Here is a 144,179-nt window from a genome sequence, read left to right as displayed (position 1 = left end):
ACACTGAATAAAGGTTGAAGCTGCCACTGCTGTTGCTCTCTTAGCATGAAGGACCCGGTGTGTGTGTGTGTGTGTGTGTGTGTGTGTGTGTGTGTGTGTGTGTGTGTGTGTGTGTGTGTGTGTTAAATCCGCAGTCCCTCACCCTTGACTCGGTACCGTGGTGGCGCGGGCACCACACCTACCCAGCCATTTTAAAGCAGGACCTCCAATCTGCTCTTTCTCAAGGTGGCTTAATGCCTGAAAGCTGAGCCATCCCCTACACCCTTAAAGATGGCTGTAATGCAGATTGCTTCTGCCTGCCTGCTGAGAGCTTCCATAGGCTGGAGAAGTGAGTGTGAAGACAAATTGGGAAAATAAAGCTTATTCTGCCTTCTAAGTGAACCTACCTTCCTTATTTGAATTTAAAATTGCTTACTGTGCAGTCGCTGTAGAACAATCAAGGAACCTATATAAGCAAAAAGAACATTGCAAATTGCCCATAGGGTAACTCTTTTTTTTTTGTTTGTTTGTTTGTTTTTCAAGACAAGATCTCTGTGTAGCCTTGACTGTCTTGGACTCGCTTTGTAGACCAGGCTGGCCTCGAACTCACAGCGATCCGCCTGCCTCTGCCTCCCAAGTGCTGGGATTAAAGGCATGTGCCACCACCACCCGGCATAACTCTTTTTTTGTTTGTTTGCTTGCTTGCTTATTTGTTTTTGTTTTTGTTTTCCAACTCTTCTGGTTACAGGGAATTTCCTTCTCAATCAACTTTTCTTGTTTTCCTTTCAAAAAACAAAAACCACCTGTAATTTTTTTTAAGGATTTATTTATTATGTATACAGCCCTCTGGCTGCAGGTACAGGCCAGAAGAGGGTATCAGATCACGTTATAGATGGTTGTGAGCCACCATGTGGTTGCTGGGAATTGAACTCAGGACCTCTGGAATAGCAGTCAGTGTTCTTAACCTCTGAGCCATCTCTCCAGGCCCTACCTGTAATCTTAGAACCTGCTTGTAACCATTGCCACCAATGAGATGATGAGGAAGTGGGCACAAGCAAGTGGAAAATGCATTTGTATATTTGGAAGTCAGAATTTGGATTCTATTATTAGCTCTCTCTTGTATGTCTGACAGGGTCCAACTATGTAGCTCTGGCTAGTCTGGAACTCAGTATGGAGACCAGGCTGGCCTTGAACTCACAGAGGTCTACCTGCCTCTGCTTTCCACGTGATGAGATGAAAGAAGTGGAAGAGGAGGAAGAGGAGGAGGAGGAGATGGTAGGTTGTACTTGATTTTCTGTAAAGTGGAAGTAAGGTATGGATGCTGCCATGTAGAGGTGAGCGGTCTTTTCTCCTTTTTGGTGAATTACCAAAACACCCAACCATGTTAGAACCGAACCTGCAGCAGGAGACCATTTAAAGGGAAAAAATCGATAGTGACACAACTGAAATTAACCAGGGGAGGTGACTCCTTGATTCTCTTCAGCTCTTGGATTCACCTTGGAAGAAGCACCGAGCTCATTGCTCTGAATGTCATCAAGGTCAGGCCAGGGCCTGTGGGGGTTAGGGTCCCATGTAGCCCAGGCTTGCCTCAAACTCCAAATAGAACGAAGAATAGCCTTGAACTTCTGGTCCCTCTGGCTCCCTCCAGGGGGTTGGGATTGCAGGCGTGCACCACCAGATTTATGTGGCGCTTCATAAACGTTAGGCAAGCACTCTACCAACTGAGCTACATGCCCAGACCTTAACGTTGCCTCTCATCTGCCAGGGCTGTGGTAAGATGGGAGCAGCTGTGAGCTGAGCATCAGCAGTCAGAGGAAGCAGCCCTGTCCTCACAGCAATGAGAGGCTGGAGCCAGCATGTATGCAGGGCACGTTGTCCCTATAAGCTCCCATCTGGGGTGACCGGATCCCCCCTTTTGGCCTAACGTCGAAGGACACATTCTACTGATTAACACATGAGCATCCTGCTCTCAGGACTCCAAAGACAGGATTTGTCCATCCCAAACCAGATCTGCCCACAGAAGCCCAAGCAAGCCAAGTGTGGTGAATGATTAGCAGGCCGTCCAGACAGCCCCGCAGTCTGGGAACACAGAGTACCTGAGAACTTGTTCCGCTGGGGAAAATGCGGCTTAACCACAGGAAGCGGCAAAGGTCTGCCACGGTCTAGCTGTGCCACACTTAGACTCACCCTAGACCTAATGCTTCTACCAAGAGAGACCCTCGAGTGGCCATTTATACAACATCATGAGTACAAGCAGGAGGGCCCTCAGGAGTGATTGACTGCTGGAACCCTTGTGTGTGTGTGTGTGTGTGTGTGTGTGTGTGTGTGTGTGTGTGTGTGTAAAGAGCTGGGTGGTATAGTTCTTACCCTCAGAGCTTACAATTCAGCTGAAACCACAATACAGTTCTACACATGAGCATACCTTAGGACCATGTAGATTGTCTTTAGTATTCAACTATTTTAACTTTCTAAATATAAAAGCTAGAATTAGTGGGATATTATAATTGTTTTATTTTATTTTAAATTTAAAAAATTGTTTTATACAATGTATTTTGATCATTTCTCCCCATCCCCCCCCCCTCTCTCTCTCCACAAACACAAACCTGGAGAACCCTGATTTTCCCTTTGCCAGCAGCAGGCATCAATTGCAAGTAGCCTCTTGGGTAGGGGTGCGACCTCCATGTCTGCTCTCCCTTCTCGGTGCTGTGGCTCCATCTGGCTTAAACATGTGGAGGTTCTGTGCATGCTGCCACACACAGTCTCTGTAAGTTCACATGTGTATCAGTCCTTCTGTGTCTGGAAGACTCTGTCACCATGGCATTATTCATCACCTCTGGGTCTTACAATCTTCCAGTCTCCTCTTCTGCATAAATCCCCGAGCCTTGAGATGGAAGATTGATAAGGACATCCAAAATCCCCCACTCTCCACTCATGGTCCAGTTAGGGGGTCTCTGTGTTAATCCCCATCTACTGAAAGAAAAGTCCTCTCTGATGAGAATTGAGCAATGCACCGATCTATGGGTATAGCAATATGCCATGGGGTATATTTAACATATATTCCATTGCATAACATTATTTCAACCAGTAATTTATCTACACATTAAGAACTGGTTAATATTAAGTTTCTGAATTCTGGTACTTACACTTTATACTCACCACACATCTCAACACAGGTGAGAACTCAGTATTCCAGTCACATGTGTGCTCTCATGTTGGTGAGCAATGTGTATCCTTTGATGTCTGGCCAAACTGGGGACCCGATCACCCCAGACAGCAGCCGTGGAGGGCGGTGTGCCCTGCATACATGTCGGTTCCAGTCTCTCATTGTGAGGTTAGGGCTGCTGTCCATCTTCCTCCTCTGACCACGGATGCTCAGTTCACAGCTGCCAGGCACACCTCAGGAAATGAGGGCAGGACGGGGGTAAGCTCGGGTACCCCATTTCATGTGGACCATGGATGGCCCTGAAAGACAAGAAGCGATATTAAGAGTGATTGCCATAACGGGCTGTACACATTTAGACAAAATAACACGCACGTTAAGTGAAATGTGTGTTTTAAATTAACAAGGCAGGGTATGGTGGTGCCAGCCTTTAAACCTACCACGAACAAGGCAAAGGTGGGCAGATCTTTGTGAGTTCGAGGCCAGCCTGGTCTACGTTGTGAGTTCCAGGACAGCCAGGGCTACACAGAGAAACCTTGTCTCTGGAAAAACAAACAAAATGAAAAAACAAAAGTCCCCGATTTTTAGTTAGCAAACCCAGGGATGTAGCAGAACTGGCAGGGTGTGTGTCTAGCACGCTTGAAGGCTGTTCCTGTCCATGCATAAAAGTTCTGTCTTTAGCATCTCATCATCTGGGCATGGTGGCTCATGCCTCCACCAGCACTGGAGAAATAGAAGCAAGAGGATCCGAGGTTTAGGGCTATCCTCTGCTACATTGCCAGGTCTAGGCCAGCATGGGCTATATAAGCCCCTGCCCCACGAAGCAGCAATGACAAAACCAGCAACCAAGGTTTCAGTAAAAGGACCAGTTCATTGGAAAGGTAGATGCTTGGTCAGAAATGGCATCTTGAGAACCGGACTATGTAAACTTAGTGGATACGGGATTCTATTTTAACTTAACCCTTTTATGTTTAGGGATGTATCATTATTATTAAAAAAAAAAAAATTGATTGCAATCCAGCATGCTACAAGGCCAAAAGACAGCCAGGAAAAAAGAAGGCAAGAAAATGTAGGCTTGAGCGGTTCACAGGAGCACGGAGTCCTTCGACATCAGCACAGGGCCTGAGGCAGCCTTTCTGCTCACTTTTATTCTACGTGAGGCTTACTAACCTGTGAGGTTTTTTACTGCCAAGCTGAGGCTCACAAGATGTGGGTCCCACTTCAAAAGGACCCACAGCTTTGACTTTCCCCCAACACACGAGCTCAAAACTCTCTTTCCTCTGTGAGCCTGTCATTGCGTAACCATGACTGAGGCGGTTTGGCCACCTCTAGCATTGATCTCAAGTACCTTCCAACTACTGTCCTCCAACAGCTGAGACTTTGCTTTTACTTCCTGAAACTAGAAGCCCGAGCCCTCTCTCCCCCCTGGCTGTTTCTCCCTGTGCCCGCATTATCCCCCACACAGCAGGATATAACAGGGTACACAGCCTTACATTAGGAGTTAATCTTTGTTTCTTTCTTTTTTTTTTTTTTCCCTTTTCAAGACAGGTTTTCTCTGTGTAACTTTGGCTGTCCTGGACTTGTTTTGTAGACCAGGCTGGCCTCAAACTCACAGCGATCAGCCTGGCTCTGCCTCCTGAGTGCTGGGATCAAAGGCATGTGCCACCATGCCCAGCTAATCTTTGCTCCTTTTGTACAGAATTTTTTTTTGGGGGGGGGGCATATTTAGGATATTGAAAAAAAAAAGCTTGATGTAAGCTAGTGTATATATATATATATATATATATACAGAGAGAGAGAGAGAGAGAGAGAGAGAGAGAGACAGAGACAGAGACAGAGACAGAGAGACAGAGAGAGAGTTTACATGAAGCTTTATATAAGTATATATATAATTATATATATTTATATATAATTTTTTGAAGCAGGGTCTCTCTATTATCTAGCTCTGGCTGTCTTAGAACTCAACATGTAAACTGGATGGCCTCAAAAATCACAGAGACCCACATGCCGCTTCTCCCTAAGTGCCAGGATTATAGGAGTGTGCCACCATACCTAGCTAGCCTCAAACTTGTCATTCTCCCGCCTCAGACCCCTGAGCATTGAGATTACATGCAAGTACCCCTATGCCTGGCTTTCTCTTTTTATTCAATTTTTAAATTGCTTAAAAGCTAAAAAAGAAAATAAAAGAAAAAAAAAAAGGAAAAAAAAAAAGAAAGGGAAATATCTTTAAATCACAAAACAAGTAGTAAATGTGTATTCCATAATTTTTATTGGCCTCTCAGTTCCCAAACTGAAACATGCTGTTCTAAAAAGTACTCAGTCACTGATGGTGGCGTTAGTAATCGGAAGACTATCAGTGACACAATCCCAACATAGCAAAGCCTACTTGTGTTGCCATGGCAACACCCTGGAATTCTTTTCTATCAGATTTGGCACATCTTTTAATAACTGGTTAAATCTAGTTCTTCCTAAACTAAGGACATGGAATTTGTTACTGACTTACACTACCAGTCCCGACCCATGCCTGCCTGCCCCAGCATCACTTCAGAGGCCAGGAGCCTTTCCAGGAGTCTCAATTCTTCAACTTGGGAACCCTAAACTTGAAATTCCTTCAGGGAAATACAGCCCCCTGTCTTCTAAAGAGTCTCAGTCCCTCCCTTGGGGTAGCTTGCTGCTGGGAAGCTGGTGCACAGGCAAGAACAGTGTCCCCAAACCTCCCAGGGAGGGACACCGTGTGAGCCACCCAGGGAATCTCTTGTTCAGAGCCAACTGATTAGTAACTGCTTATAAGAGCGATGCCCCAGAGCATGAGGGTGTAGATCAGTCGGTAAAGTGCTTGCATGGGGCTGGTTTGATAAAAGGATCCAAACAAACCTGGTGTGATGATGCCTCCTTGCAGTCCCAGCTCTTGGAGGGGTGGAGGTAGGAGAATTTAAATTCAAGATCATCCTGAAACTGCTGTTTCAGGTACGGGGGCACAGGAGGGAATACATGGAAACCCAAACATATGGTAGCTTGGAGAACGTTTGATAACTGCTTCTTACATAGAGAGAGTAATAAGATATCCCTGACCCTGTCTCAACCCTCCCTATCAAAAAAAAAAAAAAAAAAAAAAATGTTATGCTCTGTTTCAACAATCCTCCCACACTCAGGAGGAAAGTGTGCGTGCTGGGAAGAAGCTTGCAGGTCGTCTTAGAGCCACGCTGGCTGCGCCACGCAGGTCTCTATTCACTGCCATCCCTTGTGATATAATTGTGCATCTCTATTTCTCATTATATTGTTGATCCTTGCACACCACCGAGAAAATAGCTTCTAAGGATTTCCTAAAAGACAGATTCATCCCTCGGGCATTTTGATAGGCTGTGTGTGTGGAAGATTTTAATTTATTAACCGTGTTTCCAAACGAGCCTCCACTGTGGGTTCACCTGTGTGAAATGTAGCTGTAGAAGGCAGCCTTCCTGACAGTGGCTCGTCAATCTTGTTGAAGGCTCTTGTCTTCTCAGCAGCTCCTCCCCCGCTGTTTCAGGTAGGGGGGCCCAGGAGGGACTACATAGAACCCCAAACGGTAGTTTGGAGAACATTTGATAAATCCTTCTTACTTATATAGGAAGGGAGGAATAAAGACAAGGGGTCGTTGAGTAGCGGATAGAGCTGTTACTGTCTCTAGGCCCCAAGGGACATAGGACACAGGAAGGGATAAATTCCTGGCATGTGTGAGGATGGACTAGCAGGTTCAATGGTGGCTCTCAAATCGATGAGTCCTAAAACCCAGACATTGTACACATATCTTTTTCCTTAAAGCTCCCTTTCAGGTCTAGTTAAGAGTCTCAAAATGAGATCATCCTGGCTTTCTTGTGAGTTCTGAGTCCAATGGTAGGCATCCTCAGAAAATACAGAGGGACATTTAAGGCACAAAGATACATAGATGATAATACAAGGTAGAGATAGTGGCAGAAACCGGAGTGATATGTCTACGAGCCAGGGTGTCAAAAATTGGCAGCAGCCACCAGAAGCCAGGAAAATGTGCCACAGAATCTACCTTGGCGTCTCTTCCTTCGTTGCAGAGTTCAAACACTCAGGGATGCCAGAGCTTGCTGCCTGGCTTGTGTGGTTTTCCCACCGGCATTGCGGCAGCGCAGTGGGGTCAAGTGAAAACATCACAGCTGGTGTCATAGTGGCGGGACAAGTCACATGCTGAGAATGCCCCACCTTAGTCTCCTACTTATTTCTAGGCTCCTATTGGGGCTCATTACTGCCAAAGGCCTGCCACAGGCTAGAGGAGCAGGTAGCTCACCAGTTTGCTAGAGGGTCAGTCAGCATCCTGGGAAGGTGGCTCTGCAGGACAAACAGAAAATAAGCTATGCAGCTTGGCTCTGCTGTGTAGGGAGTAACCAGAAGCCTCAAGCTGTTTGGAGCAGTTTGGCTTTTTCATGTTTTCTCAGTTCCCCAACTAAAGGCTAGTTTTTTACTCTAAGTGCCCAGGACTAAGTAATTAATCACAGAATCACTTTAGTTATGGGCTACAATTCAGTTGTGTCATTATTTAAATGCTATAGGATATGGTGAGTCAAATGACCACAATCACCAAAATACACACACTACACACACACACACACACACACACACTACACATACATTGTCTCTTCTGACAGCCCTGCAATATTCAACCTTTCTTGATAGGTGTTATGGCTTGGAGGTAAAATATTCCCTCTATGCTAAGACGTGGTACCCAGTGATGCTATTTTGGGAATTGGCTACTTTGGAAAGTGGTGCCCAGCTGGAAGGAGTTAGCCACCGAAGGCACGTTACCTTTGTCCTTTGAAGGGTTTCTTTGTCCTCACCTGCTCCTTTCTGTTCTCTGCTCTCTGGCCGCCATAAGGTAAACAGCTGCACTCTGCTCTCTACGGTTGTACATTCTGCTTTGCAGTGGCTCAGAAGCAAGGGAGGCAGATGCTCGTGAACCAAAACTATGGCCCCAAGTAAACCTTCCTTCCTTTAAACTGTTTCTCCTCGGGTATCAGTCACAGGGGTGAAAAGTGTGGCTAACACACATGAAATTGGTGCCAGGACTGGGGACCTTTCTGTGACTGCCTTCCCATGTGAAAAGAAGCATTTGAAGTTGTTTGAAAGAAGGGTTTGGAAAAATTTAAAGATAAGGGCTAGATAAGCATTAAAATGCATTTAGTTCAGCTTAATAGGTAATTCTATTAATTCTTGATTCTAGATCATTTAGATCAGAAGGCAAGAACACAGATAAGAATGTGAGGCACTCATGGATTACATATGGGAATAAGGACTCTACTATAGATTTTCATATATATATGTATGTGTATATATACACACACACACACACACACACACACACACACACATCATAGAGGCCATGTATTTTACACTGTGGCAGGAAACTTGGCTATTTTTTGTATGTGCCCCATACCTTGCCTTTTAGGAGATGAGATTTATTTGCTTTTCTAGACCAGGTCTCATTTAGCCCAGGCTAAGCTTGACTTCACAATGTAGCCAAGGCTGGGATTAAAAGTGTTACCTGGCTTCTCTCCTTTTAAGTCTATAATTCTGGCTGGCGATCATTTATTATTGAAACTTTCCCATAGAAACTGCTTTAGCAACCATTCTGCTGCACTCTGTTACATGCCTCGGTGTGTGCAGGTATTTCTGGAGTAGATATATTAACGCTATCAGCTACAGGCAGCAGGAATCTATCCTGCCTACTTTAAGAGAAAAGGAGTTGATTAAACCGGCCTCGTTAGCAGCATCATTGTGAGGGCTGGATAGGGTTAAGTTTGAAAGTCCATTGTCTAGCACCTCACTGTTGAGTGGACCTAAGCTGCTTTCTCTGCTGGCCCCATGGACCACTTTGTACTATGGACAACTCGGTAAGGAAAGAACCTCAAGAGGCTGCCACCTTTGTCTTTTCTGTGTGGCAGAACCGAAGTCCTATGCAGATCCCGTTTCCTATAACGCTTCTAGGTTGAAGTCTTGAGTAGACTGTATAAACAGATTGGTCATGGGCCTTTATGCTAGCTAAGACTATTCTATTAAGTATAACATTCTACCAATGTGTTCCTTTCCATCGCTCTACCCGGATAGATAACCTGACTGAAGAGCCTGACAGAGTAAAGCTTTATTTTGGTTTACGCTCTCAGAGGACACAGTGCATGGTTGCTCAGCCCTCATGCACATGGACATCACAGCAGTGGGAGCATACAGGGAAAGAAGGCGATTTCACAGCACAATGGACAGAAAACAGTACGTCAGACAGGAGGCAAAGCTTGGACTGAACCTTCAGAAGCATGGCACAGTTCTCTATTTTCTCCATTGAAGTTCCACCTCCTTAAAAAAATTCAGTCCCCGAAAAGAGTCATTTAAATGCATGAGCAGATATACTGCAGTCAAAACAAGCAAGTTCTTTTTCCTTTTTTTTTTTTTTTTTTTTTTTTTTTTTTTTTTTTTTTTTGGTTTTTCGAGACAGGGTTTCTCTGTGTAGCCTTGGCCATCCTGGACTCACTTTGTAGACCAGGCTGGCCTCGAACTCACAGCGATCCTCCTGCCTCTGCCTCCCGAGTGCTGGGATTAAAGGCGTGCGCCACCACGCCCGGCTCCTTTTTTTTTTTTTTTTTTTTTTCTTTTTCCTTTTGGTTTTGTTTTCGAGACAGGGTTTCTCTGTGTAGCCTTGGTAGTCCTGGATTGTAGACCAGACTGGTCTCCAACTCACAGAAATCCACCCGCCTCTGCTAGGATTAAAGCATGTGCTGCCATGCCCGGCACAAACAAGTTCTTAACCAGGAAAGTGGGCCTGGTGGTGTACAGCTGATCAAGAAATAGGACTGTTTACTCAAAAGATGTTTGTACTTAACATTGTGATATGCTGTCACACTGACTTTAAAAACTGTGGGCCAGTTTCCATTGCTGCCTACACTATATGGTTTCCTTTCCCTACATCTTCTCCCATGATAAATATAATTTCTTTAGTATTTTGACAGTGTGATAGAAAAAACCCAGAGATCTCAGTTTATTAAAATCTGTTTTCCAAAAAATAAATTATGCTAAAATTCTTAGCAAGGCCTTGGTGATACAGACCTGTAATATCAGTTGCTCCGGAGGCTGACGCAGGAAAATCATAAGTTAAGACAAGCCCAGTAGAATGAGTGTAAGGCCAGTCTAGGTAATTTACTGAGACCCTAAGTGAGAAGCAGGGAGATTTAAAAGTACTGGGCATTAAGATGGACTCAGAGAGATGGCTTAGTGGCTAAGAACTTATTGGGCTCTTACAGAAGACCCGAGTTCATCTCTCAGCACCCACATCTGCCGTGGGCATCAGCACTCAAGTGTACACAGCCCCATACAGGTATATACCCATTACACATTCTTAAAATAAACTGTAGGAGCGAATGACTGAAAAGGCTGGGACTGTACTCCAGTGGTGGAGTGCCCGCCTAACCTAACCTGCACCAGGTCCAGGCCTGATCTTCCCCATCAGGGCAGCAAACAAAGGGGCCAGTGAAAATTGTAGCTCTTAAGACACATCTACTTGTGTCTTTTTGCCTTGTTTGTTTGTTTGTTTTGTTTTTCAAGACAGGGTTTCTCTATGTAGCCCTTTCTGTCCTGAAACTTGTTCTGTTAGACCAGGCTAGCCTTGAACTCACAACGATCCGCCTTCTTCTGCTGGGATTAAAGGCGTGTGCCACCACCACCCGGGCTCTTTTTGTCTTTCTTAGGTTACCTTTCTTATTGTTAATGTTTGAACATATCTATGCATTTGGAGTTTTTTTGTTTTGTTTTGTTTTTGTTTTTTTGCCTGCTGTGTATGGTGAAAGCATTTCTTCACAGTGCCCCTGGAATCTTTTTTGTTTTGTTTTGTTTTGTTTTGAGACCATGTCTCATTATATAGCATAAGTAGCCCTCAAACTCACCATGTAACCCAGGCTGTCCTCAAACTCGCAAGCTTTTTGCTCTGTTTCCCAAGTGGTATAATTACAGACACGTGCTACCAAACCGAGCTCTAACCATATCAAGTTTATATAATTTTTAAAAGTCTTTTTTTGTGATTATTATATTTATTGTTAAATGACATACATTTATCAAAATTCATACAATTTATTTTAAAATATATTTATCCTCTGACAGCATTACACATGTGTGTATAATGTATTTTGATTATAATCACACATCCTGACTCCTTCATCTTATCCCCCTTTAACTGCCTCTGGACCCCTTTTCCTCTCCAACACATCTCCTCTGACAACACACCCCCTCTGACAACACATCCCCTCTGACTTTCAGTACACTTTTGGTAAGCCACCACATGTAATTTTGGCTGCTTGCATGCTCGTCGGTATGGGGTTACTTCCTGGAATATAAGGAACTTGCCAGTGGCTGCCTTCCTGGAGAAAGCTGACCCCCACTCCACCAGAAGCTGACTGCCAACAGCTCCTGAGTGATGGACAAGCCTACCTCGGTGTCCCTTCCCTGTTCATTCTGTAACGTTGACTCCACCTCAGTCAGGTCTTCTGCAGGTAACCACAGGTGCTATGGCCTCCTTAGGAAATGTGTGATCTTTCTTATTATTCAAGAAGACTTTTCATGCCTTCTATTATAACATAAACACTTTCCAGAACATATTTAGAGTCTGGTCGCTTGTTCTTAACCTTTTGACCCACCTAGTATTTACTTTGTGCATTTATATGAGACAGGCACTAAGGCTGGATAGAAATGCACAGAAATTGTGGGGACATGAGGAGAGAGAGGAGCCACCCAGCCTGGGGGGCTGGCTGAAGCCTCCTGCCAGCAGACAGGAGTTCCAGAACAACTCACAACACTTGCACATACAGGGTTAACATTTCTTTCAGATACTGATATTTTACGTTAAAATAGCAATGACATGAGTCTAATTATATAAATACATGACCTTGGGTAGGGTCTTACTCTTCTTCCCCAATGGGCCTGGGAATCTCAAACTAAACAGCTTTGTGTACCCCCAAAAGATGTCCTAACTTCCTGAATCTCTGCTGCTACTCAGACTTCTCAGTTGTAATTCCATCAGGTAACCCTCCAGGGCCACCCAGAGATAAGACAGCAGCTGCTGACCCCCACCCAAATCTTGTGTATGACTACTGGAGAAACACTGAGAAGTCCAAACCCTCGCTTGGCTTGGTCTTACTCTGGGACAGCCATCTCTGGGAAGCCCACACCCGGGCTCCTCCATGTGGCTTGCTTACTTTCTCCCAAGGGTGGTTTGTTGTTGTTTTCCCTTCTAACCCTTGTGCTTAAGCCTATATTAAAACATCTGTAATAAGCCTATATTAAAACATCTGTAATAAGATCTCTTACTCTGTTCATAAGCTGCCTAGCTCTCAAATTTGTTTCAGCACTAAAACCACGAATCCTGGTTTGATCTGAGTTGAGGCCTCTAACCTCTAGGATGTCTCCCTGCTGCTGAGGGGGGCTAGTGGAGAACACTGCACATTCTTTAGGGAAGCGGTTCTCAGCCTTCCTAATGCTGCCACCCTTTAATGTTGTGTTCATGCTCATGTTTTGGGGATGCTCCCCGCCCCCCGAAACATAAAATTATTTTCGTTGCTACTTCATAACTATAATTTTGCTACATCTTCTTTTCTGACGGTCCTAGGCAACCCCTGTGAAAAGGGTATTTCAAGCCCCGCCCCCCAGTAGGGTCATGACCCACAGACAGAGAAACCACTGCTTTAGGAGTGCCTAGAATGATTGCATCATCCAACTTCTGCAAACTAGTGCCTTTGCCACCTGCTTTCTACCCACTCTGTTCTGTAAATCAGTCACGGATCCATTCTCAGCAAAGGAGACACAACAGAAGGGTTCGAATCATACCCCCGTCCCGGCCCTGACCATAGGTCCTTGTGCAAATTCACCTGTTGGAGTCTTTGATTTTTTTTTTCATGACTTTCATTGAAAGTCAACCTGGAACACCTCAAAGAAGTGCAGTAAATGATAGTTAGGTAGAGTGGAAGACATCCCACGCAAATCAGTGGAGTTCATTTTACATGTAAACAAGGAAGCAAATGGGCCTCGTACTTAGACTATTTGTGCTTTATTTTGTGAAGAGAGTTCACAGAGCAGTCAGACATTACATTTAGAAAGGGAAAAAGGAAGGGGGCCCTGGAAATAAACTTTATTAAGCATAAACTACATAGAAAACGTGCTTTTAAACTATTTTATTTTAGTTGGCATAGAAAATAATGGTGCTGGGCGTGGTGGCACACACCTTTAATCCCAACACTTGGGAGGCAGAGGCAGGTAAATCACTATGAGTTTGAGGTCAGCCTGGTCTACAAAGTGAGTCCAGGACAGCCAAGGCTACACAGAGAAACCCTATCTTGAAAAAAACAAAACAAAACAAACAAAAAAAAAACTGTGACTAGAAACAGGTTTGGTTGTTTGGAAAAGACTCTCACACATAAGGTTCTGGTAGAGTTGGTCACACAATTATCACTTAGCCACTTTGATTTGGCCTGATTGGGTTGAAGAATAAGAAATATGGCAGAAGTCCATGGAAGTTTTTAAAAAATGAGTTATGAAAGAATTATTTATTTGTATTTGAAACAATGCTAATCTACCCACATTAAATTATACACATGGGATTCTTGTAATTCCAACTAAGTGGGGTAGTGAATTGTACTATACGTTGTGCTGTTTCCACACAGTATCCCCACTCTAGTTGGCCAACAGGGACACCCACTTCTGTCATTTCTGTTTGTGAGAAATCTTTATTCCTTCGCTAACTTCGAGCAACATTAGTGGTGACACCCTGCTGAAACGTGCCCCTCTCTTCAGAGGTTCCCTGCCATTATCTTTCCACTATGGGTAGTTCTGGTAGCCTGCTCATCTCAACCTTCTCTGGCCTTTGTCCTCCTCACTCCTCCTGACCTGCATAATACAGGCTATGTCACGTCCCTAGATCATCCTTTTATCGCCTCAACACTTATAGGGTCAATGACAAGCCTAATAGTTAGGAATAATCATCATTTTCCATGGCCATTACCTTCACCAAGAAACAAAGAGTAAGTGCACAAGCGAGCCCACAGAAGGAAGATGGACTGGTATATGTGCCCAGGTATTCTAGGCTTGTTGTAGGGAGAGCTCTTTGAAAGAAGAGCCTGTTCATCTTTGTCCTGATGCTTTGCCTCCTGCAGCAGCTTGTAGAAGCTTCCTGAAGAGCTCTCATGGTGATACAGCGCTTCCTTGGACCCCAATCAGCCTCCAGCTGGGACTATACCAACAGTGCCAAAGGGAAGAGACACCATAGATTCCCAACATACACAAGGCATCGGTCATCACATGCCAGCAGAAGAAGGTGGTGACAAACGTGATGTCACTGATGTCATCATCTTTCCATGGATAGCCAGAGACCGGTCTAAATAGAATAAAGCCTGTGTGCATCAACCAGGAACCCATCATCAGGAACAGAAAGCTCTTCATCAGCTGGAGGCAAAAAGACGCATGGGCCCACAGCTCTGCCGTCAACACCAGCATCAGCAGGAACACCACCAGGATGAGCAGAGAGTGCACGTGCAGCTCTACCTTTGATGAGACCTGAACGTGAGACACCAGCAGCAGCAGGACCACGTAGATGCTCAGGACCGTGACACCTCTTTCTAGGACCAGACACCTTTGCCGCAGCACGTTCTTGCTCATGACATCTACACAGCCGTCAAGGGTGAGGAGGATAAACATGGTGAGGTGCTGCCACTCTTGAGGGTACATAAACCTCGGAGGCATCTCTTTGTTAATCAACACCATCCCATCATCAAGACAGAAGACCACATAGAATGTTAGGAGGGAGCCAGTGACTATCTTCAGCCAGCCTGCATAGGATATCTTCCACAGCTTGGAACGTCTCTTTTTATTCTTGAGAAAGTATGAGAGAGATGAGGGAGAGTCATTGACTATCATGGCCTTAGAGACCACCGTTGCCTGGTACAGTCCATAAAAGAAAATGTATAAGCCTGGGTAGAAATGGCCACCAAACTTTCCATTCCCCATGAAATTATAGGTCTGTTTGTATAAAAACTAAAGAATGGAACTCCAGATTTCTCAGTCTTCCTCTCTCTCTTTCTCTCTCTCTCTCTCTCTCTCTCTCTCTCTCTCTCTCTCTCTCTCTCTCTCTCTCTCTGTCTCTCTGTCTCTCTCTCTGTCTCTGTCTCTGTCTCTCTCTCTCTCTCTCTCTCTCTCTCTCATGGGCCCATCAAGTTTTGGTTGTATACACAGAGATACCTATTTTTATCATCTCCTTCTGCCCACTTCTCTCTCCCACAGAATGGAAAGTTCTGGACAGGAGCCCTATGCCTCGGGTGAGGGGCACCTCAGCATCTCATTCCCTTCTGGTACATGGTGAATTGGCTGTTTGCCGCCAAAGGAGGAGGCGTGAATGTTCCTGAGAGCACACCTGTGGGATTGTGTGCTTGCATTAGCTCTGCTTTTGGGCCCTGCTGGAGTCTCTGCCAACCCCTGTCCCCTCTCCCGTGGCTTGGCCTCTCCTGAGACTGTCTCGCTCTTGGAGCTGCATAGCTACGTAGAGGTACCTGAGCATGGGGAACATCCGGGCAAAGACTGCCTGACTTAGCCTGTGTGTACCCCTAAAGAGTCCTGCTCATTTATTGGTCCATATACTAAAGGCAAATACTGGTAACTTTTGTTTTGCAAAGGCCTCTCTCTCTGCAGCCCAGACTAGCCTCTAACTCCTGGTTTCCCTGCCCTAGTGTCTCCAGTGCTGGGATTACAGGTGTGCACCACCACAGCCAGACAATATTTGGATTTGTACTCACATAAGTAAATCTCCTCCTCCTGAGCTCCTACTTGGTATCTTCCTTCTTTTGCGGCAGGAGACATAAGGGCCACCAGGAGAGCCGCTCCCCTGCCCTTCAGCGTTTCTCAGCTGGATCACAGATGAACTCACATAGCCAGCCTCTGAGGACAATTTTGGGGGCACTGTGGCAGAATAGCTTAGTAAAAGGAAGATGCAGATATCATGGGACATGTAAATCTTGTCAGCTCAGCTACTTATATTTTCATTGTGAATTAATGCCTCTCTTTAATTATAATTGTTATGTGTCTACTACATACTGTACTAGGCTCTAGATGTCAGCTGGCTGCATACGTGGAATTTCAACCAAGCCAAGAGTCTTCATGGTGTAGCCTAGTGAGCAAGGATTTTTCTCTCTTAAAAATTTTAAGCCAGGCATGGTGGCACATGCCTATAATCTCAGCACTCAGGAGGCAGAAGTGGGTGGATCATTGTGAGTTCGAAGCCAGCATGGTCCACAAAGGGAGTTCAGGACAGTCAAGCCATCACAGAGAAACCTGTCTTGAAAAACCAAAAAAAAAATTTTTTTTAATCTTTATTGTTTTCAACTATATGTATGTGTGCATGTCTTCTGAATGTGGAGATGCCCACAGAATCCAGAGACATTGGATCCCCTGGAATTGGAGTTACAGAGGGTCATGAGCCACCTGACACGGGCTCTGGGAACCACACTTGGGTCCTCTAGAAGAGGCTGCGCCATCTCTCCAGCTCCTTACTTAAACACACTGTGTTGGGGGCTGTTCACACATGCTACAATGCACATGTGGGCCTCCGTGGGTAACTTGCAGTCTCTTTCAACCACATTGGTCCCTGAGATTCAGCGCTCAGCCGGGGTTGCCAGTCAGTTCCTTTATCTAGTGTAGTGGCTTTCAACCAGTGGGTCGCAACTCCTTTAGGAACCCACCATCTCCAGATGGATTCACACTGCGACTTCTAACAGTAGCAAAATTACAGTTATAATATAATGACAGAAATGATTTTATGGTGGTGGTGGGGATCACCACAACATGTATTAAAGGGCTGAAGCATTAGGAAGCTTGAAAACCCCTGAATTCAAGTGGACTGCCTTGCAGACCCCCAGGATTCCTTTTGTATATTGGTTGACAGTTACATGTATCCCCACAGCTGAGTTCCTGCCAACAGAATATGAGTGATCTATATTACTGTCTGGCCTCACTTTCCTTTCTTTTAGCTTTATACAAAGCATCTCAGAGTTAGATGCTGAGCTCAGCACGTCTGACAAACAAATGTGAATAAAAGCTCTTATTGGGCCGGGCATGGTGGTGCAAGCCTTTAATGCCAGCACTCAGGAGGCAGAGGCAGGCTGATCTCTATGAGTTAGAGGTCATCCTGTCTATAAAGTGAGTCCAGGACAGCTGAGGCTACGCAGAGAAACCCTGTCTTAAAAAAAAAAAAAAAGCTCTTGTTGGCATTGTTGAGGAGTGAAAATTATCACCAAGTTAGTGCAAAATGATACACACTCTTCTAGAAAAAGCTGAACAAGTGCACAAACAAAAATGTGATTTAAAAAAATCATGTGCACAATTATAGCTGATGGCAATCAGTGTTAGTCTTTTGTTGTAGGAATCCAGCTTGAGGAAGGCAGGGCTGTGGAAGGAAAAAACAAATGTGTGACTGGAAATTAAAAGATCAGAACTCTACTCCTAAATTCTCCTAACTAGCAGATTATTTTTCTTACATTTTTTTAAAGATTCTGTTTCTTTACAATAGAAAAGTAAGAGTTTTGACTTCTGTGTTCTCGGAGTGAGAAAGAGTGTACTTCTGTTTTGTTGCCGTTGTTGTTGTTGTTTTGTTTTGTTTTGTAGCTACATCTCACTGCCTAGGCTAGCCTAGATGTCACAGGGTAGACCAGGCTGCCCCCATCTTCCAGATCAAAGAGATCCACCTTCTTTGCCCTTTGAGCTCTGGGATTAAAGTTGCCACATCCCCAGCTATATAAGTGAGTATTCTTAAGTGTCCTTATGGAGCAAAAAATAGAGAGAGAATAAAATGCAGTGTTTATAACTCCCCACAAGTTTTCATTTTTAGCCAATGAAAAGATATTAAGAAAACCTCACTGGGCAGTGGTGGCACACGCCTTTGATCCCAGCACTCGGGAGGCAGAGGCAGGGGGAATCTCTGTGTGTTCGAAGCCAGTCTGGTCTACAAAGTGAGCCCAGGACAGCCAAGGCTACACAGAGAGACCCTGTCTGGAAAAAACAAAAAACAGCAACAACAACAAACAAACAGACAAACAAAAGCAAAAGCAAACCACATGATCATAATAGCCAAAAGGAAAACAAACAAAACAAAATCCTCCAAAGGGTGCTTGTCCAGATAGAAGAGGAACAAAAGGAATCTATAAAGTCTCCTTGGCCCTTGTCTTTGTTCTGGGAAACCCTGAGCTACTCTGGGTGAAACTGGTCCCTTGTGGTCTGTGCTTCCACTGTTTTCCATGAACGGAGAGCCAGATCACCCTTCAGAGTGTCCCAGTTCTAGCTGGGACAGGCTGTAACATGAGGAGTGGCAATGGCACTTCTTGTGCCCTGGGGCTGTAGGTCTAGGGTCACAATGAATAAGGGGGCACAATCAGATAACATCCATCTCTTAAGCTCCACTTTCACCTCCTAACTTCCTGAAGCCTGGGACAGGATGTCAACAGTCCAGAGGAGGAGAACAGAACACTCTCCAGGACACCAGAAGTTCAAGGTTGAAAGCAGCACGTATGCAGAACAAGTAAAACCCCACAGAAGGTTCCGTTTGTGAAATGCAGTCCTGCGCATTGGCTTAACATCAAGGCTGTGTACTGCTCATTAAAACATGAGCATCCTGATCGGGACTTTGAATCAATCATCCCAAACCAGACACAGCCCACAGAAGCTGCGAAGGAAGCCAACCATGGTGAATGATTAGCAGAATGGCCAGACAGCTCCAGGGGCTGGGATGCAGACAACGTGGAAGTTATTTTGAGGGGAAAACCAGCCTGACCACAGAAGTTCATGGAGGTTCTTCTCTCAGACTTGCCTCCAACATCTGAGGGTCTCCCATATTTCTGAGTAGCCCAGGCATAGCCAATGACATTTTTCTGACCCCATTAGGTGATAGAATGGAGTGGGGGAGTTCCTCAGAATTCAGTTCAAATGACTTTATTAACTGCAATGACAGATGCTTGTCCTCACAAAGCCTAAATCACACACACACACACACACACACACACACACACACACACACACACACAAATGTACATTAAGACTTCAGAGTTAGGGAATAGCAAGCCAGGTGTGGTGGTTCATATGTGTAATCCCAGCACTTAAGAGGCTGAGGCGGAAGGATTTGCATAAATTTCAGGACAGCTTGAGCTACACAGTAAGGTTTAGGCCAGCATAGAAAACAAAACAACAACACCAAAAACAGAGCAAAACCAGGAAGAGGAGGACAATCACAGCGTGTCGTGGGTGCTGTCTAGAAGGGATTTTTAAGAGTACTTCTCAGGCCAGAGTTATTCATGGGAGATACACAAGGTCAGAATCACCACCAGATGTGCATGCAAAACTGATTACTTGGGGTCATTGTAGCATAAAGTAGCTCTGTCTTCCATTCTGCCTTTGGTGGCTTGGCTTGCCATCATTAGCATCACCGTGGTCATCAGGGTTTCATCTGGAAATTGTTCCAGTGGCAGGAAGACAGGCTGTGTGGCCAAGGCTTGGTGAGGGACCCATGGGTGACATTTGATGAGGACTCTAAGCCGAGATTTTTCTTAACAAAGGGATGATAAATGTCTTGTTTACTATTCTAGAACCCTCTCCCTCCCATCTGTCTGTGTACCTCAAGAGTCAGTGCTTATGGAGAGCAGTGATGGCCTTCACTCTGTGCTTCCACTTGGGTATGCTAGTGAGAGGAATGGGCAGGACTCTGGTGAGCAGAAAACGAGTGGGCCTGACGCAGCCTTTGCCTGGGGCCCCTCCATACTGGTTCCTGGTAGGTTGGCTTTTTCATGTACAGAAGGCCATAGCTCCAGCAGGAGGCCAGCTCCCATAGCTTGAGCTGCCCATTTCCCTGGTCACCAGGTAGATGTAGTTAATAGCCACTCACCATTGAGTGCTTTTAGCAGCCAGATTAGCATTGCCTAAATGGTTCTTTAGTTAATGTTTTTAATACTTTTGCCCCCATTGGAGTTATCAGCAGATAATACAATAGTAGCTATCTAGAGTGGCCTCAGGAGTGATCCTCAAGAGAGAATTCTGGGACAAGGTCAGGGTTACTATTGCTGTGATGAAACACCATGATCAAAGCAACCTGGGGAAGAAAGGGTTAATTCAGCTTATGCTTCCACAGCACAGTTAATTTCCAAGGCAGTTAGGACAGGAACTCAAATAGGAAAGAAAACTGGAGGCAGGAGCTGATGCAGAGGTCTTGGAGAAACGCTGCTTGGTGGCTTGCTCAGCTTGCGTTCTTTGCGTTCTTTCTTTTTGGTTTTTTTTAAGACAGGGTTTCTGTATGTAGGCTTGGCTGTCTTGGACTTGCTTTGTAGACCAGGCTAGCCTTGAACTCACAGAGATCCTCCTGCCTCTGCCTCCCAGAGTGCTGGGATTACAGGCATGAGCTACCCACCATGCTCACCTTCAGCCTGTTAGAGAACCCAGGACCACCAACCCAATGATGGCACCACCCACAGTGGGCTCACTAGTTAAGAAAATGCCCTCCAGCCACATCTTATGGAGGCATCTTCTCAACTGAGGCTCTCTTCTCTATGATGACTCTAGCTTTCAAGTTGACTTAAAATTAGCCATTTATCGTCGCTCCCATATTTGAGAAGTACACATATAATCTTCTCAGAGAAAAGTGAGACTTTTAACTTTTAGCATACAGTGACATCACAACTCCCCACTAGGCTGCGACACTTGAGTTGAGTTGAAAATGAGAGGTCTGAGGGCTGAGAGAGGAAATGACTCTGGCAACAGTGATTACAAACATTTGGTATCAGCTTCTCCTGTCCGGCCTTGTGCTATCCAATATGGGTAGACACTAAGTGACACTATTTACATTAAAACTAATTGAAAATCAAATAAAATGTATGAGGAAGGGGGGTGAGTTGGAACAAAGTATAACGATGCTTATGTATAAAAGTGTCACAATGAAACCCATTACTTTGCATGCTAACCTAAAACATTTATTTGGAGCTGGTGAGATGGCTCAGTAGATAAAGGCGCCTGCTATACAAACCCGATGGCCTGAGTTCAATCCCTGGGACCCGTGGAGAAAGGCCGGAAGTAACTCTGGAAAGTTGTCCTCTGACTTCCACACTCAAGTAAATAAAAAAATAATTTAAATGTGAAATGAATACAAAATTCAGTTGCCTTAGTGACAATCAAATGTTCAAGTGAGCATCGTACAGCATAGACACACAGCGTCTTTATTATTGTAGAGAGTTATGCTGGGAAATGCAACCCAAGACAGTGCACAGAGCAAGGAGACAAAGTGAAAGCCTCAAACATACAACTCGGAAGATGAGAATGATTAGGCTGATCCCAAAGGAATTGCTCACTTCTCTTTTGTTTCTTTTTGTTTTTGCTTTTCTAGACAGGTTTCTCCATGTAACAGAGACCTGGCTGCCTTGGGCTTGTTTTGTGAACCAGGCTGGCCTTGAATTCAAAGATCTGGCTATCTCTGCCTCCCAAGTGCTGGAATTAAAGGCATGTGCCACTATGCCCAGCTGCAATTGCTCACTTGTAGTTAGTCATACGACAGATATGGTAAAGAATTATGTCATGTTATATAGGGTATATACAACAGATCCAATTAAGTGTTTGTCTCTGTCAGTCTCTCTCTTTTTGGGGTGTGGGAGAGTTTCGAGACAGGGTTTCTCTGTGTAGCCTTGGCTGTCCTGGACTCACTTTGTAGACCAGTCTGGCCTCAAACTCACAGCGATCCACCAGCCTCTGCCTCTTGAGTGCTGGGATTAAAGACATGCGCCACCATACCCAGAGCCTCTGTCAGTCTCTTAAAGTTAAGTCAAGGGTGTTGGTGGGAGAAGAAAGAAGATTTTTCCTGCCCCCCCCCCCCCCGCACACACCCTACACACATAATTTTAAAAATATTTTAAACAATGAGATTAAATAAAAAATATGCCTCACTGTCACCTAAATTGGAGGGACAGCACAAAACACAGCCATTACTAGTTAGTGTCTTTCCTGTCACTAAGAAAGACTGAACTATTCTTAGACACCCCAAGAATCAATGGAGAGAGATGGTGAGTTGTGTCTACTCCGGGAGTCTACCCATATGCTAGAATACCACTTTTATCACAGCAGCTCTGTAAAGACCACTCAGCAAAACCCTTGGCATACCGGAAGAATTCCAGGAGTGGTGACTGGCATCAACATTAACCATATTAGCCCAAACCCAGGATGCTGGACACAACCATTTTCACACAAATTCCCCAAGCAGGAGAGCTGTGGGGCTTCTTGAAAACTGATACTGTTTCTGTGAAGAGACAGTCCTCAGTGTCCCAGCATCCCCTAGTCCACTGAAGATGCAGCCTGTGTGTAACAGAGGGTCTGAGATTTAACCAGGTGCAAAACTGACTGACTTTATGCTTGCAACTTTTGCCCTATTTTTTTTTTTTTTTAACCTGTTTTGTCTTCAGTTGCTGCATTAGGAAGACCTGGCCTTAATGAAATATTCAGTCCCGGCCCCTTTTCATGTCCCAAATTAACTTTAATGAGCAAACAAAGAAAGATCAAGAGGACCCGGCTGGGACTTGGGGGAGCTTTGAAGCAGACGCCAGGATGGGGTAGATGCCCTCTGGAAATCGACCAGCGTTTGCTTTTGATGACAGCAAACCCTCAGATCTCATCCATCTGAGCTGCAAACAAGGGGCTGCGGTACCAGAATACCGGGACCTCATCTTTTGCAATGCCCTCTGTGTGCCGCATTCAGCAAACAAGGGTCAGACATCTGCTGCAAGCAAGATCTTGATCTGGTGCTCCAACTGAGCGCAGGAGGTAGTAAGTACCTGATGACGAAGACATGGTGTCAGCTCTCAAGAATCGCATGATCAGGAGAGGCAACAGGATGTACACAAACAGCAATGCGGTCCCCCCAGGAAGAGGGGGCGATAGTAGATCATAAAAGAGATTCAAGCTTCCATCAGACAGAGAAAAGCACAGACGCTCCCACTTTAGGGGGACTGGTCTATGTAGGAAGTCAGATGAGCAACTACCTTTTAGGAATACAAAATCAGAGGCAATGTGCCAGGTGAAGTGTACTGCCTCAGAAGTCCAGAGAATGTTCTGTGAACAATGAATGATACCTCCCTGATTTCCTCCTTCCTTGCATTTTGGTGTGTGTGTGTGTGTGTGTGTGTGTGTGTGTTGGAGCCAGGGTCTTGCTCCATAGCTCAGGTTGGCCACATGCTCGATATCTTCCTTCTTCCAAGTGCTGAGATTATGCGTGTGTACCAGCACACCTGGCTCTATGCGTAGTTTCAAAATATTCTGAGTGTAGACATGAATGTATAAGGTATATGTCCGTGTGACGTATGTGCATGTGTACACATGTGCAGAGGTCAGAGAATGATCTTCTATGCTAGTCTAACTACTCTCTTTCATTCCTTTGAGACAGGGTCTCTCCCTGGAGTTGGCTGGCAGGTAGCAGTCCCCAGCAAGCCTTCTGTGTCCTCTACCACCACCACCGTAGCATTAGGGTTGCGGGTGCTCGGGTAGCCATGCTTGGCTTTTTGGATGGGTTCTGGGGATTTGAACTCAGCTCCACTTACTTATATAGCAAGTGCACTTACTCACTGTGCAGTCTCTCAAGTTCTTTATGTTTTTATGGGAAATTTTGCTTGGCCATGCTTACATTTGGTTTTCTTGTAAGAAAGATGGGGCTAGGTCTATCTTTACTGTAAAGACCAAGTGATGTGCAGCATAATAGCTAAACTCAGAGGATATTGATAACAAAAAGTAAACAAGCAGTGGTGTGTGTGTGTGTGTGTGTGTGTGTGTGTGTGTGTGTGTGTAATTAGATGGTACTAATAGAGAGAGAAATCAAGGAAGGCCTTCAAGATGAGAAATTACTACAGAATTTTGAGCTATAAAATGACTTAATAAGATGAAATTTTAAATAAAATCATTGCGAGTGCTGTGTTTTAAAATGCTTTTAGCAGCTAGAGAGACGGCTCAGTGGTTTAGAGCACTGGTTACAGAAGACCCAGGTTTGGATCCCGGCATTGACATGGTGGCTCACAACCATCCGTAACTCCAGCTCAAGGAGAGCCAACACCCTCTTCTGGCCTCCTCAGGCACTGGGCATCCAGGGGGTGCACAGATACACTGCATACACATAAGATTTTTTAAAATATAAAAAATTATATATGTATACTTTTTTTTTTAACAGGCTTTTGGTGAGCCAGAAAGAAAACAGGGAGATCAGTTGGGAGCTGTTGGCAATTAATTATCTAGAAAGGAACCTTTGCGGGCGAGGGGAGGACAAGTACCAAGATGAGGGAGATGAGGAAGAGGAGTGCTCAGATTCTGTGTGGTTTTGAAGGCAACATCAAAAGGACAAGCAAATGAATCGGGTGTTTGGTATGGGTGACAAAGCACAATGAAGGGAATGGCAAAGCCTTTAGGGCAAGAGATGGAAAGATGAAGCTGCATTTTTTTTTTAAAGATGGAAAAAGAAGTAGCATGATTTGGGAGGTTACAATGTAAACCCATCCATATGAGATATTTTAAGTCAATTCAGGTTTTGATAGCAAGCTGCCATTAATGCCTGGGACTTGGGAATAGACTAAGACAAAACCATACCTTGGGGAGGTAACCTATACTTCTCATGAGTCTCTGTTTGTTAAGTTTTGGCTTTTTGAGGCAGGGACTTGCCATATAGGCCATGCTGGCTTCAAACGTGCATCTAACTTCCAGTCTGTGTTACCCTAGTACTAGGATTACAGACAGGCATGTGAGGCCACAACTGGCTCTGGAGATTTTCAAGGAAGCAGTTGTCCAGAACCATAAAAGAATAAAGCGTTTTTTTTAACCCTGTTTGCAAGCGGAAAATTGGCCTGCTGCAGTCTCGTGCATATTTGTAATCGACAAAAGGCTCCTAGTCCACAAGCTACAAACTTTATGCCAATAGCAGAAAACAGAGCACCCTCCCTTTTCTGCCCCACCCCCGAGCCTCAGTTCTCAGGGACAGTGTGAAGAGCATCAGAAGACGCTTAGCCACCCAAGAGGCTGGTCTTTAGGAAGGGACCCCAACCTTAGCAACACCGGGTCTTCTGCAATCGCCAAGCAGCATGCTACCTTCTGCTCTGAGAGGTCACCATCTCCAGACCCAAAGCGGTTTGCCTTTTAATCATCATTGAAAGAACGTTCGTACCTAAGCCAGTCAGTATGGATTAGAACCAGTAAAAAGTGCCTCGAGCCAAGCACTTGGGTGGCAGAGGCAGGCAGAGTTTTGTGAATTCAAGGCCAGCTTGATCTACAGAGCTAGGTCTAAGCCATCCAAGGCAACTTAGGGAGGTTTTATGTCACAAAATAAAATGTTTTAGCTGGGCGTGGTGGCACACGCGTTTAACCCCAGCACTCGGGAGCAGAGGCAGGTGGTTTTTTTTAACTCAAGCATTTGTACCATCGCTAATTCATGTGCACAAAATATACAAGAGTTAAAAGTAGTGTGAGCTGCCCAACATGGGTCCTGGGAGTCGAACTCAGGTCCTCTGCATGCGCAGCAAGTACTCTCAACACCTCCCTGCCCAGTTCTTTTAATTTTAAACTTCATGCCCCCATTCACAGTGCAAAATGGAGTGGCAATGGGGTGGGGGAAGGGGAGAGGGGAGTGCATCTGGAGTGTATCCTTCTGGAGGAGGACAAAAAGGCACGTGACATCTTTATCATGGTTTCGTAAGCATCTTCGTCTTCAGTTTTCATGATGTCCTAGTGACTATGAATTAGCACTCAAAGATCTGGCTGCTTTTGCCTCCCAAGCTGGGATTAAAGGTGTGCGCCACCACACCTGAATTAGCACTCTTTTTAAATAGATGCTGACTATCACATTCAGATCACCTATGTTGTTTTCCAGGCTTATGTAGTTTTAAAAAAAAAAAAAAAACAGGAATTGAACTTCGTGGTCCAACCATGCTGTCAGCGTGCACAGAAGGCACGGGCCAGTGTTAGACGGGAGATGGAGTACATGGAGAAAGGACAAATGAAAAGGTTCCCTTAATGGACTCTTTAAATTAGATGTTAAATAATAGGACATTTGAAGGGAAATACAGTTCTATGCTTCCGTGATCTGGTGGGTCATTTTTAGGAAAGTGCACAGAAGACGAAGAACGTCCAAAAAGAACAGAAGCTGCCCTTACACACCTCAGTGCTCCTAAGTTGTAAGGATGAAGCCTGTGGAGATGACCACATAACTTACAAATGGTCCACAGTGTTAACCAGTTTGCTCAGTTGATTCATTTCTAAGATTATGGAAAATTGTAAGAAGTATACTAATTGAAGAAAAAGGTTAAAATTGACAGCAGGAAGAGTTAGATAGTATACTGACAAAAGACTGAAAAACTCTAAACACGACTAAAAGTTTGGGATTTCATGGAGATAATCACAGAACCCCCCCCCACACACACACACAGACACATACACACACAGACACATACACACAAAGACATATACAGAGAGAGACACACACGGACACACAGACACACACACAGAGACAGACACACACAGACATACACAGACACACACAGAGACAGACACACATATACAGACATACACATACACACAGATACACAGAAAAACAGACACACACACACACACACACACACACACACACACACACACACACACCATCCTGCTCCCCCTCACTGCTGGTCCATCCCAGTGTCCATTCCAAATAATGAAATAGGACAAATGAGTGAGACAGAAAGAACCGACATTAAACTAGGTCCAACATACTTTATTAAAGGTGGCAGGGAAGGGGTACAGCACTTGCCTGGCATTCAGGAAACCCCAGTACTGCCAGGAATTACTAATGGAGGGGCTGGAGAGATGGCTTAGCAGTAAGAGCACTTGCTGCTCTTTGAGAGGACCCCAGGTTGGGGCCCAGTACCCTCATCAGATGGCATACAGCTGCCTGTAATTCCAGATCCAGGAAATCTGGCGCCACCTTCCTGGTCTCCATGGGTGACCACCTACCTACTTAGATTTGGCACACAGACACATGTAGACACAAACACAGAAAATAAATCTTTTTAGAAACAGTGGCAGAGATTTCCAAATAACATTTTAGCAACGTTTTCCTTGAAACTGAATTAAACTTAAGGAAAAAGAAAAAGACGGCCTTTCACCTTTATTCTATCTCCGTTCTAGTCTTCTGAGCAATTTGGTGGCAGTTAAGTTGGCTTTCCGATGACTAAGAAGCTTGCTCAGAGTACGAGCCCAAAGGGAAGCCCTCCAAGTCACGGTCCATCGTCTTCCACGTTGATGCAAGTGGAGAGCGCTCAAGACATTGAAGTAGCAGGCGCACACACTTCCTTTTCCTTTTGTGAGAAATCACATGAGCAGATTAACCCCTGCTCGAAGCAATGCTGACAAGAGAGAAAAGGTCCCCTAAGTCATGATCATTAACAGATTCCAGGGTTCAACCGATACAATCAAGACGGCACCCATGCTGATTCCAGAAGCTTGGACATTCTGTTCTCGGTTTCTTTAGTCTCTCTTTCCAAGAGAGGAGGCTGAGACATCCCTTCTAGATGACCTGGGACTCAGTAGCTATGTGTCATTCTTCTCTGACTCCCTGAGTACTGACAGCCAATGGTGGAAACGTGGGAGGAACCTCGGCTCCCAGAAGTAGCTCTTTCCAGACTGGGAAGCACCCATAGACCCTGCCCTGAGAAGGAAGAAGAGACCCATATAAATGTGAAGACTGTCCCAAGCCCAGTACCTCCATCCTCCCTAGAACACAAGAGCCTCTTAAATCCCACTCCAAGGACCTATGCTGAGCTAACCTACAGCCCTTCCCTCCTTCAGGAAAAGACATGCTAGACTGAAAAAAAAAAAAAAAAAAAAAAAAAAAAAGACAGTGAGAAAATTTGTTTTTAGTCAAAATCAAAAGAAACCCCCAATTCTCATATGATAAACTATTAAATAGTACTGATAATTAGATGTCAATCTTCTGGGTTGATTCCAGGGCAAGCCAGGTGGGAATGGGCCCACACATGGGAATTTAATGTTGGTATGTGAACAGGATTCCTACATAAAGGCTGGATTTGGAAGCGTTGGCCTCTCAGCATGAAAAAGACTACAGAAACCCATGGGTTCACAAAAGACAAGGAAGCTGTTCTCTGCTAGGTCAAGAAAGAAATTTAAACAAGGCTGTGGATATAGCTCACTTGGGTAGTTTGCTTACCCAGCATGCATGAAGCTGTGGGTTCCATCCCCAGCACTACAAAAAAAAAAAAAAAAAAAAAAAAAAAAAAAAAAAAAAATCCAGCACAGTGACACACACCTATAATTCCAGCACTGTAGAGGTGGAGGAGGAGGATCAGACCTTCAAAGCCATCCTTGGAAGCATCGAAAGATCAAAGAGGTGGGACCAAGGAACAAACAAAGCAGGCTTCTGAGAGATCTGAAACATCTCCAAAATCATGGTATTCAAGTGTAGGCAATGCAAAAACTCCTACCAGTGATGTAAGTCTGATGCCAGATTGGTAAAGTTTTGGGAGTGCCTTGCAAGAGCAGAGGACGCTCTCAGATGACAAGGCATCCTCGGTTGCAGTGGGTTTCCGATCAATTCTGACCCATGCATTTGCTACGGCTGTTATAACAAGGTACAAAAGGCTGAGTGACTTAAACAATAGGAAGTCTTACTGTTAGTTCTAGAGGCAAAGAGTAAGAGAGCAAGGCCTCAGCACACTGACTCCTGAAGGCCACAGAAATACAACATAGATTGTTTGCTGGTCCACGTGTGTGCTGTATGTATGTACAAATCCCCTGCCTTCCCTACTTTCTCTCTCTCTCTGTCTCTGGTTTTTTGAGACAGGGTTTTTCTGTGTAGTGTTGACTGTCCTGGAACTCACTGTGTAGATCAGGCTGGGCCCGAACTCACAGAGATGTACCTGCCTCTGCCTCTTAAGTACTGGAATCAAAGATGTGTGCCATCACTGCCCAGCTCAAAAGTTATATTGGATCAGGGCCACGCCCTACCCCAGTAGGGCCTCAACTTAAAAAAACAAAAATCACATCTGTAACAATCTCTTTTTTTTTCAAGAAAGATTATCTTCTGTAGTATTAGAACCTTCAGTCTATGAGCATACAAGTCACCCCATAACAGAGTGACGAGGAGGCTCAGCTGGAAAAGAAAAGAAACTCCCCAGTCATGAAATACAGTAATCTGTTCAGGGCAAGTCTCTGGCACTCAGGCTCAGACTCAGTTTCCCCAGCTGTTATGGAGAGGGAGCACCCTTCTCTTAATGCAGTTGTTACCAAGGTCAGACTTCATAAGAGCCTCCCGAGCTCCTTGCAAACTGTGGCATACCATGCAATGTTTTAATTTTAAATTTAGTTCACTCAAAATAATCATTTCTATTACTTTAGCATTGTGATAACCCTACATATTATGGCAGGGAAGGGCCTCCCCTGGTCAGTCCTGTGATTTCCCTCACTGGTGAGGAGTTCAGGAACGGTGTAAAACGAAGACTCTGAGAATTGCAGGGTAGTTTGCAACAGGGCCTCTGAGTAAGGCCTGCCCCTATCATATATAATATATAATATATATTTTATATATGTTGCACCATATAATATACATATGAAGAAATGTACATCTCTATAAAGACAGCCACACATATGTAAAATAAAGCTGAGAGGGTGTAGCATCTAGAAGCTTGGCCATCTTGAAACTCTCAATCTAAAGACAAAGGCCAGTAAGAGCAGCTGAGAGAAAAATTAGAAATAACATGGGTCCTAATCACTTCTTCCTCTAGATTAGCCAGCTCAGATGGTGTGTTTTCTCTAGAACTCTTGTTAAGTTAAAGTAAATGTTTGTTTTGTGTAAAGATAAATAAATAAATAAATTCTTGCTGGTTGATGGTGGTGCATGCCTTTGCCTTTAATCCCAGCACTCAGGAAGCACAGGCAGGCAGATCTGTTAGTTCGAGGCCAGCTTGGCCTACAAAGTGAGTTCTAGGACAGCCAGGCCTTCACAGAGAAACCCTGTCTCAAAAACAAAACAAAACAAAACAAAAACAAAAAACAAAAAACCAACATGGAAAAAAATAGTAAAAGAGCCAGGTGGTGGTGGTGCACGCCTTTAATCCCAGCACTCGGGAGGCAGAGGCAGGTGGGCCTCTGTGAGTTCGAGGCCAGCCTGGTCTATAAAATTAGGGGAGACTGCACCATGGCCCCAGACCCCTGGTTCTACACATACAATTCTACTTGTCAAATTACCCAAGAAATTGCTGAGAAGATTCAACAATGAAATCGATGTGAAAGAAGAGGTGAAAAGACACCTAAGCTTACCTTGACAATCAGAACTTTGCTGAAGAATCTGAAGGAGAAGATGGACGTTTTGAAGGACTTACTGCTAAGAGCTGTATCAACACGTCAGATGTATCCATGTAAATATTTCTGCCTTTTCTGGAGTGGGAGGAGAAGCAATCTTACGTAAGAGAGAAGGCATCTGGGCCACCCAGATTCTCCCACAGCTCAAGGAGGACTTGGTCTCGACACTTTGAGCTTGCATTCTGTCTTAAGTCTGTTCACTGTTTTACAGTGACTGTGCTGGCAAGGGAAGACTTACCTAAGGAATGAATCTGTCTGGGTGTAACCTTGGCAGGCAGGAAGCTAATGCTTTCAGTCAGTGCTCTGTCTCTGCAGCTGCCCACTGCTCTGTCTCCTGCCATGAGGATGGCTAGCCGCTGTTCCAGCCACAGGACTTCCATGATAGTCCTGAGCAGTGATTCCCTGCTGGACTTTCAGAACATTTCCTCCACCTCCTGCCGACCCTTGAGACAGAGTCTCAGTAGCCCAAGCTGGACTCGAACTCACTTTGTAGCCAAGGAAGGTTTGACCCTCCGCCCTCGCCTGAGAACTCAGATGAAGGCATACTCCCGTGCACCCAGTTTTGTGTGGTATTGGGGATGGAACCCAGGGCCTCATGCATCCCAGCCAAAGGCTGAGCAATATGTCAGCCCTTGGGATGTCTGGTAATCATTTTCACTTTGTAAAATTTCAGCTGCAGACTAGTGAGATATGACTTTGCCTACTTGATTCTCTTAGAGACATAGATAAAAGTCCCTAGTTTGGGAGTTTTGGAGGGTGAAGAGTGTGTTGGGATTTTGTTAAGGCAAGTTGGTCATCTTAACCTCTTTTGAGTTGTCAAGCACTCAAGCTTTTTTTTTTTTTTAAGACTACGCGTGATTGTACACATCTGTAATTCCAGTACTGAAGAGTGAGGCAAGATAGAGCATTAAAGGCCAACCTAGGCTACAGAGGGAGCTTGAGGCTACCCTGAGCTACATAGTTAGGCACCCTTCCCCATCCCACCCCACCCCGTCTCAAAACAAACATTTAAAAAAGAAATTCACAATGTGACCTGTTACCAAACTAATTCTTCAAAGCTACTTTATATTGAGTTGAAAGCTGATCCCACAGTTGCATTTTTTTTTTTTTTAATTGTCTATGGTTCAGGCCAAAGATCTGACTTTTAATATCAGGAAACCGTGAGTCCTGGCTTTGAATGTAGGGAAATGTAGGAATACAGCCTTTTTTTTTTTTTTTCCAAACATAACAATTGAAGGTGTTTCAGAGGTTTGTTGTTTTCTGAATAAACCCTTTTACATTAGCAGGAAAGTCAGCATGATTTAGCTGCATGGTTTTCCAAACGTTCAATTATTAATCTACTGAGGTTTCAAATAAAAGTCTAATTTTAGTAATAAAATAAAATAAAGTTAGTCCAGGACAGCCAAGAACAAAATTCCCCAACCCAGTGCAATCAGGTTTTTCTATTATTTCCCAACATCGTCCAAAATGAGTTATTTCATAGATTTGTGTGGAACGAACAAAGTATTTCCTATAAAGTGTTTAGCTTTGTGAAATGTTAGAATTGTTAATAAAACACTTTATTATGGAAATTTTCATAGCTTGTTTACTAATAAGTTCCAGACTCTTCCCCCAAAATGCACATCAGAACACTTGGCCAGAACATTCTGTTTCCAAACAAACACTATGGTAGTTTTTTTTTTCTTTTTAATTTTTATGAATAAAAGGGATATATTTGCTCACTAGATGGTTAATAACCAACATATCATTAGCCAACAGAGTTCCCCCAAGAGGTAACTTCAGTGGATGCCCCCATCAAACACTGCCCTTGTGATATGGGTGGAGACCATGTCCCACAAAAGAACGTTTTATTTTTGACACTTGTAAGTGAATTCAAAGAGAATGCAAGGGCTTTGAAAAATAGAAAAATGGCAGACCTTCCCAAAATTGCCTAGATGATGCCAGAACTCTAGGCTGTCAGGGTTGGAGGGGACACATGCTCCCAAGCAAGCGTTCCTTTTCTATATTTTTTCACTACTTTTCTACTTTCTCTAGAGCCAACTTCTCTTCTGATCTGCATGAGAGGAAACCTTCTCCACATAGGCTGTTGGGGCTGCCTGGAAGCCACGTGGATCCTGCACCCACATCTTACCACATCCTCAGAGTTGCTGCCAGGGACCGGATGGCCTGGCACGAGATCTGAGACTCGGTACCCTTTGCTGATTGCAAACATTAGCCCCTTATCCCTGAGGGGTCACTGAGGGTGAGGATCTGGGAGGCCCCTCCTCATCCCCACACTGAACAGCAACTAGCCAGGAAGTCAGGTGACAAAGAATTTATCATATAATTCAGTGCCAAGGATATATGGGACCTACCAGTTGGGCACTTCTACCTATGCCAGATAGACATTTGGGAGCTCTTGAAAAACTTTTGTCCTATTCTGACAATGTGATCTGTTGGGTGTTGTCCCTGCACCCTCCCCCAATGACCCTTAACACCAGAAATCTTCTATCTTTACTGACTCCCACATACCAGACGCACATCTATTCAAATTCAATTTCAACGCAAATGCTGACTACATTATAAGGATTATCCTAACCTCTCTCATCAGAAGTAATCCCATTTGTTTGTTGGATTGGCACCATCACCATCATAAAATTTAAATAAAGACCACTTTTGTTAAATATAAACCAATGGTTTTCAAATGTATTACACACCTAAGTCAAACAGAGAACTAACTTGGTCAAATACAGATTTGGATTCAGTAGGTCTGTGATTCTACATATCCCTCTTCCCCTGGGTGATATTGACACTGAGGGGTCTGTGGACCACTTTGAGTGGTGATGTTACAGCTTTTGAGCTCCTTAAAAAGCAGGTGGAATGTCTTCTGTATCTACTACCTGCTTTCCACACAGTGCCGGCTGATGGCAGATGGCCCACACATCTTTGCTGAATTGTAATGGAAGGGCCAAGGCTTCTGGAATGTTCCTTTTAAGTGAAAACATAAGAATTGGACAGTATCAGAGTGTTATTACAGCTGAGACAGCAGAAAGTCAGACTGGGGGGGCTGGATGAGGTTCACAAGAGCAAGGATAAAATTTTAAGCAAAATCAGCGCGGTTACTCTACAGATCCAGAAACCCTACTAAATCGCTCTATTTAGGTTCCAAAGGAACTGGATGGTCTTAGACTGTAAACAAGGCCGATTTATTAGTCAACACTGAAGTCTGCTTTTCCAGTAGCTGAACACTCATGACTGCTTAGGACAGTCCCTGTCTCCTATACCTATCACATTTTCCTCCTCCTCAAACCCTGGGTCAAGGTTATTACTGTTAAAAATAATTTGTAGGTGGTCACCACTGAGGTTAGTGGTTTGGTCTGAGCTAGTACAACAGGCCCAACAGACCAAGACAAAATGGAGTCAACTGAAGCTGAAGTTCCATGCTATCACTCTGTCTGATATCCCAAGAGCTCTGGAGAGATAGTTGTCAGTTTAAGCTGACATGATAATGAAGCTTACAAAGAAATGACTATTTCTATTTTTTTTTTTTAATTCTATTTCTGCTGTCCTCAGCTCTTTTGTTTGCTCCATTCTACTTTATAGAATGAGATGTTCTCTGATTCTAGACTTGTGAAATCTGACTGAGATGCTTAAATTCATTTTCACTTTGTCCCTTTGATTGTGTGGGTAACTTGGTCTCACACTGCCTTGGAACATAGATGTGGAAGAATTACAGCAGATGAAGGAACAGCTTCATAAGTTGTCTCTCCTGTGAAAGGAGCTCACTTCTGTGGTACAGACTTTATTTTTCTCCCAAGCAAAGCACTCATGCTTGGGGAGCACCAGGTGAAGTCTGATAATGTCTTGCTTTTTAAGTACCTGTGTTTCTGGGCTGCTGTTAGGCAGCTTCCTGCCTCACTTCAGTTTGCATGTATCTGTTCTGTCCTGAGAACTACACTATGAGGTATTTTATGGTGGAGACCATGTGTTCGTATCTGGTGATGTACTTATCCATCATCATCCATGGGCACCTCCAGACTTAGAGCCCACTAAAGATTTCCCAGGGGATAAACGGGCATGAAATGGCGAGACAAAGACAATGATATGGACATCTATAGTTTGCACAGGGAAGTGCCCTGTTCAGCTGTGAGGAGGAGGAACTTACGCTGAGCCTTGAAGGACAAGTGAGGAAGCAGGGCTTTCCATGCAGGATGAGCTGGGGACAGAAAGAAACAAGCTGACCTAAAACTTCAGACACACGTGGAAAGGGACTGGAAATGAGACCAGGCCAAAGCGCCAGGCCTTGAAAGTTACTTAAATATGGACCTTACCTGTTAAGCCATGGAATGCCATGGGAGAATTCAAATCAGTGGCTTTTTTTCCTCAAAGCTCACCTGACTGCAGTAGAGAGAGGAGTAAAGGGGCCTTTGAGAGATGTTTTAATAACACAGAGTTGCCGGTGCGGAAGCAAGGGAAGTTAAGTAAAGATGAAGTAGATAAAACTGGCTGGAAAGTTATTTGGGAAGGAAAACACATTGATTAATAGGCTGTGGAGAATAGGGCAAGATGGTGCCTGCCAGTCAATGCAGCACATAGGTACGTCAAGAGTCCAAGGCCAGCCGCTGAGCAGCAAGACTGAAGTGAAAAAAAAAAAAAAAAAACATTAAAAAAAAAAAAGAAGTGATTAGTGAGCTGCCAACACATTCCTCAAATCAATATTGGCTAAATTGATCCCATTCAAGCCACGAAAGGCACTAACTTCTGTTCTTCAACTGGGGCTGTATCTCAGTGGTTAGAGCACTTGCTTAGCATGTGGCAAGCGGTGGGGATAGGGGTAGGTAGGAGGTAAATCAAATTCTGGTTATCATGCTTCTTTCTCCAATACATTACATATGGATGAATAAAAAAAACTGAAAGCCTATTGCAAATGACATAGCAACAGCTGATGCCCCAGAACAAAATACATTTTGATATTTTGAGGGAGAAGCTCTCTTTCTCTCTCTTTCTTGCTCTAAAGTAAACTTATCAGGTATTAACTCTTGCCTACATATGTAGTATTGCTTAGGTTTCTTTCTGTAAAAGTAACCTTTTATTTGCCTGATGTGATTGTTGTCTCAGAGGTTTACTGCTGAATCAGCTCACCCTTTCTAGCTCTTTCTGAACTCTGGCTGGCTGGTTCAACTCAGCTGTTCTGGCTCAAACTCCTCTCTCCAAACTGGGTGGTTTAAACTGGCTTCTCAGTTTCTGATGGAATTGTTCTGTTTGGCCTCAAATTAACTCTAGCAATCTGTTCTAATCTTTTGGCTGCTTCTCATTCTCTGGCTTGTTCTGTCTTCACTTGAACCTGTCTCTGTAAAACTCTCCCAGTAAAACTGCTTCTGAACTGAATTCCACTGCACCATCTCTCAACTGACTCTCAACTGACTGACTGCCTTCTGCGTGACAGGTGTCGGTGGTCAACTGATTCTCTATTCACTGCTCTCTTAAGTTTCTTTTTCCGGTCGTGAGAGCAGAGCACATCCCATTCTGTCACTCTTTCTCTGACTCCTCACTTTGTCCCTCAATTATACGTCACTTTCAAACATGGCTGCTTCCTTCTACAAACTAACCTTCCCTACATTGTTTGGGATTAAAAGTGTGTACAAAGGGCGTGTCTGCATTCCAGGCATATGGTACTGCAATCCAGGACACATCTGCATTCCAGTTAGATCACATAGAGCTAGTAGGTCCTTGGAAGTGATCTTTCATCAAAGCAGCCATGTTGCTGGATTAAAATTCCTCTACATCTTTTTAATTAAAAAATGAATAGATATAAAATAATATTTCTAGAATGTATAAACTATACAGTTGTAATCCTATTCATACTATCACATTCCCCACTAACTCTAAGAACAGGAAAGTCTTTGTCTTCAAAGTCTTTGTCTCCTTTTCAAATCTCTCATTCCCCACCTCCCCTTAGAGGTGACTGTGTCCTTGTTATTTATCTTTGTACAGTTTTTTAACTTTACATGTGGAATCACACAGGGTACAAAATAAAGACAAAAGTACCTCACAAAGGAAGTGCATTTTATTCTTTGAAGATGGTATGACTTTATTAAATCATTGAAAATTAGGACAGTGGTAATCCAACAAGAGAATTAATATAAAGATCAATATAAAAACATAGCTTTTCATATCAGCAATGATTACCAAATAAAATAAATTTCTCTCTCTCTCTCTCTCTCTCTCTCTCTCTCTCTCTCTCTCTCTCTCTCTCTCTCTGTCTCTCTCTCTCTCTCTCTCTCTCTCTCTCTTTCTCTCTCTCACTCTCTGACACAGACTTCCTCTGTGTAGCCCTGGCTGTCCTGGAACTCACTCTGTAATCCAGGCTGGCCTTGAACTCAGAGATCTACCTGCCTCTGCTCGGCTAAAATAGAACATTCTTTACAGCAACAAAACATAGTTTATCAACTGATAAACCAAAAGGGAAATCAGTGGAATTTTGTGTGAAACAAAACTTGAAGCCCCCCAAGCTCCCTCCCTCCCCCATATTTGGTTGGCTGTCATGAAAGGTTCATTCTAAATAAATGTTTGCTTTATAAGAGAAACTATTTCGCAGCAAACTCACACTAAGTCTTTACCTTATAGGGTTTCATGCATGCTAGGCAAGCATTGTGTCCACTGAGCGACAGCCCCAACCCTCAGTAAGTAATCTCAAGGAACATACACTGTAGTGTATCTTTATTCTGTGAGTTTAGAGCTGTCAAGATCAGAAGTTTGTGTCCCTTAAAATTCATGTATTGCAAGAGCGAGCCTGTCAACAACCTGTCACAGAAGAGGGAGGACTCATGAGGCCTCACCCCTGAGAACTTACAGGGCTTACAGATTGATGGTGGAGGAAGATACCTTTTCTTCAATATACTAACCACTGGGAGGTGCCCGTTCTCCTGTGGAGAAATTCTCATGTGCTATAAGCAATCTTAATAAGAGCCATTGGATCATATCCACCAGAAGGCATGAAAGGAGAGATGAGGCCAGCTAGGAAAAGGGAGATTAGCTCAAGTGAGAGGAGGCTGGAGGAGAGTAATGGGGTTAACATGACTGAAATAGTATGTGCATGTACAAAGATGTTAGCATGAAACCTGTTACTTTTGACAAATAATTTGTGCTAATAATGCATTTTTTGGAAAATGCATGTGTTGGTACAAGATGATATTAGGAAGTGAGGTTCTTTGGGGGAGATGATTAGGCCATGAGGGCAAAACCTTTTAATAAATGGTATAGTCACCCCAATTAAAGAGACTCTGGAGAACAGGATTGCTGCTCAGAAGATATGAGGACACAGTGAGGAAGTGCTGTTTGTGAGAAAGCATGCCTCACTAAGTACTGAATCTTCTGTCATCTTCGCCTTGAACATCCAGCCTCCAGAAATTAAATATTCTCTGTTGTTTATAAGCCAAAAATGGTCTAATAATTAGTGCTATTCATAGTATTTTGCATCCTGAATGAACCAAGACAGGAAGACGTTGAGGAAGGTAGCAAAGGAACCAAGGTCAGGTGGACAGAGACAGGGGGCCCAAGTCATAGTATCTGAGAACAGCTGATACCCAAGCATTGAGTTGGAGACATACTGATTTCATTGTTTGTCAGTGGTTACCTTGTTATCAGTGAACCAGAGCAGAGGACAAGAACGGAAACCATGACACCCACCCCACCCTAAGTTTGGGTTTTCTCCAAAACCATTTCCCTTCTTCGAGTGGATGCACTGGGGGTGGGTAGAGGTTATAAGTAAGCTTTGGAGAGCTCCCACCATGCTCTAGAGCCCTGGGTGAATGGCCATTTGCTTTTGCTTCTGCCTTTGGTCACATCTACCTTGGGATCCATGGGAGGGTTTGAGGGGCATCTGTTCCCAGGCCTGTCCTTATTCCTCTATGGACTTTATCATGCAGGACTTCTCTCCAGGGCTGTGGTATGCAACTCCCCTGCCCAATACCCGCCACGTCGTCCTTGGAGCAAAGGAGGATGGGCAAGGTTACGGCAAATGTATTATATCGGCTTTCTGAAGATACTGAGTTCTTGCATCTTAGTAGCCCAGGAGTTGAATAGCATTCATTGGCACTTGATACTCATCAGCAAGAAGTATCACCAGAGAAACTTCATGTACCACAAGCAGTGGCAGCATCTCACTCTCTACCTGTCCTTCTTTCTGAGTGGGTGTACAGATGTGGTCAGCCAGAACCTGCTACCCAAGAGGTGTGTGGTTTTGGAGCAAGGCGCCCAAGCATTGAGCATGTGTCTGTTTTTGCCCCTGATGGTGTCTCATATGCAGGACACAGAAGGAGTGGAGCTGCAGACTCACTTGCTGCTCATCCAGGCCATGATTTTGCTGACGCTCGTGGTGACTGTAGAGCTGTGGGTACCCAATGTGCTGCTGGTCTGGATGCTGAAGGCCTTTCTGTACCTTGTCACAGGCTCCTGGCTGATGCAGATAGGCTTCATGCTGTACAAACCAATCTCTGGCTATAAATGGATGGATGATGACGAAAATGACATAGCATTTGCCACCACTTTCTTCTGCTGGCATGTGGCCTTCAACGCTCTCTTGATGATCTGGATCTATGGTTTCTCCACTTTGTGGTACTGTTACCTTGGTGCTGATGCCTGAACCTGGACTCATCCAAGTGGTTTCATATTGCCTGCACACTCTAAGGACATCTGGATGCCAAGTCATGAGAGAGGAGCTGCCAGAAAGGAGGATCAGACATCCTTTAGAGGTGCTCCATCTTGAAGCAGTAGACTGTCGAGGGATGGGCATACCTTTTCTCCCCTCTGGCTTCTCTTCATCTAACTTGCTGAAGGACTCAGATGAAAGAGGAATGAAACAAGGGAGGCACACAGCTATGACCTTTACTCTTAGCTCCCCACAATCCTCTTCCATCCCCACCTCCAACCACAGCACCTGCTTGGCCTGTACCTCTTTGCACCCTTCCCTCCTCTCCCATGAGAACATAACACATTTACTAAATCCTGCCTTTGGAACTTTTCATTGCTATCTTTTACTTTGTCATGCAGAACATTAACCAGAAGTCACGTTTAGCACATCATAATTCAGCCATCATAATAAACATCTTCTCGTCTCTTCTGCTTGACTTCTGTGATGTTCATTCCAAATCCAGGCTGTCTCTTTGGCTATGTGAAGCTCAGAACTGTTCCTGGTTCTTTCCTCTGGCCACTCTGTGATTTGTCTGACTCAAAGTCAGACCCCTGTGAACAGTGCCTTCCTCTGCAGGATCCGGTATAATGCATCAAGCCCCTACACATGGGAGAAGGCCTCAGGGGCCTCTCCAAGAAGTCAGGCTCATGTAGGCATCTCATCCCATTGCTCTGGACTCATCTCAGTAAGTTTCCAAATAGTCCATTTGCCCAGCCCCAGCCCTCTATGGTTCCATGGATAATAATATTGAGTGGCTTGCTTGTTCTGTCTCACAGCAATCCTGTTGGTGAATGTCACTGAAAGTGCCAAAGCAGCTTAGTACTAAGTTCCATAATGCTATAGCTGGGTGCCAAGGGACTGAAATCCCAGTTGATCTAAAGCCCTGGTTGGGGGGTGGTGAGGGATATGGTAGGAATGCCATCTGCCACTCTGATGGGGAGTACAACATCTAATTGGGACAAAGTGGACTTGGAGCAAGGCTTCCAAAAGTCATCCTATTTATTATTTGTTATTGATTGATTGGCTGGCTGGTTGGTTGGTTGGTTGGTTGGCTATTCTAGTTTCTAGAAGAACTAGATGTGTCCTCTGTTTCTGATCCATTCTTTCTTATTAATTTCTTGTTTGGAAGTCAAGATGTATCAGCAGTAAGTTGCTTTCTGGTGGTCAGGAACCCTCCATCCTCTGGTTTGGGGGCCTTGTGAGAAGTCTGAGCCATTGCCAAGAGGACAGTTGATTTCCAGAGTCACTTAGGTGCAGTCAACCACATCTTTGCATGTGCTCAGACATCTAGCTCGTGGCCAACAAGCCACAGTGGCTTGTCTTGCATCAGTAGGGTCATTAAGCCAAAATGCTCCTCTCCAGTGGAGGAGAGGGGGGCCTGCTGTGGAAGTGAGGGATGCCTCAGACTTAACTCAGCTTCCATGCTTCCACACAGTCCTGGGGACACTGGGGTACTACAGTGTCCTAAAAGGATTTTTCCAAGTTGTCACAGCTGAGACCAAGACTGTTGCTCCTTCACACCGTGGATGTCTTTGAGCCTTGTGCTTTATCAAATGTCTTGAGTTTGGGGTGCTAGGTTCAGAACCCACTTTTCTTCCACACATTTTCCTATTGATGTAGCACAATTCATATTTCTGTCCCACTGGGCACCACCCGTTTAGAGAAAGAGCAACTTTTGAAGTCAGAAATAATGGTACATCCTTGTAGTTCCAGCACTTGGGCGGCAGAAGCGAGATGCTTCCATGATCAAGGGGCAATCTGAACCACACACCTAGACATGGTGGTACACGTCTGTAATCCTAGTACCCGGGGAAGTGAATGAGAGAGAATCAGGCTACATGAAACAGAGCCCCAAAGCAACAACAAAACAAGTAACAGTTTGAGCTATGTAGTGAGTCCTATTTAAGGGGGGTTAGGGGTATAGCTCAGTGGCAGAGCACTTGCCTAGCACGTGCAAGGCCCCAGGTTCAAACTCTAGTATTACACAAAAGCATTTTTAATTTTTTTCATTTAAAATGAACTTTTTTCACTGATTATAATTGGATCTTACCACACACATACATAACTGAAAGATCTCATGAACTGAATTCTGTGCGCATTCATGTCTCAGAGTTAAAGATGATATCTTTCACCAAACAGAGAGGAGATACCAAAACCAGTTCATGCTAGGGTGTGTCCAACATTGAACCCTTTGGTAAATACTGACAAGCAATACTCTTGTAGCAGATTACTGCTTCCAGATCCTTTGTCTCAACGCATAACTTCTAAGTAAGGTAATAAACTTCAAGGCCACAAAAAATTCTACTTGGAGCCTGATAAGGTTGAGGGATTAATAGGTAGGTTTGCTATTTGATTGACAGGGATATTCCTTTCATTTAAATGTTATTATTCTTAATATGTCTAAGTGTGTGCATATAAGTGCGGGTACCTGAGGATACCAGAGACATCAGAGCCCGTGGAGTTGTAAGCCACCTGATGTAGGTATTGGGGACTGAACTCGGGTCCTTTGGAAGAGCACTAAGTGCTCTTCACCACTGAGCCATCTCTCCAGTTCTGGATGTTCTTTCTATACTCCTCTTGTCACAGTCACTAAGAGCACCAATGAATGCTAATCTACGTTGACAGTAAAACTCTAAATTAAAGGTTTCAGAAGAACGGCGTAATGTTGGTCATCTTTCACCAGAGGGCACCATCTTCACGTGAGCTGGAAAGAGGTGTGCTCTCCAGTTGGGATTAACCTACCTATTTTTAAAAAGAGAAGAGACAGGAGAAGGCCAGGAAAAACACATAAGCAAATGTGAAAACATCCAGAAACACAGTGTTGATTTGTTTCACTATATATGTGTGGACACAAATAAGCACAAAATCCTACTGATGAGCCGTGTGTGTGTGTGTGTGTGTGTGTGTGTGTGTGTGTGTGTGTGTGTGTGTGTAACCTCCTCTTGGTCATTTAGTCTCTGACAATCCCTTATAACTTGTATGAAAAATAACTGGATGAGTTTTTAAGAAGAAAAAAAATCCATCATGCTGTGGACAGCAGAGGGAATCATTCCTTTCCTCTTTTAGTAGTAAGGGTTTGGACAAGGACATCTATCCTAGATGCAGAAGCCAGTGGCGCAAACCTAGACCATTTCATCTTAGAGAAGAGATGCCAAGATCGATGCCAGTAGCAATGACTACTCAGCACAGTGAGCTAGTGGTAGTGACACAGTGGGGAGACATGCCGGGAGAATGTGCAGTAGTTGAAAACTGGCTCTGGTTTCCATGGAAAGGTGGAGCTGACTGCCAAAGACAAAAATCACGTGGTTATAATAAGAAGCAGCTATGCAGTGTAGAAATGAGAATGATCCAACACAAGTATGATTTTAGTGGTGACTGACGATGGCGGGGGAGAATGGCACAAGTGACCCAATTAAATCATTGCCGAGAATATAGCTCTGTGGTGGGAGGTCATTTTGACTGTTCTTTTCTTTGGTGCATCCAAAACACATTGGAAAGTTTCTGAAAGACGGAGTGCTCAGTAAATATATGTTGAATGGGTAGACTGACAAACAAGAAGCTAGCATGAACAATTCTAGAAGAAAGAGGCCAGAACCAGGACCTCCATCCAGTTTGCAGCCTTGACTCTGACTTTAAATAGAAATAATATTTCCCTTATACAGAAGGCTTTCAATATCTTTTCATGCATTTGTTATGAATTCTCTTCCTAATATCTGCTAATGACTTCCTGTTACTTCCAGGAAAAGTGTGCCCTGGGGTAAGAAGATGCCCAGAATTTTTGAGAAGTCATTGTGTTAGGAACCTGCTACAAACCACACCTGGGAAGTATCCGAGCTGAGAGGTAAACTCGGCCAGGATACTTGCAAATCAAATAGGCTGCTGGGTCTCATCTCAACACATAATCAAGATTGCCAGGGAAAAGCTGTGGTGATGATGAGTGAGAAGAGAGAGCAGATGCCAGTCAGGTAGCGGAAGGACCCTGAGGCAACAGTCCTAGGACTGTCCTTGCCACAGGGAGGCCAGCATTGCCAGGAAAGGCCTCTGCCTCCACATTCCTTGAGATCTTTTCTTCCAAGTAAGCATTTCTGCCTAGAGGCTAAATTTCGGGGTAGGACTGAACCCCAGCCTGGATACCAATCCCTCTGGTGAACAGTTTTAGGTCTTCATAGGGAAAATGGGTTATATCCACTCCCGAATTTCAACCTGTCTTATGAATGATTTTTAGGGTTTCCTCCTCAGAAGGGGGATATCACAGTAGCCATGACCAAGGGTTCCATTGAGGCCATTAAAGCAAAACTACTGACTCCTGGTCAAAAAGAACCCAAGTTCTATCTTTGGCCCTGGGTAGAGTCTTAACATTGCAAGCTACACCAAACACAGGAGTTAGTAAAGCTGTACGTGTCAATCACCCAGCAGAGAACTCCCCTCAGGAAGGCTGATTCTCCCTTAGCCATGCTAAAACCATAGGAGGAATAATTAGCCCTTAATGAGATGATGTACTTCTCCTTCCCAGGACAGTTGTGTAATTCTTTCCCCTCCTTTCTGTCTCTGGCCAAAGTCCATGAATGCTTTCTTTGGTCCTTTGGTCTTTTTCTTTAAAACAAACAAACAAACAAACAAACAAAAAAACCATTGTTTTTATTTATTTGTACAGTACTTTATTTAATTATACAATGCTCTGCCTGCATGTATTCCTGCGGGCCAGAAGAGGGCACCATATCTCATTATAGATGGCTGTGAGCCACCATGTGTTTGCTGGGAATTGAACTCAGGACCTCTGGAAGAACTGCCAGGTTTCTTAACCATCTCTCCAGGCCCCTTTAGTCTTTTTCATTCTCTCTCTGCAGCCACCTCACATTTGCTGTGTAGCTATTTGTTGGGCCTCCATGCCTAACTCAAAAAGGTGTGGCTTTCTCTTTTCCTCTCCATCCCCCTCCTCCTGACTCCTCCAGCTCACAACAATGTCTGAACCGTGTTTTTTTGTTTAAGCACTAACAAACTTGTGGCTGAGCTTCCTCCTGGGTTTGGTCTTCAATTCTTTTACTAGTGAGACTAAGAACCCTGAGAGGGGGTTCCAGTTTCCTTGGTAACGTGTGGTGTCCCGGGGGACAATTTCTGGCAACAGTAATTTATGTTTTTAATTAAAAAAAAAAAAAGTTGTGTATGTCTTCCTGTGTCTCCAGGGATATGTGGAAGCCAGAGGTCATGCGTCAGTGCTTCGTCTGGAGCTTAGACCGGGTCTTAGTATGTGGCCTCAGCTGGCCTGTAACTGTGGGCTGCCAGACCTTTTACATTCTTGGAATTTCTCTTAGGGTCCATACTGAACAATGCTATTCTCAGGCTCTTGGGAGACATTCTTGGTTACGTCCTTGATGTGTAAAGGCCTCATCGTAATGTCCACTTCCTATCAGAAAAAGACAGTGAGAGGGAAAAAAAAAAGTTGTTTTGTTGTTTTGTTTTTCAAGACAGGGTTTCTCTGTCTGTGTAACAGCCCTGGCTGTCCTAGACTTACTCTATAGGCCAGGCTGGCCTTGAACTCACAGAGATTCACTTGCCTCTGCCTCCTGAGTGCTGGGATTAAAGGTGTGTATTACCAGAACAAAGAATTGATAAACACCAAGTGCCCGATGAACTTTCAGACATGGAAATTCAAGACATCAGAAACTTGATGCTTTAAGTCAGAGCTTCTCAACCTGTGGATCCCGACCCCTTTGGAGAGCTGAACAACCCTTTCACAGGGATCGTATCTCAGACATCCTGCACATCAGATACTGACATTATGATCCATAACAGTGTCAAGATTGCAGATACGAAGCAGCAATGAAAATAATTTTATGGTGGGAGGTGGTCACCACAACATGAGGAACTGTATCAAAGGGTGGCAGCGTTGGGAAGGCTGGGGACCACTGCTCTTAGTGGACTGGTTATCCAGGAGAAACATTTTAGGAAGGATGCAAGCCAAGTTCAGTAATATGACCATATTCAGCTGATGGTAGGAGATAAAACAGACTCGGGAAGAAGTTTCCAATGCACACACAAGTATGGACTAAGTATAGAGTGGGTCTGGTTTCTTCAAGGGGATCCCAGAGATGAAGAAAGATAGATTTACCTTCACACTGAGGTCCGTCCGCGCCGGAGATGAGTCGAACGGAACGGAATTGGGAATGGAACACTGGAGTGTGCTCGCATTCTGTTCCTGCCCAAGCCGTGGTAGGAAGAGCATGGCAACATGAGCAACGCTGGTGAGTCTCTGATAGGAGTGTGTGGCCCCAAGGCCCTCCTGGTGAACATCAGTTGAGCCATTCAGGGACACCTCCTGGGACTTCGGTGTCATTCCTGGGCTTGGTTTTCCTGTCCTCTTTCCTTCTTCTTTACTCCTGTCATCACACCTGGAAGGACAGGACAGGAAGGCTTCGATCATAAGACAAAACAAGAGGGAGGAGGTGAAGTGTAGGTCCAGTCATCTGTGCCTTACCTCCTCCTGGGAGGAGGCCCCATATGAGGCTCAGGATTAGCCAGAGATTTCTTTTGTTGTCAAATTTATATTGCTAAAGTGTGAGGTGACCACAGTTGTAAGTCTGAAGGCAGAAAGGGGTGGGGCTGGAAAAACAGGAATGTGGAAACGTCAGGGTTGAGAAGAGTCTGTCTTGCCTCTGGCGATGAACTAGGAAACCTGTGCCAAGCCTCACTTTCCTGCACTCAGGTGGCTTCCATGACATCCTCATCCGATAAACATCTGCTTAATTAATAGAAATGATTAGTATAAATTATTGCAAACAGAAGAACCAAAATTTGTATTAGTGTGTGTGTGTGCACATGTGTGTGAGTGAGTGAAACTTCTGGGAACCATTTTTAGCCTTTTACCTTGGGGCAGCATCTTTCTTGTTTCTGCTAATGCACTGTCGATCCCAGTCTGGCTGGTCCAGGAGCTCTGCCAGATACTCTTGTCTCTTCCTTCATCTCTCCTCGATGCTCTGGGATCATAGATGGGTGTTACCACACCCAGATTTTACGTGAGTTCTGGGGATTGATCTTGGGCTTTCAGGCTTGTGAAGCACTTTTACCAGATGAGCCATTTTCCCAGCCAAAACCAGATTAATGACCATCTAATGACGGGGGCAGAATTCATTCACAGGGCTGGAGAAATACCTCTGCAGTTGAGAGCATAGACTGGTATTCCAGAGTACCTGAATTGAGTTCCCAGCACCTACATAACCCTAGGGTCAGGGAATCTGAGTCCCTTTCTAGCCTCCCACGGACACCTATATATCATAGCATGTGTGTGCACACGTGTGTGCATGTGTGTGCACATCCACACAAATAAGTGCTTTTTAAAAACCACACATCTGTGGCAGATCTTAAAAAAACAAGTACTTTTTGTGTCTGAGGGTATAAGGATGAAAAGATCAATGCCCAGTGTCCTGGTGCCCAGTTTGGTGAGAAATCTGCGTACATAAACGGAGAAAAATAAGGTTTACTGCCTGTAATAATAATGGTGCAGCGGGAAGTGAGGCTTTGTACCACCGTGGTAGATTCTGTAGGAAGATTACTGTAAGCCAGTTCTTTTTATTCTCTCTCTCTCTCTCCCTCTTTCTTTCTTTCTTTCTGTTTTTCATGGCAGGGTTTCTCTGTGTAGCCTTAGCTGTTCTGGACTCACTTTGTAGAACAGGCTGGCCTCAAACTCACAGAGATCCACTTGCCTCAGCCTCCCAAGTGGCATGTGCCACGCTAAGCAAGTTCTCGATGGCAGCTGGTAGCTTGGGAAGCCATTTGGGTTGAGAGAGTATTTTGGGCAATGAGAATCTGGAACAAACCCAAGGAGACTTGAAGTGTGTCTGCAGCGTGCTCAGGAGGCGACAGTGGCTTGGTTTGGGCTTTTAAGTGGAATGTGGAAACATGGCAGGAGGCAAACAGCAGGTAAAACACCCCGAGAGACCACGCCAAGGAGTTTGTATTTCATCCTGTAGGACACTGAGGAGGCTTCGAAGGGGTTTAACAGTAGTAATGCTAACATGCTCTGACGACTGTGTGAGGGTCTTTGGGGGATGACCCTGGAACTAGGGAGACCATTTAATAAACTGAGGTAATAAACAGAGAGATGGTGGGGCATGAAATGAGAGGACTCTGAATGGAGAAGAGAGGGAAGATGCCAGAAATATGCAAAAGGGGAGAAGCCACACAGCACGGACTACAGCAGGGCAGACTGAGACACAGGAAGAGAGAGAGGAGAGGGTGTTTCCAGAGTTAGATGATTAATTTAATGCTCAGTGGAGTATTTAAACTATATGACTGGATTAAGAGCTGGAGTTATAGCGCAGCCAGTAGAGGGCATGCCTCACATGCATGGAGCTCTGAGTTCAATCCCCAGCATCCTACAAAGAGGACATGCTCGCCCCAGTGGATGGCGCCACACCCCTGCACATAGGGAAAGCACTAACCAGACTCAGATGGTTACTAAGAACAACAAGAAAAAGGGAGACATGAAGTTGGGAGATGGAGAAGGATCCTAGCGGGAGTTGGAGGGAGGCAGTGGTAGATGGGCATGATCAAAATACATTGTACAAATGTATGGAGTTTTCACAACAAAAGTACTATTTTAAAAAGCAATTTAAGCAATTAAGCAAGTATCATGGCACACGCCTACAACCCCAGCCCTGAAGAGGACCAGAGCTTCAAGGTCATCCTCAGGCTGCAATGTAAACTTTAAACCAGCATGGGAAACATGAGACTCTGTAGGGAAAAAGAAGAAGAAGAAGAAGAAGAAGAAGAAGAAGAAGAAGAAGAAGAAGAAGAAGAAGAAGAAGAAGAAGAAGAAGAAGAAGAAAGAAGAAATAGTATAAAATAAAATAAGACAAAAAGAAGAGAGAAAAAGAAAACAAACGCCGAGCCAAAAGGGAGACACCCAGTCTGAAAACACAGGTCTCAGAATTATGTGTGTCGTAAATTAAACAAACTAGGGAATTCTCCTGAAAATCAAAGAAAGCCTAGTGAGTGACACAGGCCAACACTCGTGAAGTGTATGCTGCTCGGGAAAAGATGGCTGTCGAGATAGAAGAGTCGATGCCAGCTCCGCTGCACACACCATATTTGACTAGGTTTCTACTTCTATCAGGCAGACAGGCATCGCCTGGTATCAGTCATGAGGGGAAATGCCAGAGGCCGCTGCTCAGTTTGCTTTTTGTTTTTGTTTGTTTGGTTGGTTTTCTTCAAGACAGGGTTTCTCTGTGTAGCCCAATCTGTCCTGAAACTCATTCTGTAGCCCAGGCTGATCTTAGACTCAGAGAACCTCCTGCCTCTGTCTCTGAGTGCTGGGATTAAAGGCATGTTTCACCATGCCTAGCTATTTTGTTTTTACACTTATTTTAATTATTATTACTATTACTATTATTTTATTATTGGGGAGATCTTGTGTAGCCTAAGCTGACCTCAAACTTGTTATGTAGTTTCTTGTACTTCTTTTATTAATTTCCTCTTTAAAGGCCTCTTTCATCTTCATAAGATTAGATTTAAGGTTATTTTCTTGCACTTCAGGTGTGTTAGAATTACCTAGGGTTTGTTGTGGTAGGATAGCTGGTTCCAGTGGTGCCATACTGCCCTGGGTTTTGTTGAGTGTGCTCTTACGCTGGCCTTTAGCCATCTGGTTGTCCCTGGTGTTGGCAGACTTGGATGTCGCTGATGGCAGTAGCCCTCTGGGATTGCAGGCAAGGAACTGCGGGAGAGGTCTCACCTGGTAGTCCCTGATGGCTGCCACCTGTGGGGTTGCAGGTAGAGCTGGAGCCTGGGGACTGGGGTGCAGAGGGCACGGGACAGCCCTCACCACTACAAACTTGCTTTGGACTTCTGATTCTCTTGCTTCCACTCCCTAAGAGTTGGGATTAAAAGCATGCAACATCATGCCTGGTTTATGCAGGTCTGGGGATTGAACCTAGAATTTCATGTACTACCTACCAGGCAAGCACTCTCCCAGCTGAGCTACATCTTCTGCTCTTATGTTATCAAAACTGCATTCCAGTGACATCAGTTTTACTCGTCAGATGCTTAAGGTTGGGCTATTGATGCACTGATTAGTTCACTAAACCTTGATGTCTAATGAACATACATAAACCCTGGCACGGTGGTCCACACCCATAATCTGAGCACCTGAGAAGCAGAAGCAGGAAAATTGTTGTGAGTGCTATTTTAATAATAATTATTATATATTGTTATTATTACTATTATTAATATTGGGGGTTTGGGGACAGGGCTTCTCTGTATAGCCCTGGCTGTCTCAGAACTCACTCTGTAGACCAGGCTGACCTCAAACTCAGAGATTCACCTGCCTCTGCCTCCCAAGTGCTGAGATTAAAGGCATGAGCCACCACTGGCCAGATGATTATTATTATTTGAGGCCACCCTGAGCTATGTAGTAAATTCTAGGCCAGCCTGAGCTAGATTGCAAGACCTTGCCTCAAAAATCAATCAATCAAGCAACCAATCAATAGTTTAAACAGTGAATTGGGACAAACTTAAAGGGGTCATCTAGCCTCGTGCTGGGCTTTATGACATTTATCATGTATTTTATTATTTCACAGTTTTTGTTTATTCTGTGTGCTGCACACATGTGTCAGTCAGAGGACAATTCGCAGGCGTGAGTCTCCCTCCATGGCCGCAGGTGATCAGGGTTGGTGGCCAGTGCCACTGCCCACTGAGCCATCTCATCAGCCTACATTTGGCATCTATATCTTCTGACTCATTTGAGCAAACCAATGATCATATTTGAGCCGAGGAACAAATGACTCACAGGTCCAAGTCAGTATCCAAGAAAGCTGGCATGCTCAGCTCAGACTATCCAGGGGAAATTCCACTGGAACACACACACACATTCTTCCTTTGTTTTCTGAACAGCAACAGATTAAGGAAGGCGGAGGTAATACTGTCATGTGCCAGCCCTCAAAGGCAGCCCTGAGTCAGGATACACTCATGTCACATGCTTGCACATAGGCAGTTGGTCTCCTCCGTACCACCCCGGGAAGCACTTAGGGTCCTTGGGTTAATGGGGCAGCTCCAGGCAATGAGAGAGGACGTGGGTAGAGATGGAGGTGAGCAGAAGGCTAGGGGCTCTGAAAGGCTGGAGTCCCGTAAGGGGATTTAGATGGATTTCCCGTTACTTTGTAGAGGGAAGAATGCCCACAAAAACAAGGTAAAGGCAGTGCACATTAAAAAACAAAAACAAGGTTCTACTGTGGCCGTGGAGGAGTCTACGATCAAGGAGCCAGTGCTGGATGCCAAATCGGAGGTCACCTGCCAGCTTATAGATTTTCAGTGGAAACTGGGCATGGCTGTGAGCTCGGACAGCGGCAGATCCCTCAAGTATCCTTACGTGGCAGTGATGCTAAAAGTGGCAGATAATTCTGGCCAAGTAAAAAGCAAGTCCATCGAAATGACAGTTCCACAGTTTCAGAATTTCTACAGACAGTTCAAGGAGATTGCAGCTGTAATTGAGACTGTGTGAGAACTGACTCCTGATTCTAAAGTAATGGACTCTATTTATGAAAGAGAACTGCATATGGATCAAAGATTTATACATTGAAGATTGTGCTTCTTTGGTTGGAGAGATGGATGACTCAGGTGAAGAGTGCTGGCTGCTCTTTGGAGAACCTTTGTTCAGTTCCCAGCACCCACATGGTAGCTCACAAGTGAATGTAACTCCACTACCAGGGGATCCTACACCTTCACACAGAGATGCGTGCGGGTAAAACACCAATGCACATAAAATAAAAATAATTAATTAAAAAAAACAAAAACAACAACAACAAAACCCTCTTGGTTCTTATCTCTTCATAAGCAGAATAGGCTCCTGTGTAAGGTGGAGAGTTCCCCACAGGTAGGAGTGTGGAAGAGAGTAACAGTGAGGAGGGACACAAGGTCAGATGTAAAGGCCACTATGCTGAGACTTGGCCTGTCTCGTCTGCCCATAGGCTTGGATTTTCTCCATCAGACACAACCCCATCATGGTCTCTTTTGTTTTCTTTTCTCTATATGCAGAAATAATCGCTTCTACAAACCTTATAATTCTTTTGGAGGATGAAAACTTTGCTGACTTTTTCAACACATTTCTTTCTCTCCCGGTAAGCATTCTCAGGCCTGAATCCAAATGTTCCATCAGCATGCCTAAGTGTCTGGTTTGTTCTGTTAATTTCCTTTTCAAATTGAGAATTTTTTTTTTTCTGTTTTTAAATTTCCTTATTACATTTAGTTAGTGTGTTGGGTGGGTGGGTGGGTGTGGTGTGTATGTGGGTGTGCCTGTCTGTCTGTCTGTCTGACTGTCATAGTGTATGTGTAGAGGTCAAAATAAAACTTGTAAGAGTCAGCTCCCTCCCTCCATCCTGTGAGACCCAAGGATCAAAATCAGGTCATGAGACTAGGTGAATAGCAACTTTACCTGCTGAGTCACCTTGGCAGCCCTGAAATTTAATTTGAGCAAGTAAACAGAAACTAGAATCTGTTCTCAAACTTCCAAGAACTTCTCAATGAAATCCTAAATGCAAAAGCTCACCTTTCTTATCCAGAACCATCCTGTGCCTCTGCCTCTGCCCCCAGGTCTCAGGAGCGATCTTAAGACATGTTAATTATCCAGTTCACTGATAGTTCATGTGATGTTATGTAGTTCATGATAACATTCTAGAAACAATAGTATGAGAAGGTGACATTTCAGCCAGGGATACAGGTAGATATAAAGCTATTTCTAAGGGGCGGGGCAAGCACAGCCCAAGATGGCCGCTCTCTGCTACTCCTTAAGCTCTGTGAGAAATGGCCAGTGGACAAGACCAAATGGGGCGGGACTTGGGTGCTTACCCTTGGCAGCGGGTAGCACAGGGTCTTTGGGAGGGAGAGACCACCCAGCTTGCAGAACCCGAGGCCTGTGATCAGATGTAGGAAAGCTTAGCATGACTGAATCCAAACTACTATAAACACAAGTACCCACAACCCAGAGACACCAATTTTAGTGTCCTGTCCATAGACGAGTACAAGCTGATCCTGTCCACAGACATTCTGGAAGAGTTTCAGGAGATGAGTAAGAACATGTGGAAGACACTAGCGAGAAGTTTGCACCCACAAGGCCAGAGGAAAAGCATAAAGCTTGGGCTGGGGTCTTGTCCCACCCATGTACCTGATCTCCTGATACTCATCAATAAAAATGCCCACCTTTCCCTCCAAAAAAACCAAAATAAAACAAACAAACAAAAAAGCTATTTCTAGTTAGAAAAAGGATTAGACCTTTATTTTCTAAGTCCACAAAAAGGTAAATATAGCAATATTGGTAAATGCATTCTACTCTCAAGAGTCTTTTACACATAGCAAGAGGATCCCCAGGTCATCAACTTAATGTTCTTGTGCAGGGTAAGCTGTTAAAGTGGAAAATGTGGTTTGACATTTCAAAGCTCAGGAACCTCTCTTTCCTCATGGCTGAAGATGAACCTTACTATATGCATGAAGGCTCCTTCTACATTAGCAGGCTTTGCTGTTGTTGTTTTGTTTTGTGTTGTGTTTGTTTGATTTTTAGCTTTCTGGACTAGTTGCTTTTCTACTGCTGTGATAAAACCCCATGACCAAGGCAACTTAATAAAGAAAAAGTTTATTTTGGTTTATGATTCCGAAGAGATACAAGTTCATCACAAGTTCATGATGGTAAAGCAGAGGCAGCAGGTGGCAAAGCATTGTGGGTGGCTGGGGAAGATGCTGAGGGCTCACATCATGAACCACAAAGACAGAACAGAGAGGGGGCGGGGCAAGTGAGACAGCCGTAAAGCCCACATCCAATGACACACTTCTTTCAACAAGATCACGCCATCTAAACCTACCCAAACAGGACCGCCACCTGGAGACCAAATATTCAAATGTAGACTTTTGGTTACTTCGTTAGGTTCTTTTTTCTACCTCCCCACACCACCCCATCCCTTCCAACTTCCCTAACACTAGGTAGGAGAGAAAGAAAGTTAGAGGGGAAAGGGGGCATCAGCATCGTTAGACTACTTCCTGCTGAGTAGGGGCTTCGAGTTCCTTGGGGCAAGTATGATCTTCATTGTCAGGATCTCTCCAACCAGCAATAGCAGCAGGAGGAGAAGCAGCTGCCACGCCTCTCAGAGCTCTGGCAGTTTTACACCCTCTCCAGAGTTCCCTAGAATTCCAAATGTAAACTATTTGCCCCTGGCAAAATCACGCTCCTGCTAGAGCACAAGACTAACTATAGTCAGCTGCTGTGGACAGTCTGAAGCAACCCATATCCCACACCTGGGATTAAAGCGAAAACATAACATTTCCATGTTCTTAAAAAAAAAAAAAAAAAAAAAAAAAAAAAAAAAAAAAATTCTCACTGCATTCGAACATCTGAGTCTATGAAGGCTATCTTTTTTTTTTTTTTTTTTAACATCTTTTTCTTTTTTCCCCTGAGACAGGGTTTCTTTGTGTAGTCTTGGCTGGCCTAGACTCACGTTGATCCACCTGCCTCTGCCCCCCCCCCCCCCCGAGTGCTTGGATTACAGGCGTGTGCCACTGAACCTGGCTGAGATTGCATTTTAATCACAGCATTTCTCCCTCCCTTTTCCTCCTTTCAAACCCTTCCATATACCCCTGCCCACCCTCCTTCAAATTCATGGCCTCCTATTTCTTACTAATTGTTTTTTGCACATGTGTATTTGAATATTCATAAATATAACCTATTCAGTCCATAAAATGATACGTGTATGCATATTTTCAGGGCTGATCATTTGGCACTGGACAACCAATTGGTGCGCTCTTCTCTGGAAAGGACTGCCTCTCTCAGTCCCACGGTCACTCAGCTAGTTGTCTACAGTTCTGTGTGTGGGCTGAAGGCTGGTGGACTTCTTCTTGTCCAGCTTGGCATGTCCATTGTCATTTTCCTTGGACAGTTCACATTTAGGCAGTTGTGTTGGTGAGACTTTGTGAGTAGGACTTCTGATGTCACAAGGAGACTCAGTCTCACAGAAAAGTCCTTGATCCTCTGGCTCTTACACTCTTTCTGCCCCCTCTTCCACAATGCTCCCTGAGCCTTAGGTGTGAGAGTGTTTGGTAGCTCTATCAACTGGCATGGGGCTTTTAGAGGATATTCTTATTCAAATCACATTTTCCTTTACAGGTCTTTGGTCAGACACCATTTTATAATGTTGAGAATTCACAATGGAGCTTATGGCCAGAAATACCTTATGACTTGGTAAGATTCTTTGTGTGTGTGTGTGTGTGTGTGTGTGTGTGTGTGTGTGTTGTCTTGTTTTGTCTTTCAAGACAGGGTTTTTCTTGGCTGTCCTGGACTCACTTCATAGACCAGCTTGGCCTTGAACTCACAGAGATTCCCCTGCCTCTGCCTCCCAAGTGCACTACCACTGCCTGGCCTTGGTAAGAGTCTTAATGGCAAAAGATTCAGGGCAGAGGAAAGGGGTGGTTATCTGAAGAATTTAGAGATGGGGAGAAAGAAGACTAGAGGGTGGCCATGGAAGAAGATGTAAGGCAGGTGAGTAGGAGTGGCATTAAGCCAGGGAGACAGTTCACAGTCTTAGGTACCTGAGTACAAGTAATCGCTGCTAAATTCTTTCTTTATATTCTAGTCAACAGTAAGGAAATTTCTCGTGTCTATTGTGATTGTTCAGTAGTAGATGCTTGCACCCCTCTGCCGAGAAATCTGAGATCACACAGCTAATCAAGAAAGAATGTAAGGTGTAGTTGGCATAGTGTGAGGCAGGAAACTGGGGCCATAGCTGTGATCAGATATGAGCTACAGATACTGACCAAGGCCAAATGCCTCTCTTCTCAAAGCGTGACTTTCTCTTACTTTTTCATACCACTTTCCTCTTTCCTTATAAATTGCTCTTCTCTTCTCCTTTTCCATTACGTGGACTTAGATCTGACAGTGGCTTTCTGCGCTACAGTAGAGGCATGCGTTACTGGAGTACTGGAGAGCTCACTCTCAGACAGTGGTTCTCAGCCCCCCCCCCCTTAACTGTGACCCTTTAATACAGTTCCTAATGTTGTGGTGGCCCCCAACCATCACATTATTTTTATTACTACTTTATAACTGTAATTCTGCTTCTGTTATGAATTGTAATGTAAAATGTCTGCGCTTTCCAATGGTCTTAGGCAACCCCTATGAAAGGTTTGACCCACAGGTGAGAACCACTGCTCTAAGACAGCAAGAGTTTGTTTCTCTGTGGCTTCTAGAGACTTATTTTAATTACTATATTTGGTTTCTCCACTTACACTCAAAACTTCACTTTTTTTTTTTAATCTCTCTTCAGTGGATTATCTCTCAGGGTACCCTCCTCTCCTCTAAATGGTGATATGTTTATGTTTTTCTTATGTGTATTTGTGTAGTTGTTGAAAGAAGAACCTCCTATGTAGCTTAACTAGGCTAGAGTTCTAAATTCTCCTGCCAGGAGCTGGGATTAGAGTTATGTACCATCACACTCAGCTTTTTTGGGGGGGTTGTTTGTTTGTTTTTTTGAGGGGGTTGCATCTTTTCATACATGTGCAGTTGACATAGGTTGGGGGTTTTATGAGAAGTTATTTTGGAAAAAAAAAAAAAAAAGGCAAGTTAGTAGAGCTTTCCCTGACATCACAGAATAAGACTTTTGCTACTTCTTTTTTTTTTTTTTTTTTTTTTTTTTTTTTTTGTCAAACAGAGCTTAGCTGTTTTCTTAAATTCATTTGGGAATAAGGAAAACTTTCTGGGGACATGGGTTTTGTTGTTGTTGGTTGATTATTTTTGATTGTGTGTGTGTTAATTCTTTCATTTCTGACTTAACAACCTTCATCTTGGGGAACCTCAGCTCAAGTCTCCACTCCCCTTAGGTACAACTTTTAATCAGCACACTTCTCCTTCCAGTCAAATATTACAAATGCGTCATGACTTCATACTCTTTCCTTTGCTACATTTCTTAACCACTGAGCCACCTCTCCAGGCCCCTCTTGCTGCATTTCTTAAGGGTTCAGTTCCATTTATCTTTCTGTTATTTTGTTTGAACTCTAGATTTCCAAGTACAAAGGACTATTGACCTGGTTGGAAAAATACCGGTTACCTTTCTTCTGCAAAACAAACTTGTGTTTCTATTACATCCTCTGCCAGGAACTCATCAGCTTTATTAAGTCCCCGGAAGGAGGTAAGCGTAGATGTGAAAGGGTGCGGGGAACTACGGGAAGCCGTACCGCGTAATGATCCTATGCTCATCAGTTCTGTGCTGTGATACAAATACTGCCTGCGTTGGGAGAAATGTGGAAGAAGCCCAACACTCTTTGCATTAAGCGGTGACACCACTAGCTTCCATAAGCATTCACCTTCAAATGCACTTACCCCCACATAGATACTTGAATATACATAATCAAAAATGTTAAAAAAAAAAAAAAGATAATCTTTTAAGAAGATAATTGTGAAGAGAATGTAATCTTGCTTTAGTCTGGGCCCAAGGTGAAAACAGTCTTGGGATGCTTGACCCCACTGAGACGGTTTCGCTACAGACTGATAAAGATCTGAGATAGACTCAGAGGGAGGAAGGATCAGCCCAAGACGGAAGACGGGGGCCCACGGTTCCAGCTGGGGTATTGTATTGCAAAAATGCCCACTGATTGGGCAGAAGACAGACCAGGGAAGAGAGGAGAAGGAGGAAGGGCATCATAGGCTAGGTGGGGGAGAAGCACATGGCCAGTGTGGATGGAGGATTTGACCCAGATGAAGAACATTAACAAGTATTTGGGATTATGGATGGGAGGTAACTTGATAGAAATTATTAGAAGCAGATGGCATGGGATTGGGGCACCTGCCCCATTATGGGAAGTAGTTTAGGGGATTAATATCTGCTCTGTCCCAGGTTAACTAAGGCTATTTTAAAATATAACAGGTATCTGTGTCTTGATTCATTGCTACTGGGTTAGAAAATACTGCTGTAATAATAATTATGGCATAATAATAATAATAATAATAATAACAACAACAACAATAATAACAATTATATTATATATTACTGTATATAATATGTTACATATAATATATTTATATCTAATATATAAATATTATATATTAGATGTTATATATAATATATAATAAAATTATTATTATTATTATTGTTGTTGTTGTTATTATTATGGCCTTACTGGTAAATTAACCACAACAGATAATTCTCTTAGGGAAGAAAGTAAAAACTGGAGGATAGAGTGTCAAGATGTGACATACTGTCTTTAGGGATAGCACAGCTATTACCAGCATGGACTTAGCAGCCTCAGCTACTTGCTCTAGACCTGCTCGGTACTGACCCTGGCATCAACTATAGTTGGAAGAAGGCTCATGAGGCCTTACCCCTTACCACTAAACTATTGACTATTGAAAGATTATGGGAAAGGAAGAGATTGTCTTTAGTTGTGTACCCACTGCTGAACTCACCAGACTCCAAACTTGTGGTCACAGAGATGCTTGTGGTTAACTACAAGGGGTCACAAAACAAAACAAGTAGACAGAAATGTGAAAAAGAAATCTATAGAAGGGTTGGAGAGATGGCTCAGCAGTTAAGAGCACTGGCTGCTCTTCCACAGGTCCTGAGTCCAATTCCCAGCAACCACATGGTGGCTCACAACCATCTATACCCTCTAATGCCCTTTACAGGTAAGCAGATAGAGCAGACAAATACATAAAAAATTTAAAAAGAAGAGAGAGAGCTCTATAGAAAAGGAAAGTGGCGGCAGGGGTGAGAGGGGAATAAAAGGGTGGAGGTGAGAGTAATCAGTATGTAGTCTGTACATGTATGAAATTATCAAAAAGTAAGTTTAATCTATAGTGATAATGATAATTCTTTCAGATGTGCATGATTGAAAGTTACACATGATTGAAAGCGAGTGGATGGAGCCCTTCTAGTGCCACCATAGTTATGACACAAACCTAAATATTGAGAGAGGCTCCAGGTAGCTAGCTCTTTATTGTTTTTTGGATACTGATCTTAGGAGCAGTTGTGAGGACAATACTGGACCTGGAAGGAGAAATTGGGTGTGATGGCACATGCCTGTGATTCCAGTCCTCAGGAGGCAGAGGCAGGCAGATCACTGTGAGTCTGAGGCTAGGCTGATCTACAAAGTGAGTCCAGGGCAGCCAAGATAACACAGAGAAACCCTGTCTCAAAACACACACGTGGGGGTGGGGGAGAGGGGGGGAGAAGAGAGAGAGAGAGAAGGAAAGAAAAAGAAATGGAGTCTGTGACCTTTGAAATGGGATTATGAACTTTACCTGGAGGGACGGACTTTGCTGGACCATTCTCAAGAGGACAAGAGGACCTCCACTGAGATGTGATACAGAAAGCCTTTAGGGCCTGGATGTTATTGGAAAAAAAAACACAGGAAGACCAGAACACCGAAGATGGATGCAACAATTCAAGAGAAATTAAGACGTCAAATGGAGAAGAGATGACGTGAACGTAATGAAGATAGGCAATGGGGGGAGAAATCCAGTTGTGTTCTAGATCCTCTTGTCCAACAACAACAACAACAACAAAATCCTTGTGGAGTAAAACAGTGTAAGAAGGAAGGTGCGTGGAAGTGCACTCAATGCTCATTTGTCCCTAAGTGTTCCTAAGTGTCACATATTACAATGGTCACAAACCAGACGAGGGTGTCATGAGTATGAGGAGGAACTATAAACGCAAGGAACGTGGAAACAGCCTTAGTTCTTCCCAGTGACTTCTGAAGCATGAGAAGACAGACACTGGAGGAAAACTATCCATGCAAGCAATGTAGAAACGCCTTCGGCATACATAGCCGTGTCCAAAGTCACCAAAGAAACTATGCTAGCAAGAAACCTTCTGTGCCTGGATCACGTGACACACAGCAGAGCAGGATCACATAAGTACCTCTGCAGGAGCACTTGTACCTTTCAGTCATGAAGGAAGTTGCAGTGGGAAAAAATACTTTATATATGTAAGAAATGTGAGAATGCCTTCACTTATCCTTTTTACCCCTCAGAACTTTGAAGAGAATCACTGGAAAGAAACCTTGCGAATGTGAGCGATGCAGGGAAAGAATTCACTTGTTCCATTTCCTTCTGACACCAAGAAAAAAAAAAAAAAGCCATAATGAAGAGAGAACCTATGAGTGAAGAAATTCCCTTATTCCAGCTTTTCACCTCTATCAACGGAGCCACAACAGAGAGAATCCCTGTATATGTAAACAGCGTGAAAAGCCTTTGGTGACCACACTTAACCTTCCATACCTGTGGTGGTTTGAATGAAATTGGCCTCCAGAGTCTCATGTGTTTGCATGCTTGGTCCCCAGTTAAACTACTTACTGTTCAGAAGGATTAGGAGGTGTGGAGTGGGTATGGCCTTGTTGGAGGAGGTGTGTCCCTGGGAGAGGGCTTTGAGGTTTCAAAAGCCCATACCATGCCTAGTGTGGCTTTCCCGATGGACCAGTGCCTGCCTGTGTGCCACCAGTGCTCCCCCTCATGGTGACAATGGAGTGTGCCTCTGAAACTGTAAGCAAGCTCCCAATTAAATGCTTTTTAAAATAAGAGTTGTCTTCTTGGTCATGGTGTCTCTTCACAGCAATAAAACAGTGACTACCACAATGCCACGGAAGGATTCCCCCTGGATTCAAACACCCCATGTGTGTAAGCATGGAGGTAAAGCCTTTACCAAGCTGCAGTTGCTTTTGATTCCATGAAAAGATTCACAGAGGAGAGAAATGCTGTGTGGAACGCATTGTGGGAAAGTCTTCACTCATCACAGTTGCCTTAGGTGCCACCAAAAGATTCACAATGGTGAGAAACCCTATATACATAAACAATGCAGGAAAACATTCCTCCCTCCCAGTGTTCTTCAATGTCATAGAGCAATTGAGCGTTGGGAAACGCTGAGTGTTAACTAACGTGGGAAAGCCTTAACTATCACAGGTCAAGTCCACGAAAAGCTTCATAGTGGAGAAAAACCTTAGGGTGTAAGATATGTGGGAAAGCCTTCCATCCTTTGAATGAATTGTAAACACATGAATCTGGGTATATTAAAGATCAACCATACAGACGTAAGCAGTGTGGGAGAGCCTTTCTCTTATCTAGTTCCCTTTGAAAATATGTAAAAAGTCACAACAGAGAGAGAATCTCTAAATATACAATGTAAGTAGGCCCCATTATCACAACATATTTATAGAGATATGACAATGCATAATGACAAAAACTCATATCAACATAAAACATTCAGGGCAATCCTTAGTTAACTCAGTTTGAATGCAAATATGAAAGAGTAGATTATGGTAAGAAATGGAGATGTACAAGTCTTTAAGCCCACATATGTGCTACACACTGAGTCAGAGCTGTGCAAATGTGAGAAAGAAACATGTCCATTATGTCAAACAGCTCATAGATTTAAAGAAAATCTTTCTGTAGTGGAATAGTGTCAACATAAGTAATACAAAGAACATTATGCAACATAGTTTGTGTAGAATGTTCTAGAAATAACATAACCTGCAATAAATGTTATGAAAAACTTTAAATATATTGCTTGTCAATCACCCATTTCTAAGGTAAATCTCTGGACTATGCAGCCTAATTTCATTCTTGAAAATAAATGTTGAAGTAAGGCAGTTTTATAAGTGGAATAAAAATGCCAAACACACTGAGAGACATTATTTTTATGTACCTTTTAAGTGCTTGTGTCTAAAGGATATTTGATTGGGCTCATGCGATAAGTAAGCACTTATGTTTTAAAATTTTTTTTATTTAATTAATTTATTCAGATTAGCACTTATGCTTTATATATATACTTTGCCTTTTCAGATCAAATGATATTATAGTTAGCTTTTGCAATTGCTATTATTGGATTATTATAGAATATATATTATATATTTATTATGAATATATAATAAGATAATGTTTATACTCTAAACATATAATAACTAATAATAAACTAATAGTATATTTAGGAGTTTGTTAGCTGTTTCATACACTATATGAATTAACATATTGTCTTAGGGTTTCTACAAAAAACAAGTTAGGAAGGAAAGGGTTTATTTGGCTTACACATTCACACTGATGTTCAGCTCCCAAGGAAGTCAGGACAGGAACTCAAACAGGGCAAGTTGATGGAGAGGCCATGGAGGGGTGCTGCTTACTGGATTGCTTGCCAATTCTTGCTCTGCCTGTTTTCTTATAGAACCCAGGACCACCAGCCCAAGGATGGCCCCACCCACAATGGGTTGGCCCTTCCTCTATTGATCACTAATTGAGAAAATGCATTACAACTGGATCTTCTGGAGGCATTTCCTCAACTGAGGCTCCTTCCTCTCTGATAACTCTGGCTTGTGTCAAGTTGATACAAAACCAGCCAGCACATATATATGTTCATGAATTACATCAAGTTTACAAGGTTTTTAGAGAAATAAAGGTGAATGAATGGAAAATATTACATACAAATAGAAGCTAAAAGAGAGCTAGCATGCCTAGAGTAAAATCAGACAAAACAGACTTTATATCAGAAAAAAAAAGACACATAAGGGCATTATATTCAATGCATGCAAAGTCCAAAATATCAAGAAGATGTATAACTACACTTCTTTACTTCTCTCTTGGAGACCATCAAATATATGAAGCAAAATTTTACATAGCTAAACACAGAGACTGATAGCCCATCTATGACCGAACCACCCCAGATGACCCAACCTCACCTGATGTCAGAAGCTATGAAACACCCAAGGTCCTTGGTCCTTCCCAAACTATTCCAATGATTTAACAACAAGACTACTTCAAAATTCATTCTATGAAGACAATATTACCCTGATACCTAAGCCAGACAAAGTTGTAAGGGGGAAAAAAAAACAGCTCAGTGACCTTTATCAATATTGATGCAGAAATCCACAATAAAATAACGAGCTACCTGAATTCAGCGGCATGATGAGAGGCTTCTGCACTGGGAGCAGAGAGAACTTATTCATGGAAGACAAGGGTGGGTCAATGTGGAAAACTTAATCACTTTAGCATCCCACAATAACAGGATGAAATAGGATTCCCACATCCAGTATTCCTAGTCAGCAGAGTAGTGGAAGTCTTTACCAGAGCAATTAAGAAAAGAAAGAAAGAAAAAAGAAAAATTTTGTTTCTAGAAAAAAGATTTTGTTTCTAGAAGGTAATAGACAGACAAACCTAAAATTATCACTGTTCACATGATACAATGTTTTATGTTTTAAAAAATCTCCAATGTTTACACAAATTTTCCTGTTAGAACTAATGAGTGAATTCTGTAAAATAGTAGGGTATAAAGTCACACAAAAATCAGTCGCAATTATATACACTCACCATAAACAATTAAAAAAGAAATGACAAAACAATTTATAAGAATATTAAAAATGACAAAACATTACATTTTTAGGAATTAATTTATCCCTATAGGTGAAATACTTGCACAATGAAAATTACAAAACTTTGAAGAAATAACCTAAGGAATAAATAAATATAATCACCTCCCATTTTCATAGATTGAAAAACAATATTGCTAAGACATCAGTACTCCTTAAAAACCACAGATCTCCAAAATCTCTATAAAAATCCCAATAGCATCTTTTACTGAAAAAGGAAAGTCAGTTCTAAAATTCATATAGCATCTCAGTGGATCCTGAATAGCTATAATAATTTTGAAATTAGAGAGAAAGAATGAAGGTCGCATACATCCTTTGTTTTTTCAAGACAGGGTCTCTCTGTGTAGCCTTGGCTATGCTGAACTCATTTTGTAGACCAGGCTGGCCTCGAACTCACAGTGATCTACCTGTCTCTGCCTCCTGAGTGTTGGGATTACAGGTGTGCGCCATTGTGCCTGGCATGAGAAGAGTGCCAAAATTACTCTGTGGGGTGAAAGAACAGTCTCCCATTAGGTGATGCTGAATGCTGGGCAAATGGCCTAGTCAGCAAGATGCTTGCCTTACAAGTGGGAGGGCCTGAGTTTAATCACAGAAACATGTAAGCCAGCTGGGCACAGTGGTACATGCTTGTAATCCTAGTCCTGGGGAGGTGGATGCAGGTAGATCTTTGGGGGACTCTGCTCAGTCAGCCTGTCCTACTAGGTAGGTTCTACCCCAGGGAACGATCCTGTCTCAAAATCAGAAGGTGGATAGTGTCTGAAGAGTGGCACCAAAGGTTGTCCTCTGGCCTCTGCATGCACATGTGTATACACAAATGTGTGCACACCCGAGTGTCTGAAGAGTGGCACCAAAGGTTGTCCTCTGGCCTCTACATGCACATGTGAATACACAAATGCATGCACACCCAAGTGTATACACAGAGAGTAAAAGAAAATGAGACACTGGGACAAATGCATAAGAAGGAAGTGGGACCTATATAAAACTTGGTAGATAACAACAAAAATCAAAGACCTAATATTATATCTAAAACTATAAAACCAACAGAAAGTACAGGCCCAGGGGTTCACATCATTGGATTTGGCAGTGACTTCTTGGCTGTGGAATCAGCGACAGAGCTAACAACAGAAAGTTGAAATATATATATATATATATATATATATATATATATATATATATATATATATATATATATATATATATATATCCTTAAATTTAGACTTCAAAAGACATTATCAACAGAGGAAAAAGGAGCAGCATAGAGCACAAGAAAATGTTTAAAAGTGGCATAATTTGGTAGAGGACTGAGACCCATAATAATTATATATGTTACAACACGGTGGACATTGAAAAGACCATTCTACCTGAACTAAGTAATTAGAAAAGAAAAAACACTCCATTTATACAAGATGCTGAGTCCAAAAAAAAAAAAAAAAAAAAAAAAAATCACAAAAACCAGAAGTGCCTTGGCACCCGCCAGGAGCTGGAGGGACTGAGAAGTGCGGAGTGACTGCTTAGTGGTTATGGTTTTGATTTTTACAGGAAGGAAAAAAAAGTATTTAAAGTGAATGGTGATTTTAGTTACATGTTACAAATGTATTTAATGTTACTGAAAGGTACTCTTAAATAGTTAAAATAGTCATTTTTGTTAAATATATTTTAGTACAATAAAAATGGGAAAATGGGACTGGAAAGATGGCTCAGAGGTTAAGAGCACTGGCTGTTCTTCCAAAGATCCTGAGTTCAATTCCCAACAACCACATGATGGCTTATAGCCATATAATGAGATCCGGTGCCCTCTACTGGCAAACATGTAAGCAGAATACTGTATAAATAATAAATAAACAAATCTATTTTTTAATGGGAAAATGTAATTCAGAACAGACACACATCTGCTAAATGCCTGTCTCTCCCAACCCCTGCATGCCACACACACACAATATCTACCCACACACTCCAGTACTTCCTGTCTCTGTACAAATCCAGCACCCCTGTACCCTTAGGGTCCCTTTTATCTTGGACCTCATCTCTTCTCCTCACCCTCAGTCACTCTATTCTAGTGTCACTGACTGCCAGCAGCTCATCAAGCATGCCAGACACCTTCCCACTGCTCTGTTCTGCACTAGCTCAGCCTCGGGTGCTCTCCACCAGATAGCCACAGGGCTCACCTGCTCACCTTCGCAAACATTCGTGCAAATCTCAGCCTCAGGCTATTCTAATGATCCCACGGAATCCTGTTCATCCCGCTCACGTAGAATTCCCTGCATGCTTTACTTTGCTCTACCATGTTCTAGCAGTTCTTTCTGTCTTACTAACTAATGTGCGCATCATACGTATTTATGGCACGTCCCTTTCACAGGAGCATAAATCCTCAGGGGCGGGAACTTTTGCTTGATATTGCAAGCATCTGGACTAGGGCTTGGCATCTAGTGGTCATTAAATCAATATTTGTTGAATGAATGAACAACATTTTTGTATAGGGTTGAATTGACAACCTTTGACTCACTAGCCAAAGAAAGCTACATTGCAGGGCATCTGTGAGATTTAAATGGATCTTAAGGACAATACCATTGTCAGGTGGAGGCTGCAGTGGGGAAGAGGATATTTTGAGTTATGGATTATACCCATACATGGAGGCACCAAATAAGGCCCCGACACCTGTTACCACAGGGCCCAGCGACTAGTTTCAAAAGCACCACAGTTAGGACCCCCATTCATCTAGCTGACTTACGCTGAATATATGGCGCTCCAGTTGTGCGCAAGGCTGAGAAGGGCAAGGGGAAGAGTCATGCGCCCTCTCTCATGGACTTTTCCTGACAGCTAAGATGATGAGATGGAAAGTGGCGGACCAGTGGCTTCTGGAGAAATGCATCGCTGGGGTCAGAGGGATATGGCGGTTCTGCTCCTACCTCACCGGCAGTGCAGGTCAGTTTCTGAAGTTCTTCCTGAAGTCTGAAAGCTCTTAATAGTTTCCAGGGTGTTGGAACCCCAGATGGCAGTCATGTGATTCTGTGGAAAATCTAGGATATATTTAATAGTGCAGTTTGGGTGAAAGCTTGGGAAACTGGGGTCCATAAGATAAGTTACAGAAATAGCAATCCAACCCCTTTTATTCACCCATGTAACAGTATTTGTTAACCGTCTCTATATGACAACCACTGTGCTAGTCGGATGGAATATAAAGATACACAAGGCCATAAGTTCCTGCTTCTTAAATCTTCCACAATGGTAGGAAGCAGACATGGAGCCTGTGGTGACCGAGTACTGCTTCCTGTTCTATTCGGTTCAGTAGTGTCAGGGTGCTGAAAGGCTACTGGCCCAGGATGACACTCCAGCCCAGTACGGAAAAGAATTCTTTCCCCAAGGAAAAGAATTTTTCCCTTCTTTTCCTAATAACACGATAGCCCATGGTTTGTACTGTCATAGTTTTCCCTAATGTAACTTTGTTTTTGTTTTTTTTTTTTTTAAAGCAAAAGCAAAGGAGGACATGAAGGACACTTTCCCATTGAGTCCTTTTCCCTCTGCTTCCCATCCTCACACACTAGAGACCTTGTGGAGACACTCTGTGTAGCCTTGGCTGTCCTGGACTCACTTTGTAGACCAGGCTGGTCTCGAACTCACAGTGATTCACTTGCCTCTGCCTCTCAAGTGTTGGGCTTAAAGGCGCATACCAACATGCCTGGCTCATGGAGACATGTCTTAACTGGAAGTAGGCTAGTGATGGATGGTGTTTGGTTCAGCAGAGCAAGCCTTGGGAAGGCATGAGCGGCCACACAACGATTCATTCACCAAAAGGGGCGGGACTAGAGTACAGCTCTGACTCTATCTCTCCTGCCTGACCTGTAGGTGAAGAGTTGCTGGACTTCTGGATCCTTACCGAGAAGATCCTGAGCATAGATGAGACGGACTTGTACATGAGAGACTACTACCTGTCCCTCTTGCTCGTGCTCAAGGCCACTCATCTGCAGGAAGGCTCCAGAGTGGTGACTCTCTGCAACATGAACATCAGTAAGGATCACAGAGGGTGTGTGAAATGGAGTTCCTGTGGGATGGAATCAGCAAAAGTCACTCTGGTATCTGGTGACCCCCATCTTTTGCTTTCCACGCTGGTACCCTTCTCCATCTGCTCAGTATCAGGGTGCAGGTGGAAGTCATAGCCCGCAACAGAAAAAAAAAAGGTTGAAAGACACCAGCCGTGCTTAGGGTGGAGCTCATGCCTTCCTGAGATACAGCTGGCCAGTGCAGGTTGCCTAGGAGAATAAGAATTGAGACAGGATCGCTGAGAAATTACTGTGTCTTCTGAGTTTGCCTAGCTTTGCTGTATTTTTTTAAAAAGATTTATTTATTTTTAAAGATGTATGTATTATGTATACAGTGTTCTGCCTGCAGGCCAGAAGAGGGCACCAGATCTCATGACAGATGGTTGTGAGCCACCAAATGGTGGCTGGGAACTGAACTCAGGACCTTTGGAAGAGCAAGCAGCCAGTGCTCTTAGCCTCTGAGCCATCTCTCCAGGTGCCCTCTCCCCACTTTGCTATATTTTTATGTAAATGAAATTCTTTAGAACAAACAGCAGTTGGGCCTAAGGCAGTACTTGTGACCGCCCTTTGCAAGCAAAGAATGTCTTAAATATTGAAAGAGTTCAACAGAAATTATTTGTGGTTTAAAGAGCTTAAGATATTTCCTGTTTGGCCTACTGTCTGAGACCTTGTCTACATACTCTCTCCAGACTATTGGGTTCATCCCTATTAGGCACTTCCAACCCACTAGCACTATGTTCCAAAAGATATGCTGTCTGAGACTAACCATATTCTTCTCATTCCTAAGAATAATTAAAAATTGATAACATTATCTGGGTGTGGGTGATTATGCCTGTAATCCCAGCATTGGGAGGTAGAGATGGGAGGATCACAAGGGTCATCTTGGCTACATAATGAGAGTAGCCTGTGCTCTAGGAGACACTTAAAAAGCCCCATACTATTAAATCCAGGGCTAGCAATGGCTGGCTATTATTTGGGCTATTATTTGAGGGCTTTGATTCCTTGGGATTATCCATTCTTTTTTTTTTTTTTTTTGGTTATTGTTTAGAATCATGAGCCCTAGTTGCATTTGTATAATCTCGGTTTTATTTTTATCACATTTTCTTGTATCTTTTGCTTTTGTTTATAATGCATTCTTTAAAAAAAAAAATGTGCTCAAGATAGCCCACAAACTGTGTTGTCTCCATTGGGAAGAAAAAAAAGTAATGAGAGAAAAGCAGTTACTGTCTACTAAGTAGGCATCAAAGGCATGCCACAGCCAAGTGTGGCGGCACACATCTTTAACCTCAGCACTTGGGAGGCAGATCTCTGAGTTTGAGACCAGCCTGGTCTACAAAAAAAAAAAAAAAAAAAAAAAAAAAAAAAAAAAAAAAAGCATGCCCCTGGGTTCTTCTTGCTTTCACCTTGGGGACTTCACTCAGAATGAGCAACATATGCTATACATGAAGACATTTCGAAAGTCTCCAACCTCCTGCTCACCATCCCCACCACTTCACCCTTGACCTTTCTCTCTTCTTTCAGAGTCTCTCCTGAACCTCTCCATCTGGCACCCCAACCAGTCCACTACCCGAAGGGAGATCCTAAGCCACATGCAGAAGATGGCTCTGTTCAAAATCCAGAGCTACTGGCTCCCCAACTTTTACAACCACGCCAAGATGGCAATGGCCAGTGAGGAAGCATGCCACGGCCTGATGCAGGAATATGAGACTCGCCTATGCAGTGTTTGCTGCGCGCATGCAGGGGGGCTCCCTCTAAACATGAGCATCAAGAAATCCCACTGCTCCCAAAAGAAGTATTCAAGCAGGAAGGCCAAGAAGAAGATGTGGCAGCTGACTGAACCTATCTTGTCCCTGGAAACAGACTCCAAGCCAGAAGCCTCCACTAGTGCCCAAGAAGAGGCGCGTCTTCTAGAAAACGTAGTTTTACAGAAGCCTTCCCTGGGGGGAGGAGATTCCTCAAAGGAGACAATAATCCATGTTTTGAACAAGGATACTCAGTGGGCCAAGAAACCCACTGTGAAGAAGAAACCCAAGATCCAATTCCACATGGAGGGCCTCTTTGAGACAAAGTTCTCCAGCCACCTGAGAGCTTCCACCCCCATCATCAACCACCCTGCCCCACTGGCAGTGAAGAAGTCCCTCAAGCGAAACCTCTCCTTTGGGTACACTCACTGGGCCCTGTGCGCTGATGCCTGTGCAGGGAGTCCGTTCCGGTTTCACCTGAAGAAAATGAATTTGAAGGTGGAAGTCCACCTCCTGGACCTTTGGCAGGACCTGCAGCATTTCCTCGGTGTTCTGATGAATAACAGAAAGAACGGGAATGCGCTCTTTCGCCACATGCTTGGTAACAGAATCTGCGAGCTCTACTTGAACGAGCAGATCGGACCGCCATTACCACTCAAACCTCAGACCGTCCAGGGCCTGAAGAAGCTTCTGCCATCTGGGGATGTGAACCCCTGGATCCCCAAAGCCCAGATGGAGATCTGCAAGGTAGGCCCCATGTCTCAAAGAAATGAGTTAGCATCTGGCAGATTAGCTCAAGACTCATTAAAAAAAAAAAAAAAAAAAATGGTGTCTGGCCTTCTCCACTCACCTTGTTGAAGGTAGAATTGTCCACGCAAACCTTCACACGTTGGGGATGTGACTAATCTTCTAAGGTAAAAGTAGAATGGGTTAATGTGTGGTCAGTAGGCACCTCCCATTCTTTTTCATGCCTTCCTCTGGTGCACCCTTCCAAAACCACACAGCTTGGAGCATCTTCCTGAAGTCTTTAAGAACTCTGCACTAGACATTAGGAAGCAAGGGCCTGTCATTCAAATTTTGTTTCCGCTGCTGTAATAAAACACCCTGATAGAAGGCAACACGGGAGGACAATGTTTGCTTGGCTTACAGTTTTAGGTTGCAGTTTCCTATTTCAGGAAAGTCAAGATGGGGACTTAGAACAACCTCCCATCCACAGTCAAGAGCCAGAGAGGACAGTTTGTACCCATGCTGCCTGCTTGCTTTCAGGAGCTTTCCGCACCTCCAGTTAGCCAGCCTAGAGGACCCCACTCCTGGAATTTATTCTTTGACCAGGCCCAGAGCTCACAGACAGAGGTTACAGCATGGTTTCTGCCACGTGCCTCCACCTCTCTGGATCTTCCTTAGAACAGCAGTATATCAGACAGTACCCATCGGCCTCCACCAAGCCCTTTCTCTACTCTGTGCCTTTGCCTAAGCACCTCCTACTGCCTGGAATGCCTTTGCTTCGCCTTCCCCCTGTCAAACCCCTACTTATACTGGAAGGTGCAAACTTGAAGTTTTCTTGCCTTTGGAAACTCCTCTTGGGTTTTCCTGACTCAACCACATACAACAGTTCCCTTCCCTCTCTTCTGGGAGAACTCTGCCTACATGTCTATTACGCATATGCTGCATGTACCACACTGCGGCTCACCCTGCTGGGAGGTGAGCCCCTTGGAACAGGTCTGAGGCTAGCAATTTGGACAGCGCCTGGCACATGGGAGACACGTGGAGAATCTTTGCCAAGTAAAGAATGTGGGTGAATAAATTCAGCTTAGGTTTTGTTTGCCCGCTCCTCCCAAGCAGGAGGTGTGAGAGCAGAGTTGACTGGTTTTCAAAGCCATTTTTGGAGAACCAAAGCTAGAGCTCCGGGAAGACACTTAAATGCTCTGAGTTACTTTGCCCTTTCAAAGAACTTTTAATTGCCATTTTCTGATGCTTACGGAGAGGCTTTGAGAGCTGCTGTATTTAAAAAACAAAAAACAAAACCAGAAAAACAACAACAACAACAAAGAAGCACTGTCCACTGAATGTTGCAGCAATGAGAAGTCAGACTCTGTGTGGGGTGGCCACAGTCACTCTGCTGTGTGGGGTGGCCACAGTCACTCTACTGTGTGGGGTGGCCACAGGCAGCTGCAGCCAGCTGAGGGTCCATCCCCTAATGCTCATGCTGTGCTTGCGTTCCAGGTGCTCAGCCCCTGGTATGATGAGTTCCTGAGTGAAGAGGACTACTGGTTCCTCGTCTTCACAGTAGGAGGGACTTTGGGTTGTGGAGGACGCAGGAGGGATGGGGGAAATACTTCTGTGTTAGAGGCTCAAAGGAAATGAAACTAAGACTGTTTTCCTGGAGACAACTGGAGATGGGCGCATTCCTTGATGTTTAAAGAATATAAACTTAAGGGCTTGGAGGGCCGGTTCAGAGATTTGGAGTGCTTGCTGTACTTCCGGGGAACTCAAGTTCCCAACACTCACATTGAGTAGCTCATGACTATGTATAACTCCAGCTCGGAAGTTTCTGAGGCCTTCTTCTGAACTTTCTCTCTCTCTCTCTCTCTCTCTCTCTCTCTCTCTCTCTCTCTCTCTCTCTCTCTCTCTCTCTCTCGTGTGTGTGTGTGTGTGTGTGTGTGTTTGTGAGAGATTGAGAGAGAGAGAGAGAGAGAGGGAGGAAGGGGGAGGGAGAAAGAGAGAGGGGGGAGGAAGAGAAATTATTATTATTGTTTTTAGCATGTAAAAGCAAAGAGTGTTTATTCCTCAAAAACAGCCTGCATGCAGAGGTCAGCCAACCATACACAACGGCGGCATCTGAGAAATTATTTTTTTAAAAAAAGAAGATAAAACTTTCAAGGAAAAAGACTTGGGACATGTCTAATTCTAAGGAAGTTATATTCCTATAGATTTCTCAGAGAAAAGAAATTAGATTGGGGGGTAGGCATAGCATATAAAGGTGCAATAACCCCAAAGACTATCAGACTAAATCTGTGACCAGGGTCCGTGGGGGACTGAGTTCCCACAAATCACTTGCTTCTGGCTGACTCCTGCCACCATGCTTGTCTCTCCCTTCTACTCCTAATTCCTTTCAGACTCAAACACGCTTCATCAAAGCCCGATGGCATAAAAGAGAACCCACAAGCAAAGAAGAATATATTTTTCTTTACAAAAGGATTCAAGAATCTCTAACATTAAGCCAGGGCTTGGCTAACATGCAGGAAATGGATTCTATGGAGTGGAAAAAAGTGGCGACTCAGAACCTGCGACAGAGTGGGTCTCTCCAGGTAGAAAAGACAACCCCGGTGTTCTTAACAGGTAAAGGCACTCACTTTATTGTTTTTGTTGTTATTGCTATTTAGGTTTTTTTTTTTTTTTCAAGATAGGGTTTCTCTGTGAAACAGCCCTGGCTTTCCTAGACTCGCTCTGTAGACCAGGCTGGCCTCGAACTCATAGAGATCCACCTGCCTCTGCCTCCCGAATGCTGGGATTAAAGGTGTGAACCACCACGCCCCTCAAACCATTATGTTTAGGGGACTAGAAAATATAAAACCCATTATATCAGCAATCACTTATTAAGAGTCAGCACTGTGCACTGTGAAGGTCACCTCACTTGCTCTTCAAAATGACACATCAAACCAGCTCTAGATAACTAATAACCAATGCCCGGATGATGTCACCCTTCAAGGTCACACTGAGAATGACCATCAGGATCTGAATCCAGGCACACTGACTGTGGTCTCTACTGGCTCTGGAAGCCAGGGCACTGAAGTTGGAAAACTTCTGCCCACCAAAACCATCCCCACAGTTAGCATGCCACACTCCATGCCATGCATCTGATGCTCCATGCCGCCACACTTCTTCCAGAGTCAGCTCCAAGGGGCTCTAACTTTGCTCCAGGTTTCCTTGCGGACTCCAGCCACACAGCCATACTAGATGATCTGTGGAGTTCCACATGAACTCTGCACAAGCAGATATACTTTTTTTTTTTTTTTAACTATTTTAATTTTTTTTTTTCAAGACAAGGTTTTTCTGCGTAGCTGTGGCTGTCCTGGACTGTCTTTGTAACCCAGACAGGCCTCAAGCTTACATAGAGCCTCCTGCCTCTGCCTCCCAGAGTGCTGGGATTACAGGCGTGCGCCGCCATGCCTGGCTGCAGATACACTTCTATACCCCAAGAACCCAACCCAGTGAGGCAAAAGCTGCTTTCTGCTTTCATTGCCCAGAGCGTCATCAAATCTCTTGCTATTGTGGCCTTATGGTCACACCATACTGCGACTGTGAAGTTAACTCTGCTCAGTTCACCACATGTTACTAGGATTAATATGTGGCAGCTTCTAGAAAAAGAAAGCAAGCCTACTTCGAAAGAACAAGGATTTACAATTACTGGTGGTATCTTTGAGGCATGGGCTATTTCACAGTAGACAACAAGGAGAAAGGATCATATCCAAAACTACAAGTTTTGCGCATACTCTACAGTAGCAATAGATGTTATGGTTTAAAAAAAATGTGTGTGTGGGGGTATAAGACTTAAAACACTGAAGTCAGAAGCACTAAGGATGAGAGACAGTGGTGCTTGCAGTTGGGTGTGAGGTGGCCACTGGACCTGAGAAGAGCTGATGGCTTTAAGAAGCTAGTGCTGACAGACTGACTAACTAGCTCACAAGAGGCCTTTTCTCATTAGGAGACCCACACTAGGCAATGTTGCTTCTTTACACAGTCATGCATTTAACATGGTGCTTCTATGGGAGCTGATTGCAATAGACTAAGCTGTAAGGGCGGACTCTGAGGACCCCAATCCATCTCAGGAAGAGACACCTCCCCCAACCCAACCGGTCATTCTGTAGACAAAGAGATTGCCAAGAACGCTGCAGCTGCTTCTTGGTAGCTGTGAGAAGCAAGAGAGCTCAGAACGTTAATGGCATTTGAGACACCCTGTAAGGTTAAGGTAGCCACACCAGCTGGTAACTAATGTCCAGTAGGGTCAAGAACTAACAAAGCCAGAGATCTCGGTATAATCAACAGCAAGACACCTGCAAGGTAAGAGGTAGTAATTCTCTTGCTTCAAGTTAATTTGTTAAGACCTTTCTTATTTGGGAATCTGACTTTTTGTGAGCTCATTTGAGAACTAGCTGCTCACATACCAGGATGGTGTAGGGCTTTTGAGAGTGATCAGACTTGGCCAAGTGACCAACAGCTTAGCAGGTAGCCAAGGTCAATTACTAAAAAAAAGCCAGAGTCAGAGATGGATAAGGAAGGCGTCAACCATCCCTAATTGAGAGACACATGACCCAAGAATAACTAGCTCCCTGGTTGCAGCAAGGGCACGTACATGCATAGGAAATGCAGGCCCTCCACCAGCTCAGCCCCTAACCCAGAGAACTAAACAACCTCAGTAGAGACTACCTCAGCCTTTGTTCAGTTTTTATTATTGCCCTACAAAAGCCTTGGACAGAGAAAAGCTAGCCGTTTCCCCACGCTTGAGACTTCCTTTCTCACTCTCAAAAGTTCTACTCACTTTTCTTCAATGTTTTACTTTCTTTTAATAATTCTTAATAAAGCCTTATTCTAGCCAGGCTGAGGTGGTACACATCTTTAATGCCAGCGCTTGGGAGGCAGGGCAGAGGAAGGTGGATCTCTGGGAGTTTGAGGCCAGCCTGGTCTATAGAGTGAGTTCCAGGACAGCCAGAGCTACACAAAGAAATCCTATCTCAAAAAACCTAAGTAACAACTAAAAAACCTAACTAACACCTTATTCTGCTTTGTTTACCTCCCAGAGTCTGTGTATTTAATATTCATTGGCATGAAACATTGACCCATTAATCCAGGTTGGTCTTGGAAGACTGCTCAGTCAGTACCAAGTATCTTAGGTCCTTGAGTCATGCACAACTGGACCATGAAAGGTCCTGTCATTCTCAAAAACAAGAAAAATCCTAACAAATTATTTGCTATGTATGAAAAAAAAATTAAAGCAATAGCAGAGTATTTGGATGATTGTTTCTAAGGGATCAAAGGCATTTGCATGAATGAGTTACTTATATTGAATTAACAATTGTTCCTTCCAGGGCATATCTCTGTACTAGCAGAGAAAAGGAAACCCACCCATTCTGGAGTGGAGGGGAGTCTGTGTTTTCTTGGTTTTAATTTAACTTACAAAGTTGTATTCTTTAGACACTATTGCCTGAGTCAATACTATTTTAAAGGCATTCTTTTCAAGAAAGGTGCTGGATATTGAACCTTAGAATGGACACCTAAACACTGCCTCTGGTTTTCCTTCACAGACTTTAGTAAAATGACCTTTGAGGAGCTTTCCTATAAGAACCCAAAGTTGGCCATAGAAAAGATCAGTGAAGACTACAAAATATACTGTGAAAGGGCACCTCAAAAAGGCAAGTATTTAAGGTTAGAGAGAAGGCAAGTGTTTGTTTTGTTTTGTTGTTGTTGTTGTTTTTCAAATCTAAGAATTCTCAAACTCTAGAGACCTAAGCCAAAAGAGGACCCATACCTAGTTTGTAAGGACATAATACCCCAGAGGTAACCACCATTTGTTCCCACTCCTACAAAGTCCTAGAAGGTGTAGTGCAAATAAAAGGCAATTATAAATTGAAGATGGTAACAATTAAGACAATTCACTTTTCTTTTATTATTTAACAGACATCTTAAATAATGTGACTTCATCTTCTGCCAAGTTTTCCTGGAGTTAAAGATTTTTGTTGTTTCTTTCTGGAGTCAAGGATTTGCGGAGGAATATTAGGATGGCTGTTTTGAGTGAGGAAGGCCTTGAGGCATTCTCAACACAACTCTCCAGATACCAGGGGAAACTCAGAAGTTACAATGGCCATTTAGAGTTGTCCCTCATTGAGGGCAGGTACCTGGGCCTTGGTACTGCCACCTTGACCCAGACGGAATGGGTCAGGAGTTGGGGCACAGATACAACTTTGGGCCATTTAGTTTCCTTTGGTTCCCGTAACAGAGGGAGCAGTGAGCTACCAATGGCCAATACTGTTGGGAGAATGAGTGCTTTTGACGCTAAGGGGAAGATTCAAGCAGCATCCTTTGTGCCCACTTGCTTCTTATAGAAATTCCATCGTATCTTGGAGCAGCCTCTCCGGAGATTGGGTTGGTTTCATGGAGAATTTATCCTAGAAAGGAAATTGCACCATTGCAGTGTATATGGACAGGGAGGCTTCTGCCCTCTGCTCCCCATGCTGGACTCCCTTCACACTCAGCTGGAACCTCTGCTGGTCTTGAGGAGCCTAGCAGGTTGGGCAGTATGACCTAGACTCACACCCCCAATTTATATGACACCCCCATTGTCATGAGTTCTCTGGCTGTTGCTGTTTTGCTTGATGATGTATCGTCAACATTGGGCTGAGGAGTGCCAAAGAGTGACAAGAAAATTGTCCCTTTGCCCTAATATTCCCAGATGCTGGACTCACTCTAGTTTTCTCCTTTTTCTATACTTTTGCTCTCCTTCTCTGATGATGAGAAACCTAATTCCTATCGTCATAAATTTATTTACTTTTTTATGGCCCTGTCACGTGACTGATCTGTCTTCACAAGCATCCCTTTGCTCTCACAAATGCCCTTTACCCTCTCCTGGTCTTATGTGTGTTGCTCCAGAACCTCCATGCAAGAGCAACTCTGTACTTTGCTAGAACTCCACAGCCACCTTCAGGCTGGTCCTTTAAAGAAAAACTCTCATCCCGTGTCCCCCACATCTCTGTCTCTGTGTCTCTGTCTCTGTCTGTCTGTCTGTCTGTCTGTCTGTCTGTCTGTCTCTCTCTCTCTCTCTCTCTCTCTCTCTCATTGACCTAAACCAGCAGGAATAAGGGACAGAGACTGCCAGGTGTTGAGTGGAAGGACTAGAGTTGAGAAAGAAAGAAGACAAGCTATACAGACAAAAGCAACAGCTGGGACCAGGAGGTCTTGCATAAGCTGATGATTTATGCCAAACAAGTTTATTAAGAACTATAGTGTTATATATACTATTTGCAGGGGGCGGGGAAAGACAGGGTCAGCAGGGAGCTATGTCAGACAATGTTAGCTAAGAGAATCCAGGATACCTCAGACACAGCTGCCTAAGGACTGAGAATCACAGTCTAGGGGCATGAATTGGATCCCCAGAAACCACAACCTTGACTCCTACGAGGGACCGGCTCCAGCCGAGGACCAGCCTTTGTCCTTTCATGAGGGCCTCTGAGAAAGTCTTTGGTGTGTCTGGCTCTCCACATCTAATGGTTTGTGGCAGGCCATCATGGCATGTAGTCACTCTTCCTACCACTTAGGCTCTGACCACCACCCTTAACCTGGCTATCCCTTCATGAGGAAGTATTACTCATCCTTGTTAGGGGCCTTGTCCATTCTCTGTATGGGTTCTCTCCTCATCTTTCTTGGACTTTCTTACTAAACATATGGTCACACCTTAACATGGATACTTCAGCTAGCTCAGGTTCTGACATCTCATGCAGGCTCACAGCCAAGGGGATTATCATTGCCGTTCTATGTAGGCCTGTTGGCTTAGGCAGAATGTTGTTCTATGTCAGCTTGCTTGCTTTCTTTTGTGAAAAATGGGCATTCTTTCTCAGTCCACTTGGGCTCCTCTCACCGGACCTGCCTTTGGTGATGCACCCCCTCTTTCTGCTTCAGGTGTGGATTCTCCAGCTAAGTAGCCCTTCCTGTGAGGGATCCTCCATTCACCTTGGTTGGGCTTCTCGATCAGTGGAAAGAAGCCATTTATAGGGAAGTTGTCTTACTCGGCTAGGTATCTGGTATCCCACTGGGTCACTGTGGCTCATTCCTCTTTTTGGTGCTAGCACTTATCTACCTTTTTCTTTATTTTAGTCCTAATGATTTTATAATTTAATTGTTAAGACTATGGAGCCAGGGATGGAGAGATGGCAGAAGAGTTAAGAGCACTTGCTGCTCTTGCAGAGGACCCGGATTCTGTTCCCAGCACCCATACGGCCTCTCACAACTGTAACTCCAGTTCCGATGGATCTGACACCCTCTTCTGGTCCCCATGGGCACTGTACACACATGGTGCCCATACATTCCTTCAGGAAAAAACACTCATACACGTAAATATAAATAAATGAATTGTTTGTTAAAAGAATACAAAGCCATAACTTAAGTTTTAAGAGTTTCACTGGTATCAGTTATTATTTTAGGATACGATATTTGTTCTGATTTTATTACCTTCACTGGAAGCATAAATAGTGTTCTAGGTAATTTCAATTGGTCATTCTTACTGTCCCAGCACTCCTTAGACCAAAGATATGATGTGGTAAGTCTGTTGATTTCAAAACCACCCCACTTACAAGTAAACATTTAGGGGCTGAAGAAGTGACTTGCATAGATCCATGGACCTGGGCTAGAACTCCATCTCAGTCCTACCTCTTAAGCATCCTCTTTAATGACCTTCCAGGATGATATTCTGGGTATCTCTGCAGTGGTGCTGGCTGGCATCACTATTCTACAAGTGTTTTAGTTTCCTTCCCAGCTGTCATGAGAAAATATCTGACCGAGAAGCTCTAGAGGAGAAAGGGGTTATTTGGCTTTCAATCCGGGTAGAACCAAAGCAGGAATGTGAGGAACAAGTCACGTCCACAGTCTGTGAGTAGAGAGTGTTCCTCGTTCTTTTACTTTTTGAAGGGATGTGCAGTTTCTTAAGCTTCGTGCCTTTAGAAAATTGCCCACAATCATAAGAAAAATATAGTGTAGGAAGTTTTCTAATTTTTTTCAAGTCCTGAGCATTGCTTTGTGCTCACTGTGGCTTAAACACTGAAAAGTATCATTTAAGTATGCTCTTACCATTTTAAACATCTTTTTCTAATGTTCATGTTTTGACTGAGTTCCTTACAGGTTTACTTATGACTTTGAAATATGTTTTGTCCTAATTCAACATTGTGTTTGTTCTTAGGAAAGGTTGTTGTTTATATTGCTTGGTGGGTTTTCTTCTTCTTTTATATCAACTCTTCTATAGTCTGAATTTTCTTTTCTTCTTGGCTTTTCAAGACAGGGTTTCTCTGTGTAGCCTTGGATGCCCTGGACTTGCTTTGTAGACCAGGCTGGCCTGGAACTCACAGAGATCCACCTGCCTCTGCCTCCAGAGTGCTGGGATTAAAGGCATGCATCACTACACCTGGCAATTTTTTTCTAATACATTTAGTTGCATTTATTTAGAACCAATGTGGATATCTATTGCTTTCAATAATTTTTATATGCTTCCTATCACAGAAATATTATCAAATCACTAGATCATGTTCTTATTTCAAATAATAAGATGACCCTATGCCTGCCCTTGATGATTTATTCGGTATTTTTCCTCTGTAAAATTAAAGAATCTTAGATAGTCAAGGTTAACCTCAAATTCACTTTATAACCAACAATGACCTTGAACTTCAGATCTCCTGCCTCCACTTTGCAAATTACAGGCAAGGACATCATGTTGTGCTGGGGATTGAACCCAGAGCTTCATGAATGCTAGGCAAGAACTCTGTCAACTAAATGACATCTCAAACCCTCAAAGAGTTTTTATAATGGTGAGAGCTATAGAATCTATTATTTTTCAAAAATACTTCAATGCATTTCTTAGAATAATTTTTCTAGGGTAAGGCACCTATTCTGAATTGTGTGTGAGTTGCCAGAACACCCTTGTAACAGAATCCACATTCTTGGAAAGAAATGGTTTTAATTAAAGCAAGAAGTTGAGTGGAGTCTCTTTAAGTTGAGGTCAACAAACAGAGAGTTTGACGATTACAAAGTAACACTTCCAAATGGAAAACAGAAGTGTTTCCAAGAGGACAGCCAAAGTGTCAACAAAGATAGAATGCCATATGCATTGTGGCTGAATTAAAGAATCAAATTGGAAGGCAGGTGACATCTCATCTTCAGTAATGTACCAAGAAGTACAGTGGAATTGGTCATAACGGTCTCTTAGGAAGGTGGGCTCTAGGACTGATGGCCAACATGCATAGCTAACACACCTTGACTTGATGTCAGCATCCAGTTATCCAATGGCCTGACACAGTAGTTGTGACTAATGCCTGATAAATGCACCTTCTTATTCTTTCTTTATAAAATATTGTTACCTAACTTTGTGGTCTTTCTCAGATATCACAGTGGAAATTGTCAAGCAAGCAAAACATACACACTCACAAAGGAAGGCGTCCTTTGTTAAAAGATCTGTCCTAAGAAAGCCTTCCATAAGACCCAGGTAAGATGGGAGAATCTGACTACAACAACGTCTCTAGGAACAGATTTTTGTATGGAGGTTCCTAGACCTTTTTCTTTCTTTCTTTCTTTCTTTCTTTTCTTTTTGACTTTTCAACACAGACCTTTTCTATAGATCATAACCATATGAGCAAGACACTCTGCATGTTAAGTGCTGTATAGCATATATTACAAAGTAACTTCTTAAAATGTAAACTATGAGCCAGTTGTGGTGGTACACATCTGTAATCCCAACACTTGGAAGGCAGAGGCAGACAGATCTCTGTGAGTTCAAGACCAGCCTTGTCTACAAAGCAAGTCCAGGATAGCCAAAGCTACACAGAGAACTCTGTCTCAAACAGACAAACAAACAAACAAAAACCCCTTAAACTATCATAGACAACTTTTTAAACATTTTATATGTATGCTATACATATATGTAGGTATACATGCATGTTGATGGGCCCAGTCTTGTGCAGGTGGGTCACTACTGATATTGTGGGTGCACAGGTGCAACAGTCATGCTATGTTCAAATGACAGCACTCCCTCTCCATTCTTTCTGCCTTCTCTTCTGAGATGTTCCCTGAGCCTTGGAGAGGGTTGATACAGATGTTCCATTTCGGGCTGAGCACTCAACAATCACTTATTCTTAACACTTTGACCAATTATGAGACACCACATTAGGGTGTCACGATCATGGACACCCTTCTATGTTAGCCTGCAGGGATCTACTGTCCTCCACACTGTAGGTGAAGCGAATTTTATTTAACCCTTTCTCTAGGCATTTACATCGTTTCTTTTTGTTGTTGCTGCTGCTGCTGTAAATAGCACATGTACAGCAACTCGTCTAGGGGCATTAGGTTCCATCCTGTAGCCTCCAGTCTCTTACTCCATGTTCCTCCACTTTCCAAACAGTCTAAGAGTCGGTCTCTGCTGGGAGAAGATTCTGTGGCCTTCCCTGTAGAGGCAGCATCTGTCTTTCTCTCCACTTCTTAGCAGAAATTCCACTTAGAGATTAAAAAACTCTCCAAGTGTTACATGCGCTATAGGTCCCTGCTCTGAACCTGCATCTCCAGAGACCACCAGTACCATGTGCTACTTTCTAGTGCTGTATCCTTTCGGTAGGCTTCGTTCTTTCTTGACTCTTATTTTCTCTTGGGCCAATTTATTGATTTTACTCCATTTTTGTCTAATTGCTAGCTCCATGAAAAGTTCATCTCTATATTATGAAATCATAATAGTATATAAAGAAGACAGTCAAATCTTTAGAAAAATATCTTGTATAGGGAAAAAAATGCCTACTATAAACACTTGTTACTGTACAATTCACAAGTGGTCGCGAATCTTCTGTCTGTCCCGAACAGTCTGGATAAATCTTCCTCCCTCTGGCTAATGGAAACTGTTTCCTGACAGGCAGTCCCCTATTCCTCTTGATGTTCTAGTCTGTGCTAGTCACGGCGCTCTACTCAGACTACAGAGATACTTCCAAGTTAGTTGAACACGATTTATGATCACAGCTCAGGTCAGAGACACCACAGTAGCAATCCTTCTAAGCGTGTCTCTAGCCCTCATTCGGCGTGAGTTATTCCTGACCATATGCTGTGTCTTGAACATTCTAATGATATAGAAGATAATGGTATAATAGAATGCATACATACCAATAAGACAGCTCTCATCCTTTTCTATTTGTTGTTTGGTTGGTTGGTTTGGTTTTTCGAGACAAGGTCTCTCTGTGTTAGCCTTGGCTGTCCTGGACTCGCTTTGTAGACCAGGCTGGCCTGGAACTCACAGAGATCTGCCTGCCTCTGTTTCCCAAGTGCTGGGATTAAAGGCACGTGCCACCACGCCCGGCTTTTTTTAGTATTGGTTTTTTCAAGACAGGCTCTCATTATGTAGCCTTGGCTGTCCTGGAACTCACTGTGTAGACTAGGCTGGCCTTGAACACACAGAGATTTGCCTGCCTCTGCTTCTAAAGCCCTGGGATTAAAGGTGTGTGCCACCACACCCAAATAAAACAAGGATGGACCCAGTTAGCTATTTCGCTTGGCTTCCCAGAAGGCCTTAAAACTCTTATTAAAAATGAAAAGGATGGGGCCTTGAGAGATGGCATAGTGGCTAAGGGACTTTGTTGCTTTTGTAGAAGACCTGAGTTCAGTTCCTGGTACCTGCATGATGCTCACAACCACTAGTTTCAAGGCTCTAACACCTTATTCTGGCCTTTACAGGTACCAGACATACACGTGTTATCCAAAGAATCAGGCAAAAAGCCCATACATATAAAGCAACAATAAATACATCTTTAATTTTTTTTTTTTTTTTTTGTGGTGGATAAGTGCGTAAAATGCATTCAATAGTAAAAGTACAAAATGCACTGTGAAGCCCCTCAGCTTCTGTCTTGAATTACTACTTGAACTGTGTTATGTATTCTTTGGGCCTGGTTAATTTCAATGTGTGATTTTTTTTTTCTTTAATTTACACCCTTTTTACTATAGAGTTTAAAGTAAAATAAAAATAATGAAAAATATTTAAGAAAAGGCAGAGTGGGTGCCTTGTGAAAACACCCTGTGGGGAGCAGTGCTCTCAAGAATTACTCCTGTAAGTCAGGAGTTAAAGAAAACAAACTAGGGGATTAAAAAAAAAAAAGCAAATAAAACCATCAACAGCAACCGCCTGTGGAGAGTGAAGAGCCAGCGAGCGAGGGTGTATCCCAACTCCAGGGTTGTTTCAAAAGTCATACAAAACAAAACCAGGGGAGCACAGGCAGGCAGCAGAAAGAAACTGGTTCTGAGATGGCTTCTATTTGGACTTATCAAAAACATCTAAGAGATTATTCAGCAAAGTAAATGAAACTGTGTTTAAAGACTTGAAGGAACATGTGAGAGCAATCAGGAATCAACTAGAGAAAAATCAACAATGAGGCCAATTATAAAAGCAAGGAGGATCTGGCAGAGAGGTGCCTAACAGCTGCGTGGAAAGTCTGCTAGACACAATCAGCAGACTTAACCCGAAGGAAGAGCCGGGGAGCTGGAAGATGGCTCAGTATACATTATCTGGTCTGGAGGACCAGGATCCACACAGTAGAAGGAGCCAACTCCCTGTACTTATCCTTTAGGCTCCATATGTGTACCAGGAAACACCCAACACAGACAGAAAGACAGACATGGACACACAGACATACAAACACACAAAAATAAATAAGTGCCATTTAATTTTTGTTTAAAATCAGGATTGAAAACCAACCGTACATCGAGATTGTCAGGAAATACAAGGTCCAAATTCAACAGCTTAATGTAATAAACTCCTAGAAATGTACAGATTTCTAAAAAGCTGACTCGAAGACAAGCTGAAAATGTTGGTAAATCTATAGAGACAACAAAATAAAAAAAAAAAGTGGTGTTTTGTCAAGTGTAATAGTGCACACCTTTAATCTCAGCACTTGGGAGGCAGAGGCAGGCAGATCTCTGTGAGTTCAAGGCCAGCCTGGTCCACAAAGCAATTTCCAGGACAGCCAGGGATAGACAGTTAAGCCCGGTCTCAAAAATGAAAAAAAAAAAAAATGGATGTTACTCTAATTTTTTTATATAGCATAGCATGGGCAGTGGCACTGGAGCATTCCCATAGATATTTAAAGCAAAGACAGTACCAACATTACAACAGCTCTTTGAGGAAATAGAAGAAACCCTTAGAAACTCTTACTTATCCTATGAGGCCGTTGTCATCCTAACTCCCAAAACAGAGGCATCATAAAAACTGCTTCCCTTTTCATATAGACACACACAGCCTTAACAAATGGCAAACTCAAACCAGTATCAGCAACAACCAAAGTATCGTGTAGCGTAAACAATTGGAATTTATCTAAGGAATACAAGATACAGTTAACATCCAAAAATCAAAATAATATTCTGTATTAGTTGGGCTTCCCTAGAATGGCAGAGCCAACAGAATGAGTATATATGGTAGGACTTTTTTTTTTTTTTCCAAGAGTGTCTTATACAACATAGTCCGGCAATAGCCATCTCACACTGGAGCAGTTGACAACCCAGTAGTTGCTCAGTTCATGAGGCTGTGTACCTCAGGAGTCCCTATCTGGTGTTGAAGACCTGGAAAGTTATTCACTGGTCCTCAATTGTAAACCTGAAAAAGCTAATTCTAATATCAATGCAAAAATGCAGCAGCAAGTGAACAGAGGAGCTTGCCAGCGAGTGTGGCAAGGTAGGGAAACACAACTTTTTTTCTTTCATTTCACCTTTACCTGGGCTGACAATGAAAAGTACCACTTGTATTTAGGGCGGGCCTTGCCACATAAATCATCTGATCCAGAAAACCTGTCACAGGAGGGTCCACGTGGCTTACCTTTCTTTTTAGTCAGTTCCAGATCCAGGCAATTCGATGACAAGATTACCCACCATGAATGCCATATTAAATAAATGAAGTAGAAAACTTACATGATTATCTCAATTGATACAGTCTCTTATGCCAATTAGTCATAATTTTTAAAAACTTTCAAAATGAGAATAGAATAAAGCTAACTCATCCTGATAACCGATATCTATCAAAAACCTATTGCTGTTTCCAACACTAAAGCATACGCGTACATAAAGGAGGCGGGTAAACTGGTCAAAAGGTGGTTACATGAAGAGAGCATTGAATAATAACGGTGAAATCAGATGAGAGTAAATGTTCACTTAAAACTGGAGAGCGAGCAGCTAAAGATACAGCCGCACCATGCCCGTGGAAATGAAACCCCACAGGGAGCACAGCCTACTCAGGAAAGACTGTGAGAGAAAAGCAAAGAGGACTGTCGGTGAAACATTAGTTGATTTCCTTCCAGGAGCAGCCAGATGTGGTGGGGGCGCGCCTCGCTCGGGCATAGAGGCTATCCTGTGACTCGGAGGCGGGGTGTGTGTGTGGCGGGCGTTGGGGGTGAGGTGGGGAGAGGGGGGCTGTTCTGCTTCCTACTCAGAGCAGTCTCCGCGGTCAGTGTCCTTTCCCTTCTCCTAGCAACGCAATGCTCTGTTTTCCAGGAACATCACAGAGGTCCTCCTAAACATGCCACACCTTGAGTACTTCAAGGATTTCCTCAAAGACCGGAAGGCTGAAAGCCCGTTGCTGTTCCTGATAGCCGTACAGAAGATCATGATGGAGACCAATGAAAAGGCATACAAGACAGCTTTGGAAAATATAAGCAAGACTTACTTCCATGGCAAGATCCCTGCCGGTGTGCCTCTTTTTCTCCTGATTCTTGCTTCGGTTTCTTGGGAGAGAAAAAGTGTGGAAAATAACCCGACTCAATAAAAACCTCTAGAGAGAGCAGAAGAGGGGAAGAGCCACATGGGATTCATAATGAGCCTGTGAGGACGAGTGCCAGGATCAGTAGTGAGCCCAAAGCTGTAATATGGTGAAAGGAACCACCCAGGAGATATATTCATAAACACACCCATTCCTTTCACTTACTGTTGGAAATCGAACTTTAATTCCTGTAAAGCAGGAAATAAATGGCTTTCTAAACAAACAAGAAAAAAGTACAACACATTGAAGTTAACTAACTTATTCAATTAGTTGATTTTTAATGAAAATTCCAATTACCTAATCATCAAATCGGCTAACATGATGCTAGCTATAAGCAAGTGGGGATAGCCACGAAGAGTTGAGCTGAGCGGAGAATGGTCTATCTGACCACCACTCATAAATGTTGTCTTGTTTTCCTGTCTAAAGTGGCAGTGAACTTGGCCCGTGGAAATGCATCTTAGCTGGAGGTTGCAAGGAGAGTATTAGCTTGTAACTCTAGCAAAAAGGGGTGAGCACAGCGTCCCCTAAAGTTGTAGAACTGAGCTTCCTGCCTGTCACTGGGAGCAGGCAGAGTTTACATAGGCAGGAAGGGGCTCATATGTATAGTGGTTTTTCACTTGTTTGTTTGCTTGGTTTAGTTTCGTTTATCCAAGACAAGCTTATAAATACAAAAATAGGAAAGCTTCCAAAGTAACAAGTCTCCCTAGTTCATTTATTTGTTTGTTTTGAAACAGGGTCTTGCCACATATTCCAGGCTGGCCTGAAACTCACGTATGTAGCCCAGACTGGCCTTAAACTCCCAAACTTCCTTTCTGCCAAGTGCTAGGATATACAGACACGCCCAAGCTCAGCATGCCAGCTCGTAGGTGCAGTTCAAATGCAGTAGCAATAAGCTCAGAATCACCAACATTGCCTTGAGGCCGCATTAATGCAGTTATGAATAAGATGCTATAAAGCACTTCCCCTTGGTGTAACTTAGACAAGAAAGGACCAAGATTTGAATTATCTATTTTTATCCCTGTGTCTTGCACTGTCCTCTGTCTGTGGTCCGAATCTGAACCGGTGCCTACCTGAAGGCTGTCTTGCGAATCTGTGCCTGTGCCTGTGTGTTCCTGTGTATGGCCCTGGCAAAGGGCTCTGTTCTTTGCTATAAAACAGCACAGACACCACACCACATGGGGGAAGGAATGGGGTACTGTACAGAAGCCTTTAACAGACTCTGATTCCAACTGACCCCAGCCAACCCAGATAGCAAATCTATCAAGCAATATCCATACAGTGCTCCAACATTTATTGTGGACATTCATTTTATAAAAGCTGGTTTGGTCCTTTTTTTTTTTTTTCCTCAGCAAATGATGATCACAGCATAAGTACGCACATACATTCATCTTGAGACAGGGGCATGGGAGAGTATGTAATTGAAAGTTGCAACGACGTATTTGCTTCAGTTGTAAAAATTACATGGGAAATTTAAGGCGAGGAAGGTTGGTTGTTACATTGTTCTTGTCAAGGTGGGCTAGACAGCCCAAGTGTACAGCAGCAGCAATCTTAAGCCATAAGTGACCTCAAGGGACATTGTTAACTCTGGCTGTGAGGTCCACCCAAAACTCCTGTCTTTTAGAATGTAAGAGATATTTTTATCACAATTCATTGCCACATCTAAGAACTATTTATTTGCTGAGTTTCAAGATGAGGTCTATACATCGTTCTGGAGGGTCTCAAAGAGAAAAGAGCGCCCTGTGCGCCTCTGATATGTTTTCAAGTCTCATTGACAAACCCGCTGTCTCTGGACACAAAGAGTGCTGGGACGTGCTCAGCACTGATATGTGTATCTTGGACTCTCCTTCTGCATCCAATAATTGTGTTTTGCTCCTTTCCTCCTGAGCCTCTTTCTAAACTGAAAACTTCACCTCAGCTACAGAAAAGAATTTATGTTAAGATTTTATTTCCTTTTAGCTTTCATCTTTGAAATGGGACTAAGAAGGATAGTATTTTGTCTAAAAGCCAAACCAAACAAGCAAACAAAACAATTCCCCATAATATTTGAAATAGTCTTTGGAGATTTTCAAATGGTGAGGCCAGAGTGAGAACAGAGAGTCATGGGACTCTCACGTGAAACCACCAAGCAAAAGCAAAAAACAGAAATGACTCTGTCTCTCTCTCTCTCTCTCTCTCTCTCTCTCTCTCTCTCTCTCTCTCTCTCTCTCTCTCTCTCTCTCTCTCTCTTTAGAAGAAATGCTGCAGTGTGATGCTCCTCTTATCAAAGAAATTGTTAACATGCGTCACATTACCACCACCACATTGCTGATGCTCCAGAGTTACGTCATGAAATCTTTGGAAGAAAAGTGGTGAGCATGCTCAGAGAGGGTGGGGCTCCTTTTGGAGTTGCTTCCCGGCTTTGAAACGCCACATTAAGCCAACATCTCCCAGTCCTCACAATGTGTTGAGAAGGAAAGACAGACTGACTTTATATAAGAATTGAGCTAGCAATAGGAGTGCTTTTGAGTGTCTCACCATCCCCACTGTAAGTCCTGTGGGAGCTGACTTGGAGCAAGGCTACCTTGTGATGTCTCATGCGCTGTTGTTTTGTCTTCTTTGACAATTCTCAATCTGCTTTCTGGTAGGTTTAAAGAATACCAAGACATGTTCCCACCACGTCCTGTGGAGATGGACATTGAAACACAAATTGCCCCTAGGAAGCCCTCAAAGTCAGCAACGCACATACAGGAATTTCAGGTCAGTGAGGAGGGAGAGGGAAGGACATCACAGACGGGAGAGCCATTGTCCAGGCACTGTCAGCTGGACAAAAGGGTACCCCCCACTTGATACTATCACTGAAAGAATTACACTTGGGTGCGGGAGTCGTGTTATAAGACCCATTTTACAAACGGATCATCCAAGGCTCAGAATCACTGTACTGGGAAGTTCCTTTCTGCTCCACCTCTCTTTGGCACCAACTAAGGGATAGGCACAAGGGTGATGTACAGGGAGAGGATGAAACTGTCAGTGTTCTTGCTGCTCGCGCTCTTTCAAAGGGTGTGGATTGGCCACCAGGCCAAATGGTTTTGCTAATCTTTCTGCACTGAGATTAGATTGGTTAGACTGGATTGCACACCCAGTCACTGGCAGCGTCAGCCTCCCCTTGTAGTATGACAAAGGGTAGGTCTGGAACAAGTGTCCCACAGAACAGCAAATCGCAAAAAGACAATGCCAACAGTTGGCACTAAGAATGCCCATTTCCTTCTCCCAAACACAAATATCCCTCTTACCCTTTGCCCTATAAAAATAAAGGAATGGTACTCAGAGAAGTCTTTTCATGTGGTGTGAGGACGCGTACATGCTCCTTTAAGGAACCTCATGTTCAGAATGAGCTGGTTAGACAGAAAACATTGAGCCCAGTTCTATCAGATTCCAAAGATCTAGTTAAGATGTATCTGAAAGTAAGATTTAAGCCCAATACTGTAAACATGAAAATGTGCTGTTTCCACCCCCTCTCCATTCTCTCTGTTTTTGAGCCAAATCTGGCAGGGCGCTGTGGACGGTGAATATTTGAAAGAACATGTGTGCTGAACCAGTTAGCTTTGTTGTAATTTTCAGCCTTTCCAAGTCAGATAAAAGGAAACCAAAATGTTCTTACTGCCTGCTGTGGGCCACACACTGTGTTACACACACACACACACACACACACACACACACACACACACACACACACACACACACACACACACTAAGGCTCACCACAGCCCTGAAGGCTGATGTTTTCATCTTACGAAGAGACATGGATCAAGTAAATTGACCCAAATTACACATCTATAGAGAAGCTGGGCTCTTCCCTAGAAGTTTCTAGCCCTTAAATCCAGTGCTTTTTATTACTTCACCAGGGGCTCTCTAAAGCCACGTTTGCATTGGCATCCCCTCTCCGAGGACTAGGGTAGAGGAATGAGTGAGCACTCTCATAAAAAAGATGCTTTTTGGCTCAATGTATCAAATTTCCTGGAGGCAAATGAACCAGAGACTGCCTCCCAGTACCTATTAAAGGAAGGCAGACATGGACACACTTTCTTGTGTGTGGGGAGGGGGCAAGGGTGTGAGAATGGGGACCTGTAAATTTGTCTTAATGATTAGAAGCAGGCTCACTCCTTGGCTCTATTCTTTTACCGCTTTAAGATCTGCTGAGCCATCATTTCCTCCTTGTGAGCAGCAACAGGTCCTCTGTTCCTTCCGGTGATGAGTGCTGGCTTCTGCCGCTGAAAGACGGTGGGTGTGGTAGGAGTTTAAGGAAGTGGTTCCATGATGGTTGGAGCTAGACTCTTCGACCACTTAATCCGAGGTGGACTCATCCTTGAAACTGGAGCTCAAGAGGATCCCTGTGTAGGGATGAGGACCTTAACTGTGACAGACGGCAGGTCTGTGGCACGCAACAGGTGCTCGGTGACCAGGGGCCGTGCTAATGCAGCCCTCTTCCTTCCCCCAGAGGAAAGGGTGGATGAAGATGATCGGCTTCATCAAGAGTTTTTGCAAGTACCGCAGACTCATGACAAATCCCAAGATGCGGCAACAGTTTATAGATTTCATCCACCTGGAAATGTACAACAGCAAAGAGAGTGAGTCACTTCCCCGTCAGGATAGTCAGCCCCCTGCCCTAGGAGCTCAGGCTACTTGCTTTGAGCCAGGCCTGCATCAGCCACAGTGAACAAGAACAGCAGGGCTTGGGTGCCCAGGACTGCCTGGACAATGGCGCTTCTCAAAGAGCCAGCAAGTGTGGAACATGACAAAGGCACTTCAGCGGCCTCACATTTTAAATATAACATTTTTTTTTAAATTCCCTGAGAATTTTATGTATGTGTTCATTGTATAATTTTGGGTGTTTTTTGTTTGTTTTTCATTGTTGTTGATTGGGGGTTTCGGGAGATTTTTGATTTTGGTTTTGTTTTGTTTTGAGACAGGGTTTCTCTGTGTAGTCTTGGCTGCCCTGAACACACGTTGTAGACCAGGCTAGCCTCGAACTCATAGAGATCTGCCTGGCCCTGCCCCTCTGAATGCTGGGATTTAAGGCATGTGTAAAAGTAACTTTTATTCTCATAACTCAGTTGTTGTCCGTAAGGCTTTCTGACTCCTGCTAACCTAGGCCTAGACCTGGAAGCTTCTAGCCTCCATACAATCTAACCTAGGCCTAGAATGTTTTTAGCCTCTGAGATTTAACTGCTTAATAAGTTTGCCCTTGTTCTTTCTGAGCTCTGGGCTCAGAGCTCTGGTTCAACTCAGCTGTTCTGGCTCAAACTCTTCTCAAAGCTGACGTAATCTGGCTTCTCTCTCAGCTCGGAATTGCTCTGCTCTGCCTCAAACTAACTCAGCAATCTGCTCTAATCTAATCTGGCTTCTTCTCATTTTCTGGCCTGTTCCATCTCTGCAACCGTCTCTCTATTACTATCCTGGAAAAACTGCACCCTCTCTCTCTGAAAAACTGCCTCCGAAGTAGCTTCCACTTTCCTCTCTTCTCATGAGGTGGGCGTATCCTATTCTGTCAAATCTTCTCTGATTCGTCACCTTTTCTGCCACTCAATTAGACATCATTTTCAAACATGGGTGCTTTCTTCTACAAACTGACTTTACCTTCGTTTGGGATTAAAGGCATGTACCACCACACCTGGATCTCAGCTTTTCTTTGCCTGATACTCGCTCTATACCAGGCTGGCCTTGAACTCAGATCTGTTTGCCTCTCTCTCCTAGATTAAAGGCATGCTTGTATTTCAGCTAGATCACATAGACCTAGAAGGTCTTTGGATGTGATCTCTTGTTAGAACAGCCATGTTCTGAATTAACATTCCTCTATAGGCTTGTGCCACTGCACCCAGCATGTACAATCTATTTTGATCATTAGCCTCTTGTTAATTCCTCTCAGATACACTCCCCCTTCTGTACCCCTCCCAACTTTATGCATTTTGTGTTTTTACAACCCACCACGTCCAATCTGTGTAGCTTATATCTTCATGAATGTGAGGCCATCCACTATAGCACTGCCCTCTCACCAAAGACTCGCTTTTTATGAAATGGCTTCGTACTGTTGTTTACTGTAGTCTTTAAAAATATATTTAAATGTTTCCTGGCTATATAATCAATACATGCTATTAATAGAGGCAGCAAAATTACAAGAACATGTAGGATACAAATGGAAATCATCAGAGATAACACCACCAATGCTTTAAAGCATATGTTCTGGTAATATATACATACACATATATGTCTCTATATAAATTATATCTAACATATATAATCTCCATACTTTCCATTTTATTACTTACCATTTTCCTTAACATAGATTAAACATCACTTTCTGTCAGTACTCATATTTCTTGCCTAGCTTTTGACTGGCACAAAGTGTCCATTGAATTGATTTATTCAACTGCTTCTAATTCCATCGTTCATGACCGTTGCCGAGAATGCTGTAGGGCGCGCACTTCGCCAGGTAGGTGCTGAGACTTCAACGGTAAATATACAAACAAGGCTCTACCCATCTGACCTACAGGTTTTCTCCATAACTCTCTTTAAAGTGCCCACCACATGTTGTGGTCTGTCAGTCTTCCCATCCAAGGTGTGAACAGCTCTCCGATAACTGTCTAACCCCCAGCCATCCACCTCAGTGCCCCCTGGAGCCTACACCTGAAAACTTTGATTCTCTGCTTTAGCTTTCTAGTCTCCCTCCTTTGACCAAACTTTTCCTTCATTCTGATGTTTGTTGCTTTTTTAAATTTCCTCCCAGATGACCTAACCCTTGATTCCTCCCTGATAAGCCTTGAGTTGCTCTTGCCCAGAACCACCCTCCCATACGCAGTTGTCACTGTCTCTTCAGGGAGCCTGTGGATTAGCTTGCTCACACCCGTGATTGTTGCTATTAGGCACTTGCCATGAAGACATCCTGTGACACTCTGTGGCTCCTGTGATTAATTAGTCAGTTATCTTTTGATATGAGTGTTGTCACACACCTGGGCAGATACCCTCGTCAGCAGTCATTCAAGTCTGAGTAAGAAAGCTGTGCTAGACATACGGTGTGGCGCTTTCAGTAGGTACAAACATGAGTCCTCAGTGGTCAAGCCCAGGGCGAAGATTTAGGACCTGAGAGATGCTTGGTCAAACCAGATTGTAACTCCTTGTTGTTTCTCTGCTAGATTTCTCTGCATCCCCCACCACCACGTCTGCACGTCAGACTCCTGTACTCCCTGGTACCCGGAGCACGGAACAGGAAAATGGGGACCTAGTCCTTGTAAAACGCCGGATATTTGGCCACAGAATTATCACTATCAACTTTGTCGTTAATGATCTTTTTTTCTTTTCTGAAATGGAAAGGTAAGTTCTCATCTTTCTTCCCTCTTGTGGCTTTCACGCTGTACCACTTCTCAGCCGGGGCTGAGGAGAAGTAGGAACCTAAGATCCCATGGGGTGGGATGGGAGGAAGCTGGGCCCAGCAGTGCTCATCTGGAATCCTAGCGCTGCGAAGAAGACGGAGGCCAGAGGAGTCACAGGGCTTGCTGGCTAAGCACCCTAGCCCAAGGTGAGCTCCAGGTTCAGTGAGAGACTGCACCAAAAACTAAGGCAGAGGGTGGTCAAGGAAGTCACTAGACATTGCTCTCTGACCTACACACACACACACACACACACACACACACACACACACACACACACCCGCAGACACCTCCTAGCAAAAGGTGGCTTGGCATATCAAAGCCACAGTAATTGAATGTGAGAAACACAGCAATTTAGCTCTGCCAGAGAAGATTGTCCTGAAAACCTCCTGGACTTCTGTTACCCTTCTATCCTTCTGTGGACTCTAAGGGTCTCTTCAATGTCCTGGAGGTCCCACAGCTATAATGCACTTACTTACTGCCAGGAAGTGGATTTTTCTCTATTTAAAAATATGAAAGAAGTTGTCTCATGTAACACCCATGGGCCAATAATTCTTCACAGTGTGTGTGTGTGTGTGTGTGTGTGTGTGTGTGTGTGTGTGTGCGTGCATGTGTCTAGGTTAAGTAGATATTTTTAGGTCAGATGGGCTAATGCATATTCATTTACTTGCCAACCTCAGCCTACTAATAGGCTTATACATTTTTCTTGTATCAACTCTAAGTTATCCTCCAAATACTGTCAACCAACTCTAATTCCATTTTTTTTTTTTCTTTTTTAAAGTGGAACAAGGGCTTGGCCTTTAAAGGCCAGGCTTACAACCAAAAAGGTAAAAGTGGAACCCAACACGTAAAAAAAAAAAAAAAAAAATCACTCCGAAGCAACTTAAGGTTTCTGGATTTTGTTAGTTTGTTCATGTATGTGTTTTGTAGGGACAGGATCCTACCCAGGGCCACACCCATGTAAGACCGAAGCTGAAGAGATGAGCTATGGTCCTGGCCAAATCCTTTTTCAGTGATTTAAAGTTCTTTGCAGTACCTAACTGAACACTTTGTTTGTTTGTTTGTTTGTTTGTGTGTTTATTTTTGTTTTTAAAGTCTAATACATATCTTTGTTGCACTATTTCAAAGAGTCCTCCCGCTCTTCTCCCTCTTTTTTTTTCTTTTATTTATTTATTACATACAGTCTTCTACCTGCATATAACTCCTGTAGGCCAGAAGAGGGCGCCAGACCTCATTATAGATGGTTGCTGGGAATTGAACTCAAGACTTTACTCTTAGCCTCTGAGCCATCTCTCCAGCCCCCTCTTCTTCCTCTTAGGTGGATCTGACTATACAGTCTAGGCTGAACTAAAGATGCCCCAGTCTCTTCATCCCTAGATTGTAATTACAGGCATATACCAGCATGCCCTGCTCTAGTTTATTTTTATAGAAAGAAGGAAATTTTTTTTTTCCTTATTAGATTTTAGATTCTCCTCTGTCGTATGAATGAGTTAAAACGTAGAGTAAAAAGCACAACAGAGAAAAATATTTGGGAAAAAAAATTAGTAACTCCTAGAAAACACCTCCACTGGGAGAAGTGTAAGAGTAAGCTAAGGATAGCCCACCAGTCTATGCTTATCATGCCAGGGACATCAGTTAATTTGATTCTCAGAAATGCAGGTGCCCAGTATTCTCACGTCAGGGGAAGTTTGACCCCTTGCACTCCATGGAGGAACTTAGCTCAGTCCTAAACATGTTCACTGACCGTCCGTCTTCTCCTTACCCAGCACAGCCCCTATCTTTCTAAAGGTACATCTCTACCAGCCCCAGACTAAGAATGTAGCCAAGACACACATAAAAGGTGGCAAAGTCTCCTGCGATGACAGGTGCTAGGTAAAATTGGGCACAGGAAACACAATTACACACCTGTAAGTCCTTAAGCATGGAGTCTTGGCCCTGGAGCTCATCTGGACCAGCTGTGTCAGAATCCCAAACAGGGTCCCAAGGGGGAAGGAGCAGAGATGAAAAAGAAATAAAGAGATAACAAAAGGAAAGACCAAAACATGGTCTCAGGAGGGCTGCAAAGGCTGGCCTGAGCCAGCAACTTTATTAACAGCTCAGCTCTTTTTTATTCCCCTCAAATGGGGAAGCGAAAAAGAAAAAATGTCAGACAATAGCGTAACAGGGCGCTCAGAATATCTCAGTTCCCTTTAGCAGGGTGCATTCTGGGATAGCTAACAAATCAGTTCACAGCTTTCAGTGTCTGGACCATTGAACTACATACAAAAAGGGGACGTGTCAAGCGCCAGTTCCTGGATTCTGCCCTCCCACGCCCGAGGTCCTGGTGCCAGTCCATAGCCAGCCTTGTCTGGTAGGACTCTGGCTAGGTGAGGGGTTAAAAGTCCACATCTCATTATCAGACCCTCCCAGCAGTCTCCAGTCCAAGCAAGACCATCCTGTGGAGACAAGAGACAGGCTGATCTTGGAAAGATAAGTGGGGCTAACAAGATAGCAAGGTTGTAAGGGAAGTCATGGGATGTGGAGGAAGAACAGCGAGCCCACAGCTACCTCTGCTGCTGCTCCCACTGTCCCCCACCCCCACCCCATCCTCTCTGCTTTCTTGAAAACTATTTCAAGCCAGGTGTGGTGGCGCACACCTTTAATCCCAGCATTTGGGAGGCAGAGGCAGGCGGATTGCTGTGAGTTCAAGGCCAGCCTGGTATATAAAGAGAGTCCAGAGAAACCTTGTCTCGAAAAACAAACAAAACAAAACAGAAGGAAAAAAAGAAGGAAAGAAAGAAAGAAAACTATGTACACAAACTAGTCGGTAGAGAATTGGTTTTCAACCTGTGGGTCACAACCCCCTACAGGAGTTGTGTATCTGATATCCTGCATATTGGATATTTACATCGCATATTACAATAGCAAAATTAGTTATGAAGTAGCAACATAATTCTACAGTTTGGGGTCCATAAAATTCAACAACATGAAGAATTATATTACAGGGTTCCAGCATTAGGAAGGTTGACAACTACTGTTGTAGAGCACCCAGAGACGCCAATAAAAAAAAAAAAATCATGAAACCAATTGTTCCTCTCCTGCTGAGAATGCTAAGGTGGCTCCTCTGTCACCACTGAGATTCAGTCTTCGCCATTGCCTAACGTGTTCCACAGGAAAGGACTCCGACTGCACCTCAGGGCTGGCCTCAGGGCTGGCCTCCAGCCAGGGCAGAAGGGCGAAGAGCAGGAGAGCACTCACGTTCTTGAGTTAGTGATAAATGAGATCTTCAGCAGGACTATGAGGAGGCTGTGGGATGCAGGAATGGAGGCGGGGATTGTGATAGAGATGCCCTAGACAGAGAACTTGCCATCATGTGGCCTGGCATGTGGGCTGGGCTCAGTTTTTGCTGATGGAAGAATTGAGACTGAGTGAATGAAATCAGCACTCTGGCTCAGAACCGGTCTGACCTTCGCTTGCTAGAAACAGGTTTGAGTTAGGCACCCTGTCCAGCACCTGCTTTTCCCTTCTCTCGGTTGCTTATGTCTGCCTCTTTTGTAGATTTAATGACCTGGTGAGCTCGGCTCAGATGCTGCAGATCAACAGAGCATACACTGAAAATGACATCATCTTGATGCGGTCTAAACTTAATATTATTCTAAAGCTCTACCTGACTTCCGATGTCCCTCCAAAGCTGAGGGTAAGACATCCCCAGCTACACTGTGACTCTTTTCCCCCGATAAAAACCCTAAAGTTAGGTCCTGGGTCAACAAGGTGACCTTTGCCTAGCAAAACTACAGGAAACTCTGCCTTCTGGAGAGGTAGTGTTTTAGGGAGTGTTAGGGGTCAAGAGAAGTCATTTTCCTTCCCTGGGGCTTCTGACAGTGACATGCTCGCACCCTACGGGTAGGTGAACATCTCCGAGTCTCAGAAGGATATCATCTTTGCTGCCATCACAGACGGCCACCTAGACCGGACCATCTTCCATGGCGCTATTATGTCCATCTTCCCTGTCATCATGTACTTCTGGAAAAGGTACTTATATCCACTGACCACCAAGGCAAACAACTTTCTGTCTTCCTGTGTCCCGTAGTTTCCAGTTTTGTGAGGAACTGAGATGGCAGCTCTGTCCCTACCCACTGAACTCCATCATCCTGCACTGAGTTAAAAAGGAAGGACTGTCCAGGAGGAGCCACTTCTCCTCTTGTGCTTTTTTGGATCAGGGGCATCTGATGTACTTAAGCCCAGACTTCCCCACTAAGCATGAGATAGACCATAGTTCCTGGGAGATTAAGTTTATCAAAGGAGAACTATTTACAATAAAGAACCTCACAGGCCCTCTCTTACCCCTCTTCCTCTCTCTCTCTCTCTCTCTCTCTCTCTCTCTCTCTCCCTCTTCCTCTCTCTGGGGGCACCACTTCCCCCTTTCCTACTCTCCCCCTATGCTCATTTAATAAACTCCGTATAACATTAAAAAAAAAAGAACCTCACGGAGGAGGCAGGCCAGAGCAGTTTACCATTCTATCCAATCCAATCGTCCCACTGTTGGCTCTGTTTCTTAACAATTAGCTTACACAAGAGGGAAAAAGGGTTAAAGGGAAAAAACAGTGAACCTTCCGGTATCTGTTCCACGGGACGGGTCCCTAGCTGTCTCTGGCCTGCGCGCTGGTCCGGCCTGTTCGCTGATCCTTTTCCCAAACCCACGTGCCCTTGAGCTTGGTCTGAATCTGCTGCTCCTCTCGTTCTCTCTGCCTGTCTGTCTCTCACGTGCAAGGGCCAGTCTCCTCCTCCCATTGAGGGAGTCCAGGTGGAGTCCCCTGGGTCTGCTTCCTGAATTCCAGGCCCAGGATGGCTCCACCCAGTCTATCTCAAGGTTAATCTCAGGGAGTATCCACAGTGTATCCAAGGACAAAGCCCGGCAAGACTGCTTTCACCTGTGACAAATCTTACAATCCTTCCCATACCCCACGGAGGCACAGTCACTTGGAGAGATGCTAAGTTTTGTGTCATCTCTCTCCCAAAGTTCAACTGGCAAATGTAGCAATGAACTCAAAATGAAAACCTGGCAGGGAGCCTATGAAGGCCAAAATTCAAAACGGTAGCTAAAACACAACCTGTACCCCTGGTTCACCACCTGTCCTGCCATGAGTTGTGCTCAGAGTCTGACCCGAGATGTCTCAGCTGATGTCAAGTTTTCTGAGAGCCCTCTTCTGTGTTTCCCCTGTGCTGTGCATGCTCGGTGACACAATAGTTGGCAAAAAATATTCCTACAGAAGCCTGATGGGAATACTTATATTTTGACTCTGGTTACTAGATTTACCTTTTTCTTAAAAAAAAAAAAAAAAAAGCGGGCATGGGGCTGGAAAGACGGCTCCACAGTTAAGAGTACTTACTTGTAGAAGGCCTGAAATCAGTTCCACATCAGGCCGCTTACAGCCAACCACCTACCACCTACAACTCTAGCTACAGGGGATGTGACTCCCTCTTCTGCTCCCTTTGTGAGCATTGTATGCATGTGGTGCACATGCAGGCAAACAAGTACACATGAATACACATGAGTAAAAATACATTTTTTTTTAGGCCGGGTAGCACATGCCTTTAATCCCAGTACTTGGCGAGACAGAGGTAGGTTGGTCTCTGTGAGTTCAAAGCCAGCCTGGTCTACAAAGTAAGTTCCAGGACAGCCAAGGCTACAAAAAGAAACCCTGTCTTGGAAAAAATACATTTTTTAAATGTGCCCTTTGTTAAAATGAAGGTATAGGTTTCTGTGACATCAGAATCTACACCCTATAAAGACATGGCTGCCTAAACATTAACTGAGCAAGGACATCAAGAGATGTGTTAAAGTGAACAGGGGAAAGCCCACGAGGCTGCAGGCCCACATAAAGAACTACAGACAACTAAGAAATACTCACAGTGGGAGTATTAGTCTTCCCCAGGGAAAAGATCACCAACATCAATTTTCCAGGTATCTAGTGCCAGATCCTCAGCCCCAGAAACATACATACAAGTAACATTATACAGAACGAACAAATTATATTTAGTAATATGTGTGTATATACATATGTGCATATAGCCACAATTAATAAATTTTTTAAAAAACAGGCCATGAGTTTGGAAGAAAGCAAAGGGTGTTTAGAGGGAGGAAAGAGCAGGGAGAAATGATGCATTGTTATCTCAAAAATTAAAAGAAATGTTAAAAATAAATTAATAGGAACTGGAACAATTGTTTAGTGATTAAGAGCACTGGCTGATCTTCCAAAGGACCTGGGTTCAGTTCCCAGCACCCACATGGCAGTTTACAACTGTCTGTAATTAGAATTCCAGAGGATCTGATGCCCTCTTCTGGCCTCATGCACACACCTGGTGCATACATACAGGGAGGCAAAACACCCCTGCCCACAAAATAAGAATAAAGTATTTAACAAATAAACAGTTATCAGGGTTGCTTACCAGTCACTCACTTCGATTGTCCAATCCCTAAGGCAAGTTACTTCCTTCAAAATTTTAAAAAGCAAGCACAAAATCTTGGTTTAAGCTGAACAATGAGACCTTTTGGCTATCACTTGTTATCTAGAACTTCATTCTGCTTCTATCAAGGACTTCATAGAAATTCATCCTGAGTTGTTTAAGGGGTCAGAAATATCTAGAAAATATGTTCTTGTTTGCTTGGCGCTCATCTTCTCTACCCGCACTATGGCCTCAGGAACATTGGACTTTGTGGATGCTTCACCTGCTTATATACTTATTGACATTTACATCGTGCAAAGCTGTGGCGATGTGTTTAACCACAAAACCACACTCAGCATCATGAAAAGAAGATGGGGACAAAGTATCGTTATCCCTGTTTCACACGTGAGGGAATTTAGGTTCAGAATTATTAAGGGGCTAGGCATGGTGGTGCACACCTTTAATCCCAGCACTCAGGAGACAAAGGCAGGTGGACCTCTGTGAGTTCAAGGCCAGCCTGGTCTACAAAGAGAGTTCCAGGACAGCCAGGGCTATTACACAGAGAAACCCTGTCTCGGGGGCGGGGGGGCACAGGGATTGTTATGGGACTAGGCTAGAATCACTTAGAAAGCGATTAACTCAGGATTATACAATGCATCTTTGTATATTGGAGCAAAGCAAATGGAATGGAATAGTCTTGCTTTTGAGCAGCAAGTAGATGGGGGCAGACAAGAACCATACCCCTGCCTACCTCAAGCCAAGGAAGCTCAAGTACAGGCAATTAAACCTAATCTAACCAACCAAGGAGTCCTGGGTGGAAGGAACCAAAGAGGAAGTGATGCATGTTTCAAAATCTCTCAAGTGACAGTAAGTACCCAAGGTCTGAGGAACCAGTTATCTAGCAGGGCAAGGCCTGCTGGGATCAAAGAAAGGATCAAGGCTCTCAGGAAGGGGAGTATGGCAACCCAGCTGGCTACCCCGGATGACTTAGTAGGAGATTGGACAGAGGTTATATAGACTGACGTTCAAATGGGCACAGCTAATTATACCCCAGACTTAGGCAGAGTGCCTCTTCACAGACCCCATTGACTGTGCTTCCAGAAGGAACCACATCATGTTCAGGTCAGTCCTTCACCAGAGCGAAGCCTGGACAAGGAGAATGTGCTTGGATGGACAGCTCTCCCAGGGCAGTGTACCTTACTTCTCTCTGTCCAACCCCCCACAGTCTGGGATGACTGGTCCTGCCCAAGCTGTTCTTCCAGTCCTTCTGTGTGACTGAGTGACATTCTTCCTACAGGTTTTGTGCTTGGAAGGCAAAACGCTCTTACGTAGAGTACATGGGGAAGAAGTTTAAGGATGGAAGAAGTCCTCCCAAGTCTACATACAAGTACCCACCATGGAGTGGTGGTAAGTCCACTCTAGGCCCATAGTCCCATTTCTCCAGCCAGAGACGCAATGAAGAGAGAACACAGGTCTGAAGAGCTAAGCCTAAGACCTAAAGGGCACAAGGGAAGTGGCTAGTGTAGTGGCCATCACCTTAAGTTAGTGGCCCTCTGAGAAATAGTAACACTAGTGCTGAAGTGTATGGTGTTAGTGACAAGGACTGTTAGCCAGAGCAAACCTAGTAGGGGATCTGGGGATGCTTCTGGACGCACCTGTCCCAGCCCACATGCTAAGCACCTGGCAGTGGTTACTTCTTTGACTGCTGTTTAAGAGGCTCCCATCCGACTAACACCATGGAAACCCTACCATTCAATGAAGTATTTATTTTGTAGTGATAAGTGAGAAAACTAGATACACAATGATAAATTTATGTGTTTTCGTGCATACACATATACACACATATGCATACAGTTTTAGGAAAATGTAGAAGTTAAGATTAAAGTATTGGTAGGATTATATCTGGGTGCTCTGGTTATTAGTGAGATATATTTTTAACAGTCTATGTTTATAGAACATATATATTTATAAAGCATATGTGTATGTGTGTGAGTGTGTGATGGTTTGAATGAAACTGGCCCCCATAAGTTCATATTTTTGAGTTCTTGGTGCCCAATCTGTAAAATTGTTTGTTTGGGAAGTATCAGGAGATGTTGCCTTGTTGGAGGAGGTGTGTCACTAGGGAGTAGGTTTTGAGGCATCAAAGATTTGCACCATTTTCAGAATGCCCTCTGTCTCATGGTAGTGGATCAAGATGTGAGCTCCCAGTGATTCCTTGACCCTGCTATCATAGACACTAACTCACTGAAGCCATAAGCGTAATTAAACACTTTTATAAATTGCCCTGGTCATGGTGTTTTAGCACAGCAACAGAAAAGCAATACAAACACACAGGTGCACACCCACACACACACACAGAGTTCTACCTCATTGGCTTCTCATCCACAGGTAGTGTCTTATTGGCACAAATTCATTATGCTGATTAGACCTTTTTTTTTTAACTTGACACAAGCTAGAGTCATCAGAGAAGAGGAAACCTCAATTGAGAAAATGCCTCTATTGGATTACCTTTAGGCAAGTCTGTAGGGCATTTTCTCGATTAATGATTGATTTCAAAGTGCACACTACACTAGAGGCAGTGCCACTCCTGGGCAGGTGTCCTGGGGTGTATAAGAAAGCACGCTGAGTAAGCCACGAGAAAGCCAGTAAGCACCATCCCTCCGTGGTCTGTGGTTCGGTTTTTGCCTCCAGGCTCCTGCCCTGAGTTCCTGCCCCAGCTTCCTTTCATGATGGATTGTAAGTTATAAGATGAAATAGACCCCTTTCTTCCCAAGTTGCTTTGGTCATGGAAATTTAATGTTGGAGCTAAGTCTTGTGCCAGAAGAGAAAAGGAGACCAAAGGGACGCCTGGTCTGGGTTGAGGTAAAGAAGGGGGAGTGCCTTTATGTCAAGGACCCACCCAACTAAGCTGGCAACTCATGAAAGGAAAAGGCCTAGATGCCTCTAAAAAGTACCAAGGGAAAGCTTCTGCAAAGTTATTCAAGCGAGGGAAAGAGAGTGGAGGCCATTAGGCGTCATCGGAAAGGACTCAGAGCTCTATCAGGAACTGCACTGGGAGCCATTTGTATGATGCTCTGACCAAGAGTATGGTTTCCTTCTACCCTTGTCAAGAGAATTTGAATGAAGTTGGATTTAAAGACTGTAGATTGGTTTGTAGGACAGAGAAGGTTTCAAGATGAGAGACCATTCAGACTGATGCTTAGAAAACAGTTGTAGTTGTTAAAGAGGGGCCAAGGAGAGCTGCACTGAGACAGCAAGAAAGCTGTCCTTTGGATAGAAGCCCACACATCAAAGGCTCTAAACTTGTGAGTGCAGGCTTGTTTCAAAGGAGAGTGGAAGCTGATGCAATCATGGTCCAAGGGGACCAGACTTTATCCAAGCAGGCAGCAAAACTTAGGAATTTCATCCATATGGTAATATGGATATATTGGGGGCATGAAAGACACATATTGAGAGGGGCATGTAGTCTTATTCCACTGTTTCAGAGAGCAGCTAAGGCCAGTCAAGGTTTTTCAAAATAAGAGGTCCTTCACAAAGGCATTGAGAGGCTACTGTGTTAAGATGTGAAAGTGGAATTTAAGTTGCTGCGGAGACTCTAAGATACTGGATGCCAGAACTGTGGCATGTCAAGGAGATCTGTGGAAGAGTAGAGCTGTCCTAACAAAGAGGTTATATGCCCTGAAGATGGCAGAGCTGAAGTTGGGGACCTACCTAACCCCTTTGGAGCCCCGTCAAGTTTATCACAAGCCCTAGATGGCAAATATAGAATTGCAGGATTTGGTGTTCCCCCTGCTGGATTTTGGGTTGGCTTTGTTCTCATCACTTCTTACTATGACTCAATTCTTCAGCTTGTTTGTGTTTGTGTTTGTTTTTCATGACAGGATTTCTCTTGTGTAGTTCTGGCCCTGGGTATCCTGGAACTCACTCTGTAAACCACACTTCCTTTGAACTAAAATATCCTCCTACCTCTATAATGGTGTGTGACACTATGCCCAGCTCCAATTCTTCAGTTTTGAAGAAGGAAGGTTTATTATGTGCTATTTTATATTGCAAGTATGTTCTTTGTTATCTTTATTTTAGAAGGACTTTTCATTTTAATTTTATGCAAGTGAATCTTTTCACCACTGTATGTATGTATGTATGTATGTATGTATACATACACATATGTGTGTGTATATATATGCATATGTATACATATATATGTGTGTGTGTGTATATATATATATGCCACGTATATGTCTTATGCCCAAGGAGTAGAGAACAGTTGTCAGAGCTGCTAAAACTTCAGTTACAAACAGTAGTGAGCTGCCATGTGGGTGCTAGGAACTGAACCAGGTCCTCTGCAAGAGCAGAGCTAAGAGTACTCTTAACTCTGAAGCCATCTCTCCAGACTCTGTTTTTGTTACTTGATTGTTTGTTCATTTGTGTATATTTTTATAGAAGGTCAACAGTTAAGACTTTGGAATTTTAAAGTTTGGAAAATTTAATGACTATGGGGACTTTTGATGTTGAGCCAAACGCAATGTACTACAAGGCAGTCATGAGCCAATGGGAACAAGGACTAGGTTATGGCTTAACATTGATGTTCCTGAAGCCGGTGAGATGGCTCAGTTGGTAAAGACGCCTGATGACCTGAGTTTGATCCCTGGAACCCACATAGTGGAAGGAGATAACTGACTTCTGCAAGTGTGCTGTGGCACATACATACATACATATATACATACATACATTGGTAAATAAAAATGTAATTTTTTTGTAACATGGTATGTCTGGATGACAAGTTGACAATGCATAGAGTGTGATTGTTAGTATTAATTGTCAACTTGACAGAATCTTCTATCACCAGAGAGACAAGCCTCTAAGCATGTGTGTGGAGGAGCATCTTGATTACATTAATTCAAGGAGAATACCCGCCCACTGAGGGTAGCACCATTCCCCAACTGAGATCCTAGACTGGATAAATGGAGAAGTGGAGCTGTGCAAAACATTCACTCATGGCTCTCTGTTTTCTAATTGTGGGTGCGTCCTGACCAGTTGCTTCAGGTTTCTGCCACCTTAACTGCCCTGCCGTGATTGGCTTCTACTCTTGATGTATAAACCCTTTCTCCCTTGAGTAGATTTTTTTTCTAGGTGCTTTATCATAGCAAAAGGAAAAGCAGCTAAGGCATCGGTGGTCAAATGCCTGGCAACAAGCAACTCAAAAGAAGGGTTTCATTTCGCCTAAGTTTCAAGGAGATAAACAACCCATCTTGGAGGGGACCATCAGCAGAAGCATGAAGTGGCCACATCGCATCATCATCAGGAAGCAGCGAGAGAAGAACGCCAGCTCTCAGCTCACTTCCTCTTTCTTACTTAGTCCAGGGTCCTAGCCCATGGGTCTTTCCCCATGGACTAAACATCTCTGAAAACACCTTCACAGATATACGCAGGAACATGTTTCCTAGATGCTTAGGAAGCCAATCAAATTGACAACAAATATTAACTATGGGAGACAGAGTGGAAACCAAGGTAGGAAGTGGTATGAATGAAAAGAAGGAAGTGGGCAGGCAGGGCAAGCAAAGAATTCTCCGGTACCGGAGTGGCCCCGAGACTACATGTCTTAGCGGTAGGTGAAGAGCTCCCCACCTCTGTTGTAGTTCTTAGAACAGGACTCCAGAGAAATAAGCTCCAGTCTCATTTGGTAGCCAACATCAAGAAGAAGGCAACAGAAGACTCGGTATTATGACGTCAGGGTCCCAAGCCTGGAGAGTCACATGATCTGAGGAGCCCTGAGATCTGCTTCCTAGTCTCAGCCCTAGAGGCCTGATCACAGATACAAAGGTTTGGCTACCAACATTGTTCTGCCGTTGACATTCTATAACCTGAGGATGTTAAACAGGAGTGTCTTCTTTACTCGGGAAGATTTGTTGTTGTTGCTGCTGTTGTTGTTGTTTTGTTTTTCAGATGATGCTATCAAGTTCTAACGTGTTTTCTTCTTTCTTCCCAGGTGAACATACCGTCTTAAGGTTCACCTTGCTCAGAGGTACCGAATGGTTTCGACCTCAGCATACCCGGGATATAGTGGCCAATTCAATCCCAAACTGTGAGTTGGGGCTTCACCAATTGCAAAAAGTCCCTGGCTAACTAGAGAATGGTTCTGAGACCAAGTTAGCCCATTCTCGTATTAATTATCAGGAGACTAAGCTCCTCCAATGGAAATGAATTGGTCAACCAAATTGACAACAGCCTGTGGGTAGGAGAGATGGGTGAGAAGCAGCTCTCCTGGTCCCTTACAGGCTCTGCGCTCTTGCCTGGACAATTGTGTCTTGGCTCATCTGTAGCTCCTTGAAGGTACATAAGTCCCTCTGCCTCTGCTCATTTCAGGCATCACATGCAGCCTTTATTAAGAGAGCACCAAAAGCTTTCTCCTTACACAGAGTCCACCTGTTGCTTGGAAGGGCATCTTCATCCCATCCCTCCTGCTTTCTGGAGACCCCTACTGAGCTTCTCACTACTGTAACAACTCCCCTGCTCCTGGCCTCCCCATATTGAGAGCACAGTATATGCATTTCTTCCCCATCTTCTACATCAAGGAGTCAGCTTCACACTTGCCTTTTTTCACACGCAGCCTCTCCCAATAGGCCTTATTATTAGCTTTTATTATTATTAGCTTTTACTTGGCAAAAAAATTTGGCTGCTGCTTTTCTGTTTCTCTAAAGCATGAAATGTCGAGATGGATGTGAACCTAGTGTGTATCTTGTCTGAGCTTTCCTTCCATGGGTTTATATGACAGACATTGTAGCCTCTGTAACCATATGAAAGATCTTCCAAGGGAAAAAAATGAATCATACAAACCAGGATTCCTATACTCTCTCACAGCATCAGAGTATACCTTCACTTGCCCAGCCCTTCCCTGGAATGTGAAAGCAGGCAACTTTGCATCTAAAAATTTCTTACTACAAAAATAGAAGTGAATGCAATGCGCCCTTTCTGTACTAATAATAAATTTCAAACCCAATGGCAACTTGATTGATTTGAACCATGCATGTGGCCATTAACTATTTTATGAAATGTATGTATTTATATAGAATGAAGACACTTCTAAATTTACATCCTTATAGCTGGCAAACAAAAAATATTACTGGGCTAGAGAGATGGCTTGGTGAGTAAGAACATGTACTGCTCTTGCAGAGGATCTGAGTTCAATTTCCCAGTATCCATATCAGATAGCTCATATAATTTCAGCTGCAAAACAGTCTGACACCTCTGTAGGCACCTGCTCTGACATGGTGCACACACACACACAGAGAGAGAGAGAGAGAGAGAGAGAGAGAGAGAGAGGGACAGAGAGAGAGAGACAGAGAGGGGGGAGGAAGAAGAATAAGCATAAATTTAATCACAGCACTCAGGAGGCAGAAGCAGGCAGATCTCTGTGAGTTCAAGTCCAGCCTGTTCTACTTAGTAAGTTCCAGGACATCAAGGGCTTCATACAGAAACTCTCAAAAAGAAGAAAAAAAGAGGAGAAGCATCTTTAAAATTTTAGATAAAAACTATTTCTAATTCCACTCATTCATAAACATTCTTTTTTTTTTTCACTTCTAAGAAAACCAGTATATTTTTGTTGTTGTTGTTTGTTTATTATTATTGTTGCTTTTGTTATTGTTGTTGTTTTGAAGCAGGGTTTCTTGTATAGCCTTGGCTGTTCTGGACTCACTTTGTAGACCAGGCTGGCCTTGAGCTCACAGAGATCTCCGTCTCTGATTCTGAGTTTTGGGATTACAGGTATGTGCCACTGTGCTCACCTTACCAGTATATTTATTAAGCAACTAAATAGAGTTTAGGGGCCTTTACATGGCTTACAATGCTGTTACAACAAGGTACCCCTTGGTATTCAGAAAAGCAAAGCAAAGTATTTCCAAAACACATAACATGGTTTGGTGATTTGAATAAGAATGATTCCCCCATGGGTCCATGTATTTAAATGCTTAATCACCAGGAAGTGGCACTATTTGAAAGGATTAGAAGGATTAAGAGGTGTGGATTTGTTGGAGGAAGTATGTCACTGGGGGTGGGCTTTGAGGTTTCAAAAGCCCATGCCAGGTCCATTGCCTCTTTTTCTGGCTGCTGCCTTCTGATCAAGATGTAAAGCTCTCAGCTACTGCTTCAGCACCATGCCTATCTACCTCCTGCCTTGATGATCATAAGGCTTTCTAAGGCTATGAGCAAGGCCCCAGTTAAATGCTTTCTTTTATAAGTTGCCTCAACCATGGTGTCTCCTCATAAGTAAATGAGTAAGTAAGACATATGATGCTTAGTTGATGTCTATAATAATTAAAAGTATCACTCTGTGCTCTTAGTTTTTCCATAGGTCACAACTCAAAAATGTGGTGCATAATCGGTTAAATAAAAATCTTTCCTCAAAACGACAGGAAAATAATCTAGTTTAGAAATAAATGTGAAAAAGAAGCCAAGAATGTATCTGACCTGTTCACACCTATTCAATATTCTGGTAGAGTACTGCAGAAGCAGGGTATGGAGTGTGCTGTGCATTCTGACTTTTTTGTTTGTATCTGTCTTAAGCTTCTTCTAGCAACCTCACCCAGCCAATCCGAACTGCCGGCTCGGTAGTGCACTTGAGCTCTTCTGCCCTGAGGTAGGTATGAGCTGAGTGTTCCAGCTACATACACAATGGGTGACAGGATGAACTTCCCAGAGTCCTGCTCCATGCTCTGACACTACCCTTGCATGTAGGACCAAGTGAAGCTTAGTACACCCCAAGTCCCAGCAACCAGGGGGAGAATAACTCTCTGGGGGGTGTCTTTGCTCACCTTCAGATAGGACAAGCATTTCAAAGTATTTTCATTCTGGTCATGCCAGCATTTTGTGTAATTTTAGTTATTTTATTTTATGGTTTATCACCCTCTCTCTATGTATGTGTACATGTATGCATGTACGTGTGCACAGGCACACATGCACATTTGTGGGTGTGCATGTGGAGGTCAGAGGTCAATACTAGGTGTCTTCTTTGGTCACTTTCCACCTTTTTTTTTTTTAAGTAGCTTCTTTTATTGTATTTGGAGTCTCCAGTTCAGCTAGACCAGCTGTCCAATGAGTCTTAGAGATTACTCTGCCTCTGCCTACCCAGTGATGGGATTCCAGGCACATACCATCACTCTTGGCTTTTGACGTGGATGCTCAGAACCCAAACTCAGGTCTTCATGCTTGTTCAGCAAGCATTTTCCCAACTGAGCCCTCTCCCCAGCCTTGCCCTGCTCCCCCTTTATCTCTTCTTTTAGACCAAAAGTGCCCTACATCCAAAAAAGAAAAGAAGTAATCAAGTCAGGGCCAGATCAGAAGCAAATCATCCCTTAGCAGCCTCCCAACACTGACAGAATCCTTTTTGGTCAGAAATGAAGTGTCTGGGCACCATCCTGAAAGAGCAAGGAGAATTGGGCATCCCATACAAAGCAATACCAGACTCCAGCAGGTAAGATATGGACAGAGAGTGTGAGAGACAGCCCCCTGGGACCTCTAAGAGATTGGGGATTTGTGAGTTTGTGGACCAGGTCGTCTGACCTAGGCTTAAGATATTACTCTACAGTTCCATAGCCTTGTACAAATCCTTGCTCTGGGTTGCTGAGAAATCTCAATGATAGGTGGTCAGATAGAGATGGCACCAAGGACCACAGGAAGTGAGGTTCCACAGGAAGTGAGGTCACAGGAAGTGAAGTGCTGTTACTCTGAGCTCCATTTGCACAATGACTCCTGTCTGTTATTTAAGAAAATCTTGACTTTTAGGCAAGTGCTCTGAGCAAGTAAATGACTTTCTGAGTGGACCACTTCTGGTTCTTTGTCACGTCCTCACCCCGTGGTAAACACTTCTATAAATTTACGTGTGCGGAAACAGTTGCTCTTCCCTGAGCTATGAAATCTATAGTTGTTTTTGTTTTGTTTTTTAAACCAAAGCACCCAAACAATGGCCTTTGCTTTAGAGTAACTAGACTTTTTTTTTTTTTTTAATGTCTATTTTTTAAAAGTCAGGAGTAAAATGATGGGATTTTATAAACAGTCCCTCAGTTGGAAGGAACTGAACAGCTAGCTCAATGTATCTGCAGATTACAGGACACAGAGCTACAGAGCTTACAAGAGAATCCTTGCCAATGCCCACAGGTGTGTCCTGTACTGACAGCTTTCATGCTAGACTTCCAAAGGATGAGCTATGCTATAATGTTACAACAGGGCTTATGTGACCCTGAGACTGGAGCTGTCTGGTGAGGCACAAGTCGCAGCAGGTAGGGAAAGACAGCAGGGACATTTGTCCTCAGAGGAGGTCAGAGATAGGCTAGAGTACCTCAAGATCTGTGTCCATCCCCTCCCCACCTCCCCTGCAAGACACCCCGGCTAAAGCAGGAACTCAGCACAAGAAAGGCTCCGAAGGAAGGAAAGAAGCACTCCTTGCCTCACAAGGCTGAAGTTTAAGAACAAGACCTTAATTCATAACAAGAATCATGACAATGAAACAGAATTGTGATTCATTTTTATGTATATCGTATTTATTATTTATTCACATTACATCCCCGTTGTTATCCCCTCGCTCTTATCGTCCCACGTCCACCCTCCCTCCCTCTTCTGCCCTATTCCCTTAGACCTCTGATGGGGGAGGGGGAGCGCATCCTATCCCACTGTCTGGTCACAGCCTATTAGGTCTCACCAGGATAGCATACATCCCCTTCCTCTGTGTACCCGAAAGGCCATCTTGCCAAGGGGCAGTGAGCAAATCGTTGGCACCAGAGTGCATGTCAGAGGGTCAGCAAAAGTCCCCTCCCCTCCCCATGTGGAGAACCAGCTGTCCATTGCCTGCATGTGGACAGGAGGCCTTGGCTCTCTGCATGCATTGTCCTTGGTTGGTGCACCAGTTGGTGCAGGCCCCCTGTGCCCAGATCCACAGGCCTTGACGGTCTCTCAGCGGAGCTCTTGCTTCCTCCCTGACCTCCCATCCCTGCACTGTTCCCTACAACCCTCAGAGCTCCACCCAGAGTCCAGCTTCGAGTCTCAGTATCTGTCCCTATGATTCTTAAGAACTGGGTAAAAATTAAGACCCCAGGCAAGGAATAAAGAAGTGCCTGGTTACTGGGATTGAGATCCGAGGGAAGAACTTAATAAAAAAAAGAGCAAGAGGCCAGCACATGAGACCAGAGAGGATTTGAGGCTAGCCACGGAGTGGCTGATGAGAATCTAGTAAATGCTATCTTTGGGGACACACTAAATGCCCTCCAGGTACTTTAAGATTTGGCTGAATGCCTACGTATTGGCAGAAGGTGAGTCTCACTCAAGGAAATGAACGGTATCTTTATTCATTTGAGAGCAATCTTTGGCCAGTTTTCTCACTGATCATTAACAAAAAGATAAGCAGGCGTTTATCCCTTGCCCCTTATAGGTGTGTGCTGTATAATCTGTAGGGCAAAGGACACGTCCTGTTTTTCAATACCTGACACAGTGACACATTCATAGTTTCTCCATAAAAAAAAAAAGTACCAAATACACGAGTAAATGGATTGGGCATACTGCTGGGAACGTAATAGAGAAAACAAAGCACGAAGCTACGCTTTTGCTTTTCCTTATCTATTACCAGAAAATCAGATCAATAATCAGTTACAGTCGTGATGACCACAGCAAAGAGGAAATGAGTGTTTCTTTTGTGAATATCTTCTATATTCCAATAATTCTTGGTGCTTTATGAAGTTTTAATTTTTTTAGGAAGTTAATACAGCCCAATCAGATTAAGGGGTGATCAAAAGAGACAGAAAGAAGGAAGGCAAGAGAGACTGGAGGATGTGCCCTCACCTTCAGAGAAGCCTCTGCAGGTACACACATCAGAGAGTGATACGAGGAACGTGAAGACGTCCGTCCCTCATTTCCACTGGATCCAGATGTTTCCTCAAGAGGGATTGGCTTGTGTGTACAGCACCTTGGGGTGCCAGCCCTCACCCCTACACAGTAATCAGGGCTGAAAAAATAAAGGATACTATCTTACATTCTCACTTACATGTTGAAGCTGAAATAGCCGAGCTCACAGAAATAAGGGATAAGGTATAGATTACCAAAAGCTGGGACATCGGGGTGCCTCAAGATGGTTAGCAGAAGGAACAGGCACGCTGTTGGGTAGAAAGAAGAAAGCCCACATGTTTATAACGCAGTATGGTAACAATGATAGAAAACAGTACAGCTCTATATAATAGAAAGAAATTTGAATGTCCCCAACAAAGAAATAAATATCTGAAAACATGGACATGATGATGACCTGATACAGACAGTACATATTTTGTATGAGAGTTGAAATGCCATACTGTGCCCCACAAACACATATAATTGCGATCAATTCAGGGGGAAAAAAACTGGGCTAAGTATGTTCGGTTGCAGAGTCCTTGCTTAGTGTACACAAGGCTCTGTATTCAATCCCTAGTGCCCTTCTCGTTTTTTGTTTTTTTGGTTTTTTTAACACAGAACACCTAGTGTGGTGGTTAATCCCATCTGCTTGATTGCATTGAGAGCAACCTTAGAGACCACTAAGTCGTCTGCTTCTGTATCTGTCTGATGGCTTTCCCAGCCACCAGGAGATCCCAAGGGCTCTGACCTAATAAGTGAGTCAATCCACTGATGACTCCGTAACATGGTAGATTACTGGGAGGTGGTAAAAGGTAGAAGGTTTGGGGGGGGCAGGTCATGTGGAGGCATATCCTTCCCTGGCCCCTTCCTGTTCTCCCTCTCTCCACTTCCCTCTAACATGAGTTGAGGAGCCTTCCCTATCACACACGCCCACCATCATGAAGCCCTGCCCAAAGTGGGCCAAGTAACCATGAACTGAACTCCTTAAAACTGTGAGGCAGGATAAACAATGCCCCTTTAAATTGTTCTCAGATAGTCTTTTACCGCTATGATGAAACCTAGAAACCTGGATAAATAGGAATTTCATATAATCAATGAATAATTTTTTAGCATAAGCATATCTAAGTACTGTATGAAAAAAATTAGCCATACTAAAAGAATTTTTTTTTGTTTGATATTCAGATTTAATTTAGTGAGACCTATATAATAGATTTCTCAACCCTCCAAAAATAGCATGGGCCTGAGAGTTTTGATCCCTAACACTGGAGCTGGAACTGGGGTGGGCTGCTCGACAAGGAAGGTTCCTCTTCGGTGATGGGAATTTCTCTTCTCCAGTGCTATCCCCCGAGGCATTGCTCTGGACTTTCCAAGAGTGATGGAGAACTGCAAGTGCTGAAAATCTATAGGTAAAGTGAGGCTATGAGAAAAGAGGTGGGCTCACCTGGGCTGAAGGAAGTTTAGTGGCGAGGAACGGTTTCTGTAGAAATGGGTGGCTGTGCTGGGTGTTCGTCTAAATGAGCATTTGATGGCCTCATTTGACAACTCCAAGTCCATTGTGATACTGTGTATAGCCATGATCTGTCCAAAAATTCAGAACTCACTCATGTGCCGAGAACAGTAAACCTATATAGGGTCAGTGGAAGTGGGGAAAGACAAAAGCCACAAGGAAACGTGGATGACCCCAGGCCAGGGAGTAAAAGGACTATTTGCAAAGGCCCAAGAAAGAACTGTTGTCCAAACAGCATTTGTACTGTGTCAACATTTTAGCATCTTACAATTTTGAATCTGCCTATCCATGAACATGGGATAACTCGCTGTTTTGATTTCCTAGTTTCCCCCTACATACTTCTTACTCATGTACTTTAATATTTATAACTAAGCAGTTCATTCGGGGAGAAGTTAACATACTACAGGCAAATTATTGTAGAGCATGTGAGAAGCCATTCAGCAAACCAAGCAGATGAGTGCAGGAGAGAAAGCATCCTGGGAAATCTCAGGCTTGCCATCTTATTCTGTGTTTGGAGGAGCATGTTATATGTTGAATGCTTTTTACCTGCCATATGGCTATGGGTACTGGGTTAGGAGCAGCCATCTTGCTGAGTCCTATTTAGCTAAGATGGAAAGTAAGGGTAGCATTCGGCCACTGCACAGGGCAGCCATAACCGTGGGCTGGTCAGGTCAGTGCCCAGTGGCTGCTGAAGAAAGAGCAAAGAAATTAGAGGTTACAACTCGCAAAGAATAGGCACCTGTCTCCCTCCCTCTCTCGTACTTTCTAATCAGCCTGAGGACACTTAGTCTATCATTTTGTGTGACTGAGGAAGAGAGCTGGAAGGGAAACCGACAGAACCGGGTCATTTCACAATCTGTGGCATGCAAAGAATTTGAATCCCTGGGAGAGTGAAGCGACTGGGGATAGAGCTGCTCCTGCCTAGGAGCAAAGGCTCATGAAATTCCAATGCAGGAGCTGCCCAGCTCACTCGAGAGACTGGGACTGCCACTGCGGAACTGTTAGATATTTTTGAAAACTTCCAAACTCCCCTCCATAAGAGCCTTGTCTGCCTACACGGTGAGATTCTGCAACATGATAGAAGGTAACCTTCCTCTGGTATGAGATGAATCTGAGAGAACTAGTGATGATATTACAGTTTAGTAGGGCAGTGGTTCTCAACCTGTGAGCCGTGGCCTTTTGGGGGAGATTCAAGGACCTTTTCACAGGGGTCACATTTCAGATATCCTGCATAGCAGATATTTATATTTGATTCGATTCATAACAGTAGGAAGATTACAGTGATGAAATAGGAACAAAATTATGTTATGGTTGGGGTCACCACAACATGAGGAATTGTATTAAAGGGTCGCAGCAGTAGGAAGGTTGAGAGCCACTGGATCAGGGCCTTAGAGAGCAAACTATACAATCCCTACCGGATCCAAAGAAATGTCCCCTTGTAGGCTGAATTAGCTTACACATGAGCAAGGAATGGCCAAATCAAAGGTGTGACTGGGAAATGTAGTCCATAGAAGAGCACTGAGAGAGAACACAGCATTGCTTGTAAACTCAACACACAGTGAGCCATCCATGTTCAGGGCTTTCAAGAACCGAGTATAGCTCATTTTTACAGCTAGAATTATAAAAAGTAAAAATGACACTCCCTCCTGGGTGGTATGCCCACTCCAGGGGTGTGGCCACTGTTAAGTTTCCATGAGCTAGTAAAAAACCCCAACACCCATACAATACCAGCAACTCTACCTAGACTCACTGGGTTATTAAAGAGGTACATACGATAATAGAAGGGAGTGCACTGGGAAGAAGAAAGATCCTAGGAGGGAGAGTGGAATAATAAGTGGGAATGGAAAATGAAATATGATCAAAATATATTATGTACATGTATGAAATTGTTAAGAAATAAATTAGAAATTCTTTTTCAAAAAAACAATATGTCCCTTTTCTCTGTCTCCTTAGCCCTGTTGTTGAATGAGACATTTAAGATGCAGTCAAAGCTGTTTGTTAGCCTGAGGGAAAGGAAATGTGCTCAGGAGAGAGGGCATAGTGTCACACAGTCTGATAAGAAAAAAAAAAATGAGCAAATAAAAATGACAAAGAAATGAGTCAGGATATCGAGAAAGCAGATGGCCTATTGTTTGTTTCATGCCCGTGCCACCCGAGAAAAGACAAGGAAACCAAATAACATCTTGGTAGTTTCATGTAAGAAATCTGAACAACTTCTCTTTTCCTTCTCTTCTTCTGGCACTCACTGCTAGCTCTGAGGATAAATCTCCTCATCCTCTGTGACTGGAGATGAAACAGAAGTCACTCCCCAAAATAAGGGCCATAGAGATGACCAGAAATCAGCATATCTCTGTTGTCCGACTCCTCAAAAACACGGGGAAGGTCATCAGAATGAACCAAACATTGTCGCACTGAAGAGAACCCCCCACTCCATATTTGGTGCCAACCTCACCCTGAAAAACTCTCTGGGAATGGCTCATCTTGTGAGAAAGACATTGCAGAACTCTGAGGCTGGGAAGGGGGAGAGGTGGGGTTGGACTCAAAGCTCAGGCAGTAAGGGGAATATAGAGGTTGGAATGGGACCCTGTTAGCGCTACAGCCTCTAGGGAGGTAATAAATATCAGGTTCTGGAAGCTGTCAGGCAGGCATGTAGAGATTGGAGAGACAGTAAAAGAACGGCAGGAAGTTGAGATTTTATGGCATGCCCAGGACCTTCAATGGTTCTGGGTGAATTGTATACAAATTTTCCAATCCAACTAGAACTTGGAGATTAACTACAGACTTGCAAAAACAGCTTGTGCTTACCTAGGAGGGAAGGCAGTGGGCATTCTGGGCACAACTTGGAGTCCTGTTACTGATTACAGCATGATGGTTTAAATCAGACCTCATCCTGCTCCCATTCTCTTCTGACACTGTATCACTGATGTCATACCAAGCGATGGGGACTCATGGGGGACTGCACTCATGGGAGACTATACATGACAATGTGAGCTGTCAACTCCAACAAAGTTCTGGAACTCAGAAGTCAGACCAACATGAGATTCCTAGGCTTGGTCTGGTTGGGTAAGAACCATTTGGCTCAAGGCATGGTGCAAGATAAAATACAACCCTTCCCCATCTTCCTTGTGGTAAAGGATGGCTAGGGTTCTGTTGGGTTCCTGGGTTATTAGTAGGCTTTCATTATTCATTAGAACTATACCTAGTGTACTTGCTAAGAACGGAGCTATATGGAACTGGTATAAATCCCAGCAAGAAGCATCTGGAAACACCAAGGTGCAGGCTCTTGGCATTCCTCTGCCATGCAGTGACTCATCAACAGTGATCATATGAAGTGGATTCTCTAGCAAAAATAAGGGCAAAAACTACCACTAGGTTCTTGGTCACAGCTCTGAAAAGGAACAGAGAACAGGCACATCCTCCAGAACAACATTTGGGTTTGTTTTTGCTCTTAAAGCAATATCCTGAACCACTAACCATGACATTACCCATCATGATGTGAACTGTCCCTCCAAAAGGGGTGCTCAGGAGCCTAGCTAACAACCCTCAGCCCTTGGCATTGCACACTCCAACTCAAAATAGCACCTTGTGTATTAAAAACAACGCAACATATATTTTAACAGCTCATTGACTATATAGATCTGCAGCCTGTTTTTGGCCCTTTTACCTATGAAACTACCTACTGAGTCCCTAGGTGACTATCTTGCAAGTCTTCAAACTCTTGGACGCAAGAGGAGGTGGCCAGTCTATCCCTGAGTCAGGTAAAAGAAGGAAACACTTGGCAGCCCAAGACTCCTCTACCTGAATCAAGGTACCCCTCCCCAAGCAAAGCACTGGCCACTTCACCCTAGCAGCTCTCTGGCAGTTCCTTAGTAAGCATGCTTACTCTTAGAGCCCATGCCAAAACTAGAGGCAATGGGCTGGTCCAGCCTGGACTAGTTTGGTGTGTGGTCCTTTGAGAGAATTTGGTGGTTCTGGTTTTGTTTCTTTAGATGGGTCCCACTAGAATCCACTATTTAAATCAGGCCATCCTCAAAAATCACATAGATGGCTGGGTGTGGTGGCGCACGCCTTTAATGCCAGCACTCAGGAGGCAGAGGCAGGAGGATCACTGTGAGTTCGAGGCCAGCCTGGTCTACAAAGTGAGTCTAGGATGGCCAAGGCTACACAGAGAAACCTTGTCTCAAAAAACAAACAAACAAAAAAAAAATCACGGAAAAGTGCCGGCCTCTTCTTCCCAAATGCTGTCATGCCCTCTCTCTCTCTCAGTGGATGTTTAGGGGAACTCCCTATCCACTGTCTCATGCCCGTGCAGGACTTGGAATGCATGTGAACAAAACCAGTTGCATTGTGACAGCAATGGCTATTAATAAACTTTAACGTACACAAATACAGCTACTAGCCTCATCCGAGTTTCTAGACAAAGAGAAGTCACCAGGGCACCCATTTCATAGAGCGTGTTGCCCAGAACTGGGCTCAAACACATTATGTACTAGGGCAGTCTTGCCTCCCATACAACTCTGCAGTAATAAGGTTGGTGGAGAGAAAGAACAGCTTGTAAAACAACAGATATGGGCCCTGAAGCAAACCCATCTTGGTCAGATGGACTGAAGTCCTTGGGGGGAGGTATTAATACATTTAAGTGCCCACACAATTGACACACCTTCTTCCATTTATGAGCACATCGGGGCCCTGATGCCTATCCCCTAAGACGGACTATCTCCTAGATGTATATATCGATACTGTCCAGACAGCACGGATACACAGAATGTATGTCTGTCTCATGTTATAAACATCAAATACATGGTAAAGGATAATTCAAAGGGCACTCAAGATAGATTAGCTATTTCTTGGCACAGTGTGAGGAGTCACTAGTCCTTCAGATTTGGTCCCCCAAGGAACCTGACAGGACTCTAGACCTGTCATTATGATGAATGCCCTGAGTAGGCTAAAATGAATACTGTGGTGCTACAGTGAGCCTCTTGGTCTATCATCCCATTTTGCCTTTAGTTCAGGGAATCATTTATGGGGTTTTTCCCTGTTTGCCAGCATATGTGAGGTACTTCCTAATATCTGATGCCAGGTGCTGTTAATTACATTGTCTAAAGTCGATGCCACCAGGCTTGTTATATTGTTTAAGCATTCGTTTTCCCATCTGCAGCAGTAGTCCTCTGCTGCTTTTCTTAATCTTCAAATCTGTGCTGATCAGGTCTGAGGCACTCCTCTTCATGAAGGGCAGCCTTTTTCTATACTGGAAGTCATGTTTTTCAGGTCCAGCATATGTAGAATGATTACTAATATTTAATAATGATTCACATAGTTATTAGTGTGACAGTAACTCTGTGAAGCCTTGGCTCTCCTAGACTCACTTTGTAGATGAGGCTGGCCTTGAACTCACAGCAATCCACCTGCCTCTGCCTCCCGAGGCATGGGCCACCACACCCGGCGTGGCAGTTACTCTTTAGCCAGCTATTTACCCGAATAACAGCATAAGACTATGATTTGTTTATTTAGGCTTGAGCACAATACTGAGCAATTATTATTCCACCCTAAACCTCCAAGCTAGCCTAGCTTCCTTTCAGCCACAATTCACATTATACTTGCATTTGTAATCCTCTGGTTAACTTCTCCCAACCCTTCCTAGACCTCTCCTCGTGGCTCAATATCCTCACTTCGTTTCTCTGTCTCTCCTCCCCTTGCTGGACCCAGATGTTCCACCCTATTCTCTGTACTGCTCAGTACTGGCTGGTTGGTGTTTTATTGACAGAACAGAGAACAAATGGTGGGCATGTTTACAAAAACTTGAGACAGGAGATACTTATAAGAAACATTACAATCCCATGTCCAGATTGAACACAGATAGTGGGGTACAGAAATCAGCATTTGAATGAACAGGGTAAACTTTACACAATACACAAAATATTATGCCAAAATTTCTCCCTTTAAGTCCAATAAAAGACTCTTTTCCTTTCAATAATAAGCTAATATACAAAAATAATAATTATGATACAATTATGGAAACCATTAGGTAAGTTTTACATTCACAATGTTCAGTCCAAATGCATTTGGCAACTTAGGAGAAAGTATTCTATCATCTATTCTATCTTGGTGTGTTTAGAGTTCTGTACCTAAATTAATTCATCCTTACTAGTATTACCTATCTAAAAACATCTTCTTAGATCCCAAACAACTTAACCTAATTATAAAACTATAACTGTTTAGTCTTCAATCCCATCAGAGGCTTGAGAAAGAAATAAACTCTTGCAGGCCCCAATACCAAGCAGTGAAAATAATCTCCCACAAAACAAACACCACTGCCCTGAAAACAGATGTTAATAAACCATATATCAAAATCAGATCAAGTTCTATAGATAAAATGAAAAAATCCGGGGACCAAAAAAACCCAAATGTTTTAGCAAAGTTCTATAGATGATTAGAGGTCATAATTAAAGGTATTTATAAAGTATATTGAAATTGAAGGAATGGTGATTACTGGAGCTGATGTCACCATTATCTCTCCAAAATCTTGACCTCCAGATTGGTCACTTCAAGAAGTGATGCACGCCTGTAATCTCAGCACTCAGGGAGGCAGAGGCAGGCTGATCTCTGTGAGTTCCAGGCCAGCCTGGTCTACAAAGTGAATCCAGGATAGTCAAAGCTACACAGAGAAATCTTGTCTTGAAACACAAACAAACAAAAAGAGGTAGACACCCAATTTCAAGGAGTTAGAACTTTATTCCAGATAAAATAAAGTATCAAATGACTTAAATGTACAGATCCTGAAGGTCAAATAGGAAAATTAAGTCCATGCATGGCTAATAGAGCCATAAGCCTATGGGGAAGAGATCTGTTACAACAGTGGAAAACACATATTAACATCCCTCCAACTTCAGAGGCAAGACACAAAACAGGTGATACTCCTGATTTAAAAAAAATTAAATTAATTAAAAAACATTATCAAAGACAGTTACAGACTGTCCAGACTGTCCATACGCAAGATACAGCAGAAGATGACACTTCAACTTCACACTGGGGAGCCACTGCTGATAAAACACCAACAACCTTACCACTAAAGTGGTTGATTGACCAACATATTTGGATTGAACAATGGTCTATGACAAAGGAAAAATTACAGGTACTAGAACAGCTAGAGGCTCAACAGCTAGAAGACTCAGCCAGCCTTTGGAATTCTCCTATATTTGTCATTAAAAAGAAATCTGGTAAATGGAGGATGTTGACAGATCTCAGAGCAATTGATAAAATTATTCAGCTGGCAAGATGTGAAGAGGATGATACCTGGTGCCTGAACACAGGTAACCACCCACAAGTTGGAATCAAGGATAATACAAATGGGATATTTTAAGTTATAAGCTGGTCAGAGAAGAGTGTCGCTATATGGCCTAGGTATTTGTATAGTATTTTTGAGTCTCTTGTGGCCAAAAGGTGGTTGTACATGAAGCTGCTACAGAAGGAGTGAAGGGAACAAATTTTTCAGTTATGTGTGACCCTCTGAGGAGTGAGAAACTTCCTACAATGTGAACTCAAGGAAAGTAGACATGAGGCCTTGTTTCCTGGCTCCTCTCTCCTCCCTGTGGTCTCCCTAAAAGCAAATGTGTCTCACTTCATGCTAAAGACCCTTCCAGAGTTTACCCTGTTGCTCTCAGATGAAACTCAAAGTCTTTTGCCCAGTAAGGCCACAGAGGACCTGCTTCCTACCTCCTTCATCCACTGTACTAGTCTCCAGTCAATCCAAAGAGTGTTTTGCACCATAAATCTTCTGCCACGAAGGCACTCGCCCTCTTCTACACTGCCCCGCTGAAGTCTGTTCACGGAGAGGCCAGAGCGATTCTCTCTTAAAATTTAAATGGAGCATGCCACTCCTTGCTCTCAGTTCTCCAAGAATTCTTACCCTGAATCATAGAAGCCCAAACGCTCTGCTTCCTTTCCTCCCTGCTGTGGGCGTCTCGTAGATGGCCTCTCTATTTGAATCACCACACTTTTATATTCCACGAGCAAGTCGGGTGTGAACGTGGCCCCAGGACCTTTGAACTTGCTGTTCCCTTTCCTCAATCCTTCAATATCTCTGCATGTGATTCTATTGCTTCCTTCGGGTTTCTGCTTAATTAGCTCCCTTTGATGTGGCTCAGGTAATACCCGACCCCTCTCTACGCTGATTAATTTCCTTCCTTCACATTATTCATATCTAGCAAACTGTATCTTCACCAGCACATCTTTATACTGTGTCTTTATTACCACATCCAGCCCAGCCCCGCACCTAGCCAGGTTTTATGAGCTCAGTGACTGGGACCTGATTTGTCTTCTGTGGTATGTCTATTACTTGGACAGCAAGGGCAGAATAGCTCTGTTCTGTAGATGATTCATAACATAATTCTCTACTTCCTGGGTTGCCCAGCCACTGAGGCCCCAACATATCAGAAGCAAATCTTCCACCTGTGCGAGTCACTATCACTTGGTCTGTGTTTTAAAAGGCAAGAAAACCACAACAGAAAACAAGATGTGGATAACCTCCGTGTTATAAAATATGCCCCAGGAGGGGAAAAAAAGGCACATACTTGAAACTCAAAAGATAAGAGAGCATTATGTATCTGGCTCGTTCCCGAGCTCTGAGGATTGAAGTCAAGTCCTCACCCTTGCATAGCAAGCACTTTGACCCACTGAGCCATCTTCCCTGCTGGTCCTTTCCACATTTTTTAAAGCACGAGGCTGGAGAGACAGCTCTGTATGTAGAGCCTTACTTTCTATTTTGTTTGAGAGGAGGGTTTGTTCGCCTCTGTGTACCCCAGGCTGGCCAGCCTCCAAGCCTGTGGTAGTTCTCCTGTCTCTCCTCCAATATTGCCATAGAAGAGCCAGGATTACAGTCACATGCTACTAAACACATCTTTCCTTTAAAAAATGTACTCTGGGTGTGTTATCGTTTCTAGACATTTTTCTGGTAGAATCTTTAGTTGTGTATAACATTACATCATCTGTAAACAGGGATAGTCTAACTGCTTTTCCTATCTGCATCCCTTTGATTTGCTTCGTTCGCCTCACTGTTCCAGCTAGTGCTTTGAGCACACAATTGATTACAGGTGGGGATTACAGGTGGGGATTGTCAACAGCCCCCCCCCCAAGTAATTTATTTAGTTTATGTGCATTGGTGTGAATGTGTCAGATCCCTTAGAAGTGGAGTTAGTTGTGAGCTGCCATGTGGGTGCTGGGAATTGAACCTGGGTCCTTTGGAAGAGCAGACAGTGCTCTTAACCACTGAGCCATCTCTCCAGCCCCAGTACCCCCTGTCTCTTTCCTGACTTCAGTGGGATTGCTTCAAGCTTTTCTCCATTTAGGATGATGTTGGCTGTGGGTTTCTCTATATTGCTTTTATTATATTGAAATATGCCTCCCGTAGTCCCTAAACATTGTTCCCTGCATTTTCTGGGACTTTTATCATGCAGGCATGTTGGGTTCTATCAAAGACTTTCTCTGTATCTATTGAGATGACCATGTGGATTTTTGTCTTTAAGTCCATTTGTGTGGTTTATTATATATATTCCCTTACATATGTTGACCCATCCCTGCATTTCAGGTATAAACCCAACCTGGTCATGGTGGAAGATCTTTTGGATGTGTCAGTGCTCTGTTTGCAAACATTTTGCTGAGAATTTTTGAGTTTACATTTACCAGAGATATTGGTGTAGTTTTCTTCTTTTGTTGTGTCTTTACGTGGTTTTGGTATTAGAGTGGTAATAGAAGGATTTTCAGAGTGTCCCTTCTGTCACCGACATGCCTGCCTGAATATGAGCTGGCAAGAATGACACCAATGGGCATGCTAACCAAAAGGGGGGAAATTCATGAGATCTCATCTGTACACAAAGAACTGCAAGTAACTAAGGGATGCTGAGAGAAGGAGAAATGGCCTTCCCCAGGGAAGAGCGCACCGGTTAGTTATCCAATGCCAAAGGAAACCATATACAGTAAAAACAACATTCTATAGACTGAGTAGGGTGTATTGTGTATTCAAGGATATTATATTGCCATATATTCTGACCTTTTCTATTTATTGATATATATCAATTAATTACTAATGGATATATTTGATATAACATATACGTCAATTGATATTGATAATGATATATCAATGAAAAAGAGGTCATGAATTGGAAAGCAAGGAGGGGGTATATGAAAGGGTTTGAAGGACGGTAAGGAAAGATGGAAATGATGCAGTTATACTCTCAAAAAAGGGAGGGGGGTGGCTGGAGAGGTGGCTCAGAGGTTAAAAGCACTGACTGCTCTTCCGGAGGTCCTGAGTTCAATTCCCAGCAACCACATGGTGGCTCACAACCACCTACAATGTGATCTGATGCCCCTTTCTAGCCTGCAGATGTATACACAGGAAGAACACCATATAATAATAATAAATCAATAAATCTTTTTTAAAAAGCCACGCACGTCTTTAATCCCAGCACTTGGGAGGCAGAGACAGGTGGATCGATGTGAGTTTGCGGCCAGTCTGGTCTGCAAAGTGAGGTCAGGACAGCCAAGGCTATACAGAGAAACCCTCGAAAAACAAGCAAACAAACAAAAACACTCATACACATAAAATAAAAATAAACAAATCTTTTTTAAAAATTTAAGTCAAACACTGACTATTTGGAAAGATTTCTCCTGTAATACGGGCAGTGTGGGACACTCTGTGAGAGCTGTATGGCCTGTGCAGCATTCTATCTAAAGAACATTTAAAATTCTATTGTTCCAAAAGTATTTTTCTCTCCTTAAACATAGAAAGTAATTGTAAAGGGTAATATTTCTCTTATGAAAATGAAGTTCACTCCATTTTCAGCAAAACAGGAGATGACCTTGGGCACATTTTTTTTTTCATCTCTCCATTTATAGTCCTTGTGTGCGGCACCAATTAAAGCACACAAGATAGGAAAGATAGCTTTTCTCTAACATATTCAAGAGGCGGAGCTTAGACATTTCACCCACAAAATTTCTTGAAAGCCCTCCAGCTGAAAACTCATAAGGAAAATGCTTTCATACAACAAAATTAATAATCAGGTGACTACTGATTACTGGCTCAAATGGGGAGTTTCCACCACTTACCTTTGTGTATGTGTTTAGTATTTCTCCTTTCCTTCTATGACTAATCTTCTTAATCAAAGTATGTATATTAAAGTACCCAGGAAGTGCTTGGTTAATATAATCTATCACAAGTCACTCACAGAAAATCCAACTTCATGAAACGATTCAATTTTTTATTGAGTATTCTTCATACATGGACATTTAAATTGACATATCCAAGTCAAACAACAAAGCTCAATTTTGAACCCTAAAGTAACCATTCTGCTCAGAAAGCATCTTTCGAGCCATTCACTTGGTTCTTCTGGTGTACCTTAATTCCTTGCACTGACAGCCAACTATTCATTTCCGGATACCTCCTTTTTGGAAAGAGTCTAAGATATTTAATTTCCATTCAAAATCTCCATCTTAGCCACCAAAATGATACTAGATGTCACACTGGAAAGTCTATCCAAATCAAGACAGTGACATCTCCCTGCCATATACCTAGAATAAATTGAAATATCTCTAGCCTTCATTTCTTCATTACTAAAATAAAGATCACAAAGCACACCTTCCAATACTGTTTTCAAAACAAAATTTGATTTAAAAGTATGTACAGCATGGAGTGTGGGAAGTCAGGGAAGATGAGGACTCCTGCATGGACACCAGAAAGAGCCACTTCATTTCAGACCCAGCATCAAGAAAACGCACTCAAGTCATTCTTCTGGGAGGTGTTCCATGGACTCCACAGCCCTGAGTCCAGTCTCTCTGGGCCTCAGCACCACTGATACTTAGTCTGCATTATGTGGTGTTGGGGGCAGCTGCTTTGTGCATCACAAAGTGCTTGATGGCATCGCTGGTCCCTACTTACTCAGTGCCTGTAGAACCAGTCCCCGCACGCCCTAGCTGTGACGGTGACAAATGACCCCAAGTGAGAACCATCTCCTTGAAGTCATGAGAAACCAGTACAGGTGCTTCCAAAAGGAATGGAATTCATTTAGCTAGTACCTAGACTTCCATGGTTCTCAACAGATGCTGAGCGACTGACTAACGGAGCCTCCTGGAGCCCTTTGCTGATGCTATCCTACTCCTTCTGAGTTTCATCCAGAAGAGAGATGTTGATTGTTTTTAAAGGCCCCAATGTGAAGGGCAACAACAAAGAGAGGCATTTTTTTATACAGAGCTTTGCACAGGCGGTAGGATCCTGGGCAAGTCACTCAGATGCTCTGCACCTCGGCTTTTTAATGGAGATAATAAAATTATCTCTTTTGCAAGCTCACTGGAAGAATTAAATGGGATAAAACATTCCTTCAGTGCAAATAATAATAGGACTCATGCTGGTGACGTGATTCAGCGGTACAGGTGCTCACCACGCAAGCCTCACAACATAAACTTGGTCCCCCAAGCCCATATAAAGGTAGAAGGAGACAACCAATTACACAAAGTTGTACTCAGACTTCCACATGTGGTCTGTGTGCCCTTAATCTCACACACACCAAACACATACACACACACACACACACACACACACAACCACACACACACAATAAAGTATTTTTATGAAATTTTAACAAAAGGCTTTCCCAATTTTATCCATTAAAATGGAATAATACAGTTTTGTAGTACACTGCTTTTGTAACCATGCAAATATGTGGAACTTACTGTATTTGAAACTGACACACAGGCTACCTAACTCAGCCCTCCTAAGCAGTCAGGCTGCTTAAGAGACCAGAGATGTGCTCCTTGCCAAGAACTATATTGATTTAAAAAATGGTTCCTTGAAATTGCAAGATTCAGCTCTATTGGCCCATCGGTCCCACTGCCTCCAGCACACTGGAGTTTGCTTGAGTCTGGGGAAAATGTTTTTCATATTCTGTTTTCTTTAGTTTTGTGTAGACATACATTACGAGATCTGGAAAGGTCTCCTGAAAGTAATGAGAGGGGTCTCCAATTTTTTCCTTCATTCTGAAATGAAAGACAAATAGTTCAGCCCACTGGCCCCACACTCTTCCTCCTCAGAGTATATGCTGGCAGCTCACTGGACTTGATTCTATAGAGAGAACAATAAGGACTTTGGAATCTGATGGACAAGATGCTTCCTGACTCTTTAATAGCTGGGCCACTTAATCTTTCTGGAAAATGGTGATAGCACAGGAGCCACTCTCACCAGGTCCCACCCCTAGAGGAATGGCTGTTACAGGCAATTAATGTGTGCTGAGAGAGGGGGACTCCGGCTTCTCCAGAAACAGGACCCCTCTGAGAGGTTCCGATCCCAGGTGCTAATCACTAAACAAATATACATATAAGTAGCACTAAGTGGACTCAGCGGGTTATATTTATACATAAGCATGTATATATGCAGTGGTAATTTAAAATGACGTCATGATTTGAGAGAGAAATAAGGCGAACATGGGAAGAAATGGAAGGGAGAGGGAAGGCTGCAAATGATTTCAACACAGTACTTATTTATGAAATTCCAAAAAGATAAATTAAACAAAATGCTAATGATGGTAATACAAGTCCACAATCCCTTATATACAATCTCTAATAATAAAGAAAGAAAACATACTGAATTTCAAGGTGTGTGTGTGTGTGTGTGTGTGTGTGTGTGTGTGTGTGTGTGTGTGTTTTGCAGCTAACATTTTTGACAGCAAAAGATGATTTAACTAATGCGGGGCTGTGCTCAGGTTTTGTGAGTCTGCGTTTGCTTTCCACAGCGGCCCTGTTGTCTGTTATTCACACAGGAAGCTACATCTGTTCAATAGAACTCAGCAGAGCTGGAAAGGAGGATGAGAGCCTGCTGGGCAAGCCTGTAAGAGAAAAGCAACCAGCTCTCACTACGCAGCCCTGGCTAGCCTGGAACTTGCTGTGTAGACCAGGCTGACCTCGCACTGATCCACGGCCTCTGCCTCCTGAGTTGCGGAATTAAAGGCATGTGCCACCACCGCCAACTTGCTTTTCTTTACCAAAGTAAGTTTTCTTCTTTCCATTCTGACAGACATAGAATTGGATTTTCTACCTGTTCTCGCTCCACATATGACTTGCCACAATGAAAGCAACACTTACTGTTTATTATTTTCCTCATCGATGTGTTCCCCTATATTCCGAATAAACTTCAGTAGGTCACCTACAGTATTCTTATAAGGAGCTTTTTGTCTTTTTTTGTAGAAATCATCCATTCTTTCCATAACATATTTGTTGATCTAAAAAACAGAACATTACCCCAAGATATGATGGCAACATAAAGCAAATCTTGATGTTGTGTTAATATCAGAAGTCCAAATACAAATGTGAATAAATGTCCTCTACCATTGAACAAAACACATAGAAACAACGCTGCATGCTATGCAACATGGTGCAACTATGTTTTGTTTGAATGAGTGATTATAAGTTACTAACTTCTTTTTTGTCTATACTTACCAAGTTCCCAAGAAATTGTGCCTATTAAAAACCTTGTGGGAGTGTTAACTAGTTTGGCCACTATGAAAATCAAGATTGAAGCTTCTCAAAAAACTAAAACTACATCTGCCATAAGAACGGCTACAATTCTGCTGGTATTTATCCAATGGACTCTCAGTCAACATATCTATCACAGGGATATTGCACTGCTCACAGTAGCCAAGACATGGAGCCAACCTAGTTGTCCTTCAATGGTGAAATGGTTAAAGAAAATGTGCTTTATATGCCCAAAAGGATCTTTTCAACCATAAAAAGAACAAAGTTATGTCACTAGCATGAAAACTGATGCAAAGGGAGATAGTCATAGTAAGCAAATTAGTTACTCTCAGATAAAGAACATGAGATTTTGCTTAGACACATAAAACAAGGTATGCATATTTGACATGAAATAGAAGCAAAACTGTCTCTAGACCACAGAGACTAAGGAAAGGAGGAGGATATGAGGAAGGGTGGAAGGGCATGGAGGAATATGCTCAACGTATATCATATATGTGGTGGTGTGAATAGGTTTGGCCTCCATAGACTTGTGTTTGAATGTGGCTTTGTTGGAGGAAGTTTGTCACTGTGGGTGCAGGCTTTGAGGTCATATATGTTCAAGCTACACTCAGTGTAAAAAAAAAAAAAAAAAAATCAGTCCCCTTCTGTTGCCTGCAAATCACGATATAGAACTCTCAGCTCCTTCTCCAGCACCATGTCTGCCTGGATGCCACCATGCTTCCAACCACGATGATAATGGACTAAACCTCTGAACTGTAAGCCAGCCCCAATTAAATGTTTTCCTTTATATAAGAGTTGCCATGGTCATGGTGTCTCTTCACAGCAATAAAATCCTAACTAAAACAATATCCTTGTATAAAAGTGTCTTTACTTTCAAGTCTGTCCACTTGTAAAAATTTAAAGTTTGAGCTAACATCCCATACATATGCACTAGGCAATGAGTCATGGCACATGTACTCCATGCCATGAACTAGCAAGACAGTGGCTGTCTCCGGCCCCATGGAAGTTGTGGACCAGAAATGAAAACATACATTAATCCACCAATTACAGGTGGAGACAAAGGAAGCAGAGGCCTGAGACAGAAGCTGCTGGTCTCAAAGATCTAAAAAATCATGGATTCTTCCAGAATGCTTTGCACGTGCCTCTGAGGCACCCATCATGCACCACACAGCATCATCTCTGCAGTTATCTCAGCCCCACAGGGAGCATGAGTATTTTGCTTTATGGAGCCCAGACCCAGATGCTAGCCTAAAGCATAACTGAATTTGAGAAATGCTTGTAAATTTATAATAATGAAAGTTTTGTGATAAAGACAAGGTTGAGATGGTGATTAATTTTATAAGAGTTCCCCTAAATTCCAGCTTGCTAAAAATTTGCCTTGAAGACAAAGAATCTGAAAGGTCATCTTTTCCTGATAACGTGTTGTCTCAACACAATGTGGGTCCTTGGAGCTGGGGCTGCTCACAGGCCACAGAGGTGCCCGGTCTGTGCTAGGCAATGGCCTCTTGGTGGAGAACCTCCTCGGCTTAGGCTCTGCTTAGTCAGTTGTCTTGTCACAGTAGAATTTTTGGCCAGAGTTGAGGGAACGGATAATAGTCTGGGTCAAGGCCATGCTAAGGCAGAACTTAAATGACAGTGGCTTGGGGACCCTGGACTCTGAAGAAGAGGGTTCTTGACTCAAAAGAGTCAAGAGGGCTCATTTGGAGAAAAGAAAATTATCTCATTCACTTCCTGGTAGTAATTGGCTGATGTATAAAATAAGACAGAAAAAGCGGCATACACTCCTTTTCCTGACCCACAGAAGATAAATGTTTATACCTTAGATTTCCACTGACAAAAACTTTGGGAAGGCTTGGGTGTCCCAGACTGTAGTTGTTTGAGAAGCTCACTTTGTTTATTTCGTCTTTTGATGTCAGATTCATTTCCCACATTCCGAAGTGTTCTGTAGCGGCTGAGAAATGATAGAATTTTCATAGTCATTCCATTGACTTTCAAAAAGAGAAAACTGATATGCTTTGATTTTTAGTAAAATTTCTACGCAACGGGAGAAGCTGCCCTGTTGTTTCCCGTCTATTCTCCAGGAGTTAAAACCAGAACCCCGTAGGTTGTAACCCCTCCCAAGGACACTGCCAACAATGCTAAAAGGGAGAGAAAAGCCCTGCTGGCTTCCCACACCACTGTGCATGCTCCATAGGAAATGAGTTCTCAACCTGTGGGTCGCGACCCCTGTAGGGAGTCAAACAGCACAATCACAGGGGTCGCATGTCAGATATGCTCCATATCAGATAGTCACATTATGATTCATTACAGTAGCAAAGTTACAGTTATGAAGTAGCAACAAAAATAATTTTATGGTTGTTGGGACGGGGAAGTCACACCACCATGAAGGACTATATTAAAGGGTCACACCATGAGGAAGGCTGAGAACCACTCACTGCTGTAACACATACCCAAGTTCTACTTACTTCTCCCATGTCCAAAAGAAAGGATGGCCAAGCAGGTCCACCAGGTAGTTCTTTACATTTCCTCCAGGAGAAAGCAGGCGTTGGACCAGGTCCTTAGTCTCCTCATCTGGCGACAGTTCTGCCGCCTCTTTGTTATTCTGAGCCTTTAGTGTCTCAAAGGGGATCTCGCCTTTCTTTACCACATAAAGAACCAGCCGTCCAAGGTCCTGCACAGAAGCCATAAATGAAGCCCCCCCCCCCCCGCAAAAAAAAATCACAATGTGTTACCTCTCTATTTGGGTAACCTTGGAAGATTTGAGTGTTAATGTCACGATTGTCAACTTCACCGGACAGGGACATCTGCCTTGAGATTAGTAAAGAGCAGCTGTAGCTCTGGGTCTGTCTGTGGCAGCATTTGCAGAGGAGGCTAAGATCACAAGGACTCTGATGGATTCCAAATTTCGGCAGACTTATGTGGAAGTAGCAGGACATTAGAAGGTGGGACCTGTTTGCGAGAAGCGGTTCAGTAGGAGCACGCCTTGATGGCTGTACCTTGCTCTGGTCCCTTCCAATCATGGCTCAGCTTTGCTTCCTGTCCATGAAACCCTCACTTCCCTCTGAGACCGCCATCTAAACAAACCCTTCTTCCTTTAGGTTCTTCTCAGAGTGACACAGCATGGGGATACTTCAAGGAACCTGTGGGCTATGTTCCTGTGGTCCCATGGTGTCAGGGTTAACATCTTGAACTCTGAATCTGCAAGATTCCAGGGGAAAAAGACAAAGCTCCGGGCACAAAGAGCTAGCTCTTCAAGGCAACACATGGCCCACACAGGAGCTTAGGCTCCTGAAAGATAGCCCTGGTCTACAGTGAATGGCATAGGCTTGGTGGCAGCAGAAAGATTCTTCCTGGATCTTGAATGTTCTGACAGAATATAGATAAGTCAAGAGAGGGAGGATGATTTAGACAAAGGGGACAAGCTGGGGACAAGCTAGGAACTGGATCCAGCACCATGTGAGGAGGCAGATAATGGAGTCATTCCTAGTCAGGCGAGACACGGTGCAGGGCAGAGAACTATGCTTTGGTAGGACAGAGAAGTGGGCAGTGGTCTGCACAGGAGACAGCCACACTGGATACCAGAGAGCCACCAAACTCAGAACCAAAGCTATTTCCTGTTGGCTACTATCCAGGACAGAATTACCCAATGGTGACTGAACAAGCACAGGAGCTTCCATACACAGGGCCTGGGTCCCTGTCCTCTGAGGACCACTGCCTGTTTTACAACCTTAACACGGTTGTGAGGTCTGTTTCCTCTGAGCTAAAGAAAGCTGACCCATCCCTCCCAGGAACCTCCTGAGGAGCCTCAGTATCTGGCTTTCTTCTTCTTCTTTTTTTTTTTTTTTTAATATTTTATTAATTTATTCATATTACATCTCAATTGTTGTTCCATCCCTTGCATCCTCCCATTCCTCCCTCCCTCCTGCTTTCCCCTTACTCCCCTCCCCTATGTCTGTGACTGAGGGGGACCTCCTCCTCCACTCCCCACCCCCGTGTATGCTCATAGGGTATCAAGTCTCTTCTTGGTAGCCTGTTATCCTTCCTCTGAGTGCCACCAGGCCTCCCCATCCAGGGGACGTGGTCAAATATGGGGCACCAGAGTTTGTGTGAAAGTCAGCCCCCACTCTCCACAGTATCTGGCTTTCTTTGGTGCTCAGCGGGGCAGGTTTGAGTAGAGTTGAAAGGAAATCTCATTTGCTTTATCCTTAAGCAGAAAAATATTTGAAGAAGGAAGCTTTGAGGTCTTATTCAGAAATGCCTCCCGGAAGTCTTTGAGGAAAAAGCATCCTTTGTCTCGTTATTTATTTAGCTAGTGGAAGAAGAAGGAAATAAAGAAAGGGGCCCCAGTGGAAGGCAGCTCCCCACCAGCCCTGCAGTTAGACCTATCCCTCTGCCCGGTGAAAAGTCTCCTGCAGGAAAGACACACAGAAATGCCGCTGGATGCAAGGGAGTGAGGACAGTGGGCAAGGTGAGGTGCCTTAGGAAATCTCTTCTTCCGGGTTAAAATAAGAAGTTCTTTACCACAAGAAGTGAAGTAATGAACAAATAAGGAAGCAGAGGGGGAAAAAAAGTTAACTAAGCCACAGAAATTACCTCCAAGTCTCTCTTGACTGGCTGTGAGTCTCCCAAACACTGGACACTCTGATCAAAATCTGCCAGGCAAACAGCTTTCTTGGAATCTAAGGGACAGTTTCAGAGGTGCATTAAAAAAAATATTTTGTTTATGGTGTGATAGTCAAATCATATGTAATGTGTTATACAATCTGTCATCTCTGAAGATCAATAACAATGCTATTTACCCATATCCAGCTTCATTTGATCTATTGGGTATCTGTCAGGAGCAGGACACACATTTTATTTTTTACATGACAGACAGCAGGAAAAGATGAGGGTAAAGTCAACCAGCTCACCATTCACACACAGCTCCTGGGGCACAGCACAATAAAGGGGCTGCTGGTCATAGTTAAGGTCACATCCTATGGCTAACTAACAGCTAACCAACAAGGTCCTGAGCCTAAAGATGTCTAGGCATTGATTTCCATCCACTGAAGCCCATGGTACTTGGTACTCTGGTACTTGGAACTTCCATCATGGGTCAGAGATGTGCTGGTTCTGAGCCACTGTTCTCTGCCCCCCTCGGGCCCTTCTTCCTTCTTGAAGAAGTCACTGAGGAGTCCCCAGAAAGAGAAATGAAAACAGAATGATAGAATGGGAATAAGATCTAATGGCAAGTAAATAAGGAATTTAGCCTAGAAGAAATAACCCCCGCTAGCCTCCGTGATTATCAGAAATAAATCTCCATTCATTACAAATCTCGTAGTCTGTGATGCATAAAAGACCACCACAAGGCCTCACCTATTAAGACGTTTTGTGGTTGCAGATCCTGATGGGCGTATCCATGCGAGTGTAGGTTTTGAACGGCCTCAAATATAGACAACAAGACACTGCGGGCAAGTGTATCTTCCCGGTTCTCCACAGGTCCCTTTCTGGGCTCACCCAGGAACTCTTCCAACGTCCGCTCACACAGGGACACACACACATAGAAACTGCCCTTGTTGGTTTCACTTCCATAGAAAGTCACGAAGTTACTGTGGCCAGGGCAGCCCTGAAAACAAGAGACTTCCTTACGTCCGCGGGCACTGTCCTCCCGGAAGAGCTTCACAGCCACCTCTCGATTGTCATAGATCCCTAGGTAGATGCCCCCTTCGGAAGTGTCAGCAATTTTAAAGTCTTCATCCATAAAGAGCTTGAGTTTGCCAATCATCGGTCGATGCATACTGTGGAGTCTTTTCAAGGCGTTCCCCCAACGCGAACTGTGAGGCGACCAGTCTCTAGCAGGAAGGTCAGTGTGATCATCAGCTCCATAGCTGAGAAGAAGCTGTACAAGCGAGTGGTCGTAATTCCGAGTGGCTATCCCAACAAGATCCCCACACTTGGTGTTGGCTCCCTTTTCACACAGCAACTGGACGATTTCCTTCTGTTTGAGTTCAACCGCAATCAGCAGAGCTGTCTTGCCCTCACTATCTTTGTCATCGATGTTTATGCCCTCCCGACTCAGGAGCATCTTCACCAAACCTGCGTGCTTCCTTTCCACTGCCGAGATCAGGGGCGTCTTCCCTCTTTCTCCTCTCGCGTTAACATCAGCTCCGTGCCGGAGCAGAAGGTTAGTGATCTCCTCCACATTTTCACCGTCACGGTTCAGCAGAGTACGGATCAAGGCATTTCTACCCATATTGTCCCGAGCATCGACTTCCGCCCCCATATCATTGAGGAGAATACTCAAGACTTCTGTGCGGCCGTTTTCAGCAGCACTCATGAGAGCTGTGGCGCCCCCTTGCTTCAGTCGCAGTTTGTCCTCCGTTGTCTCCCGCCTCAAATTCACATTGGCTCCTTTATCAAAGAGGAATCTTAAGGCTTCGACTTTACCATACTCGGCAGCTTCCATGAAAGCCGTGAAGCCATTAAAGTCACATTCACTGACCTCTGCACCCTTAGACAAGAGAATCTGCAGCAGCCTTACATCCCCGCGGATCCCGGCAATGATCAAGGGTGTGGCCCCGTTCCTTTTCCTCCGACGCGGGTCAGCACCATGATCAAGCAGGAGTTCCACAATGTCTACCCGGCCAGACTGCACTGCGTTGTGCAAAGGTGTCCAGCCCCAACTGTCACAGACATTAACATCAGCTCCTTCTTCCAGCAATTGCTGGATCCTGTCAACATCTCCCCTTTTAACAGCTTCAATCAAGCCGTCTTGACCCATAGCCCGCTGACTACTTGATGGTGCAGCTCCATCCTGGGGTGTGTTACGTTCTGTGCTCTCCATCGTAGCCAGTGCCAATGCCTAACGCTTTCAGCCTTTTCCCTGAGAAATGAACACCACGAGAGGCTTGGGGTAGGAAATGGGCTTCTGTGTTCTGTCTTCTGGTATCTCATCTGTACACAAGTAAAGAGCCAGCTTTGTCATTTCAGACAGGAGAAATTCGCTTGTCTCAGACCTCAGCTTTACCTGTATGTAACCTTTTCTAAACACAGTTACTTGCTTAATTAAGAATTTCTACTAAACTGTAGACTATTATGAGTGCATGTAAATTCAAAATGAGGAACTATTACTTCTTAGTCCCACTCCCCCAAAGCAACTGCTACTAATATTTAGCTTATGTGTATAGATGTATTTCCAGGCTGGGGTCAAGTTATGCTAAGTGACTCTCCTCTTGCCTCCTTATTTCAATTTTCCAATCTTGAATATTTTATTATTTGTAGCGATATTTTGAAAAATAACTATTTTAAAGCAATTCTGAATGATGTTGGGGAAATTTAGCTCACTTTTATCTGGTTTTCCTATTACAGATTTCTTGTAATAGAAGTCCTAAAATTTCATGACTAGTCATGAAAACTAAATACTTTTTTCAGTATTCTGTAAACGTACTTACCTAGTAATTGGCAGCTTCTGGAAGCAGGGCGAGCGCGAGCAAGCTCCTTTAAGAAGAAAAGTGCATTTCTTTGTCTTTGTCCATCTGACTTTCTTTATCCTGGGTGAGGCCAGTCACCCCACACTGTTGGCTACATCTGTTCTCTTCATGCTCCCGCACGCTTTTGTTGAAGTAGTCTCAGGGAAAAAAATGTGAGTTATGAACTCAACTTTGAGTTTCTGGGTGTGCAATTTCTGATTGTCACTTCCTGGTTGCACACTCCTAAACTGACTCATGATTTTGTTTCCTCAACAGAAGACAACAATGAACAGGGCCCTTGAAGACAGTGCGTCAAAAGTGTAGCAAATACCGGGCATTGGATGAATGACAGAGCTAATTTTGCCTCTTTGTGAAATATTTTTGTATCAGATACCCCCTCTCTCCCATCCACCCATGTGCCCTACAGGGACTGTCTTTTAGCCCAGGGGACTCTAGGTTTACATCCAGTTCAGTCACGGGGCATCCCGCAGTAACCTGAACATCTACATAAGCTGTACCTGCTACAAAACGCACAACGCCTCCTTCTTTGAGATCTACATAGGCAGTACGTTCTGAATACTAAGCACCACTTTGCAGTCTGAAGCGTCTGTGGAACCAGCCCTAACTGCCACAGACTGTGAGGTGGGTTGGTGTGCTGTAAGACAAGAAAGAGGGAAGAAAACCAGGGAGAGCTACGAGAAGAATCCCAGAACCTAGAATGCAGCAAACAAGCCTGCTTTCACTTTCGTTTTCTCCTTCCCCACTCCAGAGCTGCCTCAGAAGCAGAGGACATAAATAAACAGCCTATGAGCCGAGCAGGACCTTAGGAGGAAGGACCACAGGGCTGCTGCCCAGTTGTCATCAGTTCCGGTTCCCTAACTCTCCGGATCGTTTCTTTCCCCGCCCCAACCCCAGCCAGAGAGATTCGGAAAGGAACAACGCCTCAGCCCCTCAGCCGCCGCCCTGCTCTCCTCCCGCCCATCCACCCTACCTTTCAAATCCTCTCCTCTACGGTCATTCCTTTGGCAGAAACAATCCCTTGGGACCGCCCCCTAGAAGAAACATTTCCTTGCTGCTTATCTTTGAGTTATGGGGGCGGAGCCAAGAAAGGAGTGAGAAAACGGAAGAACGGAAGATGTGCTCACAGGGGCAGCCCAAGCACAGCCTGAGAAATCTTCACCCTGGAGGAAAACAAGGGTTGTACCCTGACCACGGAGGACAGACTTGATAGGCATCACAGTGTTTGCCTTTCAGGTTATAGGACCCAACTTCACCCATCACTCTGTGTCCTCTCTGTTATCACAAATCCCTTCTGTTCTTGGGAAGAAACAAGGAAAGAAACACATAACCCACGATGCGGTCTGTTTGTAGTGCATGGCAGGCAGAGATGCTGTGGCCAGTGATGAGTGTAAGTGCTTGGGAGACAAACCCGAAGCTCTCTGAGAGCTTGCTTCTTAATGGGAACTGGGAAATCATAAGCCATCACACAGCTAGTGGAGGGATATTGTGTGCACGGACATGCTGTGTGTGTGTGTGTGTGTGTGTGTGTGTGTGTGTGTGTAGGTGTATGTGTGTGTGGACATGGTATGTATTATGTATGTGCATGTGTGTGTAGGTGCATGTGTGTGTGGACATGGTGTGTGCATGTGTTTGTTTATGTGTAGGTGTGTGTGCATGCATGTATGTGTGTGTCATGGTGTGTGAATCTGTGTGTGCACATGAGTATGTGTGTAGACATGGTATATGTGTGCATGTGTGTGTGGACATGGTATGTGTGTGCATGTGTGTGTAGGTGTGTGCATGTATGTGTGGACATGGCGTGTGTGTTTGTGTGTGTAGGTGTGTGTACATGCATGTATATGTACATGGTATGTGAATGTGTGTGTACACATGAGTATGTGTGTAGACATGGTGTGTGAGTGCATGTATGTATGTGGACATAGTGTGTGTGTGTGTATGTGTGTGTGTCCCCATGTGTTTGGGCAAGTTGGTGGGGATCAGAAGACACCTTGGGTGTCTGTTCTCTCCTTCCATCTGTACATGGTTCCACGGCTCAATCTCAGGTTACCAGGTTTACCTGACAAGCTGAATTTTTACTTGCTGAGTTTCTATCCAGCGCCATAAACACATTTTTTAATAGCATATAATAAGATGACCAGGTATGATGACGTCCCTGGCAGTCCATAGCTTATGGGTTTTACAGCTGCTGTCTTCGACTGCCTCAATACATCCTACTGTTTCCACTCCATCTTAGTGTGTGCTATTTTGCTACCTGAATAGATAATAGTAACAATGATTATGATGGTGGTAGTGGTGATGATGGTGGTGGTGGTGATGGTGGCGGTGGTGGAGGTGGAGGTGATGGTGATGGTGGAGGTGGTGATGGTGGTGGTAGTGGTGGTGGAGGTGGTGGTGGAGGTCATGGTGGTGGTGATGGTGGTGGTGATGGTGATGGTGGTGGTGGTAGTGATGGTGGTGGAGGTGGTGATGGTGGTGGTGGTGGTGATGGTGGTGGTGTTAGTTGTAGTGGTGATGATGGTGGTTGCGGCAGCGGTGGAGGTAATTATGCTAATAACAGAAAACATTGGCATAGCTCTTCGGGAGCTGTTCTGAGCACTTTACGGATACGAACTCATTGAAGCAGGTCTTGTGATAGCTACCGTTCTTCACCCCACTTTACAGATAGGGAAAACAAGGAACAAAGTGATGAAATAGCTTTGCTGTGCTTTGGAGACTGGGCTACACCACAGAGAGAGACACATCTACGCTCATTTTCACTGAAGCCAGACAGGGAACAAAATCAGTTCAGCCATGTAGTGTGTCTTATGTGGGAAAAGCCACAGAGAAAAATAAAGTAGCTATGGAGGGTTTTCAGTACTGAAATGGGAGTCCTGGAGACATAGGCCAGTCAGCAGAGTGTTTGCCTCGCAAGCACAGGAGCTGAATTCAATCCCAGAACCCCTTCTATAAAGAAAGGAGGGAAGTGATGCAATACCCAGATCCTAGGTCAGGTAGTGCATTGTAATCCTGCAGCTGGGGAGCCAGAGACAGATATATCGTTGGGGCTTTCTGACCAGCCAACTTGGTCTACTGGTAGGTTCTGAGCCAAGAGACAGAGCCTAAAGAATGACACCTGAGATTACCCTCTGGCCTACACACATACGTGCATGCATGCACACACACACACACACACACACACACACACACACACTCTCTCTCTCTCTCTCTCTCTCATGTGCACACACATGCATATACCTACACACACACAAATTTTAAGTATCAGAATGGGGAATCTCCATAAGAAGGTGGGGGAAGGGGGCTTTGTTCAGAAGACAACATTTGAGCAAAGAGTGGGGCGGGGGTGGTTGGGGGGGAGGGGAGAGGCAGAAGCACACTGCACAGAGGCCTCAGTAGGAGCTTCAGGAAATGGCAAGTAGACTTGCAAGTTATATAGGGCCTTGGGCCCTTGTAAGGACTTTGAATTCTGCTCTGAGCAAGATGGCCACCCAAATTGAAAAGTCGGGAGATCTTAAACTCTGGACTTGAGAGGTACCTCTGTCCTCAAGTAATAAACCACAGTCAAACTTACTGCGTGGCTACGGAAAGCTTATGAGTGTAACAGATCGCTCAGTCTCAGTCTTTCACTGCTGCCAAGCTTTGGCTAATGTCAGGAGATTGACTGACAGGTCAAGCCATAATGACGTATGCTATCACTGTTCCTCATTTCCATTTTTTGTACCGAGATGCCAATCTTAATGTCCTCTGTCGCTGTGGTAAGCAACTGGTTAAAAACAACTTGGAGAGGAAGGCTTTATTAGGCTTGCGGGTTATGTACTCTGTCACCAAGGGAAGACAAAGCAGAACCGGAGGCAGGAACTGGGAGAGGCAGAGAACAAGAGGGATGCTACTGTTTACTGGCTTGTTTGTACGGCCTGCTCAGTTTGTTTTCCTTGTACAGCCCAAGACCTCCTGCTCAGAGGTGACGTCACTAACGCTGATCATTAATCAATCGAGGAAATGACACCCCAGCCCTCCCCCCACCCGCAAGACTTGCTGCCAGGCCAAATTGATGGGGCCAATTCCCCAATTGCGGTTTCCTCTTCCATGTGACTGCAATTTGGATCTAATTGACAAAAACTAACCAGCTATGTGAACCACGGCTGTGGGTTGGAGTTCCTCTAAAATTTTTCTAATATCGACTGCCACCTGATCCACAAATTATTTCTGACTCATCTGAGCACTGCTGAATGGACTGCCTAAAGTGCTTCCTTTAACAGAGACTGTTAGAATTATACGACCAATGCCAGCAGGGAGCTGGGCGGAGCCTAGAGGTAGCAGGTCAGCTCAGTTCGTCCTGAGCAGACGCTGTGACCCGGAGAACGCTGACTCCTCTCCCCACCCAGAGCAGCACAACTCGGAAGAGCTCAGCCCAGAAACCACTGACCATCTCGAAGGAAATCTGGGCCTTGGTTACATGGTTCTCATAGGTTCGGGCTGTGTCTGGTACAAGAAAATAAAGAGCCGTGAGCACCTGGATGCTGTTTGCCCACTTCGTTTTCTAGGAACTACAACGAGCAAAGAGGCGCTAGACTGACGTAGAGACAGCAGGCCCTCAGGTTCGCCAGCAGAGGGCGACGTTTAGCTACATTTGTGGTGAGACAGGGCCTCCTGTATGTCTAGCGGTTGGACCTTGTTTTTGTCTTTGCCCCCCCTCCACCACCATCCCACCACCCCGCAGTCACGGGATGACTTCTCTAATTCTCTGGGGCTGTTTACGGTTGGGGGAAGCACTTCGTAAAGCCGCTGAGCGGAGGGTTGCCGGGGCTGTTTTGCTCACGTGTGTGTTTTCTCTCATATTTAGTGCTGAGCTACAGGTGAAACATTGGAGAGTAAGTTCCGCTTGCAAAAAAAATCCAGCTAGTCTGAACGGGGTCCACAGGAGAGTTTTAAACAACCCAGGCCAGACTCCAGAGCCCTTTACAGATCTAACCCGTATGTATGAGGTAAGGCTGGCCCACTGGTTTATTACAGTTAAAAAAAAAAAAAAAATGATTCCCAAACTCTAATTTTAAAATGATTTGAGGCCACTTATAATAGAAAGCATGCATATAATAAAACTCTAAACTACTGACACAAGAATAAGGGACTCCATGACTAACATAGAAAAGCAAGCATGGAATTCTAACAGAAAACTTAACTCTGGACCAAGGCCAAGGGAGAAAATAAAAGTCTCCCCTGTAAAGAAAACACAGTAACTGTTTACCCGTCATATCCCATGAGCATGAGAGGAGTGGCGCTTGGCACCAGCTGCCCCCTTGGGGGGAGGGGAAGTGCTAAAACAGACAAATATTGAGGTTTCTCCCTGTGGTGGGCAAGCCTAAGGCAGGAACCATGACTCCCCCTGGACCATCTTGAACCTAGAGACACAAGGAGGAAGTGATCCAAGAGAAAGATAAACTAGAAACAGCTTCTGACAGAAGAAGAGATCAGCCTATTCACAGACCCCAAGCCCCTGCATGGGGTTTACACTTTGAAGAAGGAATAATTACCAAGAATAGAGTGAAGGAGAGACAAACCTGTTTCTTAGGATCCCAAGTGTGGGATCGGAACGGTCTTGTGAGAGAACAGGTGATGTCGTCAGCTAAAAAGATCCCATGAACAGACTCTGGGAGGAGATATATGAATGAACCCAGAACTGGAGGCGGGGCTTTTGCAGACTTCAGATAGCTTTGGCTCTTCATCGCTCCACTTCAAGACACTCCTAGAGAGAACCGCTGGAGGGAAGGCTTCGGGGCTCCGGCTCCTGCTGAGGTTCTGGGTTCTGGTTACTCCAGGTTCCAACAGGAGAGAATAGGCCTAGGAGTGAGTAGGAAATGAGCCTGGCCTGGAAGGACATATGCCCCTTCCTTCCCACCCACTCCCCACACTCAAGACGTCAGAACTGTAGTGTCCTCGATCATTTGGCCAAAAAGAACATCCCACTGCAGGACTTGACTTTGAGCTCAGTTCCAGATAAGCACTTAGCTTCCCAAAAACCTTCAGAGATCTTAGCTTAAGGGCTTGAATAAAGTTGAACCAATAGAATGCTGGCATTGTCCTATCAGCAATGTGCAAATGGTCTGGAGGGCCTTGCCCTGCTGGTACAGCTATTTGCTACCATGTTACAGTCGAGTGGTTCACTTAAATTTTCTGGTGTCTATATTTTTAATGTTATAAGATTCTAACAAAGATTACAGGAATTAACATATGTAAAATGTTTGGAACAGTGTCTGCCACATACAAGTATTTGCTTTTTTTTTTTTTTTTTTTTTTTTTGAGCATGCCGCCAAGCTGCTACTCTTTTCACACATTTTTCCATCATCACAAAAGCTCTTTGATGCCAATACTACTTATAGCCGACATTTTAGGATTCAGAGCGGGAGAGAAATTGAGCAATGTTCTGATTGGGGAGCCGCGGACGAGACAGTAAAGTCAGCCGCGCGGCTCTGAACACTGCACCACACTTTCTGTGAGCTGCCCTGAGGGTGGCAGAGCGGAGCGCACTAAAAAAGGAAGAACACTCCCTTAAATGGGAGCTTTACTGGAAATCTAAGTGAGCGGTCAGGAGCTCGTGAGTGTGACAGGCTTAGATGTCACCTGGGTTGGATCTGAGATTAGCAAAGAGAAAAGCCTCTGGGTGGGCGTATTTCCCGGAAGGTTTAACTGAAGGGTGGGGCCCCGCCCCTGGAGTGTGTAGCATCTCCTAGCTGCTGCCAAGACACAGGGTTCTGAATGAAGAAAAGGCTGCAAGCTTTGCCGGCCTCTGCTCCCTGCAGGCAAGAGCGCCTTGCATCTCTCACCCTTAGGACTGACTGTACCTCAGATGTTTACCTTAAGGATTCCCTTTGGTTTTCCTCCTGAATCAATTTCAAGCATTTCAACCCACACTGAATTACCTTGAACCAGCACCTCATAGTCCCTGGACACCCGGACGACCTCTTTAGCTAAGACCTTGCCGAGTAGAAGTTAATTTTTTTTTAGCCATAAGACACTAAGGAAATACTGGCTATGCTCATTAACGGTGTTAGCAGCAGTGTTAATAAGTCCAATTTCATCAAAACTTTGTATGCTCCCCAAAAATGAATTAATAAGCCAAGAAAATTCTAGCCATTATATAGAATTCCACTGGGAAAAGCAAAACTTTATAAACCAATGGAAGTTCAGGGCTTGCGAAAAGCAAAATTTTATAAATCAATGGAAGTTGGGGGCTTGCGAGGTAGCTCAGTAGTTAAGAAAGCATCAGTTCTTCTAGAGGACCCAAGTCTTGCTCCCAGCACTCAGGATGTGTAATCCCAGCTCCGGGCGCCTGCGTTCATGGGCACATATCTGTATTAGACGAGCCTCAGAAAAAGCTAGTATTATTAGGGCCACAGGGGGCAGCAGAGGGTAAAGGATGAGCTGGCCTTCCTCCGCCAAGGAAGCACTGGTCTGGCCTGGGTTTGAGTGACTGTTGTGTTCTCTGTGCCATGCTAGCTAAATTAATGCCGGCCACCTTACATTTCTGGAATTCATATAAAATATATAGAAAAGCGAGGATGAGGAAGTCTGTAGTCTGGCAAAGGGAGGTGGTGATCCTTGGCAGCATTAAGGAATCGCTATGTTTTCATTTGCACAAGCTTCTACAGCAGGAGACAAACGGAGACACGGGGCCTCGTGGCTAGCAAGATGGCTCAGCAGGCAAAGGTGCTTGTGGCCAAGGCTGACCACCTGAGTTTAACCCCTGAATTCAGATGGTAGAAGCCGAGAACCAACTCCCATAAGTTGTCCTCTGACTTCCCTCTCCATGCGCACAGAGTAAACACACACACACACACACACACACACACACACACACACACACAGTGTTCCTTTGTACCCGGGCACTCTTGTCTTCCTTCCATCCTTGGTCGTGGCCCTCTGTATCTATCTCACACACAGATAACATCCCCCCACAGGGTAACAGTTCAGATGGCCTCTGGCACCAGGCGCACCACACTGTTCCTCCCTTCAGGAACTTGTAGAGCTGTGTCTGGACCATATGGGATCAAAGCCTGCCTGAGTGTATGTCCCTGTATTCTAGCCTAGGCCCTCAAAGTCAGAATCCTTTCTGCTATCATCTGAGAACCCTAGATCTATGTGTAGGGTGCAATTCTAAGGGGTCTCTACCCCCAAGAATTTGAACTCTGATCACCCTGGGGACTTACAGGAGAAAGGAAATACAACAGCATGTCAAAATCTGTGTGTAGGCAGGTAACTGTAACACCACATAAAAAGTTTTTTTTTTCCTTCTTTTGACTCAGGATCCTAAGAGTTGGGAGTGTAGGCATTCACGACTGTGTGCATGCAATCAATGCAAGACTGTCTTCTCAGGTATGGAAACAGAGAGCAGGATTTCAGGCATGAGGTAACCCAGAAGGCAGTGGGCAGAGGGAGAGACTCTGCTCCTTGCAGACCGCCCCAGAGTCTTTCAAACGCAGCTTAACCCCTTAGGCCACCCACGCCACCCTGTACCAGGGTCCTTAGAAAACGGGATGTTATGCTTCAATTTTATTTTCATTTTGTACAAGAATATAACATGCTCAAACAGAAAACAGAAAAACGGGGGATTGTATACACTGCTGTTCAAGGAACCCAGTTCCCTTTGTTAACAATAAATAAATAATATTAAGATGGTGGGGTGTCCCCCGACAGCCCTCAGTGGTTCCCAAGGCTTGCAGAGGTAGAGTCTGGTGGGGAGGAGGCTCGGTCAGGCAGCAGCTCCCACTGACTTTGTCCAGTACAGGCAAACAAATGGCAATAAATAAAAACAGTGACACCAGCAGTTGAGACGACCAGCGCAATACAATGTAACAACATATTATTCTTAAAGGATTTTCTCCTGGAGAAGGCCTCAAGTGCAGAGAGAACAGTGTGGGGAACCGGGGTCTCCACTGCCATCTTGGTCTCCGGTGCTGGAAGTCCCAGCCTGGAATGTTTGTTCAATAAGACCCAGAGGTGACAGGCAGGTTGATTTCCCTCCTGGGCCCTGCCCTTCCAAGCTCCCCAACCCCCACCCCCATTCTCCCTGGCTGCACTCCCAACTTCTGTTCCAGAGCGTTCTTGGGCTCTGGCTTACCTCTCCCCTAACTCCGGTGGGCATGACATGTCTACAGGAAAGAAATACAAGCCCCTTCCCCTTCCACGGGGGCTGGGGTGGGGGAGGGGGCATCTCTTTTTCCAATTCTACTATCCACAAAGAGGACTGACTTCCCTGGCTCCTCCTACAGATGGCTTTTCTCTGGCCTTCTCTCCTTTGCTCAGCCACTGGACATGAGTGCTGGCCCTGGTGCTTGAAGCCGCCTTTGTCCAACCTGCCTCCTCTTAGACTTCGTCTTACTGGGCGCAGGGCCCAGTAAGGCTTCACGGTTCGCCCTGTTCACAGGTGCACCCTGCTGCAAATGTAAGTAAGGTCAGGGGGCCACCTACAGAAGGCCACCAACAGCACCTAGCCTAGGGTCACACGAGCAAAATGGCTTCTTTTTCAGGGCTCATTACTGACCTGGAAAGGGGTTCACAGGCCAGTTTTTGAGGTATAGAAATCTCACTGGGGGGCAAGAAATCATATTGACTCATTGACCCCCCTCGCTCCCCATTGAGACTGCAAGAATGAACACAGAAACGCTAAGAAGCCTAAGCTAGGGGGCCATGGGTGTCCCTGGGAAGGCAAGGGCAGGAGAGGAAGGTTCCACATACACAGCTTTTTTTTTCTAGGCCCAGTCCAGGAATGGGGAAATCAAGACGAGGACCAAAGCCAACTTGTCTTGCAGGTAAATAGCTGCTATAGTTCCTTCCGGGCTCCTTTTCTCAAGATCCCCAAGCACCCCAGCTACTCTTTTGTGTGTGCCCTGGTGAGAGGAACGGAACAGCCGTATCCCCATTCTCCCCCGAGAGCACACCACACAGCCTTGTTGTCAGCCCTCAGCCACAGGTCCTGGAAGCAGGGAGCCTCTCCCACACTGAGCCCACCACAGGTATCTGCAGGAGGTTCTTCCCAGCCAGGCTGCGGGGGGTGGGGGAGGGGGACCGTCCATCCCTTCACTGTCCTCTCGCACTTGCTGGGC

The 144,179-nt window shown here is 44.0% G+C and overlaps 6 protein-coding genes and 2 pseudogenes across 7 annotated transcripts in view; 5 read left to right on the top strand and 3 right to left on the bottom strand.

Moving 5' to 3' along the window:
* Positions 1-14,154: 14,154 nt before the first annotated feature.
* On the bottom strand, positions 14,155-15,175 carry LOC127191093 (transmembrane epididymal protein 1A-like). The gene is given in 2 exon segments (XM_051148324.1): positions 14,155-14,385; positions 14,387-15,175. Coding segments are annotated over 2 exon segments (1,020 nt in total).
* A 15,220-nt stretch (positions 15,176-30,395) lies between these two features.
* LOC127191000 (syntaxin-8-like) lies at positions 30,396-30,773 on the top strand (annotated as a pseudogene).
* Positions 30,774-38,336: 7,563 nt separating this feature from the next.
* Positions 38,337-39,718, top strand: LOC127190999 (transmembrane epididymal protein 1A-like). Its single transcript, XM_051148246.1, has one exon. It carries the CDS (start codon positions 38,400-38,402, stop codon positions 39,180-39,182), a length of 783 nt encoding a protein of 260 aa, XP_051004203.1. The 5' UTR covers positions 38,337-38,399; the 3' UTR covers positions 39,183-39,718.
* A 5,741-nt stretch (positions 39,719-45,459) lies between these two features.
* Rgsl1 (regulator of G protein signaling like 1) lies at positions 45,460-108,215 on the top strand. Of its 2 annotated transcripts, XM_051147594.1 has the most exons (21): positions 45,460-45,472; positions 51,255-51,337; positions 54,367-54,441; positions 56,251-56,380; positions 65,415-65,519; positions 66,441-66,602; positions 68,156-69,123; positions 70,600-70,662; positions 71,493-71,715; positions 74,679-74,786; positions 79,513-79,615; positions 84,637-84,830; positions 87,132-87,249; positions 87,526-87,637; positions 89,376-89,505; positions 92,068-92,245; positions 95,839-95,977; positions 96,188-96,312; positions 100,025-100,134; positions 104,714-104,809; positions 108,003-108,215. In XM_051147594.1, the coding sequence occupies exons 1-21, from the start codon at positions 45,460-45,462 to the stop codon at positions 108,038-108,040; spliced, it is 3,273 nt and encodes a 1,090-aa protein (XP_051003551.1). In that variant the 3' UTR covers positions 108,041-108,215. The 2 variants fall into 2 exon arrangements, with proteins under 2 accessions (XP_051003551.1, XP_051003552.1); XM_051147595.1 differs by lacking the exon at positions 65,415-65,519.
* On the top strand, positions 50,450-51,000 carry LOC127190540 (COMM domain-containing protein 6). The gene has a single exon (XM_051147596.1). The coding sequence runs from the start codon at positions 50,545-50,547 to the stop codon at positions 50,719-50,721; it is 177 nt and encodes a 58-aa protein (XP_051003553.1). The 5' UTR covers positions 50,450-50,544; the 3' UTR covers positions 50,722-51,000.
* LOC127190886 (ubiquinol-cytochrome-c reductase complex assembly factor 2-like) lies at positions 51,377-52,384 on the top strand (annotated as a pseudogene).
* A 16,741-nt stretch (positions 108,216-124,956) lies between the features above and the next one.
* Rnasel (ribonuclease L) lies at positions 124,957-133,484 on the bottom strand. The gene is made up of 6 exons (XM_051148323.1): positions 131,969-133,484; positions 131,207-131,292; positions 129,079-129,284; positions 128,432-128,564; positions 126,224-126,360; positions 124,957-125,122 (listed from the first exon to the last, which is right to left on the bottom strand). The coding sequence occupies exons 1-6, from the start codon at positions 133,434-133,436 to the stop codon at positions 124,957-124,959; spliced, it is 2,196 nt and encodes a 731-aa protein (XP_051004280.1). The 5' UTR covers positions 133,437-133,484.
* Positions 133,485-144,128: 10,644 nt separating this feature from the next.
* The window catches only part of Rgs16 (regulator of G protein signaling 16), a 3,555-nt gene continuing 3,504 nt past the window's right edge, over positions 144,129-144,179 (bottom strand). Inside the window, exon 5 of the mRNA XM_051147591.1 lies at positions 144,129-144,179. This exon is cut by the window's right edge and continues 310 nt beyond it. The gene's annotated coding sequence lies outside the window, so the exon portion shown is untranslated.

This window comes from Acomys russatus, chromosome 6 (assembly GCF_903995435.1).
Source record: "Acomys russatus chromosome 6, mAcoRus1.1, whole genome shotgun sequence".
NCBI lineage: Eukaryota > Metazoa > Chordata > Mammalia > Rodentia > Muridae > Acomys > Acomys russatus.
The sequence above is the reverse complement of the archived record's forward strand: the minus strand, read 5'-3'. Positions and strand labels throughout refer to the sequence as shown.

Bases quoted from the DNA above. Each gene is read 5' to 3' on its own strand.
- Rgsl1 (XM_051147594.1), top strand. The intron at 54,442-56,250 runs GTAAGATTCTTT...TTTGAACTCTAG, and splicing joins CAGAAATACCTTATGACTTG to ATTTCCAAGTACAAAGGACT. The intron at 71,716-74,678 runs GTAAAGGCACTC...TTTCCTTCACAG, and splicing joins AACCCCGGTGTTCTTAACAG to ACTTTAGTAAAATGACCTTT.
- Rnasel (XM_051148323.1), bottom strand. From the start codon at position 133,436: ATGGAGAGCACAGAACGTAACACACCCCAGGATGGAGCTGCACCATCA. The intron at 128,565-129,078 runs GTAAGTAGAACT...ATCATTTCTCAG, and splicing joins TTCTTTTGGACATGGGAGAA to CCGCTACAGAACACTTCGGA. The intron at 125,123-126,223 runs GTAAGTGTTGCT...CTTTCATTTCAG, and splicing joins GATGAGGAAAATAATAAACA to AATGAAGGAAAAAATTGGAG.
- LOC127190999 (XM_051148246.1), top strand. From the start codon at position 38,400: ATGGGAGGGTTTGAGGGGCATCTGTTCCCAGGCCTGTCCTTATTCCTC.
- LOC127190540 (XM_051147596.1), top strand. From the start codon at position 50,545: ATGGCTGTGAGCTCGGACAGCGGCAGATCCCTCAAGTATCCTTACGTG.